General features: G+C 40.2%; 1 protein-coding gene and 1 pseudogene across 3 annotated transcripts; both read left to right on the forward strand.

Moving 5' to 3' along the window:
• Nucleotides 1–48,882: 48,882 nt before the first annotated feature.
• Nucleotides 48,883–80,623, forward strand: LOC132379221 (cholinesterase-like). 3 transcript variants are annotated; one of them, XM_059946936.1, is made up of 6 exons: nt 48,883–48,999; nt 57,942–58,079; nt 64,237–64,358; nt 65,923–67,476; nt 73,076–73,242; nt 77,731–80,623. In XM_059946936.1, exons 4-6 carry the CDS (start codon nt 65,951–65,953, stop codon nt 77,853–77,855), a joined length of 1,818 nt encoding a protein of 605 aa, XP_059802919.1. In that variant the 5' UTR covers nt 48,883–48,999; nt 57,942–58,079; nt 64,237–64,358; nt 65,923–65,950; the 3' UTR covers nt 77,856–80,623. The 3 variants fall into 3 exon arrangements, with proteins under 3 accessions (XP_059802919.1, XP_059802914.1, XP_059802927.1); XM_059946931.1 differs by lacking the exon at nt 57,942–58,079; XM_059946944.1 differs by lacking the exons at nt 48,883–48,999; nt 57,942–58,079 and adding an exon at nt 49,091–49,200.
• Nucleotides 80,624–93,472: 12,849 nt separating this feature from the next.
• LOC132403564 (uncharacterized protein K02A2.6-like) lies at nt 93,473–97,000 on the forward strand (annotated as a pseudogene).
• Nucleotides 97,001–144,179: the final 47,179 nt, after the last annotated feature.

Below are 144,179 nucleotides of genomic sequence, written 5' to 3' on the forward strand. Positions count from 1 at the left end.
TGCTGACCTCTGGGATTCACCGATCACAGTTTTGACTTTTGGGCCTTGAGTTCTGGACTCTCACTGACCTGGGGGTCACCGGCACCAACCTAATATTTGTTCAAAGATAAACAAGCATAAATTCATGAAAATTCCAGTAGATAATAGATTATGTTGACATTTACTTAGATAGAAGAGAATTATCAAGTGATTTTGAACTGATATGGATGAAAATTTGAATGATTAGAGAGAATTAGCTACTAAAAAGTTCAAAATTAAAACCATGCCCTTTCTGGGATATTTGAACAGATCTTAACAACAGGCAGATAGAGATTCAGTTAAATGAGACATGGCCAACTGTTTGTACTTCTGACTTTAATGTTGTTACATTCATCACTGCAGTGTAATGCAAGTGGATGGACTTTTCATTCTGGTATTTGGGCAGTCAGTGTAGTAGATATTGATATTGTGTTAGGCAACACTTAGGTCAACCAAGGAGAGATTTATTGATCAATCTTTAACCTGCAGGAAGAAGAGGGACTCAATTAACTTTTAAGTACAACATACACTCTCACTGATTATACAGATTAAACATAATGGAGATAAGATATAACAATTCCACCAGTACATTTTAAGTTATATGATGGTTCTTGACCAATCCAAAGAATGAAATGCATGATCAGCTGCTTGAGACCCTCAAGAATCTTGGAGATCCTTACCTATGGTCATTACCTACTCATAATGATATATTCCTTTGATTTATCTATCAATCTGTGCTTAATTATTAACCATGTCTGTCCGAAGTTACTTGTACCCAATAAGCTTGTTATTGTTAGCCACATTTAGGGGTTATTAGTGCTCAGTGTGCTGCCATGATTTCCTGTGCTGATTAATCATCTTGGGAATAAGTTAATGTCTCCTTTATTTTCCCATCTGGGTTATTTATCTCTTATCCAGCTGCTCTTTTAATTTAGCTATCCGATATCCAAAGACAGAAGGTGAATTAAGCCTTTCCTACACATCCATTGTACTATCCTTGAGCTCATCCAGAACCCTAATTGTTATGGAATTTCTACAATGTCTGCTATAATCCTGTGACCTTTATGAGAAAAGATTATCTTTAAGAAAATATTCTAATAAATGTTTAGTTCCTTGCTTAACATAATAGATCAGTTACAAAACAGCAAGTGTGTTGTTGGTTGGACATAAACACACTTCAGTTAACCCTATGTGACGCTCTTCTATGTCCACATATGTTAATTCAATGGGAAAGGATTTTACAAATTCACAATTAAATAAGGCATCTATTGTATTCCCTTGGGCTTTCTGTCGATTGTCTCAAAAATTCAATTAGACTAGTTATGGTAATTACCTTTTTATGTATAGCCTGGTACTTATTAACACATACATTAATTTCATTTCTTGAACTATAAATGGGTAGTTATAGAAAATCTTGATATCATACAAAACATTTGTTAGACCATAAGTGAAGGGTGGTGTCCAATTCTGGTTACCTTACTTTGAAAAGTATGTGTCACAGATTGTCACAGGGAGAAAAAATTAATTGAATGGTTCTGCGAACCATTCACCTATAGGTTCAAATGAAAAAGCCTAGGGTTATTTACCTTAGCATGGAGCAAGGAAGATTGAGAGTGACTTACAAGAGATGTACAGAATCACAATAGGTTTAGTTAGGGTAAGTAGGAGGAATCTATTCTAATTAGCAAATAGTTCAAGGATCAGAGGTCATGGATTTAAATTTTGAATAAAAGATGTAGGAGGAAAAAATCTGCTCTACTTAACAAGAGTTCTGATAATTTGTAATTCTTTGCTTAGAAGGATAACAGAATCAATCACTGAATTCATAAGATTGGAATGACACTTGAGAGAATAATTGGCTGTTCTAAAGGAAGTAGGGAATGAGGTTGTTTTTTCTTCTTCGAGAAGCTGGTATAGATTAATTGCCTCATTCCGTGCTTTAATAATTCCATTATTTTATATAGAGTCGGAGAGCTAGAAAGCACAGAAACAGACTCTTCAGCCCAAATCGTCCACACTGAGCAACTTGCCTACCAGAGCTAGTTTTGTTTGTCTTTTGTTAGCCCATATCCCTCTGAACCTTTCCTGTTCATATACTTGTCCAAATATCTTTTTAAATGTTGGAATTGGACCCGTCTCTACCAGTTTCTTCGGCAGCTCATTCTATATTCCAGCCACCCAATGTGTGAATAAAACGCACCTTAGGTCCCCTTTAAATTTTCCACCTCACACCTTAGAAATGTGTCCTCTACTTTCAGACTCCCACTCCCATACTGGGGAAAAAGTCTGTGACCACTCACCTTATCTCTATCCCTCATGATATTAGAAGTAAACCACACAGAAATGGCTTTGCTCATAATACCACACCTTACAAATTAATTGAGAGAGAATGGTGCAGAACATTAATAAGCTCAAACAAGAGAGACCAAGAGCTTCATTCTGTGCTGTATGATTCTATGACCCAAGAATAAAATCTCTTTTTACTTGACTTAAAATCAGAAATAAAAGATTCTGGGGATATAAGTAGCCGAAGAAGGCCAGATTTTTAAGGTAGTTTGGACAGCAGGAATGGAAGAAAAGTACTAGGGTTAAAGAACCAAAAAAAATAGATAATTGGATTTAAAATAACTAAGGGTATGCACAAACAGTTCATTAGATGAACATACTTCGTCAGCAGAGGCCATTGAGAGAACCTCATTTTTGTTCACTGACACGAAATAGCCACAAGAAGACCTTTTAACCCACTGTAATCCGTTTCCATATTCAACAGAAACAAATATCAAAAGCGGTCTACAATCAGCAACTGTTACACCTCAGCCCATTTAGAATTTCTACCCCTTTCTACCCATTTCACCTTCAACACTAAATTTAGGGATTAGTAGATATGCATGTTGTAATGCAGTGTTCCCATAATGCATTTGGCCTAAAGTAAAGGTCTGTCGCTGCTAATGTATTTATACTATCATGCTTTAGAGTAATGAACAAGTTGAACATTCTGGAAACTATAGATCAAAGATAATCAATACAGATTTTAGAGAAGGCAGATCATATAGGAGTGGTCAAAGGATAACTGGATAAAGGGAATACAATCAGAAATGACCAACTAAAACTAAATCTGCAGGTTTAAATGTAGAAAGCCCAGATTTCTTTCAACTGCTATACTTGAGAGCTGATCCTATTCTTAATTCCAAGAAGGAGAGAGATACCCACAAAGACACTTAGCAGAGACATTACATCCATTTACTCCAAGGTAATAGATAACACCTTCAACAGAATGATAACTGGAAAGTTTTAAAAATAATCATTATTTCCACAGAGACTGGAGGAGCAGCATTCCCTTGAAAATTGATTCAGCCTCTGAAATCTTCCAGGTTATTATAACACTGAACATAAAATCAGTCAGCTACAGTATAAAGAGATTCCCAGAGCAATTCAAGAATAATCCTTGGCACATTCCCCAAGTGCAGCTAATCCATGCCAAGGCAAGGTTACAAAATAGAAATTCCATTCATCTGAAGTAGGAATTCATATGCAATGAAATCCAATACGTCAGGGTTCAGCCCTGAATTAATGTAACAATCCACACCTCATCAGCCAACCGTAAATTTCTGAAGTATTGTTGTTGATTTCACACTTTGAACTGATCTTTGCAGCTGGACTGGGGTTACTTTTGTTGAACTTGCAGTCTCACTAAAGTATAATTCAACTTAGGTAGAAAAAAGGAGGAGATGCTGAAAAAAGAATACAAGGAGTTAGGAAGGAAACTGAGAAGCAGGGCTTCAAAGGTAGTAATCTTGGGATTGCTGCCCATGCCACATGACAGTGAGAATAGGAACAGAATGAGCCGGTAGATAAATGTGTGGCTGAATAATTGGATCAGAGGGCAGGGATTCCAATTTTTGGATAATTGGGACCTCTTCTGGGACAGGTGAAAATATTTAAGGTCAAATTGTAAGAGAGGAAATTTGTTGAATGTCTATGAAATGGCTTTTTAGAGCAGTTTGTGCTTGAGCTTACTCAGAGAAAGGCTATCATAGTCTGGGTGTTGTGTAATAACCCAAATCTTATTAGGGAGCTTAATGTAAAGGAACACTTAGAAGGAGATGTTCATAATATGAATGAATTCATACTGCAATTTGAAAGAGCGAAGCATAAGTCAAATGAATCATTATTGTAAATGGAATAAAGGAAATTACAGAAACATGCAAGAGGAGTTTGCCCAGGTGGATTGGAAGACGATACTGGTGGGGAGTCTATTATTAAGGATGAGCTTTTGAGTTACTTGGAGGTAAATGATAAAATAAATCAAAATCAACACGGTTTCCTTGAAGGGAAACCATGGTTTCCTGTTTGAGTTCTTCGAGGAAGTAACAAGCAGGGTGGACAAAGGAGAAGTAATGGATGCCATTTACTTAGATTTTCAGAAGGTATTTGATAAGATGCTACCCATGAGGCATTACAGAAAAGATACTGGCATGGATAGAGGAATGGGTGACAGACAGGAGGCAGCGAGTGGGAATAAAAGGGGCCATTTCTGGTTGGCTGCCAGTGACAAGTGGTGTTCCGCAGGGGTCAATATTGTGACTGCTACTTTTCATACTGTTTGTCAAAGTTTGTGGATGATACAAAGATAGGCGGAAGGGTAGGTAATGCTGAGGAAGCAATGTGATTGCAGCAGGACTTAGACAAATTGAAAGAGTTAGCAAAAGTGTGGCAGATGGAATATAGTTTTGGGAAATGTATGATAATGCATTTTTGTAAAAAGAACAATAGTGCAGACCATTATCTAAATGTGGAGGAAGTTCAAACATCAGAGGGAGCAAAAGGACTCAGGAGTACCTGTGCAAGACTCCCAGAAGACTAATTTACAGGTTGAGTCTGTGGTAAAGAAGGTAAGTGCGATGTTGGCATTTATTTCAAGTGGTATAGAATATAAAAGCAAGGAGATAATGCTTCCCTCCACCCACTCCTCTACCCTCCCCAAGGACCTTCCCCCTCTCACCCCCTTCCAATCCCTTTTCCCTGCCTACTTCTGCTCCCTCCACACTCATTTCCTACTCACACCTCTCTCCGTCTTCCCCTTCCCCAATAGGGAACTTGCCACCCCCCTGAGCCCTACCCTCCATCACCTCCCCCCCCAGGGAATTTCTCTCCCTCCTGTTCTCCCTCTCCCCCTTTACTCTCCTATAGTCTCCTCCCCCTCTCCCTCCTCCACAGCCATCCCCTACCCCTGCATTTTGCTCCCCCAATGCCATACCCTCTCCTCACTCTCCCTTCCCCTTTCCCTATTCCCTACACTGAAATGTATTGGGAATTTGCTGTGGTATCTTAGCTCAACATGCAACCAAAAACAACAGGATTCAAGAATCTTAAAGAATAAAGAACTATATAGAAAAAAACTTGAAGGATAAAATATGTATGTAGAACAAAATGGGCTAAGTGCATAAATACATAAATACCATTTGTATTTGCAAGAAAACAGCATTAAATAATGGTTTAAGTGTTTACAATGTAATGCAGTGACTGACGTAATAGATGGGGGAGAGGTAACTTGAATGATTGAGCAGATTAACTGCCTGGGTGATGAAACTTTTAAGACGGTGGGAACGTTTTTGTTTTGATGGAACTCTAGCACTTTCCAAGTGGAAGCTTTATGAAAAGGCATTTTGCAGTGTGTATCTACAAAATGTTTCCTGCCTACTTCTTTGTCCTGGAAGTTCTATAGTGATGGTAGACTGCAGCCAATGACCTGGCAGATCACTGTAGTTTTTGTGTATCTTGAGAGGATACTGCGCCAAACCAAAAAGTAGTGGCTGATTTGAGGATGCTCTCTATGATGGCAGTGCAGCATTGTACCAGCGTGCTCTGGGGAAGATGGAATTTTACCATCTGTTGCAAGAAGTACATCCACTGCTGAACTGTTTCGTTAATGGAGGAGATGATGTTCTCCTACATGTGTTCCTGCAAAATAATGATGCCGAGAAACCTGCATGTTGGAACAGGCCTAACTGTAGAGTTGTTGATGACAAGTGGGTGGAAGGGAAACATATTTTCCCTGAAATTGATAGACATCCTATAGTTTTGAGAGTCTTTAGCTCTGAGTAGTTGTGATTGCTCCAGGACACTAATTTTATGTAACTTTGGTGGGCACACAATTCAAAGTCTCTGTGATTGAACATATTTTAACATTTTCCCCCATAACTGTATCTCAGACAGTCCATCCCACTTAATCATATCCTACGCTTGCCTGAGAGTAAGTCTTTTTGCATAACTGGACATATTTCCATTGCTTTGCTGGTGAAGTTGTGTTTAATATTTTACATTTATTTTTCTTGCTCATTGTAGAATTTTATTTTGAAGTCTTGATAAAGATTTTGCTGTAATATTTTGTTTGGATGTTCTAATTAATATCACTAGAAAAAAAAATGGCCCGTTTCATTCTCAAAGTCATTATTGTGTGGAAATAGCAGAGTTCAGTACTAGAAAGGGCAGTGTAGGCTTTTGGTAGGTATCCTGCGTGAATGATCCGTCTAGCAAGAATTGTTCATTAAATTATAACTACTAATGCTTCCTCCATCTGAGCAGAATTTTTGGTCACTTTTGGTCACTGTGCATGATATGTGAGCAAAAGGATTGTCATTGTCAATGACATAGGTATTCATTATGCAGCTCCTTTACCAGAAATACATTCAGCGGCTATTTCATTCTGTTCCTCCTGTACCTAACACTGGGTGTACACTTATGGTCTCTTGCTGCTGTAGGCCGTCCACTTCACGGTCCGAAGTGTCGTGCAGTCAGAGATGCTCTCCTGCACACAATTGGTGTTATGTGTGGTTATTTGAGTTACTGTCATCTTCCTGTCAGCTTGAAACAATCTGGCCATTCTCCTCTGGCCTTTCTCATTAACAAGAAGTTTTCACCAGCTAAACTGCCACTCACTGGATTTTTTCTTTGGTTTCTGCACTATTTCTGTAAACTCTAGAGACTGTTACTGTGAAAATCTCAGGAGATAACCACTTTCTGAGATACCCAAGCCATCCCTGTCAAAAATCATTCCACAGTCAAAGTCGCTTAGATCACATTTCTTCCCCCATTCTGATGCTTGTCTTAACAAGAACCAAATCTCTTGGCCATGCATGTTTTTATGCATTGCTTTGCTACCACATGATTGGCTGATTAGGTATTTGCATTAACAAGTAAGTGTACAGGTGTAATTAATAAGGTATAGTAAGCAGGCTTTAGCATTCTTATGATATCACCATGCACCAAGATTGCTAATAGCCAAGGCAGTTTTTGCACAGATCACTCATCTTTTGATCTTTACCTATCACCCTGGTTTTCATTTGTTTAACATTGATGAGATAGAGTCAAAACACTGCCAAAATTGGATTAAATTCTGCATTATATTACCTCATACTTAGAGATGACTAGATGTCAGAAAATTGGTGATTAGCTCTGTCGGGCTCCTTGAGGATAATAAATCACTTTCATCTGTACGAAAGCACATTTGTTTTCCCTTTATTTAACTTAGATGTGTGCTATACCTTCTGAACACTTCCTCAGTGCATATATAAAGATGGTCCTTCTGTAAGGCTATTGCTAATAGGATGTCATGGTGACTGTATTATTCAAATAATATAGTGCATTGGCTACAGCAGGGGTCCTCAAACTTGTGTCCATATACCCCTTAGTTAATCATAGCGGTCCAAGACATAGCAGGACGGGAGCCTGTGTTGTACAGCATCTTAACCACTGTCACTTGGAATATTTTGTATAATGATTTTAGTGTATGTGTTAGCCTGGTGTATGAGTACACCTCCTGGTGGGTGTTAACTATCAACTTCTTTGGGATTTCTTCATCCATATTAAGTTGAGCATCCAATTCAGTGAACTAAAGAGTGAATTAAGCATCCACTACTCTATAAGGGTAATCTTATTTCTCTGCAAAGCTTGACTTTGTTATTAACCTTTGGCAGGGCTTTGGTGTCTGTTGACCTTCTCTCTGACACTTTCACCAAGAGCTCATGTCATATTTTTTTTTTTTGTTTAAGCATCCTTTTACCATGCATGCAGTATGGGTTTAAGTTTACAGTGTTTTAATTTGATATTTGGTTTAATACATGTAAAATTTCGTCTACTTTAATGCTATATGTGAAGCCTTCCTAACAACCTTGACCCACTGCGATTCAGCTACCACTGAAACAAGTCTACAGCTCACAGCATCTCTTTGACCCTCATCTCTGGGATATCTGGTCAGTGAAGTCACCAATGCTAGACTATCAATTCTTGATTACAGCTTTAACTTGAATACTGTAATTCCAAGCATATTCATCCACAAACTTCTAAACATGGGTCTCAGCCCTCCCTTTGCAACTGGAACGATAACTTTCTGACCAACAAATTGGAAACAGTAAGGACTTGCACACCAAAACACTGTGTCCTCAGCCCCCTACTCTATACACCATTACACAGTGGCATAATGACGTATGCCATTTACTTGTATGGACTTTTACGTATGTAGGTAGGCCTCTGTTAGTCTCGATAGACTACGGATTTGCACCTTGAAAAGTTTCCAGGGCATAATCCTGGGCAAGGTTTTTTTTTTAACGGAAGACCAGCAGTTGTCCAAGCTGCAAGTCTCCCCTCTCCACGCCACCGATGTTGTCCAAGGGAAGAGTATTAGAACCCATACAGCTTGGCACCGGTGTTGTCACAGAGCAATGTGTGGTTGTGCCTTGCTCAAGGACACACACGCAAGCCTCAGCCAAGGCTCGAACCAGCGGCCTTCAGATAACTAGACGAACACCTTAAGCACTTAGCCATGTGCCAGCACACTTTTACTTATAAACTGTAATGCAATATGTAAACAACAAAAATGTTTAAACAAACAATATATTTACAGTAGTACTCAAAGATTACTTAAAAATGAAGTGCACAACAGTGACAATGAAAAAACAAGTCACCAACTTACATTCACATGTTCAGGCACTAGTTATTAGGCTTGTCTTTTGCACACTACAGAGGATTCCACATTATGTTTGACCTAATATTCTGGTATATCACCAGAATATATTCTTAATTTGAAAATGCTTATAGATAATGAACCCTTTCAAAATATCACTTCCGTACAGTTCCTTTGAATTTTTTGAACACTGATTTTACTGTAAAAGTGAGCCTGATATATCAGCACACTTGTGACTGTTAACAGCAGTTTGCTGAATTGTCTGAACAGTTGGAGGCTAATCAATATTAATAACTTGACTATTAATCTTTAATTCTGAAATCACGGTTTTTAATTACCACTGGTTGCATACAGTATATGCTATTTAAAATTCACAAGGCAGTAGTCATTACTCAGTGTTGTGCAATCTTCCCTCAAAGTTTTTATTTACTTCTGTAATTATTTCCCTTCTGTCACCATGCTGCTCAGATTGCCACCAACCTGATTTGTTATGCCCTGCTCAGCCCTGTATATGGAGGTCATGTGCTTCTGCTTCCCGCAGTTACAACTTACTGATACAATTATATTAAGTGATTCCTGTTTCACTGTCAAAGATCTCATGTAAATTTCTATTACCAGACAGAGCATTTTGACTGATCAGAAACAGACGTGTAGAGGCTTCAGTGCACAGGGTCACAAGGGCCACAGTCAGCTCTGTCACAGGCACAATCTTCCCCACCATCAAGACTACCTTCAAGAGGCGGTGCCTCCAGATGTTGGCATCTATCACTGAGGAACCACGGTCTGGATCATGTCCTCCTCTTGACACTAGCAGCAGAGAGCTGAAAGCTCATACTCACGACTCAGAAGCAGCTTCTTCCCCTCTGGCATCAAATTTCTGAATGGTCCATGAACCCATGAACACCACCTCATTAATCTATTTATTTTGCAAAATTTTATTAAGTTGGGATTTATAGTAAGTTTATGACTTAGTACTGTAATGCTGCAAAAAACCCAACACATTCAAATCATAAAAGCCAGTAATCATAAAACTGATTTTGATTCTGTATTATTTTTCCTTTATGTAAAGTTCATTACCCATACTTATTACAGTTAATTGCAAATTTATTGGTTTCAGCAACCAACACATTCGTGTAATCACTCAGCATCCACACAAAGTTCATTAGGTGTGATCATTGCCCACCCCATTCTCATTATAAATATTAAATACAGTATGTGGTCAGCCGTTTCTCAACTGCTAGCAAAGCCCATTTTACACTGGAGCAAAAAAAAAAATAATTCTGTTAGATTCAATGTGTGTGGCAGCATCTATGAAGAGAAAGGGGAAGTCAATGACTTAAGTTGAAACTTTTCATCAGGACTGAAATACAGAGAGGAGATCACTGGTATTAAAGGGCAGAGAGAAGGGATAGAGCAAGGGCTAACAAACAACAGGTGGATCCAGGTGAGTAAGTGTGATAGGCAGATGAAAACAGAAACAGTAGAAGTAGTGACGAAGGCCATGAGGTGATAGAGGCAAGAAAAAGTTGCTGATGTTGTACAGAGAAGGAATTACAATTCGAATGCAAAATTTATTATCAAAGTACGTTTATGCCACCAGATACCACCTTGAACTTAATTTTCTTGCAGACATTCACTGAGGAACAGTGGAATACAATGGAATCAATGAAAAACTATATCCAAAGATTGACAAACAACCAATGTGCAAAAACCACAAGTTCTGAAAATACAAAAATTAAATAATAATAAATAACTAAGAAAATAAATTGTACTGAGAACTTGAGTTGTAGAGTCCTTGAAACTGAGTACTTAGTTTGTGGAATCAGCTGAGAGTTGAGTTGAAGTTATCCACGTTGATTCATGAGCCTGATGGTTTAAGAGTAATAATGTGGTGCGTGGCCAAGTGGATAAGGCCGTTGGTCTAGTGATCTGAAGGTTGCTGGTTCGAGCCTTAGCTGAGGCAGAGTGTTGTGACCTTGAGCAAGGCACTTAACCACACATTGCTCTGCGACGACACTAGTGCTAAGCTGTATGGGTCGTAATGCCCTTCCCTTGGACAACATCGGTGGTGCGGAGAGGGGAGACTTGCAGCATGGGCAACTGCAGGTCTTCCATACAACCTTGCCCAGGACTCAGTCATTATTGAAAATTGATGAACAGCTGAAGAAGAAGGGTAATAATAGTTCCTGAACCTGGTGGTGTGGGATTTAGTGCTCCTGTACCTCCTTCCCAATGGCAGCAGCGAGAAAAGTGCATGATCTGAATACAGGGGGCCTTTGATGATGGATGCTGCTTTCTTGTGACAGTGCTCCTTGTAAATGTGCTCAATAGTAGGGAGAACTTTGCCTGCAATGGAATATAGAACATTTATCCAAATTCAGGTGGTGGGGTTGGCAGATAGGAACAGTAGGGGAAAGAGACAGAATGGGAGGTGTATGTATGTAATGGGAAGAAGTGTTGAGTAAAGAAGGGGTAAAAAATATGATGAACTGATAAGTGAAGCTTTGAACCTACTCTGAGCTACTCCAGAGTTCAGATCTTAGGACTCACTTTTGGTTCAGAATGCTGTTGTTCACTTCAATCATGATTATATATTTTTTTCTTTCTTTGGCACATTGGGTGTTGATCTTTTATGCCTTTAATTTTTGTTTTCAGGTTTCTTGCTTTGTGGCTACCTGTGAGCAAGCAAGTATCAAGCGTGTATACTTTATCCCTTCTTTGATAAAAAATACATCTTGAATCTTGATTTTGGGGACTGGGAGTTGGTGTGGGTGTAGGAGGAATGGGATAGATTAGGGGGAGAGTCTCTTGTGTTTCCATAACATATTGTGCAGGTTGAGATAAGGAATTCGAAGGCATTATAGATAGTTTAGTCAAGGGCTTTCAACAAACTGATTCAAAACTTTCTATATACTGTATACTGTTATCACAAATTGGCACAGCTTGACAGAAGTAAATGTTTTAACATAACCTTTATAGTACCAACCAATATTATATGCTCTATAATGATGGTAGGCAGTACATCTCATCTTGGAGAAGACACAGTCAACTGGAAGTAGAGAAAGAAAAGTCGTTGGGAAACAGTTTCAGGTGTACAAATATCAAGGAATAAAAGACTTACAATTGAAATTACTTTTAATTATGCAAATAATGTAAGACACTGCTGCATAATGTATTTTAATTGATATGAATTTTCATTCAAAATTAATATTAACACATGAATGGAAATAGAAAATGAATACACAGATTGAACTTCATGCAGCTGATGATTTTCTTACAATAAAAAAAGTTGTGTTAAATGTTAGATACCATAAGAGGCAATGACTTGTAAGCATTTAATACAGGAGGTCAGAATATTTTTGATGGTAATAAACAATGAAACATAAAACATAGAGCAGTACAATAGAGGAATGGGTGTTTTGGCCAAGAATATTGTCCCAGACTAATTAAAATAGTAATCAAATGCCCAAATAAACGCATCCTTTCTGCCTACACAAAGCCTACGTCCTTCCACATGTGCCTATCTGAGAGGTTCTTGAATGACTCGATTGTATCTGCCTCCATAACCTACCCAGGCAACATACTCCATGCATCCATGTGTAACACATGTGCACTCTATGTGTAAAAAAACTTGACCTGAACATCTCCTTTGAACTTGTCCCCTCCTTAAGTGCCTGAAATATTAGATATTTCAACTGTAGAAACTGATACTGTTTACTTTATCTATACTCCTCATAATCTTATAAACTTCAATTAGATGTCCCCTCAGCCTCTGCCACTCGAGAGAATACAATCCTAGTTTGCCCTTTGATCCTGGCAGCATTCTTTTAAAACTCTTCTGCGCTCTCTCCAAAACCTTGATATCCTTCCTACAATGGAGCAAAGAGAACTGAAAGCAATACTCCAGACGTAACTTAATGTTATAAAGAAGCAACACAATTTCCTGACTCTTGAATTCAATTCCATCACTTATCAAGGCAAGCATGTCTCTGTTACCACCTAATAATTTTTGTAGCCACTTTCAAAGAGCTATGGACTTGCTCTTCAAGATCCCTCTGCACATTAACACTATTTAAGGTCCTGTCAAAATGATGCTGAGCTGTGAACTCCATTGCGTTCATAGCTTAGTTTTAGTTGTTCTTAGCGGTTTTAGGGGTTCATGGGGATAGTTTTAGGGACAGAAGGGAGTTAAGAGTCAGGCTAGCATTTTAAGAATGGGTATGTGGGGGAATTAGAGGATAGGCCAGAGTCTTAGTTAAATATCTACACTGCGTTTGAAGGACAATGACTTGGGCATGGGACATCCACTGACCAGACAGGATAGGTGACAGACAGACAATCACCAAAGTAGTGTTGGAACAAGAATATAGCCAATGAAAAGACAGGCTTTAGCTGGGGCCCATGTGATTGGCCATGGCTTCATATTTGACTTTTAGAATGTGAAACAAATCAAAAGAGCAGTTCAGGGTGAAAACAAGTTGGGCCAGACAGAGAAGTTTGTCAGCAGAAGGCAAATGTTTGGATCTATGTCTAGAAGGTATCAGAGGTTCTCAGGCCTTCCTGACAGACAATGGAAGTATATAGGGGCTAGACATCTTGATAAAGATGAACCAGTGGGGGTCACGGATTTGGAATTCATTAAAATGGTGGAGAGCAGGCAAGGAATCTTGGATATAGGTGGGAAGGGACTAGACATGGAAGGAGAAGTGGGAATGGGGTGCAAACAGACAGGGTAAAGGCATGTGGAGATAAGCAGTCAAAGGCAATACGCCACCCAGGACAGCTCTGTTTGTGAATCTTGGGGAGGGGATAGAAGTGGAAAATATGGGGTTGAGGCACTATCAGGATGGAGGTTGTAGAACTAACTATATGATCATGATTTGTCTGTCAAGATATACAGTCTAATGGCATTTATTTAATTGTCTTCTGAGTGATTGTGGAAGTTTAATTGAATACAATGATATATATTATATTAAAAGTGATGGCTGGCTTCTCTGGCTCCAGCAAATGTTATTTGTAGGAACATAAGATCAATTAAGTCTCATATTGGAAGAAGGTCAAATTTTTCATTTTGAACATTTTGTGTCAAAAAGTTTTTCTTCATGTTATCAAACCAAGAAATGCATTTGACACTCAAACCATATTTGGAAGCTTAACTTCAAATCTTTTAGAACAAAATAATTAAAGTTTATAACTTAAAATTAGTTGTTCTCCCATCAACAGAAATGCAGTGATATCTTACACATTTAATTTTTGTATAAAGACAGTCCGCACTAATTTTGTTTTTCATAGTTCATCAAAAGAACATGGCAGCATACCCTGGATTAATTTCTCTGTCGATAACTATCTGGAACTAACGCACAGTTTTATAGTACTGTCGTAGTATTGGTGGTGTTGTAATTTCTTTATTTCATTTAAAAGCATAATTTCTAACTCAGTTAAAAGGTAATTTTTTTTTAATATACTATTTTTTCTGTTTCCTTGAAACATCGACTAATTGGGCCAGCCAATTAATTGGGCCAAAATGTACTTACGCTGATGTGACCTAATTAACCAGAATCTACAGTTTCTCCTTTGAGACTATGGAAATCATCTGAGAATGTTAAGAACCTTAAAGTGCAGGTGATAATAGCTAATTGTTAGAAGTGAAAGGCATTAAAAATGTTAAATATAGTTATATTTAAATTAATTAATATTTTATAATATTTGTTGCATTTTAAACACTTGTGTGCAGTCATCATCCAAAATGATTAATGAATGTATGCTGAAAAATATATACTAATTGCCCAATATTTTTGCTCTTCATCGAGTATGTAAAATAAATTACTTCCAATTTACCAGCCAACTTACTTCAACTTCCACATATATTCAGTGGATTTCAGTTAATTGGATCACATCAGGACCAGCACATTCTGACCCATTTAAGTGGCTGCCCCAATTAGCTGAATGTTCATGGAAATAGTTAAAAAGGTGTAAACAAGATAAACTACCATTTAACTGAGTAACAAATTATGTACTTAAATGAAATACAGAACAAATTGGAACACTATAATTACCACTACAGTACTACAAAATCCTGTATGAAAGTTCAAAGTACATCTATTATCAATGTATGTGTGCAGTATACAACCCTGAGATTTGCCTTCTCTGGGCAGCCACCAAACAAAGAAATCATTGAACCCGTTCAAAGAAAAACACCAACATCCCCACATGCATAAAAACATTGTACATAAGGCAACAAGAACATCAACTCCCCCCCCCGCCCACCATGTACAAAAACATAAAGAGCAAAAAGAACAAATGAGGTGAAAATACAAGATATAGAAATATAAAATTGAAAAGAGTCCATTTAAGCTACAATCAATCCACAAACCACAGACCCAGAATTTCGGAAACATCCTTTGGCAGCATCAAGGGAGGGAGAGAAACCACTCGAATGCGAGGACCTTCACTCAGGAGCAGTGAGTGAGATAGAGAGAGGCCATCTCACACACAGACACCTTCCTCCAATGATAGTGAGATGCTAGACACTCACTCACCTCGATGTTTCAAATAAAACTATTAGTAGTTAATAGTTATCGACAGTACGCTACTGTATGCTTTTGATTGACTGTAAATGAACAAAATAAGTGCAGATACCTAATGCAGATGACATGCTGCCTTCATGCAATGGTTTCGATGACTGCACTTGAAAATCTTCATTTTCATTGTAACATTCAAGATGATTATCAATGCCTTCAAATTTCTTGTAGTTTCTAATGTTGAAGTAGTGAAATTGTTCCATTTCCACACCCATCCGTTTCTGGCATCTCCAAGCTTCAGTCCAAATAAACAAAGGGAATCTCAGCTACTTTTACAATTAGCTCTTGCACTTTAAGAATTGTCCCAAATAAAAGATTGTCCCTTTAAATTAGGTAATTATGTACCTCCTATACCTATTAAAGTAGCCACTGAGGGTATGTTCATGATCTTCTGCTACTTAACCCATGCACTTCAGATATACTCTTCTGTACACCACTGTTGTAACGTCTGGTTACTTCAGTTACTGTTGCCTTCCTGTCAGCTTCAACCAGTTTGCCCATTCTCCTCTAACAAAGCATTTTCAGCCACAGAACAGCAAATCACTGGATTTTTTTTTGTTTTTCGTATCATCCTCTGTAAACTCTAGGAATTATTTCATGTGAAAATCCCAGGTGATCAGTAGTTTCTGAGATACTTAAACCACCCCATGTGGCACCAACAATCAAAGTAACTTAAGTCACATTTCTTCCCCATTTTGATGATTGGTCTGAACAACAACAACTGAACCTTTTGACCATGTCTGCATGCTTTTATGCATTGAGTTGCTGCTACATGTTTGGCTGATTAAATATATACAAGCAGGTGCACGTGTACCTAATAAAGTAGTCACTGAATATGTATATGAAAGAAAAATGAAACAAAAGCTTTATTCTTATTTACAGAAAAATTGACAACAGTAGAACCTGAACAGCAAATCATGGAATAAATTTAGAATACTACATAATAAAAACTAAAAATGACATTCAAGTTGGCCATAAGGTATGGAGTATCCTGCTACATATCTTGCAGTACAAGGTATTACAATATTTAACACATGTGTTCCCAAAAGAGGCCAGTTAGTTGTATCTCATGAAGAGTCCTAAACCATACAGTTCCTGTGTTATGAGTCATGCTTTCAGTTCTCTCATTCCTTTCCACCGATTTTTTTCAAATTCAAAAAATCACAAGGAAGCATTACCAAATAACTACAAATACAGGAATTAAAAACACATGGTTGTTGTCAGCTAATCAAGCAATGGTTATGGCTTATGAGAGAATGGTAAATTGGAGTGAGCCTTGCAACACGAAAATGAACCAACCAAGGAGACACAAAAGACAGCAGGGATTGAAACCCAGAGAAACAATCTGCTAGAGGAACTCAACCAGTAGAGCAGCATCTGTGCGATGAGAGGAATTTTCAATCCTTTGATCAAAACTCTTAACAGGATGGAGGTAGAGTTTCAACCTAAAACATTGACAATTCACTTCCCCCTACAGTTGCTGCTCAAAGACAGTTTTCAATTCTCTAAGAATCACACAACTTTCTTTAATCAAAAGTACATTTAATATGTTTTACTTGCTGTTTTAACTGCATTTAGGATCAAGGGTAGATACATGGATCATTGGATCACACCATGATAAGTCCCAAACCCAGCTTTTAATCTTTGCTGGTCAGTCCCTCTGTTACATAGTGAATCTGAAGTGCTCCTCTCCCCCACTTTACTCATGCCATCACCCTATTCAATAAGTACATTTAATGTCAGAGAAATATATACAATATCCATCCTGAAATTCTATTTCTTCGCAATCATCCATGAAAACAGAGGAGTGCCCCAAAGAATGAATGACAGTTAAATGTTAGAATCCCAAAGCCCCCCCCCCCAACTTCCCTTCCTACGTGTAAGCAGCAGCAAAGCAACAACCTCCCAACCCACCAGCAAATACCACAGGCTCTCCCTCGCCCTAAAAAGGGAAAAAGAGGTGCCCCATTTCACAGCGAGAGGGGAGGCATTACAAAAATCTTGGCAATTTATGGTGTTAAAAGTCTGTTGTGTCACTGTTTCCGAGCTCTTGTGCCCAAAGAAGTCAGGTCTCTGGGTACACAGCCAGCTCGCTGCTTTCGATTTTCTGTCTCCCAAGACACACCAGGCGGTGGCACCGACCCCAAGTCTGCCTGCCCCCAGAGCCATGAAAATCCGGCACCCTGAAGGTGCACTAGTTTTCTAGGCTGCATCCTTGGCATATCAAAAAGCAGCCAGTCATGAAACTCTGGGAACGGGTCCCATTTCTGCAAAGAACTGAAGTCAGCATGTAACTCCAGGTCTTGAAAAGAGCTTTGAAAAGGGAAAAAAAGATGTTAAGATTAAAACAGAGATGCTTCCAAAGATGCTAGCAAGGGAGCTGGTGGGTCAGCAGTGGTGGCCAAGTTACTACCCATCTGCTCCTGACTTCCAGCTCAGCTCCTCTCACCTGCTCCAAATCCAGCAAGAGGTTCTTTCTGCTTCCTGCCCCATCCTGTGAGCTGCTTGGTTCTTGCTCTTCTCATCAAGGCCCAGCGCAGATGGCAACCTCCCTATCAACCTTGCCGGGAACCCTCTACAGCCGATCTCCATGGGGAATAGCCACGTCTGCCATCCTTTGTCCCTGCACTCCTGAACTAAGGACTGGTACTTCAGGGACTTCCTTTTGTGAACCTCCTCACACCCTTCCTCCCATGGTACTGTGAGCTCCACCAGGATGATTTTCTTACCTTCAGTGGACCACTGAATGATATCTGGTCAAAGTGTGATTTGCACAACCTCTGGGGACTGCAGTTTCCTCCCCAAGTTGACCCTCATCTCCCATGATTTCACAGTTTGCAGCAGATTGCATTTGATATGACTGGCGTGGCCCTCTCCAAACAAGAATTTGGAACTTTTTTGCACAGAATGTTGAACCTGGCTAATGCCAGAACACAAAACTGTCAGAAATTGCCCCAGGAACACCCTACATACACACATGCCTAATCTCTAGGTATACCAAATCACTCTGCAAATGGTAATGTTATTGTCATAAAAAGTTGAATAAAGCTCAAAGCATAAAATAAAACTATTAACCATCTCCACAAGCTTAACAATGTGTTTAACAAACTGCAGCTGATATTTCATCATCAACATTCTTCCACTTCGCCAGATTTTATTTTGCCTTATCTTTAGCTAATTTAAGTCACTCTGAATCTACCATATCTTTAGCATATGCTATCAATTCTCATTTCAATAATTTTCTTTTCAATAGAAACATTAAATCCAAAGAAGTTAGGATCTCTGTCTTTCTCATTCTCAGATGTTAAAGTGGGCTACAATTTTTTTTCCCAGCCAACCTGTATTGTACCCTCATCAACTTTATCCCAGGCTGAAAATATTGACGTACTGCCAGTTAAGTTATTTCACGAGCAATGTAATGCGGTACTAATGTGATTCTATTATTCACTGCAAAGAACAAAAGGTGCATGAATTTTGACTTGTATTTAAATTTCAGTGAACCCAATGTTCCCTGGTCATACAGCTGAATCAAAGATACAATTGTAAAGTAAATACAGACAAACAACATTATATTTGATGAAAAGTTCTGCCCAGAGGGTAGGCCAAATAATGATCTAAAAGAACAAAAGTATTTCATACTTTGAACTGAGGCCAGAGTTGGTATGCTCTTGGTTCAGGTAAAACTTAATTTTCAAACCATTCAAGGCTCCATTGAGATTTTCTACTGCCTTAGGAAGACAAGAAATTTAACCCAGGACCCCGCTCACCTCTCTTCTCTCCTTTCCCATTCGTTAGAAGATATAAAATCTTAAAGGCATATATCACTAGACTCATGAACTCTAGATTCAGCTCTTGATGAAGTATTTCTGGTGCTCGACCAAACTGCTCAAAACGCTATTGCATCTAAGGTTAAACCACTTTATATCGGTAAAGTCTAACTCCATGCTTTTCCCAGTTTCAAAGTGTTACAGCATGTTGAACTTTTCCGAATTTGCTCATTTTCTTTCTTTAAGTTATAAACTGTTGATTGCCCAATACCATAGAACTTCCACAAATCCCTAACAGAAACTCCTTTATCTAGTTTCTTCAACTTCCTTTTTATGACTTATGCTTACGTTTTAGCACCATCATTACCTCTTACACTCCCGTCTCTTGGAAGTCATATCATCAAGCGAAAATATCAAAATTTATATTTGTTAAAATATTGTATAAGCTAAGAGAAGTATAACCAAAATACTCAATGACAAATATGAATAAATTTGGTGGTTTTGCATTCTTGATGCAGCCACCCTAGTGACCCGTCTGAAAAGTAATGGCACCCAAACATGCAGGACCATGGGAGATGCCAGATATCAGAATGGTGGAAGAGGAAGTTTAAACCTATAGAGGTCAGGAGTCACATGAATGGGTTGGCAAAGGATAAGTGTGGGAGGTGAGCAGCCAGTCTCTCTTATCCTGTATTCCGCACCCTTGTAGGGAAATATATGGTCATGCATTTTGGTGGGAGGAATAAAGGTGTGCATTATTTTCTAAAACAGGGAGAAAATTCAGAAATCAGAGGTGCAAAGGACCTTGGGAGTCCTTGTGCAAAATTCCCTAAGAGTTAACTTACAGGTTGAGTCAAAGGTAAGGAAGGTAAATGCAATGTTAGCAGTCATTTCAAGAGGACTAGAATATAAGGGTAAGAATGTAATGCTGAGACTTCATAAGGCATTAGTCAGACCCCACTTAGAGTATTGTGAGCAGTTTTGGGCCCCTTATTTAAGATGTACTGGCATTGGAGAGAGTCCAGAGTAGGTTCATTGGAGGTTCCAGAAATGAAAGGGTTAAGATATGAGCAGTGTCCAATGGCTCTGGGCCTGTACTCACTGGAATTTGGAAGAATGGGGGGATATCTCAATGAAACTTATTTAACATTTAAAGGGATAGGTAGAGTGGATGTGGAGAGGATGTTTCCTGTCATGGGTGGGTCTAGGGCTGAGGGCACAGCCTCAGAATCTTTAGCCACTGCGTGGTGAATCTGTGGAATTCATTGCCACAGATGACTGTGCAGGCCAAGTCATTGAGTAAAGTTAAAGCAAATGTTGATAGGTTCTAGATTAGTAAGTGCATTGAAGTTTACAGGGAGAAAGCAGCAGTATTGGGTTGTGAGGAATAATAAATCAGCCACTATGATAGAGCTGACCAACTTGATGGGGAAATGGCCTAATTCTGTTCCTATATTTTATGATCTTATGGTCTTAGATCCTGATTCTCTCCTGGAGTCTGACATTTCACTATCCAATTTAAGCAGTTTCTTTTTGGAAATAAATTAATAGATTGTATACCATACATCTTTTATTAAATTCATTACATTCAGTGGCAGCAAAGATCAATAAGTTTATAAAAAATGTCATACTTCCACAAAAAAATAAATCAGCTGAATGATTGTAAAAAAGGAAGTATGCAAAGATGAAAAAAGGGTCCAGTTATTTCATCAAAGCTGATTGCGGGTTTGTAATGAAAATTGCAGATTGACTGAGAGATAGAGATTTCCAATTGTGAATCTACAAATTTTGATTAATGTCTGACTCATCCTCTTTACTTGAACTGTAGCTCCACAGGGATCATTTGAAAATCAGCCTTAAGTGACATCATGTTCCAAACTTAGGCTATGGATGGAAAAAAACATCCAATCTTACATATAGTCAGAAAGTATGAACAGTTAAGTGTTAAACAATTGTACATTTGTTATGTTTAGTGTACTAATAAATGATTACTGCATTATTCGAAGAGTTTGCAGTGATGGCAAATCCATTGCTGTATATTATTATAATCCCTTGCTATTATATGCAACTTTGAAATTTGAAATATGTGCAGATGAAATATGGAAATCCCAAAGTTTGTGTTGGTGTTTAGCCCTCCCCTGTGGACCCCTCTGTATGACATACTTATGCACTGGAAATTGGTTGAATTTGCAAATTATCTACCCATAAAAATAAATATCTTGTTTTCTTTTATTGTCACTTGTACCAAGATACAGTGAAAAACTTGTCTTGCATAACGTTTACACAGATCAAATCATTCTACAGGGCACTGAGCTAGAATAAGGGAAAAAATAACAATGCAGAATAAAGTGTAAGAGCTACTGAAAGAGTGTGGTGGAAGTAAACAATAAAGTACAAGATCATGACCAGGTAGATTATGAGGGTAAGTGCCACCTTATCATAAAAGAGGTCCATTCAATAGTCTGATAACAGTGGCATAGAAGCTGGTAATACATGCTTTCAGGCTTCTGCATCTTCTGGCTGATGGGGAGGGGAGATGAGTGATCGTTTGGAGTAGGTGGGGATTTCGATCACGCTGGCTGCTTTACTGAAGCCTTCATGGACAGAGGCCATAAAGGGGAAACTGTTTCCTGTGATACGCTGAACTTTGTCCACCTGTATCTGCAATTTCTTGTGGTCACGTGCAGAGCAATGTCCGTACAAAGCCATTATGCATCCTGAGAAACTGCTTTCTAAGATGCATCTTTAGACGTTGTTAAGAGTCAATGGGTACATGCCAAATTTTTTTAGCTTCCTGAGGAAGCAGAAGTGTTGGTGAACTTTCCTCGTGATGACATCAACATGGTTTGATCAGGACAGTTTATTTTATTTAGAGATACAGCACTGAGCAGGCCTAACTGGCCCATCGAACCACACTGTCCAGCAACCCACCTATTTAACTCGAGCCTAATCACCTGACAATTTAATGACAATTAACCTACTAACTAGTATATCTTTGGACTTTGAGAGAAAACCAGATCACCCAGAGGAAACCCATGCGCTCACAGCAAGAATGTATTTAACTTTCTTTCAGAGGACACTGGGGTTGAACTCCGAACTCTGACACCCCAAGCTGTAATAACACCACACAAACGGCCATGTTGCAGTAGCATGCCACTTACTATTTGGTGATGCTCACACCCAGCATTGAAGATCTAAAACAACACAACCTCAATACCATTAATATAGACAGGAGCATGTGCACTGTCCCCATTTCAGAAGTTGAAGACCCACTCTTTTATTGTGATGACACTGAGGGAAATATTTTTGTCGTAACTCCTTGTCAGCAGGCTTTCTATCTCCTTCCTGTACTCTGATTCATCATTTGAGATGTGGCCAAATACATTGGATATACATAGGTATGTTTATTAGGACAAATATGTCAAATAAATTAATTTTTTGTCTCCATGTGAACTTCCATATCCCAGCTGTGTAGCTATGTAAATATATATATATATATATATATATATATATATATATATATATATGTGTATGTGTGTGTATTTAATTATATATATATATATATATATATATACATAATTAGATAGATAGCTGGGATATGGAAGTTCACATGAAGACAAAAAAATTAATGTATTTGAGAGAGAACGTATATAGCCTCAAAAAAGTATCCAACCCCAACAACTACTTTCATATTTTATTGTCTCATTTTCTAAATTTTTATTGTATTGAAGTGGGATTTGTTGAGCTTATTGCAAAACATTGTGCAAGTCAAATAAAAAAAAATTCCAAGACCTGTCAACAATTTACTAAAAATTAAAAACCAAAATCATGAGGCTGAGAAAGTATTCATTCCCTTTGTAATTTCTATGCTAAATTTCCTCAGATGCAATACTATATATTGCCTTACCACTCACCCAATCTGCTGATGCAGACCATTGGAGGATCGCCTGTTCTCAATGAATTGTAAATTCATAAGAATAAATACCCCTTCTCACTGTTTGGTCCAACAGTATGCTAAATTTTCAACAGACCAAACCACAATGAAGACAAATGAGCATTCAAAGCAGGTCAGAGAAATGAAAATAGTGAAACACAAATCTGGGGAAGGGTATGAGACCATTTCAAAGGCACTAAATGTGCCTTAGAGCAAAGTTCAGTTCATCATGAAAAATCTGGAAAATCTATGAGACCACAGCCATATTGCTTGGGTCTGGCAACCCTTTTAAACCTGGTTGTGGGAGGAGAATGGCACTTGTAAGAGAGGTTACTGTGACACCAACAGTCACTCTGCATGAGCTGCAGAAGTCAGTGGCTGCGCCTGGAGGTGAACTTCACGACTCTGCAATCTCTTTGCATAGAAAGGGTATTTATGGAAGAGTGGCAAGGAATAAGCCCTAGCTAAAACAAAAAGCATTTCCTTGACAGTGAAGACTTTGCAAAGTGCCACTTAGAAAACACTGTACAGATGTAAATGAAGGTCTTTTGGTTGGATGAGACTAAAGTGGAACTTTCTGGCCTCAACAATATGAGGTAGAGGTATGGGGTAGATGTAACAATGCACATCACCAAGGTAACATTATCGTTACGGTATAGTGGAGGTGGGCTATGGGGATGCTTTTCAGCAGTAGGGTCTGAAAATCTGGTCAAGGTTGATTAATGTTGCTAAATACAGAGAGATCCTGAATAAAAACCTGCTGGCCACTGACAGAAAGCTTAAACTGGGAAGGAAGCTCACCTTTCAAAAGGACAATGACACAAAGCACACTGCCAGAGCAATAGTGAGGTGGTTTCAATGAAGAAAATTTATGTCCTTGAACACTTTTGAACTACTGACATGTCGGTTTTTGAATTTTAGGTTTTCATGCTTTACAATTTTCCCTGGTTTTTTTTAAGACACTACTGTTTAAAAAAAGCATGTGATTCACAAATACAAATTCTCAGTTACATTGATCAAAATCCCTGGTTGTAAAACTCGTTCATGTGAATGAAGGGCTGGGGGCTGAATAGTTTTAGAAGGTTGATATATTAAAGTTCACATGAAAATAAACAAAACTATAATTTGTTTGCATATAAAGCATGCATACAAATTTCAATTCTTGTTTCATGCTTTGCAAAATGTTTGAAATATTAAGGAAAACTGTTTTTTTTCCTTACAGGTTTGCTGCCAATAAAAATTCTTTAATGAGACTGATTTTTCAGACAGCTTTATGAATCATGTTTGCTGAGCAGAATGAATACTGTAAGTTTGAACTACAGTTTGACACAACTAACACTGGAAAATGAAAAGTCTGTGCAACAGACATCACTAGATCTTCGTAGGCAGCTTTCTTCAAGGTCGTTGATGATGTAGTCCCAGCCTTACTCTCAAATGCAGACTAACTTTTCCTATTTCATTTTCTTTCTGAAGAAGAATGCATCTTCCTTCATTCTAAGGACAAGGTATCACAAATATTGCTTGAACTGACAGCAAAGCTGGCAGTGAAGTCAGTTTTCGACATAGTAGTTAATGTAAGTGGATTAGCAAGGATAAATCTCGTGTGATAACAATAATTATTATTTGAGGAGACTCTGGAATCAGATATTATAAGTAAACAACTATCAGAAAGCAAATTGATTTTACATTGTATGCACTTTGCTGGAAACCCTAAGAAGCAAATGTTTGATCCTGTATTGCAAATTTTGCACTGAGAAATGAAATTTAGCACACATGGGTGCAAAATATAAGATAAACTAATACAGATAACTGGCTGTAATGAATCCAGTGATAAAAACCTTCAACGAAAATTCTCATTGTTCATCAGACACTAAATTTAGGTCCCGGGTGCAAAGTAAATTCATAAAGTAACATATTCTTCAATGCCCTGGAGATTGGTTTTATTTATGAATTATGAGCACACAGTTGTTTTTCATACTTTTAGACCAAAGCATCACTGCTGATATGATGGCATCTCACCTACTATGGGTCACAACCCTAATGCATGGACAGCCCTGCCAGTGACAATTAAGATCACAATGTTCTTAATTCCTTCATAGTAAGAGCATTCCTGGTAACAGCAACACGTATCACATAGCACGCTGCCACAGCTGATGAGATAGTTTCTCCATGGAAGAGAAAGGAATGAAATTCCCTCTTCTTTGTGTAAAAGGCAATAGTTGGTGTAAACATGTGACTTCCTGACAAAGAGACAACCATGGAGCAAAGTGTGAATAATGGCTCACATATGCTACATAGAGACATACTCCTAATCAGTATGTCTCCAGAACTACAAGCAAAAGAAGGAAAGTAGGAAGAGGGAAAGAGAAAAGAAAAGGATCTCAACTGGGTTAAAAAAAAGGTGTCCAGTTGTGTATGTGATTTAAGAAATTGATTAATCATTTCCACATTAATGAGGTAGCCTGTAGCTGTTGAAGCTAATGACTATAAGTAAGGTTTATGCTACACAAGGATCAAACAGTCCAACAAGAGGTAACTAAACCACTTTTCTTTTGCAGTCAAAGACACAATGATTGTCAAATTACTCTTCATGAATATCCTGGGATCAACCTTTCTCAAAAAAATTACCTGGGCCAAACAAATAATTACTGCACTTTCAAAGGTGAAATTAGAGGCGGGTTCTTCTGAAATGCAAGATGCCCCATTTCACAGTCTACAATGTGTGCCTGGTGAAGTATTTTCCACTTGTGTAGATAGGTTCAGTTCTAATTCTCAAGAAACTATATTTCATGCAGCCCACTTGACTGGCACTTTATTTGCAACCCATCCATCACGATTAACATTCATTTCTTTGTTATTAGTAGAAGGAGTTTATAGTGATCATCTAAATATGCATGGCAGCACCTTAACAAGGTTTCTTTGACAGCATTTGGAAAGCCATGACCCTTATTCCAAGAAGATAATGACTGTACTACCATGTCAATAATGATCTGCAATGTTGCCTCAAAGTCACAACATCTTAACGTAGAACTATCTTTTGTCCATGGATCAGACTGTGCATTTTCAGCTTGGACTATCTGCCCTACAGGCATTGCGGCAAATTAAGAACATAACTCCCTGGCACTTTCTCAAGGGCAGTTTGAAATAGCTATTAAATGCTGCATTCCCAATGACACCAACTTTTTATGAATACAAAAAGAAGGAGAATCTATGTTCAGATCACAATTTATAATTTAAAACTTTTCAATGTCTATTTAACCATCGTTCATGAATGAAAAGAGGCTAGACTGCGCAAGCGCATGACGTAGCACGCCAAAGATTTAAAAAGAAAGACCGCCATATACAGCAGCCATCGTCGGAGTGGACTGAGGCAGAGAGGGTCGGCTTTGGCTCAATCAGGCTTCGGCGATAACAGGCGGAGGCGAGGTTTGAACGGGACACAACCGTGCAAGCGCATGAAAGTCAGCCCGTGAGGCAGCGGGAGAATTTAAATAGCGAGCAGAGGCTGAGTACGAGCTTCACTCCAGGTGAGGTAAGGCTGGGTAAGCTCCGTTAATTAATCTAATTAGCTTAGGAGTAGGTAATGGAGAGCAGTTGAGTGCTCCGTTTGCAGTATGTGGGAAGTCAGGGTGAGTACTGTTGTCCCTGATGACTACACCTGCAAAAGGTGCATCCAGCTGCAGATCCTGACAAACCATGTTAGGGAACTGGAGCGGGAGCTGGATGAACTTCGGATCATTCGGGAGGCAGAGGCAGAAATAGACAGGAGTTTCAGGGAGATAGTCACCCCTAGGAGTCAGGAGGTAGGTAGCTGGGTGACTGTCAGGAGAGGGAAGGGGAATAGACAGGAAGAGCAGAGCACCCCTGTGGCCATTCTCATCAACAATAATTATACCATTTTGGATACTGTTGGTGGGGACGACCTACCAGGGACAAGTTGCAGTGGATGTGTCTCTGACACTGAGACTGGACCCTCAGCTCAGAAGGGAAGGTGGGAAAAGAGGAGAGCAGTAGTGACAGGGGATTCGATAGTTAGGGGGACAGATAGGAGGTTCTGTGGAAGAGATCGAGAATCCTGGATGGTTTGTTGCCTCCCTGGTGCCAGGGTCCATGATATCTCAGATCGAGTTCTCAGTATTCTCAAGAGGGAGGGTGAGCAGCCAGATGTCATGGTCCATGTAGGGACCAATGACGTGGGTAGGAAGAGTGAGGAGGTCCTGAAAGGTGAGTTTAGGGAGCTAGGTGCCAAGTTAAAGGACGGGACCTCCAGGATAGCAATGTCAGGATTGCTACCAGTGCCACGTGCAGGTGGGTTTAGAAATAGTAAGATAGTGCAGATCAAATTGTGGCAGAAGACATGGTGCAGGAGGGAGGGCTTCAGATTTATAGATATTGGAGGGACAAGAGGGGGAAGTGTTGCGTTGCTTGTCAGAGAAAATATTACAGCAGTGCTCTGGCAGGATAGATTAGAGGGCTTGTCTAGGGAGGCTATTTGGGAGGAATTGAGGAATCGGAAAGGTGTAGTAACACTTATTGGGGTGTATTATAGAGCACATAATAGGGAGCGAGATTTGGAGGAGCAAATTTGCAAAGAGATAGCAAATATTTGTAGTAAGCATAGGGTTGTGATTGTGGAAGATTTTAATTTTCCACACATAGACTGGGAAGCCCATACTGTAAAAGAGCTAGATGGTTTGGAGTTTGTAAAATGTGTGCAGGATAGTATTTTGCAGCAATACATAGAGGTATCGACTAGAGAAGGGGTCGTGTTAGATCTTCTGGTAGGGAATGAGCTAGGTCAGGTGACGGAGGTATGCGTTGGGGAGCACTTGGGGTCCAGTGATCACAATGCCATTAGTTTCAATATAATTATAGAGAAGGATAGGACCGGACCCAGGGTTGAGATTTTTGATCGGAGAAAGGCTAACTTTGAGGAGATGCGAAAGGATTTAGAAGGAGTGGTTTGGGACAATTTGTTTTATGGGAAGGATGTAATAGAGAAATGGAGGTCATTTAAAGGTGAAATTTTGAGGGTACAGAATCTTTATGTTCCTGTTAGGTTGAAAGGAAAGGTTAAAAGTATGAGAGAGCCATGGTTTTCAACAAATATTGGAAACTTGGTTAGGGCAAAGAGAGATATCTACAATAAATATAGGTGTTGAGTAAATGAGGTGCTCAAGGAATATAAAGAATATAAGAAGAATCTTAAGAAAGAAATTAGAAAAGCTAAAAGAAGGTACAAGGTTGCTTTGGCAAGTAAGGTGAAAATAAATCTGAAGGGTTTCTACAGTTATATTAATAGCAAAAGGATAGTGAGGGATAAAATTGGTCCCTTAGAGAATCAAAATGGACAGCTATGTGTGGAGCTGAAAGAGATGGGGGAGATTTTGAACAATTTATTTTCTTCAGTATTCACTAAGGAGAAGGATATTGAATAGTGTAAGGTAAGGGAAACAAGTAGGGAGGTTATGGAAACTATGATGATTGAAGAGGAGGAAGTACTGGCGCTTTTAAGGAATATAAAAATGGATAAATCTCCAGATCCTGAGAGGATATTCCCTAGTACCTTGAGGGAAGTTAGTGTAGAAATAGCAGGGGCTCTGACAGAAATATTTCAAAAGTCATTAGAAAAGGGGATGGTGCTGAAGGATTGGCATATTGGTCATGTGGTTCCATTGTTTACAAAGGGCTCTACGAGTAAACCTAGCAATTATAGGCCTGTCAGTTTGATGTCAGTGGTGGTTAAATTAATGGAAAGTATTCTTAGAGATGGTATATATAATTATCTGGATAGACAGGGTCTGATTAGGAACAGTCAGCATGGATTTGTGTGTGGAAGGTCATGTTTGACGGATCTTAGTGAATTTTTTGAAGAGGTTACGAGGAAAGTTTGCGAGGGTAAAGCAGTGGAAGTTGTCTATATGGACTTCAGAAAGGCCTTTGACAAGGTTCCACATGGAAGGTTAGTTAGGAAGGTTCAATTGTAAGGTATTAATATTGAAGTAGTAAAATGTATTCAACAGTGGTTGGATGGGAGATGCCAGAGAGTAGTGGTGGTTAATTGTTTGTCAGATTGGAGGCCAGTGACTAATGATGTGCCTCAGGGAACTGTACTGGGTCCAATGTTGTTTGTCATATACATTAATGATCTGGATGATGGGGTGGTAAATTGGATTAGTGAGTATGCAGTTGATACTAAAGTAGGTAGCGTTGTGGATAATGAAATAGGTTTTCAAAGCTTGCAGAGAGATTTAGGCCAGTTAGAAAAGTGGGCTGAAAGATGGCAGATGGAGTTTAATGCTGATAAGTGAGAGGTGCTACATTTTGGTAGGAATAATCCAAATAGGACATACATGGTAAATGGTAGGGCATTGAAGAATGCAGTAGAACAGAGTGATCTAGGAATAATGGTCAGAGTACCCTGAAGGTGGAATCTCATATGGATAGTGTGGTGAAGAAAGCTTTTGGTATGTTGGCCTTTATAAATCAGAGCATTGAATATAGGAGTTGGGATGTAATGTTAAAATTGTACAAGGCATTGGTAAGTCCGAATTTGGAGTATTGTGTACAGTTCTGTTCACTGAATTATAGGAAAGATGTCAATAAAATAGAGAGCAAGTACAAAGAATATTTACTAGAATGTTACCTGGGTTTCAGCACCTAATTTACAGGGAAAGATTGAACAAGTTAGGTCTTTATTCTCTGGAGCATAGAAGGTTGAGGGGGGACTTGATAGAGGTATTTAAAATTATGAGGGGGATAGATAGAATTGACATGGATAGGCTTTTTCCATTGAGAGTAGGGGAGATTCAAACAAGAGGACATGAGTTGAGGCTTAGGGGGCAAAAGATTAAGGGTAACATGAGGGGGAATTTCTTTACTCAGAGAGTGGTGGTTGTGTGGAATGAGCTTCCAGTAGAAGTGGTAGAGGCAGGTTCGGTATTGTCATTTAAAACAAAATTGGATAAGTATATAGACAGGAAAGGAATGGACGGTTATGGGCTGAGTGTGGGCCAGTGGGACTAAGTGAGAGTAAGCGGCAGGGACTAGAAGGGCCGAGATGGCCTGTTTCTGTGCTGTAATTGTTATATGGTTATATGAATTCAAGAACCAACAAAATGAATAGTTCAAACAATATTCATCTAACAAACAAAAAAAGTCAAGATTAGAGGCCACAATTTTTAAAATAATATGGGAACATAAGTTTTGTGCACCACCAACACCAGGTTAACTGTTATCATTACCCAGTAGATACTTTCTGTACTTATCAATTTCTACCCACTTCCTACAACTGTATCACTACAAAATCACCTCTCAGGTCTGATTAAAGGTTTAACATACCAACACCTTCCAAACACTGGGTTTAGGTTCATATCACATCCCTATCATTTCATTGCGTCCCGTCTTAACAACGGATTCAGATTCATACACTCAGGAACAGGAAGTTTCCACAGCTTATACTTCTTGCACTGAGCAGTCCTCTGTCAATTTCTGATGCTCAAGTTTTAATGAAATTGCATTCCTGATTAATGTAAAGTGAAGGACACTGTCACTTTTTGATTTATATCCAGCCATCTTGGACAGATAACTTCTAAAAAATGGATTTATTGCAACATTTAAGTGAACAAGAAAAACATTTTTTCACCAGAGTGGATGTTACTAGCATGTGAGGTCTTCTGCCATTTGTTAACATGTACTTTGTTTGGTTTGGACTTAATCCATGAGTATTGCACATTTATTATGCAGGACACTGAGCGCCCTAAAAAAATACCACAATACTGTAAACATTACAAACCGACATAGCTATGGTATCCTTTGTTTACGTTTACTGCTTATCAAAGATCATGTGTTAGAAAATGCTGCAATGAAGATGTGCTAATATCTTCCAATGTAATTACTACAGTTTTTATAGATCCAAAAGAATTCCACAGTTACAAAGGAATTATCTAGTGATAGTTTTTTCCCAAAGCAGAGCACCTAAAGATTAAATGTGGTGACACTGCATCTATTTGAACACTCTATTAAAAATGGAAACCTATCTAATTTGAAACAAAAATGTACTTACATAAAAATTGGCACAGATTATGATCATGTTTACTTTAAGATGACACAAAAATTTAATGAGAATATGAAGAAAACCTTCCCAATGCCTCTCAGAATTTTACAATTAGGGACACAAACACAGAAACACTGAAAGGGATACAACATGAACTTCAGTAAGAGGGTAAACTGAGGTAACGTCTCACTGAAAGCTAAAGTGAGACATGGTTTTAAAATCAACAAATTAGAAATGGACAGTGGTATATTAATCAAGGCCATCTGAGCATATGAAATGACTTTCTTTTTCTGATTGAAGTAGCTATACTGAAGTGCATATTTTGCAACTCATAGAGATTTCCCTGTTCGTAATGACATCAATTTGAGCAAAAAGGAACTTGATTAATACAACGTAATGGTACACAAATATGCCCATTATAAATTTAATTCTGTAAAGCCAAAATTTTCAAAGCAGTTTCATAAATCAAGCTGCACAATATTTTCTTGATAAAGAGAAGCTGAGAAACAGGGGAAGGCTCGAGCCTTCTCTATCAATATCTGACTGAACAAGCTTTGGGAGCAAGAAGTGCCAGTAGTCTCCTGGAATACCACAAAGTACAGGATGAAAATGTCAAAATAAGTCACCTCTGCCATTATTCATGGTAAGCATCTGATACTAGGACATATAAATATTCTACTAATTGCTTCATTTCTACCTGATTAAGCATACAAAACCATTACAGGTAGCAAGCAGATTGAGTTCTACCATTAAAGATAAAACCCAATGCTCAAGTAGTTTTAATGAAATCACATTCCCGATTAATATAAAATGGAGTGCACTGCCTCTTTTTGATTGAGATTCAGCCACCTTGGTCAGGCAGTGTCAATTTTGGATGTATTGCAACATTTAAATAGGCAAGAAAAGAAATATTTTACTAGAATGGATGATACTAGCCTTTACATTATTAATGAGAACACTCACTTATTAATGACAGCACAAAATATATGCATGTACAATTATTAAATAATTATGACTAACAAAAGGCACAGCTACTGCTTTATAGAAGGAAGATGCATTTTTTCTTACATTCAATGCTTGCTTTTCATTTGCAGCTTTGTGATTCTACACTTTTTTTCCAGCTTCTTTTATAGTGATCTGTACATAACTGACAAATACAACATATACTGCCCTTCTCTGAACGTCCTTGAAAAAGATGATACTAAGCTACCTTCCTGTTTTATGTTCCATCACAATGCCACTGGGTATAGAGATCAAGGAGTTAGACCGAGCAATGATAAAGAAAGGCAATATATTTACTTGTCAGGATGATGCCTGACTTGGAGGCAAAGCTGCAAGTAGTGGTTTTCCCCTGCACCTGCTGTCCTTGTCCTTCTGGATAGTACAGATCAGAGGTTTTGGAAGAGGAGCTGAGATGAGTGATTAAAATTGGTAATCATTATTGCCATGGTGTATAGGCATTTGAAAGAATGAACACTTGGATTGACAATAATCTTTGATCCATCATTTTGTCACAATAATAATATAAGAGGTGCACATTTGAACAAAATAATCTTGCCACTACTTAGCTAACAAATGATAGTTTATTGATCACAATAACTCATATTAAACCACTTCTATTTCTCATCTCTCACTCTATCCATTCTACTTTCACCATACCTATCACTCTCGAACTCTTCTAAGTGATGGTGCCAGAAAGAAAAAAAGATAATGGATTTTTTTGTTTTGTCTACAGGATATGGAAATCATGAACAGAGTCTGAATTTTCTGCCCTTCTCTTATTCCTCTCCTGCCCTCACTGAGTTGAGGAGACTGTGAGAAGTTCATCACATAGTTGGGTGTAGAGTCACACTTGGGCCAACTTGCAAAGAAGAACATCGGTGGGTCAAACAGGAGGTATGAGAGACTGCAAATGTTGGAATCTGGTGCAAAGCACAAACTGTTTAAAAGACTCAGTGAGCCAAGTAGCATCCGTGGAGGAATGATGGTTTGCCCAACATCAGGAGTAATGGTGTAGAGGGGAGATAGCCAGTACATAGAAATAAGAGGAAGTGATGTGACAGAGGTTGCAAGGCAGAGCTGAGGGGAATGATGGGCAGAGGGAGCCAGATGGAGGAGGGGCAAGGTGGGGTGGTTGGGGGTGAGTGTTGAGACTAATGGGTGACAGGTAGGAACATGAGAAAAAAAATACCAGATGGAGCTAGGTGGGTAGGGAAGGAAAAGTGTAGGGGCAGAGGCTGGTAGATGATAAAGAAAGGATGATAGGCAGATAGAACCAAGTGAGAGAAGGTGAAGGACAGTTAAACCAAAGGAGAAGAAACCAGGTAGAGAGATGAGTGGGGGATGGGCAGATGTAACCACATGGTGAGAATGATCTATCCAGGTAATGGGGGGAAGGGGGGGGGGTGATAAAAAAGGTGAACAAAAGGAGAGAGATCATGGATGGACTGGTGGTTGTGGGGACAAAACCATAGAAGGGGTGAGCTACATGAAATTGCAAAATACAATGTTCACACTATTAGGCTACAGGAAGGATATGTGATCCTATTTCTCTGTTTAGCATTTGGCCTCACTGAGGCAGTGGTGAAGGCCAAGGATGGACCAGTCAGCATGGGAATAGGAATGGGAAGAAGAGTTGAAACTGGGAACTCAGGATGAAAGACATGGACAGAGTGCTCACAAAAAAGCTTACCTAAGTCTATGTTTAGTCTCACCAATTTAGAAGAGGCCACAGATGGATTTCTAAGACAACCTAGTAGTTTTAATATTATTGCTGTAGCTTTTCCACTAAATTCTCAATAGCCTGAGATGATATTTGCCATAATGACCCTGTTATCCTTGAAGAATCAGTTAGCACAATATGTATTTGCAAAGATTGATTGGTCTTGGCATTAGAATAGGTTGATAGAAAGTAGGATGTTAGTATCGCATTAGAGAACTTTAAGTATTTCTACTTTCTTCGGTAATGTATTAGTGTTATCCGGAAAGGAGAAGGTGCCAGCAAATAATGCTACCAAAGGCAACACCCTCAAGATGGGTCAAGATGCAATTTCTTTCACTTCTTTTACATCTTTTTATTTCATATATGGTTCTGTTACTGTTAGAGCCCGTTACCTACATTCTGGTGGTGTTGATCTGTTGCTTTGCTGTCTCCAAGAGTGTTCCATGAGACTGCAACCAAAGCGTGCGGTTTGGAGGCCAGGAGATGGGGCACAGGCCCATCAAGTATTCATTCCTGAGATGGTCATAGACCAGTGACAAGATACAAAGTAATAATGGGTTACAAACTAAAGCGCAGATTAGAAGGGAAAAATGACTAAGACGGAAGAAATTAAAGGCGATATGACTGGCTGGTAGGATGAGAATATATATGAGCAGAGCAAGGGGAATCAAAGGGGTTTTGAACATAGAGAATAACCAAAACACATAAATGAATATCAAGGGAGCTCATTTTAGAGCTGGAAGTGATAAAAAGAGACAGTGGTGCTATCTTCTCTAACAGAATGTAAAGTTTGTTCTAGAAAAAGTAGCTAAAATAACCAAAGGCTGTCAATTTAGAACCATCCAATTAATACTTTCACAGATCTAAATATTACAAACTGTTACACACTAAACATATCCTCTGTAACTTCATTGCCATATTTTTGTTTTAATACCCGTAATTGTGGGCACACCAAGAAGCTTTTTGAAAAGCACACTGTGACAGTGAGAATTTTTACCGACTGACTATTTTTATGACATTGAGTTGTTCCAACACTTAACTTTCTCCAAAATATGCATATATAGAATATAAAACTGTAACAATATTATCAATAATATCAGATATTTAAATCCATTCATTATGAAAGTTAATGAAGGGAAATATGATCTTCTTAAAAACAAAAGGTATAGAGCAAACTGCCTATTCATACTTTAAAAATTAATCCCCGAATGGCACCGTGGCTGAAGCATAAACACAATATTTTAAATGAATAAATCTGGGAACATGAAACAAATAATATGAAAGCAGGTATCAATTTAAAAAAAAACATTTCAGGAGAAAGTAAGCTTCTGATATAAAGAAGAGGGGAAAAAAACATAACAGTGAAGAACCACAATCAGTTCAAGGGAGAAGATGAAAAGTGAGCACAACAATTTATCAAATTAACAAAAAAAATCAGAAATAAAACAGCAAGTGACAAATATCTCACCACAGAACATCAACAAAACCAGATGCACATCTCAAACTTCCAAATGGGTTGTATTAGAAGTGCACTGACTTCCTGCTCAAATTCCAAGGAAACATTCACATCAAATTAAGTTTGGCATGAGGAGAGCAAACACATAAATCCTGGTACCTAGACCCAAGAACCATTAGAAAAACCAAAGTTCCATACAAAAACTTAGAATTAACCTGGAAAGAAAAAAGAAACATTGTAAGAAGTTTCATTGTTTGAAACCTTGAAATGTCTGTGATCTTGCCAAAGAAAGCAGTATTTTACAATTTGAGAACTATGTATGTCTTGCACTCACAGTAATTAATCAAGATCACTTGATCATTCGAATTAATAGCTGGAATTGCAAGGACAACATCTGCAACAATAATAGCCTGTTAAAGAAGTTGGGATGTATCTATACAGCTCAAGTCAAGTCAACTCACTTTTTATTGTCATTTCGACCATAACTGCTGGTACAGTACACAGTAAAAATGAGAATAAGCTTTTCAAGACCATGGTGCTACATGAAACAATACAAAAACTACACTGAACTATGAAAAAACACCAGGAAAAAAAACTATACTAGACTGCAGACCTACCCAGAACTGCAGAAAGTGCACAAAACAGTGCAGTGATTTCAATAAATAATAAACAAGACAATAGGCACAGTAGAGGGCAGTAGGTTGGTGTCAGTCCAGACTCTGAGTATTGAGGAGTCTGATGGCTTGGGGGAAGGAACTGTTACATTGTCTGGTCCTGACAGCCCAAGTGCTTTGGTGCCTTTTCCCAGAGGGCAGGAGGGAGAAGAGTTTGTGTGAGGGGTGCATGGTGTCCTTCATAATGCTGTTTGCTTTGTGGATGCAGCGTGTAGTGTAAATGTCTGTAATGGTGGGAAGAGAGACCCCGATGATCTTCTCAGCTGACCTCACTATCTGCTGCAGCTGCTTCTCAGCTGACTGGATTTCAACCTTCAATTAAATATTATCACGGATACATCACTGTCAGACAGTTTCATCATGTAATCATCTCTTTTTTTGTAGGCGTGGTAAACTATGTGTATACCTGTCTGGACACACCCCTCTGCTGACTGCTCCTGTGGCTCCTCCCACAGACCCCTGTATAAAGGCGATTGGAGGCACTGCTCCTCCCTCAGTCTCCAAGATGTTGTGGTCACTTTTGCTGCTAATAAAAGCCTATCGTTTGCCTCCCATCTCCAAGAGTTATTGATGGTGCATCAGTAGGTTAGGCTCACTCTAACCTCAATGTGATATGTGAAAGGTATAAATGCCTTGTTTGGTGTTATAGGTCCACCCTAGCCTCTTTAATTTGCAATGTTCATTATTATTAGTGCTTAGGCAATGACAATCACTGCATTGGTTGATCGATGCATATTTTGAATCATTTCCTCTGAAATGTTCATAACCTAAATGGCTTGCAGTTGCAAATGTGGCTGCAGCAGAGTTTCCAGACAGTAGAAGATGCCTGCAAGCCCAGACCTGCTGGCAAATCTATCCCATTAGTCTCCCAAATGCCCATTTGTATGTATACGCTGAACATAAACTGGGCATTCCCAAGCTGGGGAAAACTTGTATTCATTAACTACTGACAAAAATTCAGCAGAAGTGAATGGCTTTTGGATTTCAGAAGTTCTTCAGGTAATGGAATGGCATTGTCAACACTAAGTCTCCTACCATGACCATCCTCAGGCCAATAGTTACCTGAATCTCAACTATAAATACCTGCCACATTTATCTAGAATTGGTAAAACATAAATTATGTTTCTCTCCTGCTATCTTTGTTATTTTCTGTTTTTAATTTAGACTTCTAGCATCTGCAGGTTTTGTTTTGCTTTTTTTACATAAATAATTAGGATAGCATCCCATAGCAAGTAATTCAGCCAACACCACAAAACTTTTCCACTATCGATAAGATCAAAATAGGAATAAGATGCAATATTCTCTGCTTCCAAGCATGAAGACAATTTCAAAAACACATTATTCTGAACAGTATTCAGAATAAAATGCACTGCTTGTTTAGATTTCCATAGACAATCCTAAACATACATTTCACAAGCACAGTTATTCACCTGGGCCTCATGACTAGACAATCCCAACTCAAAAATTTCAACGACCAAGAAGTACAAGGCAAGGGAATACCATCAACTACAGCTTCCTCTCCAAGTTACACACTGTCCTGAGGTGGAAGTATGTCCTTATTCCTTCATTATCAGTAAATCCTGGATGTTGAGCTCTATTGAGCACATAGAGTATTGTCGCTGGAACACAGCATCCTTCATTAGGGAACCCTAGCACCCAGGACATGCTCTCCTTTCACTACTATCATCAGGAAGAAGGCACAGGAGCCTCAGGGCTCATCCAACTGGGTTCAGAAACAGTTATTACCCCCCAGCCATCAGGGCCTTGAACCAAAGGGAATAACTTCACTCGTCTCATCATTAAGTTTTTCCCATATCCTATGGACTCACTTTCAAGAACTCTTCATCTCATGTTCTCAATATTTATTGCTTATTTATTTACAATTATTTTTTACTTAGTTTTGTATTTGCACAGTTTGTTGCCTTTTGCAAACTGGTTGAAAGTCCAGGTTGATGTGATCTTTCATTGATTATGTTACGGTTATTATTCTCTTACAGATTTTTTGAGTCTGTCCTCAAGAAAATGAATTTCTGAGTCACATATGGTGACATATATGTTTACATTGATAATTAATTTACTTTGAACTTTGACAATCTTTGCGGTAAGGACTACAGTGTTCACCACTGCCTTCTGAAGGGCATTTAGATATGGGCAATATAATTTGAGAAGTACATCTAAAACATGCTTGGTGTCATCTTGTGACCCCAATGTAACAGCTGCATACCCACAAATTCAATGGACTGTTAATTTACTAATCTACAGTTCAATGCCACATTGGTTTGAAAACAGGCCAAACTCATTTCCGTATAATGATCATGGTGCAATTTTCTAAAGGAATTCACTGCTTTATGGATTATCTATCCTCTGTATTTTGTCCTAGGTAACATCTTTTACAGAAACATAGTAATGTTTTAAAAACTCCAAAGAAAAAAGCAATTTATATTGTTTAATATTGTACAATATTTTGTTCTAATCTGTCAGCTACCTGGTCTCCTGCCCCCTGAGTCAGATTGTTTGAGATTTTCAAGCAAGCACAATAGTCAACAACCAAGTCTCTGGAAACACTGAGGATGTTTACTTCTTGAAATGATAGCATCAAGGTCATTGTTCTAATTTAAATTTAGAATGCCAATAATCCTGTAATTCTTAGGCATTCGTCATAATGTTTTTGCAAAGTAATACAGCATGCAATCAGCTCTTTCAATGCTTCCCATCCATCCCAAATATGATAGTTATCCATGCTAATTCCATTTACCCCACCTCGCTTTGCTTTTCTATTCAGGTACCTGTCCAAATGTCTTTTAAACATTTACTGGTATTAGTCTCCACTGCCACCTTTGGCAGGTCATTCCAAATATTCAACACCCTCTGTGCGAAAACCTACCCTTTACATCCTCCTTCTATTTCCCCTCTCACCTTAAAATTTTCCCCACTAGTTCTAGATTCCTCTGTCCTAGGAAAAAGATTATTAATACCTATTCTGTCAATGCCCCTCATAAATATGTAAATCTCTAGATAGCATATGTGTAGCCTGCCTTAACTGTAGAGCCCCCACATCCTCCTTCCTGTTGAATGTTGTTAGAGCATGTTCTAGACTTGGCATCTATAGCAAAATATTAACATCAGCAACCAATCTTTAGACCTGAATGTGGACTGTAGATTCAATATAAAAATACTGCTCTGTCCATAGGTTCCTAGGACTGTGAACAGCAGTTCAATGAAATACCAGACAATGCTGATTTAAAATTCATTTTGGGTGCTTGGAGTGTTGGTGCGAAGAAGGAGGTGTGCAAGTTACATGTAATTCAAAGGAAGCATTGTAGATACATTGTAAGTATAGAATTATCCTTTGATCTTTAACATATAAAATGTCATGTATTAGTGGGCTGAACAGATCTCTTCCTACAGAGTCTACCTTATTTTTGTCGAATAAAAGACTACTTCATATCTACCAGCTGCATCTCTTCAGTGACTTTGTTCACATTACAAGTTGCCATTGGTAGTATCCATCTAGGATCACACTCATATCAGCTGGGTGCACTCATAGATTACATATTTGGGACCTATTCCATCATTAGCTATGTACTTGCTTCAAATATAATCTAATGAAAGACTTCAAGATTCCCAAGGTCATGTAAACAAAGTTAACATTTAGGGTCAATGACCCTTAATGTTAAACCTTTTTAAAGCTTTAGTTGGGCTACTTGTAGAGTATTTGGTCAGTTTGTATTAGGTTTGTAAGGCAGCCTGTTTGCAACTATACCTCCTGACATTGAGGTCTAAAACCTCTGATCAAAAAGAAATAAACATGGATAGGAAATAGTTAGAGGAATATGAATTAAATGTAGACAAATAGTTTTAGCTTAATTGTGCATCTTGGTTAATGTGGAAGAATTGGAGCAGGCAAAGGGCCTGTTTCCTTGCTGTATGACTCAATAATCGTATGAATTTAGAGGTATTTGAAAGGTTGTAATATCCTATTTTATTTCCCTGAGCAACTAACTGGATTAGTGTTTATCAATTTCAAGCACAACTGGCCTTTTGAGCATTCACCATCATTTTTTAGCATATCCAAAATCCCACATATTTTTTTCTTTAATGCAACTCCCAACGTCATTTTTCTTGGTGAAGACTGGTGCAAAGTACTGTATATATTTGCACCTCAACCATACCATCTGCCTCCATAAGTAAATTCTTTTGTTGATGTTTGATCATCCTTTCTTCTCTGGAGGCAGTGCCCCAGAATCAAAGATAGGTTTGTGGATCCTGAGCTGGCTGATGGGAATCACAGTCTCTTCCATTGACAAGTCAGGCAATGGCTGCCAGAGTGAATGGTTGAGTTGTTTCTGAGGCAGCCCATTCCTTCCACTACCTACACTGAGTGCTAAGATTCTCACCGCCAATCCAAATGTTGTTTTACTTAATTTTATTTCTCTGCCTACCTGATAAATCTTTCTAATGGAACAAGGAATAGAAAATCTATTTCAAGAGTCCAGTGTTAGGCAGTTGAACTATATGGCCAGCTCGGTGTTGTTGACTGAGGTAACTTCTCTTGTTACAACCTCTTTCCTATACCCACGCCAATAGAATATGTTTATGCATTTTATGTAGATTCTCTTTTGTTTGCTGCTAGTTTCATTCTGATGCTCTTTCTTTGCCTTTCATTTCATTTTACATCCCAGTCAGCATTCCACAAACAGCTTGGTTCTCATTTTTGTTAACAACCTGACATCTGCCATATAACCTTTCTCCCTGCTCCAGTTAACTCTCTTATTTTTGTTACTGTCCAGGGAGGTATTATTCCTAATGGGAGTTGTTATATCTGTAGCCCCCTCCTTTGTGAGAATTGTAAGGTCATAGTTGGGTTGGGTCAAGGGGCCCAGGAAATGAGAATGGGACGTGCAAAATGCCTCGTTTCCCCGGCGATGTAAAGCTACGGGACATGGCCATCGTCTCCGGAAGACCAAGTTGTGTATTGAGTACTGTACTATTCATTGAAGCCCCTCAGGGGATGACCAGAGTGGGCTGGTTGAGGGATTGCATCATCCCAACCTGATTGACATCTGAGACCCCGTGAGGAAGTACAAAAAAGGGTCTGGGGAACAACCCCTTCAGACGCACCAGGAGAAACGTTAAGCGACCACGTAACAGCACGAAGTCATCTGAACGAAGCCACGTGTGTTCGATTCCATGGCTGGAACTGGTGGCTGGAAACACGGGAAAACAGCTTTTAGCTAACAACGGGGAAGCCCGTTCCCCTGACTCAATGGATCGGCATCTTAAAAGACCTGTGGCAAGTTTAAACCGCATCACTTTTAAACCCAACAACGCTGCAGCTTGCACGAACTGATAGTGACTGTTATCTTTCCATCGGACAATACATTATCCCCTAGACAACGATAGAGCTATTTCTTATTGGTTATTATTATACCCACGCTTAGATTTAGTATTGACGATGTATATTATCTGTATGTTTGCATTAATCTTTTTTTTGTGCCCTTTATCAATAAATACTTTTAAAAATAGTACCATCAGACTTCAACGGACCTCTCTATCTTTGCTGGTAAATGATCCAGTTACGGGAATGCGTAACAGAGTGTACATTCTCTTTAGCTGATACACATCCATCTTGAAGGCCTCACATTTTTCAATTACAATTTGATTCCAGTTTGCCTGATCCAGATCTGTTCTCATGTAATTGAAATTGTCCCAACTCTATTTGACTACATTTACCTCAGAGTAATCAATATCCCCTTCCATTACTTGTCCTAATTGTTAAAACATTCTATCCTAAATGACCCACAACTAACATGTGCTGCACCTGATTTTGGGTTATTTCCAGAAGCTTCTCAAGCACTTTTGAATTCCTCATTTCAAAATTATACCAATGAAGCATGTTCTGAATGCACTTCAGAAAATCTGCCTGCAGGACTGTTTCCCTATTTCTATCCAAAATAGTGGCATTGAACAGAATTCTCACTCAGTATTCACTGATATCCTTACACAAGCAACAGAGAGACAGTATATCATTATGGGATCACTTTTGCAAATATAGAGTAGCCTGACTGCTCCCCTCATGAAGGAATCCCACTTTACAGTTGCTCTCTTTGTCTCTCCACTCCTTATACTGTTCAGCCACCTGTGAATCTGCTTGCATGTTCTCATCCGTAAACTGGTTGAATACATGGCATTCTTAAAGGTCCCCAAAACTACCTGGCTTCTCATTTCTGTTACTTCTCTGGTGCCTAATCATTCCCTCTCTCCCTTACCATTATCAAACATTTAATTCCCTAGTTCTTTGCTTAAACAAAATGCATCTTTAAACTCACTGATACTCTGATCCCACACTCCTTTTAGGCAACTAAACTATCTTGTCAACTAAGAGTCATATACTGTTTATTTACAGTATGTATGCTCCATTGTAAGTTTGAATATATGTAAAGGTGTATTGAACTTATCCTGTGTTTCCTTTCCATTCACATGGGTGATCAGAGTCCACAATGTAATTGCAATGTTACACAGTGCCTCCAGCAATTAGTTGAACAGGAAGACCTAAAAGATTGCCCTGTACAAAAACAAAGTTACTCTGTTGATATGCAGATGATTATATCTCTTCTATAGTCACAAGTACCTTCAGAGCACATAAAAAGTGGAACTAGTCCTCACTATCATTTTTATATGCTATTGTGACATTGAATTATTGTAAACAATACCTCAGTCACTTTGATAAATTCAGGGCATTCGATAAATCATTCTAACCAAAGACTCCAAAAATTCTGCAACCTTGTGCGATACCATGTAAGAAACTAAGGGAAGTACACAAACAAGAAGATCAAAAAAGCAACAGAAGACAGAAAATCTCTTTAAAGAGAATTTAGAGTAACTCTGAGTCACAGCTATCATACACTGAACCATTAGGAATGTATCACAGATCTCATAGAGTTATAGAGCTCTACAGCACACAAATAGGTTCCTTGGCCCATGTAGTCCATGCCCAGTTGTTATTCTGCCAAGTTCCATGGACCCACCAATGGACCATAGTCCCCCATATCCATCCCATCCATGTACTTACGAAAACTTCTTCTAAGTGTTGCAATAAAACCTGCATCCACCACCTTCTGAGTGAAGAAGTTCCCCTCAGATTCCCCTTAAATGTTTCACCTTTCACTTTTAATCAATAAACTCTAGATATAGTCTCACGTAACCTCAATGGAAAAATCCCCCCTACATTTACTCTATCTATTCCATCAGCATTGTATATACCTCTTTAAAATCTCCCTCATTCTTCTACACTCCACAGAATAAAGTCCTAATGTATTCAACCTGTCCCTATAAGTCAGGTATTCAAATCTGGACAACATCCTTTAAAATGTTCTCTGTTCTCTTTCAATCTTACTTATATCTTTCCTGCAGATAGTGGGGTGACCAAACTGCACACAATACTCCAAATTAGAGCTCACCAACATTTTATACAACTTCAACTTAACAACTCAACTCCTGTAATCAATACCTTGATTTATGAAAGTCAATGTGTCAAAAGCTCTCTTTACAACCCTATTTATGATGCCACTTTCAAGGAATTCTGGATCTCTATTCCCAGATCCCTCTGTCTTCTCAGTGCCCTACCATTCACTATGTAGAGCCTACTCTGATTTGTCCTTCCAAAATGCAACACTCCGCACTTGTCTGCATAAGTTCCATCTGCCATTTTTTCAGATGATTCTTCCAGCTGGTCTGGATCGAGAGGAATTGGGAGGTCTTTCCAGAGGAAGTGGATGAGGCAGATGCATTAGATATATTTAAGAAATGCTTAGACAGATACAGCTATGGGGATGAAAAGTATTTGGAGCGATATGAGGCAAGTGCTAGGAAATGGGAGCAGATTGAGTATAATATCCGAATGTCTTTATCAGCATGGGCATTTGTGGGCTGAAGGAAAGCTCTCCATGCTAGGCAATTTATGACTCTATCCAAACAACATATAAGACGGGAGGATGTTGTACATTTAAAACAGAAGGCTACTGACAAAGGGCACAATAAAAATCCAGGATCTTTAAGTACTTTCAACATGAGGAAAGTTTATAAAAAAGTTGAACTGCAAATGAAATATAATTTAAAAATGTGAGGCCTTCAAAGGCTGTGAAATGAATCTTGATGTTGACATTTCAAACAGATGAAAAAGTAGTAACTGACAGTCAGAAGGCAGAGTATATTTGTCAAGGTGTTTTTTTCTGAGAAAATATTTCAGTAAAATAGAGCTAGGCCAGAAAGAAATGTGAAAGAATCAAGTTTATCCATGCTTCAGTTCCATTTATCTGGTCATTTCCAGCTCAATACCCTTAACAAAAAGAATCTATCTTAAAAGCACCATTAAGGGCAAGGTGGACTGCAGGAGATGGCAGTCATAAATGGCCCCCTGCATATAGATGAGCCAATATATGCATGCAGATTGATAAATGTAGATTAAGGAAAATGCTCACTTTGAAGGAATAAAGAAATGTGCTGGAGTCCACTTTTGACATTTACTATAAAAATCACCCCATATAACATAAAAGTATTAGCTAAGCTAACAAGTTGTAGCATGCAAATTAATAGTTTTTCTGAAATTAATGTCACCATTCTAATTTCTAGAAAGTAATCTGCAGTACAATATATCTGTTATTGACTATCAACAGACGTTTCCTAACCATTGCAACATGTGCTGCTGCTCTTGGTGTGAAAACTAGTAGTTAGCTAACTTACAGCAAAAAAAAAGAGGAACTCAGTGGGTTGAGCAAAATCTGTGGGGAGAAAATAAGAGTTGATGTTTTAAGTCTTAATCCAAAACAGAAACACTTCCTTTTCTCCCACAAATGCTGCTTGACCTGTTGAGTTCCTCCAGCATTTTGTTTTGTTCTTTTCTCCCCTTCAGTATCTGCAGTTCCTTGAGTCTCCATTTTAGATAATTTACACGTCATTTGGCAATCTTCCTTTGGGAGGGAATTACCAGAAGCTGGAGAATTCGATGTTCATATCAAGGGGCTGGAGACTATGCAGACGGTAAAGAGAGAACCCTCCCTCTCCCTTCCCCCATCCCACTTTCACTCTGCCTCCTCTTCTAGCTGCCTATCACCTCTAACATGATTCTGCCTTCTTCTACTACCCATAGTGCTTTCCCCATACATTCCTTCTTCACCTCTCCTGCCTATCCACTCACTGCTTCCCCTCCCCCACCCCTTGATCTTTCCTCTGATTGATTTTTCACCTGGCACCTTCCACCCTCCCCCCACCTTCTTTATAGGGTCCCTGCCCCCTCCTTCTTCAGTCCTGTCAAAGGGTCTCGGCCCGAAATGTTGACTGCTCATTTCAATGGATGCTGCTCAACCTGCTGAGTTCGTCCAGCTTGTTTGTACATGTTGATTTGACCACAGCATCTGCAGTGTACTTTGTGTTGTACAGTATAGATATTTCTGGAATGAGTATAGTACAAGGATTATGAATCAGACAAATCATTGCCAATTGCATGCTTATCCTGGAGATCAGGAGAATGAGGGGGGATTTCATAGAAACATTTCAAATGTTAAAAGGTCTGAACTGATTAGATATGGCAAAATTATTTCCCATGTTAGGGAAGCCCAGGACAAGAGAGCACGACTTCAGGATTGAAGGACGTTCATTTAGAACAGAGATGTGGAGAAATTACTTTAGTCAGAGGGTGGTAAATCTGTGGAATTTGTTGCTACCAGTGGCTGTGAAGGCCAAGTCATTGGGTGCATTCAAGGTAGAGATAAATAGGTTCTTGATTAGCCAGGGCATCAAAGGGTATGGGGAGAAGGCAGGGGAGTGGGAATGACTGGAAGAATTAGATCAGCTCATGATTGAATGGTGGAGCAGACTCAATGGGCTGAATGGCCTTCTTCTGCTCCTATATCTTATGGCCTTATTATCCAATCCATGAATCTGCCGTTCAACATCCAAGTAATGGGGTGAGTAATGGTGTTGGTGTTGGTAGTTACATGATGACTGGCCCAGTAAGTGGGTGCTTTCTGGATGAAACAAACATTCACATGTAGTGATAATAATTAAGAAAATTTTATAAGTGTCGAGCTAAATAGTTTCAGGTTACAAATATCAACATCCCTGATTCTTTACTACAGTTCAAAGTCAAAACGTATTTTTATAAAATATTATCAACAGGCACAAGATGCTGAAGGAACTCTGCAAGTCAGGCAGCATCTACGGAAAAGAGTCAACTGTTGATGTTTCGGCCTGACATCCTTCTCGAGGTCATTTCGCCCGAAACGTCCATTGTTTACTCTTTCCCATAGAAGTTGCCTGACCTGCTGAGTTCCTCCAGCATTTTGTGTGCGTTGCTCTGGTTTTCCAGCATCTGCAGATTCCAGCATCTGGCACTGTGGTGAACTACATATACCTGTCTGGACATGCCCCCTGCTGACTGCTCCTGTGGTTCCTCCCACAGACCCCTGTATAAAGGCGATCAAGGCCTGAGCTCGGCCTCTCAGTCTCCAGGATGTAGTATGGTGGTCACTCACTGTTTGTTCCTTCTTCCAGTCAATAAAAGCCGATATCTCGCCTTACGTCTCCAGGTGAGTTATTGATGGTGCATCAGGCACCCGTATGGGTCCCAGTTCTGCCTGCCTTTTTGTTGGCTTTGTGGAACAGTCCATGTTCCAAGGCTATACCGGTATCCATCCCCCTCTTTTCCTTCGCTACATCGACGACTGCATTGGCGCTGCCTCTTGCACAAGTACTGAGCTTGTCAACGTCATTAACTTTGCCTCCAACTTTCACCCTGCCCTCAAATTTACCTGGTCCATTTCTGACACCTCCCTCCCCTTTCTTGATCTTTCTGTCTCCATCTCTGGAGACGACCTATGTACTGATATCTACTATAAGCCTACAGACTCTCACAGCTACCTGGACTATTCCTCTTCCCACCCTGTCTCTTGCAAAAAGGCTATCCCCTTCTCACAATTCCTCCGTCTCCGCCGCATCTGCTCTCAGGATGAGGCTTTTCTTTCCAGGACGAAGGAGATGTCTTCCTTTTTTAATCAAAGGGGCTTCCCTTCATCACCATCAACTCTGCTCTCAAACGCATCTCTCCCATTTCCCGCACATCTGCCCTCACCCCATCCATCCGCCACCCCACTCGGGATAGGGTTTCCCTTGTCCTCACCTACCACCCCACCAGCCTCCAGGTCCAACATATAATTCTCCGTAACTTCCGCCACCTCCAACGGGATCCCACTACCAAACACATTTTTCCCACCCCCCCCTTTCTGCTTTTCGCAGGGATTGCTCCCTACGCGACTCCCTTGTCCACTCGTCCCCCCCATCCCTTCCCACCAATCTCCCTCCTGGCACTATCCTTGTGAACGGAACAAGTGCTACACCTGCCCTTACACTTCCTCCCTCACCACCATTCAGGGCCCCAAACAGTCCTTCCAGGTGAGGCGACACTTCACCTGTGAGTCGGCTGGTGTGATATACTGCGTCTGGTGCTCCCAGTGTGGCCTTTTATATATTGGTGAGACCTGACGCAGACTGGGAGACCATTTCGTGGAACACTTACGCTCGGTCCCCCAGAAAAAGCAGGATCTCCCAGTGGCCACACATTTTAATTCCACGTCCCATTCCCATTCTGCTATGTCTATCCATGGCCTCCTCTACTGTCAAAATGAATACAAACTCAGGTTGGAGAAACAACACCTTATATACCGGCTGGGTAGCCTCCAACCTGATGGCATGAACATTGACTTCTCTAACTTCCATTAATGCCCCTCCTCCCCTTCTTACCCCATCCCTGACATATTTAGTTGTTTGCCTGTTCTCCACCTCCCACTGGTACTCCCCCCCTTTCTTTCTCCTGAGGCCTCCCGTCCCATGATCCTTTCCCTTCTCCAGCTCTGCACTACTTTTGCCAATCACCTTTCCAGCTCTCAGCTTCATCCCACCCCCTCCGGTCTTCTCCTATCAATTCGTATTTCTCCCTCCCCCCACTACTTTCAAATCTTTTACTATCTCTCCTTTCGGATAGACCTGATGAAGGGTCTTGGCCTGAAACGTCGACAGTGCTTCTCTCTATAGATGCTGCCCAGCCTGCTGTGTTCCACCAGTATTTTGTGTGTGTTGTTATCTGCAGATTTTCTCGTATTTATAAAATATTCTCTCTTTTAGTGTTGGAGAACAAATGGCAGCAGTGGAGTCACGATAAAGTGATTAGATTTGGATTAATTTACATTCCCATGTCCTTCAGTTGATAATTTTTTTTCCAATTAGGACACTGTCAAAACAATAGCTGGAAAAATAACATTCTGGGAGAGCTTCCCAGTTCTAAATCCATCCAACTGATTGCCTTCCGAACATCTGGTTCACCTCTGATACTGTGAAACAATATAATATATCCCAAGGCTTTGTGTAGCTGACAATGCAATATTTAGGAATTAATTACTCGGCTTGTACGTCACTGCGAAAAGCAATTTTGGGCAAATGTTAAACACAAACCAATTCCCCGACAATATTTTCTTTGCCGATGAGAGTGCTCAACAAGTAATTTTATTTCGCGCTGCGGATTTCACCCTTTTCACGTCGCAGGCGTGCTATCCTTCTGCACTCCAGCTTCAGCTGGATCCGTCTCTACCCTGAGCCCCGCCCCGCGATGGCGCGGCTTTCAGCAGTGGGCGGCGCGGGCACGATGAGGTGGGAACGCGCACTGCCTGGTTCATGCCGGGGGCGAGCGGGTGGTGCAGCCCGGCTGGTGGGTGAATTATAGTACAGGTCTCTGGCTGAGCAGAATCACGCGAGGGGGAGGTGTTGGTGAGCAACGCAGGTGGGTATCACCCTCGGCAATTTGGTCGCGGTTCGCTCGGGCGCCAGGAGCTGAAAACTTTGCGCTGGGGGAGGTCTGCACTTGGTTGTTCCTACTAAGGACACACTGGTCATCTGCTGGGATGGTGCATGAACGTTTTAATAATTGAAAACGTCACATCGCATTTGTAAGGGCTGCTGACAAAACAAAGGGTAAAAGCCGGTATGCTTCACTTTGGAGTTAAGTGCATAAGTAATGAAACTGATTTTTCTCCTTCTACTCGGTATATTAAGTGAATCGGGCACTTATCCTCCTGGTCTTTCTGAAGTTCGTTTGTTGCCAACAAGAGTGAAATGAAACTTGGAAGAAATGGTGTAAACTTGGTCCATTTACTTATTTTAAACATGTTGTGGTATCTTGACTGAAGTCAGTTCTTGTAGGCGTGTATATGTGGGATATAATGAAGCGTCCACCGTGTACAGGCAAAAAGATCTCTTGAGTTTTTAAGTATAAACTCCAATGGCAACCCACAATTACGACACTTCTAACGGGAAAGGGTGGCAGGCTTTATGATGAGTTTCCTGCAACAAAGGGTTCTGGTTTTGGCAGCAGTTTAAACGATTTGTCTGATTTGTATTACTATTACTCATTAAGATTCAAACTTGTTCGATGTAATTTTCTCCACACAAGTGTAAGGAGAATGAAGTAATTAATGGTTGCCCTGGATCCGATTTAGCACGATAAAGAACACAAAAATAATTAAAAAAAATAAATGTAAATACATAAGATAACTCATATTCAGTACACTATATGTCCATAAAGTGATGCTAGGCTGTACATAAAATTAAAATATTAATTTGTACATGACTGAAAGTTTAATAACAAAAATATTAAATTATTTTGTATTAAAATTAATACAAGAATTTTTGTAGTTACACAGCACTTGTGGTTTTGGGCAAAGTGTTAGATTTTTGCCATATGTACCGTGAATTATTTGTGTTATTAAATTTTCAGTAATGCAAGTTAATTTCAGGAATTGTAAATTCCAATTTGAATGTATTACTGTGACAACCCACTTCCCAGCGCACTCGAACTGGCTCACAAAGCGGCGTGCGCCGGCATTGAAACAGGTCCCAAAGAGGGCGCCAAGCCTGCTTCACCAGCAAGGGGAAAAGCCCGCACGCGGGATGGGACTGTGAATGCACGTCCCCTACAGCATCTCTGCCCCGGAGAGGGTGGGATAAGGAAGGCTTTAAAGCGAGGCCGCCAAGTTTGAATAAACCTCTTTTGCAACTGCAGCTCACCGACTCCGTGTCATTATTGCAGTGCTGCGTGTAGCACACCGCCACAATTGGTGACCCAGATGGCCCAAATGATATTTGGGCCGGAGATGAATGACGTTGCATCTGTTCATGCAGTTTTGTTAAAACTGCCAGGCTTCTGGACGCTGCGACCTCACCTATGGTTCCAGCAAGCAGAAGCCCAATTCCATATTCAGCAGATAACCTCGGATGCCACACGTTACTACTACGTGGCGAGCTCCCTCGACCAGGAGACAGCCACCCAGGTTGAGGAGTTCATGCAATCACCCCCAGCGGACGGCAAATACACAGAATTCAAAGCCTTGCTCATGAGGACTTTCGGACTCTCACGGCGCGAGCGAGCTTCCTGCTTACTGCACCTGGATGATTTGGGGGACAGGCCACCGTCGGCTTTGATGAACGAGATTCAGTCCCTGGTGGGAGGCCACAAGCCCTGCCTCATGTTTGAGCAGGTATTCCTGGAGCAGCTGCCTGAGGACGTACGCCTGCTGTTTGTCCAACGTGGATTTCAGCAACCCCCGGAAGGTGGCGGCCCGGGTGGATGTGCTGTGGAAAGCCAAGAAGGAGAGTGGGGCGTCCATCGCACAGATCACCAGGCCACGCTCCCAGCAGCAAACCAGACCAGGCCCGGCCGCAGAGTCCACTAACCCCAGAGGCAGGGGTGAGGAGACCAACAAGCAATGGTGCTTCTACCACCAGCAGTGGGGCGCAGAAGCCCGCCGCTGTAGCTCGCCCTGCAAGTTCCTGGGAAACACCAGGGCCAGCTGCCGCTGATGGCTACGGTGGCTGGCCATCGGGATAGCCTCCTGTATGTCTGGAACAAGCAGTTGGGATGCCGCTTTTTGGTCGACACCAGAGCCGAGATCAGCGTCTTACCTCTGACGAGTTACGACACCCGCAACAGAAAACCAGGTCCCACCCTGAGGGCCGTGAACGGCAGCACAGTAAGGACCTACGGCACCCATACGGTGCGGTTACAGTTCGGCTCCAGCCAGTTCACATGGGCCACCGTAGCCCAACCGCTGCTGGGCGTGGATTTTTTGTGGGCTCACAGCCTACTGGTTGAACTGCCAAGGAAGAGACTGGTCCTCGCCGAGACCTTTCAAATGTTCTCCCTGGGTGAAGCCCAGTTGCCGGCCCCACTCCTAGACTCCATCACGCTGTCCGACAATGACTTCACCAGAGTCCTGGCGGATTTCCCATTGGTTTTGGCACCGCAGTTCACGGCAGCCATGTCCTGACATGGCGTACAGCACCACGTCCTGACGCAAGGACCACCCCTCCACGCCTGTGCTCGAAGGCTTCCCCCGGACAAGCTCCAGCTGGCGAAGGAGGAATTCAAGAGGATGGAGGAATTGGGGATCATATGGCAGTCCAACAGCCCATCAGCCTCCCCCCTGCACATGGTGCCCAAAGCAACAGGGGGCTGGAGACCATGCAGCGGCTACAACACCGGACCGCTACCCTGTACCGCACATTCAGGACTTTGCAGCAAACCTGCATGGTAGGTCTTGGTCTTGGGAAGTAGCCAATTCAAGTGTGCTGGGAAGTGGGTTGCCAAATGCCCCCCCCCCCAGAACCGGCGATGCACCCCCCCAATGTCCACAGTCTAAGTTGGTCTCTGTTTGAGACCAACATGTCCACATGGGCCGGTTTGAGTCAGTCCACCGTGATAACCTCCTCTTTCCCCCCAATGTCCAGCAAGAATGCGGAGCCGTTGTTTCTGATCACCATAAACAGCCCCTTGTAGGGCTGTTGCAGCGGTGCCCGATGTCTGCCCCGTCGTACAAAAACAAACTTACAGTTTTACAGGTCTTTGGGTACGCAGGTCGGGTTCTGCCCATGCTGTGAAGTGGGTATGGGGGTCAGGTTACCGAGCCTCTCGCGTAGTCTGCCCAGGACTGCTGCGGGTTCTTCCTCTTGCCCCCTTGGGGCTGGTATGAATCTCCTGGGACGACCAGGGGTGTGCTGTACACCAACTCAGCCGACGAAGTGTGCAGATCCTCTTTGGGCGCCATGCGGATTCCGAGCAGGACCCGGGGGAGCTCGTCCACCCAGTTAGGCCCTTTGAGGTGGGCCATGAGAGCCGACTTCAGGTCACGGTGGAAACGCTCCACTAGTCCGTTCGACTGTGGGTGGTAGGCAGTTGTGTGGTGCAGCTGTGTCCCCAAAAGGCTGGCCATAGTTGACCACAGGCTGGAGGTGAACTGGGCGCCTCTGTCGGAGGTAATGTGGGCTGGTACACCAAGGCGAGATACCCAGGTGGCAATCAGTGCCCGGGCACAAGAATCGAAGGTGGTGTCGGTGAGCAGGACCGCCAGGATAGTCAGGAGGTGCCGCACTCCTCACGACACTGGCAGGGGGCCCACGATATCCACATGGGTGTGGTCAGAATGCCGGCAGGTGGGGTGGAACTGCTGCGGCAGAGCTTGGCTGTTTGGCAGTGCATGCACGTTCTGGCCCATTCACTGACCTGCTTGTGGAGTCCGTGCCAAACGAACCTGTTGGAGACCATCTGGATGGTTGTCCTGATGGAGGGGTGTGCTAAGTTTGAATGGAGTTGAAAACGTGCTGCCGCCAGGCTGCCGCAACGATGGGGTGGGGTTGGCTGGTGGTGACGTCACAGAGTAGGGTCCTCTCACCTGGGCCTACGGGGAGGTCCTGGATCTGCAAACCGGAGACTGCAGTCCTGTAACTAGGGATCTCCTCTTCTGCCTGCTGCGCCAATGCCAGTGCTTCAAAGTCTGCCCCCGGGACAGGGCTTGGATGTTAGGGCGGGAGAGGGTGTCCACCACGACATTGTCCTTTCCCGAGACATGCTGGACATCCGTCATGTATTCGGAGATGTAGGACAGATGTCGCTGCTGGCAGGACGACCAGGGGTCAGATGGTTTCGTGAACACAAAGGTAAGCGTTTTGTGGTCCGTGAACACGGTTAGTTGGCCTACCTTCTAAGAAGTACCTGAAATGCCAGATCACCAGTTACAGCACCAACAGTTCCTGGTCAAAAGCACTGTATTTGAGTTCGGGTGGTCGTAGGTGTTTGCTGAAAAATGGCAGGGGTTGCCAGCGACCCTCGATGTGTTGTTCCAGTACTCCACCGACTGCTGTGTTGGATGCGTCCACTGTGAGGGAGGTAGGGGCGTCCATTCTGGGGTGCACTAGCATCGTGGTGTTTGCCAAGGCTTCTTTGGTTTTAATGAAAGCGGCGGTGGACTCCTCATCCCAGGTAATGTCCTTGCCCTTACCTGACATCAGGGTAAACAGGGGGCGCATGATTCGGGCAGCTGAAGGGAGGAAGCAGTGGTAGAAATTCACCATACCCACGAATTCCTGAAGGCCTTTGATTGTGTTGGGTCGGGGGAAATGGCGGACCGCGTCTACCTTGGAGGGCAGAGGGGTTGCCCTGTCTTTAGTAATCCTGTGGCCCAGGAAGTCGATGGTGTCGAGCCCAAACTGGCATTTGGCCGGGTTGATTGTCAGGCCGTATTCACTCAGTCAGGCGAAGAGTTGACGGAAGTGGGACAGATGCTCCTGACGACTGCTGCTGGCTATGAGGATGTCGTCCAAATAGATGAAAGCGAAGTCCAGGTCGCGTCCCACCATGCCCATTAACCGCTGAAACGTCTGTGTGGCATTCTTTAGGCCAAACGGCATGCGGAGGAACTCGAAAAGGCTGAAAGGGGTGATGAGTGCCATTTTGGGGTCTGGATGCATTGGGATTTGATGGTATCCCCGGATGAGGTCTACCTTGGAGAACCACCTCCCAGCACACTTGGTCTACCATTGAGGCCGGTCCCAAAGAGGACACCAAGCCTGCTTCACCAGCAAGGGGAAAAGCCTGCACATGGGACGGGACTGTGAATATGCGCCTCCTATAGCATCTCCGCCCGGGGAGGGTGGGATAAGGAAGGCTTTAAAGCGAGGCCGCGAAATTTGAATAAACCTCTTTTGCAACTGCAGTTCACCGACTCCTTGTCGTAATTGCAGCGCTGCGTGTAGCATACCGCTACATTACAATATTTTATAATGAATGTCTAAAATATTGATGACCTGTTACTTTTGGACATTAATAAATTGCAGCATCCTTGCCAACCTATAAAGTGATAATTGTTATTTAAGAATGTAATACATTGAAGTAATTATATTACGTTATCTTTGTGTAAATTCTGAGATGTTGATAGTTCTCCACCCTTGATTTTTCAGAGGTTATATTTTAAAATGAAATTGTGCTGGAAATACTTTGCAAGCCATGAACCACATTTGGAGACATCTGCTATAATGCTCCATGGCATGCCATGCATTTCCAGCAATTTCTGGTTTATTAGATTTCCAACACCTGCTTTATTTTACTTTTGATGATCTTTTGCAGTAATCTAATGTTCGAAATTGCTGTCTTGAAATTTCTCACATATGACTAGTCTGTAATTGTCCTTTTTTCATAATATTAAGATGTCAAAAATTCTCAACAGGTCAGGCAGCATCTGTGGATCAGAATTTCCACATATGCACTTTTTCAATTCTATTTTTCTTTGACCAGTTCAGAGACCTTGATTACAGTTACTTGTTGACTGTAGTGCACTGAACATATTTTAGATGGAACTCTTAGAAGGCTTTGTTCAACAAAGAAGGCTTTGGTGAATTGCCTGTCAATTCATAATACTCATTACATAAGGAATGGTAACTCAAGGAAGTACTAGAGGCTGATAAAATAGAGATGAGAGTTAAAAATAACAGAGATGAGAGTGGATTTAGCACTGTTAGAAATTGAGGTTGGAGAAATAATAACGGGACAAGGAGTTGGCAGATGAGCTAAACAGGTATTTTGCATCAGTGTTCACTGTGGAAGGCACCAGCAGTGTGCCAGATGTTGAAGGGTGTGAAGGAAGAAAAGTGAGTGCAGTTACTATTACAAGGAAGAAGGTGCTCAAAAAACTGAAAGACCTAAGGGTACATAAGTCACCCGGACCAGATAAACCGCACCCTAGAGTTTTGAAACTGGTAGCAGCAGAGACTATTAAGGCATTAGTAATGATCTTTCAGATATCATTGAACTGTAGCAGGTTGCCAGAGGACTGAAAAATTTCAAATGTCACTCCAGTCTTTAACAAAGGAGGAAGCAGCAGAAAGGAAATTATAGATGAGTTAGCCTGACCTCAGTGGTTGGGAAGATGTTGGAGTAAATTGTTAAGGATGAGGTTATGGAGTTGTTGGTGACAGAGGGCAAGATGGGACAAAGTCAGCATCTTCAGGGAAAATCTTGCCTGATGAACCTGTTGGATTCTTTCAGGAGATTACAAGTAGGATCGATAAAGAGAATGCAGTGGATGTTGTATATTTGGACTTTCAGAAGGCCTTTGACAAGGCGCCATACATGAGACTGCTTACCAGGAAAGTTTTTTGCCAAGTTTGCACATAATACGAAGACTGGTAGAGGGGTAGGTAGTACTGAGGAAATGGGTAGCCTAAGACAGATTAGGAGAATGGGCAAGAAAATGGCAAATGAAATACAATGTTGGAAAATGCATGATCATGCACTTTGGTAGTAGAAATAAATATGCAGACTATTTTCTAAATGGGGAAAAAATCCAAAAATTTGAGAGGCAACAGGTCTTGCAAGTCCTTGTGCAGAACACCCTAAAGGTTAACTTGCAACTAGAGTCAATGGTAGCAAAATTAAATGTTAGCCTTCATTTCAAGAGGTCTAGATTACAAGAGCAGGGATATGACGATGAGGCTTTATAAGGCACTGGTAAGCCCTCACCTAGAGTATTGTGAACAGTTTTGGGATCCTCATCTAAGAAAAGATGTGTTGATATTGGAGAGGGTTTGGAGGAGGTTCACGAAGATGATTCTGCGAATGGAAGAGTTATCATACGAGGAACGCTTGATGGTTCTGGGTCTGTATTCACTGGAATTTAAAAGGATGGGGGGGGGATCTCATTGAAACCTTTCAAATGTCGAAAGGCTTAGACAGAGTAGATGTGGAAAGGATGTTTCCCATGTTGGGGGAGGGCACAGGATAAAGGGACATAATTTAAAAACAGATGCAAAGAAATTTCTTTGGCCAGAATTTGCTGCCACAGGCAGCTGTGGAGTCCAGATCATTGGGAGTATTTGAGATAGAGCTTGATAGGCTCTTGATTGGACATGGTATCAATGGTTACAGGGAGAAGGCTGTGGAGTGGGGCTGAGGAGGGGAAGAAAGTATAAGCAATGATTGAATGGTGGAACAAACTCAATGGGCCAAATGGCCTAATTCTGCTGCAATGTTTTATGGTATGGATAATACTTGCATGATAATTTGAGAATTAAATTCTTAGAATGCATAACATTCTGTAGATTGGACAATTCTGTTATAGTCTTAAATATTTCAAAATGGAAACTATATATTGATTTATAAACACATTAGTGATTTTATTTTATGATATCTGGTAAATGTATGAATATTAACATGGTGGATCTTGGTTAATTGGGACAAAACTGGGAACAGAACATTTTGGGCCAATTAAGTGGCTGCCTCAATTACCCAAAGTTTCATGGAAATAGTCAAAAAGATATTTAAAAATAAAGAACAACTACTATTCAGCTGAGTAACAAGTTAAATAGTTAATTGAAATATAGAACAAGTTCAAGCACTATTAATACTGCTATAGTGCTATAGAACTAATTCCTGATGGTTATCAATGGTGGAATATATGTTGCCTGCGTTCCTTGATTGACTGTAAATGAACAAAATCAGTGCAGATACCTGATTCTGAAAATGGACTGCACTCTCTAAATCTTCATTTTCATTGTAACATACAAGATAATTATAAATACCTTCAAATTCTTTATACCTCCTAAATTGTAGAAGTAGTGAAATTGTTTAATTACTTCTGTCCATCTGTGGCATCTCCAAGCCTAAATGCTTCAAACCATGGTGAACAAATTGGTTCTGAATTGTCTCGTCAACTACCAGTGACAAACGTCACTGTTTTGAACACAACCATGCAACTGACACTACTTAAAAATGGTTCTCTCCAAGCAGTAAAGGCTACACACAAGTTCAAGTGTCTGACACTAGTTAGATACTGTTCGAGAATAGTTTCCTGTCCCAATTTAGTAGCACAATGTCCCAATTAAACAAAGGGAAAAAAACATTTGTGTCTGTTCTTTAAAATTTGTCACAAATGAGTGGGTGCCCTGAATAATCGATGGCCCAATAAACCGGAATCTACTGTATTGTAGAACTGTTGGCTCACTTGTTGAAAACAGTTCAACAGACCATTTTGTTTACCACATTCCAAAATGTTTGTCTTATTGCCCTAGAATGCAGTTGGTTGTGTTAGATGTTGTTCCTTTCCATGCCTTAAGGTGCATCAGGCATGTGACAACCTTGCTGTTTCTTTGGCATTTTTGTCTGTTTTTTAACAAGGTCAAGTTGCTAGCTTGACCCTCAACCTAGATCGAATAGAAAGCATGTAAGGAACCAGCTGGATTTGAACCCGGGACCACTTGCAGTCTGGTGTGGATGCCACTACACCAGCCAGCATTAGTTGTGTTAGTAATCCTCATTAATGTTTAAAAAAGGCCTTAATTCAGATTTCTCACGTGATTAACTTCAAAGTCAAAGTAACTATTGAAATTTATTTCTTGTAGGCATTTTACAGAAAAATAAAGAAATAAAAAATGATTTACAATATGCCGTAAATAAGAAAAAAAACTGACTAACAACCAATGTGCGAAAGAAGAAAAATAATGCATATAAAAGTATGCTGAGCTGCAAAATCCTTGAAGGTGAGGCCTTGGGTTGTAGAATCAATTCAGAATTGAAGTGAATGAAGTTATCCATGCTGGTTCAAGAGGCTGATTGTCGTAGGGTAATAACAGTTACAGAACCTAGTGGTATGGGCCCTAAGGCTTCTAAACCACCTCCTTGATGGTAGTAGCAAGCAGACTGTGTGACCTAGATTGTTGGGGGAAGGGGTCTTTGGTTGTGTATTCTTGTAGTGTTCCAATTAAGTGTGTCAGTGGTCGGGAGGACTTTCCCTGTGATGGACTGATTTGTATCTACCAAGTTTTGTAGGGTTTTCCATTCCTGGGCATTGGTGTTTCCATACCAGGCCATGTTGCATCTGGTTAGGATACTCTCCACTGTGCTTCTATAGAAGTTTGTCTGCAGAAATTGCAATCAAATGAGGTGCCCTACTTCAAATCCAAAATGGATTTGTCATTGACACGGTAAAAAGCAGACTGAAAGTGATGTTCTTTAGCAGCCTTGTTTTGTTTTAAGATGTGCAGTTAGTTCTGTCATGATCTTAAACACAAGATGTCGAAATACTCAGCAAGCTGAGAGAGAAGCAAACTTCCCCTCTCAAATTGTTGAGGCTTAATCAGAATGGTGTCTAGTGTTTTAAGTCACAGAGTAGGAGGAAAAAGATCGGAACAAAGATTGTGAAATAATGAAAACCAAGATAACCCAGATGCTACAAATGTAGATATTGCCCAAGAGAGGATGGTAACAAAATACTGCAGCTTTTTTAAACAGAGTTGAGTTTAAATTGTGATCTGCAGTGCAAGTAATCGTTATCTGATAACAGGACAGTGAAACAAGAAGTAACTAACACTAACAATCTATTTAACAGCTGTCACGTAGCAGTTCATGGAGCATACAACTTCAGTTTGATTGCCACATTGGCGTGAAGCATCAACTTTTGATTGTTTCCCATGGTTCTTAGACCTTTCAGTGTCAAGTAGCAATTTTAGAATGGTATTCACAATTTTACGAGCATCATCTAGCGCTGGAGATACATTTAAAAAAAAATTCTAGTGTTGTTAAAAAGGTAAAATTGTCATTTTAAGTATAGCATAAATTGTGTCTGGATGCTTGTTTGAATTAAAACACGTCATTCTTTGAATCCATATTAAGTGTGTCTATTTCAAAATAATCAAACTTGCTAAATTCTATTACTCAAGTCACGTATTTCAAATTTTCAGAGTACATTTATTACCAAAGAATGTATAAATTTTATACCTTGAATTTTGTCTCAAAAGCAGAGGTGGAGGAGTATGCCTCTTGATCAATTCTCCTTGGTGCAAAATATATCAGTGCTGTCCCAATTCTACTCACCAGACCTGAAATAACTAGCAGCAATGTGCCGTCCTTTTTACCCACCACGGGAGTTCTCTGGAGTCATTCTGGTAGCAGTTTACATTCCACCTCAGGCCAATGTCAAGAAGGCTTTAGATGATCTGAGTAATGGAATGAGCATGCATGAAACAGCACACCCTAACACCTTCACAATCGTTTTGGGAGATTTTAATAAGACCAGTCTGGAAAAAATCACTAAGCAACTACCATCAACAGATCACTTGTATTACCATAGGAAACAACACACTGGACCTTTGCTTCAAAACCATCAAGAATGTCTGCCCTCACTTTGCGAAGTCTGATCACCTGGCTGTACTTCTACTCCCTGAGCATAGGCAGCACCAGCAGTGAGGACCAAGAAGGTATGCACAAAGGAAGCACAGGAGCTCTTGCAGAACTGCTTTGAATCAGTGGACTGGACGTGTGCAGGGTTTCATCTTCGAGCCGCAATAGTGTCTGGTATGGAGGGGCTACTGCACAGGACCGGAAGAAGCTGCAGAAGGTTGTAAGTCTAGTCCCTCCATCTTGGGTACAAGCCTACAAAGTACCTAGGACGTCTTTAAGGAGCGGTGTCTCAGAAAGGCAGTGTCCATTATTAAGGAGCTCCAGCACATAGGGCATGCCCTTTTCTCACTGTTACCATCAGGTAGAAGGCACAGAAGCCTGAAGGCATATACTCAGCAGTTCAGGAACAGCTTCTTCCCCTCTGCCAGCCAATTCCTAATGGACATTAAGCCGTTGGACACTACCTCACTTTTTGTACTATGGGAGATGAAATGAAAGCAGTTCTGGGTGAATGCTACAGAAATGGTTAACTTTATTAAACAAAGACCGGTACAGATGAGAAGGTTTAAAACATCTGCACAAAAACCTGGACAAAGAGCATACCAGTCTTCTGTTACATACAGACATCCAGTGGCTTAGCAGAGGATGAGTTCTCAGCAGGGTGTTTGAGCTGAAAGTGAATTGTAGGAGTACTTCTGAGTAGACCAGGTTTTGCTGGGTGGATTGGAGATGACGAATGGCTACAGAAACTAGCCTACTTAGTTATTTTTCATCGTATGAACCAGTTGAACAAGTCCTTGCAAGGCCCTGGCAAAAATGTTCTAACTTCAAACGACAAAATTTTTGGATTTAAAGGGAAACTGTATCTTTGGAAAAAATCATGTTGCAAAAGGAAATCTTGAAATGTTTCCTCTGTTTCTTGGGCTTGAGAGTGAGGAGGGATCAGAAAGTCTCGAGTCTTACTGAAAACCACTGAAAGAACTGCAGAACAAAATTCTACAGTTTTTCCTCCCTTTCAACACAAGTGTTTGACTGGGTGATGTTCCCTTTCTCTGAATCTTATGCTTAGCCTGAGAACTTCTCATTGAAAGAAGAGGAAGAGCTTTGTGAACTGTAAACTTTGTGGACATCCAGGTGAGATTCTCTGACCTGCCCCTGGATGTTCTGTATTTCTGTGAAAGAAGAGAATGCTGATGCTCATAGGAAAGCAATGGAAAAACTTGCTGCAGTTTTCAACTTCTTACATGTGTGAGCAAGCTTTTTTTTTAACAAGCATCAAGAGAAAGGATAAAGATAGTCTCATTTCAGCTGAAGATGAAATGTGTGTGTGGTTATCTCAAGTTTTGCTCAGAATTGAGCACTTGTTCAGCAAAAAGACAAGCATAGGTTTCAAATGTTAGGCTTATATTTGAGCCTGATTATGTCATTTAGTAAGAAAATGTTTTTTTCAAGGCATCGTATAAAACTGTGTCTTATGGCTATATTTTTTATTCATATTGGCTTATGGTTTTTAGTAACTTTACTATTTAACATAGTTAATAAATTTTCATGTAGTAAATAGCATTAATTAAAATCAATTTGCAACCTTTATTTAAATTAAATATACTGAGCCTACCTTTAGAAAAATGAAATCTCATTTTGGCTTAAGCCTGTAATTGAACAGAAATTTATTATGTTTGCCTTCTGAATTTTTTAAATTTATGAAAGGAAAAGGAAGAGATTAATTTCAAGAAAGGTATGCTTGGCTGAACTACCTTTTTTCAAGAAAGGTTGGCAAAAATTCATTCTCTATTCCAAAGAGCGTTGACAACTATTTAAAGATTATTATATCTACAACTTACTGATCACACTCACGAACCAGGAGCTATAGATTTAATAATTTTTATGCAACGGGTTCTCTCAAACCTGAGAATTATTTAAAGGTTTCCCCCAGGGCAAAAAGGTTAAGAAAAGCTGATCTAGAGGGTCTCTTGTTGATCGCATCTTTTCCTGACTCCACCACCATGGCCTTAATTGCATCCATCCCATACATTGTCACTTTTGATGGCTCTACATTTGGAATCATTTCCAGAATACCTCCAAGCATCCAATGCAGCCAGAATCAATTTGCTTTTTATCGAAGTTGTCCTTTATTTTTCAGGCATCTGGCTACTAAATAACATAGTTATGCTGGATATAAGCAAGTTTCTTCACCTACAGCAATGGGCACAAAATAATCCATGTATTGTGATTCTTTTTTATTTTGGTGCCGTTTACTTTGCCTTATTCATTAATTTCCTCCGAGTCAATGGAGAGTGAAGAAAGGCAATATTTGTAGTAGTTCCAATTTTTAAAAAATTGTTCTTTATAAGAGGTTTGTGAAATATAAGAGGTTTGTATTGGTTAAAATGAAAGCATTTAAATCTGTTCTACTTGATGCTTTTCGCGACAGAGTAGTTAAGACTGTGGGATCTATTGTTCCTGAGTTAACAATTTGTTTAGTCACTAACTCATTGAAATTGTGGATGACTCATGTGAACAATGGGGAGGTTTTGATGTCTCCACTAATTAAAGGATTAAAAATGAAAGAACTGTATAATGAGAATTAAAATTCTGTCAGTTGTTGAAAATCTATTTTATAAATGATTAACTTCAAGTGAGTGAGTTTTTTTGAAATGCAAACCAGAAAAGTGGGTGCTAGTGCTGTCAAGGTTTGTATTTATTCATTTATTTCATTAACTGCTATGTGGAAGGTTTGATAAGATTATATCAAGTGATATTATAAATAAAATACATCATTTGGATTTGTTAATTGGATTAATGAGTTCAAGAAGCCATTTGTGAATTCCATGGCATGGGAAAATTAGTCCTGATGCCTTGTTTTTAATTCAATTGAATTGCCTTCTGTATGGCAGATAGACCGTAATTTAGACGTTCGCTTTAAAATATTTGTGATTGGAGTATTTTAGATATATCCTCCAGATTCTCCACCACAGATGGAAGACTTTTAAAAAAAAAATAGGAACAGCAGTTAATAATCCATGTAGGATTAAGAAACTGCAGGGAGGAGGATTAGCACAGTGGGCTGTACAAAAGGCCTGAAACCAAGCTCTGAAAACTTGAGTTCAAATCTCACCAGAGCAACTAGGGAATTAAATTGGATTATTTGAAAGTTAATATACATATTTATGTCCATAAAACTAATAAAGCACTGTATGATCTAGGGCCACAGCAATACTGAATAGATTTATTAAGTTACTTGGTTGAAGGGCAATTAAGTAGGGAAAAGAAAGGTTCACTTTGCTATTGATCTTGATGTATCCTGGATGGGGAAAAATTGTTAATATTATCAATTACAAAGCTCTGTATCTAAATGTTCTCCCAAATGTTGTGGAGAAATCATGAAGAATGTTCAAAACAATATCCTCAGGATAGAATCTAAGACTACAGTGTTAATGGGAAAAACAATGGGAAACCTGATAAAGACTGAGATGTCAATGCCAGTACTTGGTGATCCAAATGCTCATGTATGTTTCTAAGACTCCCTATGTACTGCATGCATTTCAAAGAACTACAGAGGTACTTATCAGCATTGCCTCTGCAAAATCTTCCAAATCTGCTGACAGGGTGAGTGAGCTAATGCCAGAGTCCTATCCCAGGCCATTGAGCCCAGAATCCAGACTGCGATTACTACAAATAAATCTGACAAGCAAGTTGCTTCTTACATAATCTTGATGCCAGATTTACAAAGCAGGTTCTTCATTCCATCCTGACTCAAGTCACCAGATTTCAAGGATGAAAGAGATAATATGTGAAGGTATTTTCAAAACTTGCTAGGAAAAACATTATCAGTCACTCATGGAAACCTCTGGTCCGTAAGCTTTTTAGTTTCATATAGACCATATGGTGGCTTAATAAAGTTAATGGGACTAGCACAGTGTCCCAAACAACCCACACACCCACTCCACCAAATAGTGAGGATTAGAGTGAGAGTGATTATGTAGGCCCTTCTGCTTTTCTTTATTGAGATATCTTGGACTGTACATAAGACTTCATTACAAAGGGGACAAGGTCATAGAAACATTGTGAAATGGAAATAAAATTATATAAAATCAAGATATTTATGAGTAAGATAAAGTACTTGAGGATGATGATGGGTCATTTTGGATGCCAGTGTGTGCACTTTCGATTCATGGAGGCAATCAGGTAATCATTGAGGTTAGCATCATTAGGCTTGATGGTTTCAAAAATGGCTGAGTGGAAGCAGATGGGCTTGGGGATCATTGTGAAATAGGAATTCGTTCACAGCTTGCTTCAGTGAAGTATGATGCCAAGATTGTGAACAGATTGGCAGGCGCTCAGATAACAGAGTGATGTAATTGGTGGCCAATCGACAGACTTGTGATGAGAGTTCAATTTGTTTACTCATCCAACATTTAGTTAAAGACAATTTTGTTCAATCATTGCTGGAACATGAAATAAAACGGTTCAGTGGTGTTGCTGAACAAACTGTTGCAGCATTGTGTTTCTAATCTACAGAATGAAGGGAGATCCACGGAGCATCGTTATTGAACTGAAGTGGCCTAGTCACTGAGGCTAGATTTCTTTGCACCTGCTTGAGATAATCCTGCAACTTGTACCTTAATGAGAAAAGCATCCTGGTAAGTAGAATATCCTGGTAGGAAAAACAGCATTTCTGTGCTGTACATTTTCAGCTTGTTAATTTCTGCACAATAATGGTCATACTTGACAATGCATATTTCTTAGTTATTGTCATTTTTGTGCCTGGATAATTGGAATTTATGGTAGATGAAAACAGCATTCCATTTTAAGCTTTCTGATTTAATAGAGAATTTAAAATATTGTACTATATTTAACTTGGATAATCCGAAAAAAATGTTTTGTTACAAAAATCTATTATATTTGTTACATTTCAATGAGATCTGATACTAAATCACTTCCATGTGTCACTATGCAAGATTTTTTTACACTGGGTGTCTGAATAAGCTTTCAAATAATTGAATCCTTACCTGAAGTGTGTTAAAGATTAATGGAACACTCATAGGCATTCCTCAGACCGACAATACAGCATTTGAGCCACAAACCAGTGCTGACTTTTAAAAGGGAGCACACAACCCGTTGTGTTCCCAGGTTAATGACTGGTGGGCCAGATAAGTTTTCTTTCCAGCATCAGTGCAATTGCAGTGGAAAACTTAAAGTGCTGTATTCTTTCTGTGAGCGCTTTGGGTAGAATCTGCCATTGGCCGTCCAGCCTCAGAGCTCAGAGTTCACCTGCCCTAAACTCAGTCTTAAACAGAGGCTTTAGTCCTCCACTGGGGAAAGCTTGCTCTTGCCTAATTAATAAGCAAAAGAGTTTGAGCTGCAAGTGTCTTCACCTTCTGCCCTTACCTCAGTCACCTGGGAAATCCAGAAATGAATGAGTTCCAATTGTGACCAGAATCCAGATTTACAATCTGGTAGAGTTGTCAAAGGGATAGTGTATGATGGTCTCTAATATTAATAATGTACAAAATTTATTTATTTATAACAACATCAAATCCAAATTGTAGTATAATACTGGGAAACAATCAACACAAGATGTATTTAAATCAATTTGGTTAAATTGTAAAAGGAAAGTAGCCTACTTGCCCTTCTCTCCATAGCCATTTCTTCTCATTACGATAGAGGCTCACAAGACTGGGCCAGGTTCAGCAGGTGGGTTTTTTGGTTTAACAGTCAAGAAATCTGCAGAACTTTGCACAGTCCTTCGATGAGGATTCGAGTGTACTTACTCCAGTGAATGGTGGCCAGCTGTGTGGAAGATGGGGGTTGGACTTTCACTTGGAAGTCCTAAACTTCGAGACAAGTACATGGTGAAAGTACACAATTCCACATAGACTTTCAGCCTCCTAAGCAAAAGATACAGCCCAACAGTTTGGCATTAACTCTGCAACATAATCAGCCTCTTATTTTGTCCTTCCCGTTAAAGCTATAAAATATTAATGTACAGTATATACTGCATTAATTGTCCTATTAATCATCAGATTTGATGCAAGATCATTTATAAGCTTTTTAAAAACTATCGATGGGATCCTCAACAATGTACCCTTAGCCATCATGACATGTTAAATTTTACTACTGTGGGAGGGATGTGCATAAATTTTATACTTCAAAATAAAGCTTGTATTTTTAATATTTAAACAACCATGTATTTCTGTGAATTAGTTCTTTTCAGTGCTGCACCTAATCAATTATGAGGCTCAAATCGCAACCAAACTTTTTTATGAGCCATATACCAGTACTATGGTTCCTTCTGACATTTGAAAGCCTCAACTGTACATCAAGCGAAGAAGAGTTGGTAGTCACAACTAAACAGGGAAAAGTCAAAGGAATATCAGTAAATGTTCTTTCCGGATCAGTCACCGCTTTCCTGGGGATACCATATGCAGAGCCGCCTATTGATGAACTGAGATTTAAAAAACCAGAACCTCGAAGACCCTGGTCTGGGCTGTGGAATGCAGACAGATATCCGAACTCATGTTACCAGTATGTAAATAGCTCTTCTCCTGGTTTGCCGTGGGAAGAAATGTGGAATCCTAACACTCAACTTAGTGAAGACTGTCTGTATGTTAATGTATGGGTTCCAACGCCAAAGCCAAACAAAGCAGCTGTTATGATATGGATCTTTGGTGGGGGTTTTGCGTCAGGCACCTCTTCCCTAATGGTTTATGATGGCAAATATCTAGCTTATGTTGAGAATGTAATTGTTGTCTCCATGAACTATAGATTGGGTGCTTTAGGATTTTTAGCTGTGCCTGGTAGTCGAGATATTCCTGGAAACATGGGATTATTTGATCAACGGTTAGCACTTCAGTGGGTTCAAGATAACATAATGACATTCGGAGGAAATCCCAACAGTGTGACCTTGTTTGGAGAGAGTGCGGGAGCAGCTTCAATTCACCTCCATATTCTTTCACCTAAAAGCCATTCTCTCTTTACCAGAGCCATCATGCAAAGTGGTTCATGTAATGCTCCCTGGGCTGTTTTACCAAGTGCTGAGGCAAAACACAGGGCTTCAATCTTGGCTCACCAGCTTAATTGTGCTTTCAATAATGATACAGAGCTAGTAAGCTGTCTACGTCGTAAGCATCCTAAAGAGATAGTGGACAAGAGCCTTGGAGTCATAACAGATGGTCTTTTATCTGAGTTTGCATTTAAACCTGTTATTGATGGAGACTTTCTCACTGATGTGCCTGATGAATTAAGTCAAATGAAAAAATTGAAAAAACTCCAAATCTTAGTAGGTGTGAACAAAGACGAGGGAAGTTACTTTTTGGTATATGGGGCTCCTGGTTTCAAAAAGAATACGGAAAGTCTCATTACTCGTGAACAATTCCTAAGAGGTGTAAAGATGACTTTACCTGGTGCTGGTGATATTGGAGTGGAGGCAGTTGCTTTCCAATATACAGATTGGAGAGATGAGAACAATGCAACGAAAAATCGTGATGCTTTGGTTGCTGTGGCTGGAGATCAAAATTTTGTATGTCCCTTGATGCAGTTTGTTAATGAGATGGCGGAATGTGGAAATACTGCCTATGTCTATTTGTTTGAACACCATGCATCGAATGCAGATTGGCCTCAGTGGATGGGAGTTATGCATGGTTATGAGATTGAATTCATGTTTGGGATGCCCGTTGATAGAAAACTCAATTATACTGCGGCTGAAGAAACACTCAGCAGAAACATGATGCACTACTGGGCAAACTTTGCAAAAACTGGGTAAGTCCTTAAAGAGCTTTGGATAAATTGCTTCCTGCAAATACAATATTGCATTCCTTTTTGTAGGTTTAAGATACTGTTTTGTTAGTTCAATGTCAATTTGAAATGCAGAACTTTAGACCTTAACATATAGGAGCAGAAGTAGGCTATTCGGTCCATCGCCATTCAATCATGGGCTGATCTAATTCTTCCAGTCATTCCCACTCACCTGTCTTCTCCCCATACCCTTTGATGCCCTGGCTAATCAAGAACCTATCTATCTTTGCCTTAAATGCACCCAAAGACTTGGTCTCCACAGCCGCTTGTAGCAACAAATGCCACAGATTTACCACCCTCTGATGAAAGTAATTTCTTGGCAGTCAGTTCTAAATGGGCATCCTTCAATCCTGAAGTCTTGCCCTCTTGCCCTAGATGCCCCTACCATGGGAAATAACTTTACCAAATCTGTTCAGGCCTTTTAACATTTGGAATGTTTCTATGAGATCCCCCCCCCCCTCATTTTCCTGTACTCCAGGAAATTCTGCCAGACTTTCTTCATATGGTAACCCTTTCATTTTTGGAATCATTCTTGTGAATCTTCTCTGAACCCTTTCTAATGTCAGTATATCCTTACTGAAATAAGGAGCCCAAAACTGCACACGATACTCCGTGTGGTCTCACAAGTGCCTTATGGAGCCTCAACATCACATCTTTGCTGTTATATTCTATACTTCTAGAAAGGAATGGCAACATTGCATTCACCTTCTTCACCACTGACTCAACCTAGAGGTTGACCTTTAAAGTATCCTGCACAAGGACTCCCAAGTCCCTTTGCATCTGTGCATTTTGAATTCTCTTCCCATCTAAATAAAAGTCTGCCCATTTATTTCTTCCACCAAAGTGCATGACCATACACTTTGCAACATCATACTTCATTTGCCACTTCTTTGCCCATTCCCCTAAATGATCCAAGTCCCTTTGCAGGCTCTCTGTTTCCTCAACACTACCCACTCCTCCACCTATCTTTATATCATTGCCAAATTTAACCACAAATCCATTAATCCCATGGTCCAAATCATTAAAATACATCGTAAAAAGCAGCAGTCCCAACACAAACGCATGTGGAACTCCACTGGTAATGGCAGCCAGCCAGATAGGATCCCTTTATTCCCACTCTCTGTTTTCTGCTGACTAGCCAATGCTCCAGCCACGTTAGTAACTTCCCTGTAATTCCATGGGCTCTTATCTTGCTAAGCAGCCTCATGTGTAGCACCTTGTTAAAGGCCTTTTGAAAATCCATCTCAAGATCCACCACATTTCTTTTGTCTACCCTGCTTGAAATTTCCTCAAAAAAAATGCAGTTTGTTAATCAGGCAGGATTTTCTTTTCAGGGAATCATGCTTGCTTGCTTTGGTCTATCTTTGTCATGTGCCTCCAGGTACTCCGTAATCTCATACCTAACAATCGATTCCAACAACTTCCCAACCACTAATGTCAGGCTAACAATTTCCTTTCTGCTGCCTCCTACCCTTTTTAAATGGCGGAGTAACATTTGCAATTTTCCAGTCATCTGGTACAATGCCAGAATCTATCAATTCTTGAAAGATCATTGTTAATGCCTCCACAAACTCTGCAGCTACTTGCTTCCATCAGGTCCAGGAGATTTATCCAGCCTCAGTTCATTCAGCTTCCTGAACAATTTCTCAGTCGTAATTTTCAGTACGCATAATTCACTTCCCTGACACTCTTGAATGTCCAGTATACTGCAGCTATCTTCCACTGTGATGACTGATGCAAATATGCAATCAGTTCCTCTGCTATCTCTGCATCTCTCCTTACAATATCTCCAGCCTAATTTTCTATTGGTCCTATATCAACCCTCAACTCTTTTACCTTTTATATACTAAATAGCTTTTAGTATCTTCTTTCATATTAGTCATCAGCTTCCTTTCATAATTCATCTTTTGCTTCTTAATGACCTTCTTAGTTTCTTTCTGCAAGTGTTTAAAAGCTTCCCAATCCTCTATCTTCCCATCAGCTTTGGCTCATATGCCCTCTGTTTCGCTTTTACTTTGGCTCTGACTTCACTTGTCAGCTACGGTAGAGTCCTACTTCCATTTGAAAATGTCTTCTTATTTGGAATATATTTGTCCAACATGTCCCTCATTTTGACCAGAAACTCCATCCATTGCTGCTCTGCTGTCCTACCTAGTGTCTCCTTCCAGTCAACTTTGGCCAGTTCCCCTCTTATGCCATTGTAATTTCCTCTAATCCACTGAAATATCGACACATTGGAATTTAGTTTCTCCTTCTCAAATTTCAAAGTGAGCTCGATCACATTGTGATCACTGTTCCCTAAGGGTTCCTTAACCTTAAGCTCTCATATCACCTGCGGATCATTGCACAACACCCAATCCAGCACAGCCAATCCCCTAGTGGGCTCAACAACAAGCTGTTCTAAAAAGCCTTCCTTTAGACATTCTACAAATTCTCTCTCTTAAGGTCCAGTACTGGTCTGGTTTTCCTAATCTACTTTCATGTTAAAATCCCCAATGATTATCATGACATTGCCCTTCTGACACACCTTTTTTTTTAATCTCCTGCTGTAATTGTAATCCACATCCCAGCTGCTTTTTGGAGGCCTGTATACAACTGCCATTAGGGTCCTTTTATCTTTGCCATTTCTTAACTCAACCCATAGAGACTCTACACCTTCCAATCCATTGTCATCCCTTTCTAATGATTTAATATTACTTCTTATACGGGGCCACACTACCCTGTCTGCCTACTAAGCTATCTTTCTGATATGCTGTATATCCTTGGATGTTCAGCCCTCAATGGCAGCCATCCTTTAGCCAAGTTTCAGAGATGTCCACAACTTGCTAATCTGTAGCTGAATTTCAAAATCGTTCATTTTATTTCTTATGCTGCGTGCATTCAAATATAACACTTTCAGTCCAGTATTTGTCACTTTCTGTTTTAACTGCACTGCACCTCTATTGCCCTGTAGCTCATCCCACTGGCTGTGTTTATACCTCATTTCCTGCCAGTTCTTTCTATCTCTGTCGCATGCTATCTTTGATTTATTTCTGTTTACCCCTTCCTCCACCTTATTACTCCAGTTCCCATCCCCCCCCCCACCGCCAAATTAATTTAAACCCTCCCTTATAGCTCTATTAAACCTGCCTGCTAGGATATTGGACCCCTTTGGGTTCAGATGTAACCCATCCATTTTGTACAGGTTGTACCTCCCCCAGAAGTGACCCCAATGATCCAGGAACCCGAAGCCCTGCCCCCTACAACAATCTGTCAACCATGCATTAATATACCTGATCTTGCTATTCTTGCACTCATTAGCACGTGGCACAGACAGCAATCCTGAGATTACTACCCTGGAGGTCCTGCTTTTTAACTTCCTATCCAATTCCCTGAATTCTCTCATCAGGACCTCCTCCCTTTTTCTACCAATGTCAATGTGTACCAAGACTTCTGGCTCTTCACCCTCTCCCTTCTGAAAACTCTGTACACGATCCAAGACATCCCGTATCCTGGCACCTGTGAGACAACACACCATGCAGGTATCTCTATCAGGCTGACAGAACCTCTTGCCTGTTCCCCTCACTATGGAATCTCCTATGTCTACCGCATTCCTCCTCATCTTCTCTCCCTTCTGCACCATGGAACCAGGCTCAGTGCCAGAGACCCAATTGTCGTGGTCGTCCTCTGTCAGGTCACCCCCCTCAACAGCATCCAAAACAAGATAACCATTACTGAGGGGGATGACCACAGGGGTGCTCTTTACTATCTGAACTCTTTCTGTCCTTTCCCTGACAGTAACCCACATCTAACTCCTGCAGCCTCAGAGTGACTAACTCTTTGTAGTTCCTTTCTGTCTCCTGCTCACCTTCCCTAATAAACTGTAGGTCATCAAACCACAGCTCCAGATTCCTAACACGGTCTCTCAGGAGCTGTATCTTGGTGCACCTGACGCAGACGTGGCCATCTGGGAGACTGGAAAATTCCCAGGATTTCCACATCTGACATGCAGAGCAAAGTACCAACCCTACAGACATGCTCTCTATTTCTCAAAAAAAAACAAGGACAAAATGAAATCCACTTAACCACTTGCGGCAGCTCGAATGAGCCAAAGCCCTACCACTCTGCCTCAGACCACTCCATCCATGACTGCTCTGCTAGGCAGTGTCTCTCTTTTATGCCTGAACCTTTCCTGCTCTCCAACTCATGATTGGTGCTCCCATTATAGCAGAGTTCCCGTGAAGCTTTCCCCTTTTAATCTTCGCTTCCAGACCCATGCGATACCTCCTCTCTCGGAGCTCCTCAACTTACGAATGGTGTGCCAGTTATAGTCGACTTCCCATGAAGCTTTTCCCTTTTTAAACTTCAGTCTAGGACCTGTGCACCACCTCCTCTCTCGGAGCTCGCCAAGTCATGATTGTGAAGCCCAGCTTATCGAACTTGGCACTAATTTTATGGAGAACAAATCAGTTAAACTTAAAGTAAATATCTCACTCATTCTGGGTGTAAGATGATATGTAGGATACTATATTAAATAATTTAATTTTTCCTCTGGATAGTTTTGGTCCCTTTATTTAATAAAGACTATACTGGCAATGAAAACAGTCCAAAAGAGATTAGTTGTATTAATTCACAAGGTGAGGGCAGCTGAAGAAAGTAGCTCTATATTCTTTGGAGTTTATCAAAATGAGAAGTGTTATTGAAACATAAACATCATAAGGCAGTAAAATAAGGGAGATGCTGAAATATTTCCAGTAGAGGGAGAATTTCAAACAAGGGGACATGATTATATGGTTGGGGTTGGGCATTTGAAATTAATGTATGTAGCAGTCTTCTCTCCAAGGTCAATAACTCTCTGGAATTCCCTGAGCTTTTTGAAGGCCAGCTTATTGAATGTATTAAAAGTAGATACTTTTTTTTTGAAAGATTGTGGGATTGACAGTGATTTGGAATTGGACTGGAAGAAATGAGGCTGAGACAAGTCAGCGATGATACTGAATGGTGCGTTGGAGGCACTCAGTGCCTTCTCCTGTTCCCCTTTTCTTATTTGTTGTAATTTTATGAAAATATTACGCTGTTTTTTTTTTAAAATCCCCTATTTTCTGGATATGGTTTCCTTTCCCCCAGCACATGGATGTCATTGTTATTGGAAACAGGAGGAAGGGTTTATTTGCTGTCCTTTTTGTTTTGTGTTATCTTTTTTCATAGTCACTTTGGAGACCATTTAAAAAATCTATTAAAGTTCAACACTTTTTCAGAATCAGAATTATTTTTTGTGGCAATATTGATTCAATGATGATAGCAGATATAAGGACTGATCTTGTTGCATTGTGTGTAACAAAAAATTTGAAGCACAAAAGTGGGTGTGACAACATGCAATCTCCATGGCAACCCTGCAAATGTTAAGCATGTGATTTCACTTCCTTTCAGAACATTAGCCATGAAAATGGCCTTTATAACTGTTTTGCTTAGACTTTCAATCATAACCATTTAAACTTGTAGTTCAGATTTGCTGGTGTTTGGTTATGGTGTTCCTCAAAGTAGATGAATTAATTTTCAATGCTTTTCTTCCTGTTTGTTGAAGTAACCCAAATGAACCCAACGTGCAAGGAATGAGGTGGCCTGAGTATACACACACAGACCAAAAATATATATCTTTCAACACAGAAGCAATAAGGATTTATATGAAATACCGGGCTCAACAGTGCGCCTTCTGGAATCTATTTCTTCCAAAATTACTACAGAGGACAGGTAAGGAGATGTTACTGCAGATCATGATCTGATGTTTTCACTATTACTGATGGAAAAGGACTTGTTTATGATTTGTAAACTCGTGGAACAGCTTATCTGAAACTCCACCATTTATACTGCATGATAAACAGTGGTTCAAAACAGGTATGCCTGGGCAGCAACAGTGCACTTACAAATGAGGTGCCAACATGCTGAAGCTGTAACACAGGAATAATGTCCTAAGCTATCTAACAGTCAATAGATTGGGATTACAGTTTTGCACTCCTGACATATTTTGTTGGAGACAATCGTAGAAAATTAAATAGCTTGCAGGAGGAGGGAGGTCCAAACACATTCTCATTCTCAATGCTGGTAAATGTTTATAAACCAGGCTGATGCATTCACAGCCATTTCCAGTGAAGAATGTTCAGTGAGCGGTATATCTTAACTTTACCCTGAGATTTCCTCAGCCATAAAGCCTGTTTTCAGCAGATTGTGTAATTTATGAGATTTCTGACAGCACTTCATAAGGGACAGGCCAGGAAACCAGGCAAATGCTGGCTTTAATACCCAGCCCAATTGTTCCAAGATGGTCACACCAACAGTATCTACCAAAATGGCACAATATGTCCTGTTGTTAACAAGTAACTAGTTAATTACCATCTCTTTATTGATATTTACACAGGAGTAACTCAAGGATGCCCGCCTAGCCCACTCCACCATCTCTGTACTCTCATGACTGTGTGGATCAGCACAGTTCAAAGGTTCAATTTAATGTCCGAGAAATGTATACAATATATATCCTTTTTTGCTTTTTTCTTTGCAAAACATCCACTAAAACAGAAGTGCCCCAAAGAATGAGTGACAGTTAAACGTGAGAACCCAAAAATCCCCCCCCCCACATAAGTGGTGGCAAGCATCCCCCTCCCCCCCCCCCCACCAAAACAAAAAGCGCACCCGCTACAGAGCACAAGTGTGAGCTGGGCAATAGCAGAGACACAGACCTTGCAATTACCCCAAAGACTATGACAATTCATCTGGCATTCGGCAACCCACTTTCTCTCTCTCCCTAATAAGGGACAGGGAGCTGTCCTCCATTTTCCCAGCGAGCAGGAGACATAACAACCTGCTGGTTTACGAAGTTAAAAGTCTGTTTGGTCACTTTTTACAAGCTCTCTGTCTGAAGATTGCAAAGATCCTGGGTCCTTGGGCCTACAGCAAAAGATTTTCCAGCCTCCCTGACGACATACATGTCTCCTGCCATGACACCAACTCTCGATTCGTTCATCTCCAGAGGCCCCAAGATCTTAGGTGTTTGAACACGAGCCAGATTCTCAGACTGAACCCTTGGCATGCCGAACAACAACGGCTGGTTCTGAAACCCCAAGAACGGGTCCCATTCCTGTAAGGAACCTAAGTCTCTGTGTAACTCCAGGTCAGGGTCTTCAAAAGAACCCTGAAAGGGAAAAATAAAGATATTAAAGATGGAAATAGAGCTGTTTCCGAAGATGCAAGCAAAGGAGTCGCCATTTAGCGCCATCTTAACTCAGCCTCAGTTTCCACTTAGTCATCTATGCCACTGTTGTTGGCAGAACCTTGGATGGTGATGAGGGAGATAGACAAGACTAAGATAGATTGGCTGGTTGTGTAATGTCTTTACAGCAAGCTTGAACTTTACATCAGTAATTGATTCTGGACTCCAGGAAGGAGAAATCGAGAACCCCCACCCATCAAATGGTCAGCAGTGGAATGGGCAAGCAGCTTTAAGTTCCTGGATATCAATATCTTGGAAGGTCTTTCTGAATATATTGATGCAATTTTGAAAAAGGCATGCCGGTGGCTATGTTTCATTAGGAGTTTGTGGATGTTTTGTATGCCACCAAAGACTAGCAAATTTCTACAGATATACTGTGGAGAGTGTTCTGACAGGTTGTATCACTGGCTAGTATGAAAGCACTATTACACAGAATTGGAAAAAGCTGCAGAGAGTTGTAAACCCGTGGGCATTAGCATCCTCAGCATCAGACATCTTCAAATGGCGATGTCTTGAGAAGGTGGCATCCATCATTAAGGACCCACCATCCACAATTTGATCTGTTTTTGATACCACCATCAGGGAAGAGGTGCAGAAGCCAGAAAACACATATTCAACATTTTTGAAACTGCTTCTTCCCCTCCACCATCGAATGGTCTGTGAGAACCACGTCACTATTTTGCTTTCCTTCTGCACTGCTAATTTTCTTGTTATAACTTATAATAAATTTTAGGTATTACACTGTACTGCTGTTGCAAAACTGCAAATTCCATGATGCAAGTAATGATTATACAGCTGATTTTGATTCAGGTTTGTGTTTTGTTGAGAACTCTTTGCTCCAGATCTCGTCACAATCTAATTGTTAATACGGGTCAAAGAGCTAAACTCCAAGAGCATTTGACCAAGAGCAGCATAAAGTCAGAATACGCTATTAGTAAGTTATGAACATGAGAAAGTCTGCATTTGCTGGAAATCTGCAGCAACACACAAAACACTGGAGGAATTCAGCAGGTCAGGCAGCATCTGTGAAAAAGAGAAAACAGTTGACATTTCATGCCAAGATCCTTTTTCAGGACTGAAAAGGGAGATTGAAAAAGGTGAGGGAACGGGAAGGAGGCCAGCTGGAAGGTGATAGGTGAAGCCAGGTAAAGGGCTAGAGAAGAAAGAATCTGATAGGAGAAGAGGATGGGCCATCAACCTAGACTTAACCATGCTCCAGGCATTTCAAAGATAATGCCCTGAGCCTATGGTTGTCTTCACCATCCTCTATGAATTTCCCTTCATCATAGAAATAGATGTTCAATTCTGCTTGCAACTCTGCAAATGAATTAATCCTTAGATTGAGTTTGTACTACTTTGCCAATTGTTGATCACATACAATAAAAGAGTCTGACTGCCTACCCTTGACCTATCATTACTAAGGGCAGTTACTGTCAACATGATTGATCATAAGTCCAACCCGATGGGCCACAGTAAAGCTAACACTACAGTTGAGGTCAGCAGAACTGGGTCATCCTGTGGTGAGTCACTTGCCACCTGACATCCCAGAATCATTCCTGCTTCCATGAAGGATGCACAAAGAGCATATAATTGATGGAAAATACCTAGCTATTGGATATTTTTTCCATTTAGAGAGGAAAAGATTGAACCATCGAGAAACTCGACACCATCTATGAAAGTCTACTCTGCTTTGTTGCATTTCATCACTACCTTGATCATTCATTCCCACCAGCTGCACCCACTGACTGTGAGCCATATAAGTTCTCTCTAATTATAAAATTCAGACAGCACCTCAAACCAGTGGGCTATCATACGCAGGAGAAGCAAGTTTACAGGAGTGTAGGCATGCTACTGCCTGCAACTCCCCTTCACAAGATACTCGACATCCTATCCTGGAAATGTATTGCTGATCCTTCTAGAGTCTGAATCCTGGAATTCACTGACCAATAGTTTGTGGGAGTACCTTCACCCAATTGGCAGCACCAATTCAAGGAAAGTGGCTTTACCACTTCAGTTGCCATGTAGGATTGAGCAATACCTGCTAGCCTTGGCAAACAAAAAAACAGAAAAAAATGGAAGAACTAGGTGTGTAGTTTTACTGGCATTTTAATCTGCTGAGACTATTTTATTTAAAATTTCCTTTCTGCTGCCTATTGGGTCACAATTATTGTGACAATGCAGAACTCAGTAGAGATTCTGGGTGGCAACTGTTTGATTTATAATATTGCATAATTAATTTGGTGTGCTCAGTAGAATATATTGTATTAAAATAAAAGTAGTTTCAATTTATTTGCCCAGTTCTCCTTCAAATAGAATTGCTTGTTACATGAATAATATTTTCCATAGAAAAGCTCATATCAAGCCAAGCATTATTTTGCCAAAGACAATATATAACGGTTGTTCAAAGTCTTCCTTTGACTTTCTGCTATACTGAGGTTCTGTAAGCCATAGAATATTCTGAAAAATATTTTCGTTAGTGATTAACACAGCTATTGACATTTATAAATCAGCTTTACCTTTAGCTATTGGTCAGTAGACGATATGAGGCAAATGGAGCTGATGTTTGTTCTGTTTTGTTTTTATCTGTGACTTATTTTCCATTTTTGGAATACTGATGGGAAGAGTACCAGGAATTGTGTGCTCTTCTTGCTGTGCATCAATGTCAGCCCCAAGCTGCTGGTATTTACATAGTTGTTTTAGAGAGCCAAAGAAGGAGAAAAATACTGCATGGAACACAGTTTGCAGTGAAATAACTCCTTGGTGTTGTTCATACCAAAATTAGCACAGAGCTTTAAGTCAATTGGTATGCATTATAGTTAAGCAATTTGAAAGTTTAACCCAGAGTGCAAAACGAACTCTTAAAAATGTAGTTGACTTTAATCATTAGCACAGTATAATTTATCATCTCTGCACTGGAAACTTTGACTTAGACGTTCCAATTAAGAATTGCAATGTGTGTTGTGTTTTTCCCCCAGCACTTTCTGATGAGATAGAACAACAATGGAAGCAGGAATTCCATCGATGGAACTCTTACATGTCTGACTGGAAATCTAAATTTAGTGCTTACAACAACAAAAAAGACAGTTGTACTGGTACATAATCAGTAATATTCACTTCAAAATGGTATATGCAGTTTAAGTGGCATGTGTGCAATGTAATATATTGGAGGTATACCATTTTATTGCAATGTGACATATTGCATTAAAGCCATGCATACAGTGTCATACAGAGAAAAGCTCTTAAAAGCTTACCATCACTTTTTGTTTTGTTTCAATAAGGTTAGATTAACTCCTTTAGTGTAAAACATGTTCTACTACATCCATATGCATTTAAAACACCATATATGCTACTGGCATACCAATTGATCATTTTAATGCCTCTCCCACCTCCCCGAGCAGCATGATAGTTAAGCAATTTGAAAGTTTAACCCGGAGTGAAACATACGTCCAACTATTTTTGAGTAGTCTATGTCACTCTGAAAGCTTAACTGGTCCCTCCAAAAGTTATACATGTTTGTCAGTACAATGAATGATGTAATTCTCTTAGGAGTGCTTCTCCTAAATCTTTGATAGGAAACTTACATAAGATTAGTTGCTCCTGGTTAACACCAAACAAGATTTGGACCTCATCCTGCCCTATCCACGATTTTGAGTAGGACACTGTTCACTACAAAGAAGTACAAATACTTTCAGTAGTCCTTCAAGCTCTGCTTCTCTGAAATTTATAGCAGGACTGATGGCCCATATGTGTTTCTTTTCTATTCTCATTTCCTTTGGTTGCTGTTGATTTTAATCTTTAAGTTTCAACTTCACTCAATATGCTTTCTCCTCATGTTTCCTCCAGCTATCTCTGACTGTTGCCAGTATGGGAGAAAGGATTGAAGTAATCTGCCAATAGACCATTATTAAAAACAGTAAGCTAGTGTCAAGTTACTTGAGTAATTAGTGACCTAAGGGGTTATTATTGGAATCTGTTAAATTTCATGAGTGTTTAATTAACATTGCATTAGCTTTCAGTGATTTTTTAATCTAGGACACACTTAACAATTATCACAATGAAACTCATACCACAGGCTTTAACTGTTGCTGATTATTAAGTGTGAAATTTAAAATTAAAAGTTTTCCGTAATCCTGTTTTCAATTTTTATTTCCAATCCTGCACTTAATCTGGCATTGAATTCCTCCATTTATACACATCCTGTTCTACCTTCCTGCCTGTAACTTTGCAATCCGTCCATCTGATTGGTGTAGGGGATACACACTTATTTTTCCTGTCCCTTTAGATCTCAGCTGCCCTATTTTGTTTGTGCCATGACCAGCTTACCTTTGTAGAAATTTATGATATAAGATATTTTTGACATTAAGCAGACAAGGGCATGTCTAAATAAAGACAGATGCTATTAGATTTTGTCCTTCAGAAAATAGATCATTACCTCTGGAAAGAGACGTCTGCTATTTAATAAATAATAGAATCTGATGGTTATGGAGACAGAAACAGTTCTCTGTGTGCCAGTGATTAGCCTGTTTTATGGCCTAACATGCAGTTTATGATACCATTGTATTTTTTTTATGATGGTTTCTTTTCCACCTATGCATTTTAACTTTATTTCTGTGCTTATCTGTTGTGCTGTACTTGTTATTAAGTAAATGAAACTTGAGAGGTGCTGTATTATGAGAGAATGGATGAGAAAGCTTCATAAATTTTAAGTTTTTAAAAGATTTTCAGATCAAGGTTCAAAGTAAATTTATTATCAAAGTACATATATGTCACCATATACAACAGATTCATTTTCTCACGGGCATTTATAGTAACCCCAAGAAGCGAAATAGAATCAATGAAATACCACACGCATCAGTACAGATAAGCAATCAATGAGCAAAACACAACAAATTACACAAATACAAAAAGAAAGAAAAAAAAGTAGTAATGAATAAGCAATAAACAGAGTGTGAAATGAAGAATCCTTGAAAGTGAGTCCATAGGTTGTGTGACCAGTTCAGTGAGGGGGTGGCTGAAGTTGAGTGGTTATCCCCTCTAGTTCAAGAGCCTGTTGATTGAGGTGACATTTTGAGTTTGTTGATGAGGTATCTGTGTGCTGATGTGAACAGGAAACATTTCAGCATAATATACTAAGTAACTATTAAGTATGACCAGAAAATTGAAGTAACTATAAAAATCAATAAACTTGCATGCATGAAATTCCATTAAATCACAGCATTTATTTTAATTATAGAGGAATGCATTTTAGATAAATGGTCTTAATTTTGTATGCCAGTAACACAGTTTCAAGACTTGCAGATAATCATTTATACTTTAACATGCTACTTAAACTGGATGTACTTGATGAAATAATTCAGCAATGTAACCAACTCATGTTTTTTGATCTAAAACTAGTCAATCTCTTTGATTTTTCAATTAATTGATGTTTATACATTGTGTTCAATATGGAAACTTTGGTTACAGTGCAATAAATGACTATCAACACCTTTGAATTATTTTCTGTACTCATTGTGACAGTAATATTTGTGGAAGCTTGATATGTACAATTAGATACCAGCAAAGTGCATTTTAAATATGTTGTAAAGTATTTTGGAATGTCCTGTGCTCGCTGTGGTGAACTACATGTCCCTGTCTGGACACTTTGTTCCAGCAAAGTGCATTTTAAATATGTTGTAAAGTATTTTGGAATGTCCTGTGCTCGCTGTGGTAAACTACATGTCCCTGTCTGGACACGCCCCTCTGCTGACTGCTCCTGTGGCTCCTCCCACAGACCCCTGTATAAAGACGGTTGGAGGGGGGTTGCTCCCCCCTCAGTCTCCAGGATGTTGTGTGGTGGTTTCTTGCGGCTAATAAAAGCCTATCGTTTGCCTCCCGTCTCCGAGAGTTATTGATGGTGCATCACTCACAGAGGATATTCACAACTATGTTAAATGCACTCTTTTCTAAGTTAACCTAATTGAACATCCCTAGCAAGACACAGCAATCAGGAGAGCTAATCTGAAAGTAATAGACAAAAGATGAATTTAAATCCATTATAAAGCAGTAAAGACCTTTTATGGAGCAGATATCTGAATGTGCAGACCTGTATTTTTTTTTTTAGCTTGTGGCCCCTTAAGCATAATGAGCCTTACCCAGGAATATAGGGATACATAATCCTCACATTTTCATATTGCAAGTGTTACAGTGTTAGAAAGCCCGTTTTAGCTAATCTTCTAATAGCTTTAAACAATTGAATATATCAAATATAATAATACTAAAAAAGTAGAACAATTAAAATGTCAAGTGTCTGTGCAATTAGCTTACAAAGAGATTGAAATTAGGTTGCCCCATAAATTCAATGAGATGAAATACAAAGTTTTCCACATTTGGACACAAGAATATCAAAATACAATTGAAAGCAGGATTGGGCCATATTTCCCCTCCAGCATGCTATGGTATTCATTAGGATTATGACTGGTTGTTTTAACAATCTTTTCATGGAGTAACCTGTCTCTAACAACATTGTTGAATCTCCAGATGTGTCATCAGTGAAACCAAGTTTGCCTCCATTTCTTAAAGGGAAAGCATAATGTAACAGTTGTCTTGTAGTTGAATCAATTCTAGAATTAGAATTCACTGAATGAGAGAGCAGGCTTCAAGATTTTTTCATGGTGTGTTGGAGATCTTGAGAAAGCAGGAAATAGGAATGACCCTGTACTTGAAGGAGCCCAACAGATTTGTAAAGAAATGCTGCTAATTTAGTAGAATCAAGTCCATCCTAATGAGTGTGGCATAAGAATGCAGTAACATTAAGACTTTCCACGACTTCACCCAGGTGTTCAAATCTGTAAGAATATCTTCAAATGCTATGATCCTACTGTATGTACTGCTGGCAATACCTGCTGAGTATTGCAAAGGACAGGATCTCCCAGTGGCTACCTATTTTAGTTCAATTTCCCATTTCCATTCTGCTCATGGCTTTGTCTACTGCCATGATGAAGGCAAACTCAGGATGGAGGGGCAATACCTTGTATTCCATTTGGATAGCCTCTGGTCTAATTACATGAACATTGTTTCTCTAACTACTAATTTTCCCCCCTACCTCATCTCTTTTTCCATTCCCCATTCTGGCTTATCCTCACACATTCTTCTCAATCTAGCTATCACCTCCCTCAGGTCTACTGCAGTGGTATCATCTGCTAATTAGGTAGATAGAGTAGAATCTGGTCATGCAGTCATGAGTGTACAGGGAGCAGAGTGGTGAGGATCCAAACTTATGGAGCACCAGTGTTTACCATAATCATGGTGGATGTGTTTGCTGCCTGTCCTTACTGACAACAATCCTTAAAGTCAAAGATCCAGTTGCAGAAGGTCGTTGACTCTCAGAGACTGGAATTTGATGAGTTTGCTTGAAATTATAGTATCAAAGGCAAGTGCTCTTACCCATGAGCAACAGACTTACTTAGATATTTTTACTGTTCTGGTGCTACAGAGATGAGTGTGGGGCTGGGGAAATGATATCTGCCTTAGCTCTGTTTCAGCAGTGGGAAAATTGCATTGGATAATCACTATCTGCAAGGCTGGAGTTGATGTGTGCAATGACCAGCCTTTCAAAACACTTCATGATGGTAGATGCTAGAGCCACTGGGTTGTAGTCGCTAATGAACATTACCTTGTTTTCTTGGGTACAAGGGTAATGGTGCTTTTATTAAAGTAGGGGGGAACTTTGGATTGAAGCAGTGAGAGGTTAGAAATGTCTGCAAATATCCCCACAAGCTGATCTGCATAAGTTCAAAAGTGATGACCAGGAACACCTTCCAGGCCAGATGCTTTCCATAGGTTCATTCACTGGAAGATTGTTCTATGGCTATGGGTTCCGAAATCTGTGTTTGTAGCATTACATACCGGCAAATTATTAGTGGTTCAGAATAAATACATTAATTCTACTGAATAAAATCAGACCAGGCTGGTTACATGGAGATTATTTCTTCAATGCCATTAAGATCCTGCATATGATTCCTATTAAGTGGTAGGTTAACTGCCCCAAGTTTGGACGTTGCACCTATGGTTAAGGATGGGAAGAAAATTCTTGGATTGTGACTCTGAAGTGTGTGTAAGGAAGCAAATAAGGGTAGGTCAGATGAAGCTGACAGATGATATTTCTGGATGAATATCTTGTTGATGTGGACTTGGTCAAATGGAGCCAGGCTACACATTATAAGTGTCAGGCTGCTAGGGAATGTTGAGCAGAAAGAACTTGGCTAGGACACCTGGAAATGGGAGATAGTCAAAATCATTTTCTCAGGATAAGGGGGTAAGAAGAGGACACAAGTTTAAGGTGAGAGGAAGGGAGTTGAGGAAATGATTGATATCTGGAATTTGTTGCTCCCTCTCCCACTCACACATATTGACAATGTAAAGCCAGAGCTCTTCACCACTTGCTGCCATGATCTCAGATTGATCCTGTACCAAACGCTACTGTAATAATAAACCAGGCAATGTGTGACATGATTCCTAGCAATGTCACATCAGCAGTCAGACATCTTACCAAGTGCAGCAGTACACATACAAAACAACGGAAGTACTCAGCAGATCAGGCAGCATTTGTGGACAGAAAAAAACAGCATTTGACATTTTGGGTCAAAACCCTTTACCAAGTTCAGAAAGAAAGAGGGCTGAAGCTAAAACAGAAAGGTAGGGGAGGAGGAGAAACAAGCTGGTAGGTCATGGGAGATGATAGATGGAAGTGCAAAGGGCTGAAGAAGAATGATTCCAATAGGACAGGACAGTAGACCATGGAATAAAGGGAAGAAAGTGCATGATAAAACACTCCACAAATCTGTGTTGAGCCTCTCTGATGTAGAAAAGGTCACACTAGAGCACCGAATGCAATAACTGATAAACCTGTGCCTGCCTCAGCCCACTCTTCTCTTCACCCTCACAAATGGCCACCAATTCCCGGTTTCCCTCCTTCACTCCTTTATTTCATCTTCCACTGTCCAATCAGATTCATCCTTCAGCCTCTTCCAGCTATCACTTCCCTTTCATTCTTCCACCTCTCCTGTACTCATCTATTACCTGCCAACTTGTGGTTCCTACATCCCCCATTTTATTCTAGCTTCATCTCTTTTCCTTTCCAGTCCGGATGAATGCTCTTGGCCTGAAATGTTGACTTTTAATTTCTCTCCATAGATGCTGCTTGACCTGCTGAGTTCTTCCAGCATTTTTTGTGTTGCTCAAGATTTCTTGCATTTACAGAATTTCTTATGCTTCTGGCAGCAACAAGTAATCAGCTGGAGGAACTTAGTGGGTTTAGCATTGATGCAGTTGGATGATTTGAATTCCTCCAGCAGACTGTTCATTGCTCCAAATTCAGCATCTGCAGGCATTTCTCTTACCCAAATGCAAATTTGTAGAAGTACTGTCATGGAGACAGTTCATGATAACAATCTTCCATGAGAAAAGATCATGGAAGGAAAAACATGAATGAATGTTTAATTATTTTAAAAAAGAGAATGGGATGGGAACTATTTTATGTTGCAACTATATAATGCGCTGGAGATCTGCAATGGAATATGTTCCATTCCATTGATTTTAAATGCTTTAATGAATGCTGAACACTTCTCGATACAGAATGATTGCTGTAATTTAGATGAACGGTGCACTTTTCTATTTATTTGAGAAGTTGTATATTTCACCCAGGCAGTGTCAAAGTTTTAACGCTACCAATGCCACCTCTCATTTCAGTGCCTGTATTAATTTATAAATTAGGTGAATGAGGCAAAATGTTGTATTGAGGTTTGATTTAAGGGGAAAACAGAATGGGGAAATAGGATAATATTGAAGCAATTGTGCTATTGAACTAAAATGAGAGGACAGGTTGGAATGAGATACAGATCTCATACTGATGATAAAACTAAGACAAGCCACGCAAAGATAGGTTTAGAAAGAATAGCAACGGAAGGTGGTTAGCAGTATTCTGCATAGCCTTTAACATGGCAAACTTCAGTTTTGTTTAATGACAGTTTGCAAAGATTGATATTTGCAATAAGTTTCAATATTTTGCAAATGATGTCAAAATATTATATACCTGTGTTATTTACATGACTTACTCTACATATTTTTAAAATCTTGTTTGAGCTTTCTGGCTAATTCAAGGCATTGATTATGGATAATAGTAAAATTTATTAGCTGGGTTTCTGTTTTACTGTTCATTTTCTTCATGTCCCTCCTAATTATTTTTGTTTTTTTAATCCAAATCCAGAATAATGGTTTTGTGTCTATTTTAACTTTTGGGCAGTCAACCAGCAGGCTGAGGAAACTTGCCACCCATAGCAATAGTTAAGAGGTGATTTGGTACCCTCAGTCACTTTTAAATTTGACTTGAAATCCACAGACACTAAAAATCATCCTGCACAACATTCCTTAGCTTTAGGATTGAATAGCAGCAAGGGGCTGGAAAGAGGCCTTCATTATAGGAAATTGGTAACCCCTCCGAGCAAGTTTATTTCCAGTTCAGGGAAAATCACCCATGCTGTCTCTGACTCCACTTAAAAAAAAGTTTTATATTTCTGTATTTGCTCTGAGTTGTATGAAAGAACAATGCTTGCAAATTACAAGCTTTTATGAAGTTTGTCTTAAAGGTTGACCCATTCGGTTTACTGCTGTTCAAAAATAATTCTGAGATATTTAAGGTAATATATCAGAAAACATCTTGGAGGATAAAATTAAAGACTCGTTGGTTGTTACTGAATTGTAAGAATATGAGTAAGGTGCATTGAAATTGCTTGGTGAGCTGGGATAGCTTCAATAACAGGCTTCATAGTGAGGTAGAAGAACCAGCATGCATAAAATGAATGCACAGAGACACACTTAAAATCACATTAGTGAATTGTGGAGAGGCCTACGAGCAAAATTTAATTTGAATCTTTACCTCTTGGTATTTCTTCTGTAACAAGATTAGTCCAAAGTTTGTTGACTCAGTAAAAGTCTACAATAAAGGATTTAATTGTAGAGTAACAGCTATCCTGAGATCCAAACCAAGGTTATGCTACCTAAAGTATTAGCTGTAGCTTAATTGGTCATATTGTTGTAGTTGCCCCAAAAGGTTATAAGCTCAAGAACCTCTTGAGAGATTAGTCTGACAATCCAACGTAGGACTGACGGAATAGCCTATTTTTGTAAGTGTTGTCTTTTAAATGAGATACTAAATCAAAGAGAGGAGTATGCAAACTCAAAATGTTCTGAACTTGGAAGAAGAAATTCTGATAATAATTTGGGGTACTTGTGGAACTTAAGACAGTGAGCAGGGTGTCATATTAAAGGGGGTGAATAGTAGACAGGATCTGTTTTGACAACCTTTGTGCAGTCAAGCTGTTTCAATTCAATGAGTAAAAATACACCTATATCTGGAAGGTCCAACTACTGGTCAGTATTCTGGTTAAAAATTAATCTATGAAGATAAAAGAACACTCCAAGCAACTCTGCAAAAAAAGTTACTGAAAAGCACAGGGCAGGAGATGGAAACAAGAAAATTTCCAAGTCACTGAATATCCCTTGGAGTACAGTTAAGTCAATCATCAAGAAATGGAAAGAATATGGCTCATCTGCCTAAAGCAGGCCGTCCTCAAAAACCGAGTGACTGTACAAGTGGACTAGTGAGGAAGGCCACCAAGAGACCTATGACAACTCTGGAGGAGTTATATGCTTCAGTGGCTGTGATGGGAGAGACTGCACAAACAACAACTGTTGCTAGGTGCTTTCTCAGTCACAGCTTTATGAGAGAATGGCAAAGAGAAAACTGTTGAAATAAACACATGAAATCTCAACTAGAGTTTACCAGAGGGCATGTGGGAGACTTTGAAGTCAGCTGGAAGAAGGTTCTATGGTTTGATGAAACCAAAATTGAGCTTTATTGGCCATCAGATGAAATGCTATGTTTGATGTAAGCCAAATTCCACACATCTTCAAAAAGACACCATCCCTACCGTGAAGCATGGTGTTGGCTGCCTTATGCTGTGGGAATGCTTCACTGCAGCAGACCCTGGAAAGCTTGTGAAGGTAGAAGGTAAAATGAATGCAGCAAGATACCGGGAAAAACCTGATGCAGTCTGCAAGAGAACTGCGACTTGGGAGACTATTCGTTTTCCAGCAAGACAATGATCCCAAGCATAAAGCCAAAGGGACATAGGAATGGCTTAAGACCAACAAAGTTAATGTCCTGAAATGGCCAAGTTAGAGTCCAGACCTCAATCCAATTGAGAATTTGTGGCTGTACTTGAAAAGATCTGTTCACTCATGATGCCCATACAATCTGACAGAACTTGAGCAGTTTTGTAAGGAAGAATGAAAAAAAAACAGCAGTGTCCAGGTGTGCAAAGACCTATCCACACGGGCTCAGGGCTGCAACTGCTGCCAAAGTTGTATCTACTAAATACTGACTTGAAGGAGGTGAATACTTTTACAATCAATTATTTAGTGTTTTATATCTGTAATTAATTTAGATCATTTTGTAGAGATCTGTTTTCACTTAGACACGGTGCAGCCTTTTTCTGTTGATCAGTGTTTTAAAAAAAGCCAAATTAAGTCCACTCTGATTCAATGTTGTATAACGAAAAAACAGGAAAACTTCCATGGGGGAGAGTGAATACTTTTTATAAACACTGTATGTCACCATTTACAGTTCTGAGATTCATTTTATCGCAGGCATACTCAGAAAATCCAAGAAACAATAGAATCAATGAAAGAACACACTCAACAGGATAGACAAACAACTAGTGTGCAAAAGACAACAATCTTCAAATATAAAAGAATAAACATGAAATAATAATAATTCAATAAGCAATGAATATTGAGAACATAAGGGTCCTTGGAAGTGAATCCATAAGTTGTGGGGCAGGTGAAATTGAGTGAAGTTATCCCCACTGGTTCAAGTGCCTGATGGTTGAGGGGTGATAATTGTACCTGAACGTAGTGGTGTGGGTCTTGAAGCTCCTGTATCACCTTCTTGATGGCAGCAGCGAGAAGAGTGCATGGCCAGAATTGTGGAGAGTCCTTGGTAACATAGGTGCTTTCCTGCAACAGTGCCCCCTGTCGATATGCTCAATGGTGGGGAGGCATTTACCCATGATGGACTGCAACATATTCACTACTTTTTGTAGGATCTTCTGTTCAAGGGTATTGTTGTTTCCATACCAGGCCGTGATGCAACAAGTCAGAATACTCTCCACCAGACATCTGTAGAAGTTTGTCAAAGTTTTAAATGACTTAGAAATCTTCTCAAATTTCTAAGAATGTAGAGGCACAAGTGTTTTTTTTCATAATTGCACCTACGTTCATGCTGGACCCCAGACAGATCCTCTGAAATGCACTGCGGAATTGAAAGTTGCTGACCCTCTCCACTTTTGATCCTCTGATGAAGACTGGCTCATCCACCTCCATCTTTCTCCTCCTGAAGTCAGTGATCAGCTCGTTGGTCTTGCTGACATTGCGTGAGAGGATGACTTAATCAGATTTTCTGTCTCCCACATATATGCTGATTCATCACCAGCTTTCATTCGCCAACAACAGTGGCGTTATCTACAAACTTGTATATGGCATTGGAGCTGTGTTTAGTTTCATATTCATAAGTATAAAGTGAGTGGAGCAGGGAGTAAGCACACAGCTTTGTTTATTATTTAGAGAGACAGCACGGAACAGGCCCTTCTGGCCCTTTGAGTCGTACCCACTGATATATTCATCATCTGCGTTGCAAGAGGAAACCTTCTACATAGGCAACAGCTTGCTCCCTGTATCAAACTGCCCTGGCTTGCGTATCATGTAGATAACTGCCATGCAACATTCTTGGCTGATCCCAGCAAATGGAGGGCGTCATGAACCACATGACAATTTTACAATGACCGATCTATGTACTAACTAGTACATACTTGGCCTGTGGGAGGAAAACTGAGTACACGGAAGAAACACATATGCACAGAGGAAGGAACATACGTGCCTGCTTACAGAGGACACCAAAATTGAACTCTGACACCCCAAGCTGTATTAGTATTACGCTAACCGTTACGTTCTCACGACACCTAATCAATACTGGGACTTGGAAGATGCAATCTGCTCTTCTGGGCTCACAGGCAGATTTATTGATAAACTAAAGGCTGAAATCCACATTTCAAAATTTGCTTCACCGCCTTGCTTCCTGCAAGAAGACTGCATCCTCCTTTTTCCTCTTCCATTAAAGCAAGAACTGGATGGAATCAAGTCCTGTCCCAGGGTTTTAGCTGTTTAATATCTGATCCAGCCATCTTTATCTTTTAGGGTGTTTAGAATCTGACTTTATTCTTTGGAATGTCAAAGATTGAGGGGAGATTTGAAAGAAGTATACAAAATTATGAAGGGTATAGATTGTGTAAATGCAAGTAGGCCTTTCCACTGAGCTTGGGTGGGACTACAACTAGAGGACATACGTTAAGTGTGAAAAGTGAAAAATTTAAGGGGAAAATAAGGGGAAGCTTCTTTACTCAGAGGGTTGTGAGAGTGTGGAATGAGCTGCCAATACAAATGGTGCATGCGAGCTTGATTTCAGTGTTTATGGAAAGTTTGGATAAGTACATGGATGGTAGGGGCATTGAGGACTTTGGTCTGGGTGCAGGTCAATGGGAGTGGGCAGTTTCAATATTTCCACACAGACTAAATGGACCAAATGGCCTGTTTCTGTGCTGTACTTTTCTATGACTTTATGACTATGACACTCCTGAATTCAGTTTCTGTGCAGCTCATTTCATATGTAAAACAAGAACCAACATTTTGTTATTATTAGTAGCGTCTGCAAATGATAGCATGTGAAATCCATAAACCCCAGATGGCATTGAGATGAGAAAACCTATTGTCTTATTCCATAAGTTATTGCATAAATATTTCAAGGTATAAGAGAAAGAAGATATGAGGATATAATAATATCAAAGGTTCAAAGTAAGACTTATTATCAGAGTACATTATTGTCACCATACAACCCTAACATTCTTTCTCTACAGGCATACTTAGCAAATCTATAGAGTACTATCTCTAAACTGTAAACCAACGGCAACATCAGATATAAATGCATATATCGATAAATAACAAGAATGAAATAACAGTATAACAGAGTCCTTAAATGAGTGCAGCTATTCCCTTTTGTTCAAGAACCTGATGGTTGAGGAGTAGTAGCTATTGTTGAAACCAGTGATGTGCAACTGAGGCACCTGTACCTTCTAACTGATGGCAGCAGCAAGGAAAGAGTATGGCCTGAGCGGTGAGGATTGCTGATAATGGATACTGCTTTCCTATGACAGCATTTCATGTAGATGTGCTCAATGGTTGGGAAGGTTTTACCCATAATGTACTAGGCCAAATCCACTATCTTTTGTAGGAGTTTCTGCTCAAAGGCATTGATGTTCCCATACCTGGCTGTAATGCAGCCAATCAGCACACTTTCCACCACAAATCTATAGAAGTTTGCAAGGGCTTTTGATGACATTCTGAAGTTCCACACTCTATTGAGGCAGTAGAGGCACTGTGGTGCTTTCTTCGCAATAAAATGTATATGATGAGTCCAGGACAGGTTCCTCTGAGATGGTGACTCCCAGGAACTTAGAGTTACTGACCCCCTCCACCTCTGATCCTCCAATGATTACTGCCTAATGGATCTCTGGTTTTGCACTCCTGAAGTTTTGTTGACATTGAGTGATAGGTTATCACTATTACACCACTAAACCAAGTTTTCAACTCCCTTGTGTATGCTGATTCATCACCCCCTTTGATGCAGCCCACAATAGTGGTGCTGTCAGCAAACATATATGCATACTTAGCCACACAGTCATAGGTGTAAAGTGAGTAGAGCAGGGGGCAAAGTACACATCCCTGTAGTTCTCCTGTGCTGATGATGATTGTAGAGGAGATGTTTTGGCCAATCTGAACTGACTGGTGCATAAAAGTGAAGAAATCGAGGATCCAGTTGCACAAGGGGCTATTGAAGCTCAGGTCTTGGAGTTTACCAGTCAGTTTTGAGGGGATGATGGTGTTAAATGCTGAGCTGTAGTCAATAAAGAGCATCCTGATGTACACATATTTGCTGTCCAAATACATAGGAGTGGGCTAATAGCCCGTTGACCCAGCTACACCATTAAATAATGCCATAGTTGATTATAGGCCCCAACCAACTCCTTTAACTTTTCCCCTAAAACTCAACATCAGCCTTGAATATGCTTAATGCCTCAATATCCTTAGCCTTCTAAGAAAGAATTTTAAAGATTAGAGGCATCTGAAGAAAAAAAATTCAATCTTGTACTTTAGGCCCGTTCCTAATTCAGGACGCCACCATCACTAGAATTAATTTTTAATCTGTCACTTGTCGTTGGTTCAAATACCAAAAGGCACCAAGTTGGTTAAAACAAAATATTTAAATTAATTGCACTGTATAGTTTCTTTTCTCCATCTTGACAATTTAATTAGCAGTCTTAGTCAGTGCCAGGCTCGTTAATCGCTATGAGACACTAGGTTAAAAATGTGATTGAAACAGTTACTGATGCTGAGGATTAGGAAATCACACTAAAACAACTCTCCTCATGAAAAATTGTCATGCTCTTCGTATCAAATAACTAAATTAAATTAATAGAAAGGAATGTTTATATTGTATTGTTTTACAACTAGGAAAATAAATAATATTGGCTTATCTGATGTTATCTCATTTTCTTATGACATATGGTAATATAAGAGATTTTTCACAACACATATAAAGTAAACAGTTAACAACAGTTTTCTTTAGCAGATTACCTGCCTTATCCTCAAGGCAACACCCTACTTCTAAACATGAGAAAGTCTGCCGATGTTGGAAATCCGAAGCAACACACATAAAATGCTGGCGGATCTCTGCGGGTCAGGCAACACTGATGGAACTGAAAGATAATTGACATTTCAGGCTGACACCTTTCTTCAGGACTGAGAAGGAAGAGGGAAGATGCCAGACTAAAAAGGGGGGAGGAGGGGGGAGGCCAGCTGGAAGGTGATAGGTGAAACCAGGGGATAAGAAAGATAAAGGAGAAGAAGGATTGTGATAGGAGAGGAGAGTGGACTATGGGAGAATGGGAATGAGGGGGAGATCTGGGAGAAATAATAGGAAGGTAGGAAGAGGTAAAAGGTCAGAGTGGGGAATAGAGAAAGGAGGGGGAATAGAGGAAGAAATTTGTTTACCAGAAGGAGAAATCAGTATTCGTGCCATTAGGTTGGAGGCTACTCAGATGGAATATAGGGTGAGTTCTAGTGGCCGCTTTTTCTATGGATGAATTCTTAATAACATATATTTGCAATAACCTGCTACTCATGCTTGAATCAGACTCTTGCAATCTCAATTCAAAAATACACACCATGGTTGGAAAGACTGGTCCAAAGGTATCCTGTTCACTAATACAATATCGACATGGAGATCTTGGAGCAACCTGCATCTTGTTTATCCACCGCTGTCTCTCACAACTGTTCTCACTTGTGATAAATATAATCTTGTGATGATATGCCCTCAGACAGAATGAGTTTCTTTGAGAAGCTGCCCTTATAGCTGTGTCTGTCTCTTGTAGGATCTGTGTAAAATTAAAGGCCATGTTTAGAAATATCTGGTTAATTATGAATCAAGTGATTGAAATGTCTGCAATCATGTCCTATTAGCTGTTGACACTACAGGAAAATGAGTAACTATGCACTCCATGATATTTAAATCTGCCAACAGGTTGCTGAGAGCCAAACACTTTGAGGCCGATCTAATGGATTTATATCTCCTTCTCTGTAGCTGCTGTTTGTGATACTGCCAGATGGCTACCTTCAATGAGTCCTCTCATATTTTTGAATCCTCTTCTGAAAATCCGGAAGTAAAAGTTCTAGCATGTGCTGAACAGTTGGGTGAAGAATATTTATTGGGGGTCACGGTGATGGAGAGGCATTACACCACATACAGATGAGGTTGAATGTTGGTAGTAGATGGAAGGATTGGATTGTGAAGGAACAAGAAGAGATGGGAGGCCCTGCAAGGGAAGTTGATTAGGAATGATGTGTACTGAACAAATCAGTGGATACAACATCCACTGGAAGGGAATCTTAAGGCCTCACCTTAGGAACACACAGGAGCCCTGCATTATCAGCTTCAGCACATCAGTCTTGCTCAGGGTTTGAATAACATTCAAGATGGAATCCGCCAATCTTCTATTGCTGGCATCAGGATTAATTTCTATCCAAGGATCTCTCAGTGCCAGCATTCTCCCTCATGTGAGAAGTTTTCCCGCAGCCCTTTTGAATGTTTGAATGCCTATTCCTTTTATTTGGCCCAAGCATTTAAAAAAAATTAAATTGCAAGTTTGGAGTATCACTTTTGTTGTAATGTGAATATTATTAAAAGTAAGTTAATACTAATCAGGAAGCTATTGGTAGCAAGGGGCGGGATCTGGGGTTGGTGGGGTCTTTACTTCGGCTCTCTTTACTCCCAGTATGCATTGTATATGGTTCCTCCACCCAGGCCGCACGAGGTTCCTGGAAGCTTCTGTATTGTAAATATCATTTGCTGTCCTAGATAAAGATGCTCTTTTGGCTATCAAGTTGTCGAGTGGTCTTTTTGTAAAGTAGAAGTTACCACATATTTTTGGCGACGATGTAAACTGGTTTTGTGGATGGGTCGGCCCCGTTTTCAATCAGGAACTGTGAGCGGGCGAGGAGCCTCGTGTTCGGATGGCTGCGTTTGGAACAGTCAGTGTGTTCAACGAGCAAATTGAGGAGTGGCCGGAGTACGAGGAAAGGTTGGGTCACTTTTTCTGTTCTAATGGAATTACTAAGGAGGCTAAGAAGCACTCTATTCTCCTGAGTGTGTGTGGGGCAAGGACGTACAACCTGATACGGAACTTAGCTACGCCGTGGAAACGGGAAGAAATTCTATACAACAAACTGGTCAAGCTCGTGGGGAACCACCACAATCCAAAGCCTTTGGTGATAGTTCAACAGTTCAAGTTTCACAGCCATGTCCGGATGTCAGGTCAGTCTGTGGGCGGTTTTGTGGCTGAGTTTTGGCAGATGTTGGAGCATTGTGATTTCGGAGCCATGTTGGATGACATGCTCCGTGATAGATTAGTATGTGGCATTAATAATGCCACCATACAATGCCGCTATTTGCTGAAAGCCCCACCGTTGACTTTCAAGAAAGCCCTAGGGATTGCTCAAGGCATGGAGCTGGCTGCTGATAATGCCAAGGATATAAAGAAAGGATATAGGGGGTCGCAGTCGACCGCAGTGCTCCAAGTCAGGAGGATGACTGGTAAACAGGCAAAGTGGGTCAATTGTTTTTGGTGTGGAGGAACGCACTACACAGATGCTTGTAAATTCAAAGATACTGTCTGCCATGCTTGTAGCAAGAAGGGACATTTAGTTAAAAAGTGCAGGAGCATAAAGGGTGAGGTTAAGCCCGGGCAGGGGAAAGCTCAACAGACTCAGGCAGCCACACACCACCTAGGAGAAGCAGACGGAGAGGCAGCGTGTGCCTACAACATGTTTGGAGTGGAAACAGATGAGGGACCACCTGAACCATATTATGCCACAGTCACTGTCAAGGGAAAGGACATTAAGTTCGAGATTGATTCAGGGGCTACTGCATTGGTCATTAGTGAAGAGACCTACAGGAGGACATGGGGGCCCAACCTGCCTCCCATCAGACCATCTAATTCCAACTCAGGACCTAGCCGGGGCAGCCCATACCTCATTTAGGGGTGTTATGTGTGGATATTTCGGCTGGGGGCCAGAAGGCTGAAGCCAGGCTAGTGATAGCTAAGGGCAGTGGGCCCAGTCTGTCGGGCTGCGATTGGCTTCGCAAAATCTGGCTCAACTGGCATGAAATTAACTATGCATGCATGACGGAGGACATTCTGCAGCAGTACAGTGACATTTTCAGGGACGAGCTGGGTACACTGAAGGGCGTGACCCTGAAACTCTATGTTGACCCTGAGGCCACACCACATTTTTTTAAGCCCAGGTCAGTGCCCTATGCCATGAAAGGCAAAGTCGAGGTGGAGCTGGTACGTTTACAGGGGCTGGGCATCATTGAGCCCGTCCAGTTTTCAAGGTGGGCGGCTCCCATTGTTCAGTTTTGAAGGCAGATAAAATGATGAGGATATGTGGGGACTACAAGCTTATGGTGAACCAGGTCTCAAAGCTGGAGGAGTACCCATTGCCACAGGTGGATGACCTGTATGCGACCCTGTCAGGGGGTAAGCTGTTCACAAAGCTGGACATGAGCCATGCCTACCAACAGTTGCTGCTCGACGAGGATTCAGAGGAGTATGTCACAATCAATACACACAAGGGATTATTCAAATACAATCGCCTGGTGTTTGGAGTGGTGTCTAGCCCCACCATTTTCCAAAGGACAATGGACTCTTTGCTGCAGGGGATTCCACATGTAGCAGTGTATCTTGATGATATTTTGATCACGGGAACCACGGAGGGGGAGCATCCAGCTAATTTAGAACAGGTGCTGAAGAGACTCTCAGGTGCAGGTTGAAACGCGGAAAATGTGTGTTCCTGGCTCCGAGTGTGACCTACCTGGGACACACGATTACAGCTGAGGGGCTTTGCCCAGTGGAGGACAAAGTGAGAGCTATCAAGGAGGCCCCAAGCCCCAAGAGCGTCACTGAACTCAGATCATTTTTGGGCATGGTGAATTATTATGGCAAGTTTCTTCCAGACCTGTCAAAGGTTTTGGCCCGACTATATAAGCTGCTTCACAATGACACTAAGTGGCGGTGGGGTGAGGAGCAGGAGGAAGCTTTCAAGAAAGTGAAAGAACTCTTGCACTCAATGAAGCTGCTCGTTCACTATGATCCAGACAAGGAGATCACCCTTCCATGCGACGCTTCGCCCTATGGAGTCGGGGCAATTCTCTCACACGTGATGGAGGACCGTTCAGAGAAGCCTATTGGTTTTGCTTCATGTACGCTGACGGCTGCTGAGAAGGGATATTCACAGCTAGACAAAGAAGGTCTGGCCATTGTTTTTGCAGTCAAACGTTTTCATCAGTACCTCTATGGACGTCTATTTACAAATTATACAGACCATAAACCACTGATGAGCCTTTTTAGGGAGACCAGATGAATACCACCGCTAGCCTCAGCCAGGATACAGCGTTGGGCTCTCACATTGACAGCCTACCAGCATACTATCGTGTACAGAGCGGGTGGGGATAATGCAAACGCCGATGCGCTGTGTCGACTCCCTTTACCTGAGACGACTGTTACTACATATGTGCTTCCAGAGACTGTGTTTTCATTGGAAAGGCTGTCAGAGACACCTGCAAAGGTGACCCAAACCCAGACAGAGGGGGACCCAGTCCTGTCTCAAGTCAAGACTTTTCTTTTACAAGGTTGGTCCAGAGTTGTGGAAGGAGAGGAACTGAGGCCCTATGCCAAATGCAAGACCGAACTGAGTCTGCAGGATGGTTGCATTTTCTGGGGGGGCGAGGGTCATCGTGCCTCCCCCTGGCTGTTCACAGATTGTGGAGGAAATTGATGTGACTCACCCAGGGGTGTCTCGAATGAAGAACCTTGCAAGGTCCTACGTCTGGTGGCCGAGAATGGATCAGGATCTAGAGAACAAGGTAAAATCATGCACGCAATGTCAGACCAATCAGAACGTGCCACCACCAGCTCCTTTGCACCCTTGGGAGTGGCCAGTCTACCCCTGGTCTAGGCTACATTTGGACTTTCCTGGCCCCTTTATGGGGCAGATGTTTCTTGTAATGGTAGATGCGCTTTCCAAATGGATGGTAGCTCACATCATGAGCAACATCACGGCCCCCTCAACCATAGACAAACTCAGGCAAGTGTTTGAGTCCACGGGTTACCTGACACTCTGGTCACTGATAATGGCCCGACATTCACCAGTGAGCTGTTCAGTGAGTTCATGCAGCAGAATGACATTCGTCACATTCAGACAACCCCTTTCCAACTGGCCTCCAATGGTTTGGCTGAGCGAGCTGTTCAGACAGTGAGGGAAGGCCTGAAGCAGATGACAGGGGGCTCTCTTAGTACCCGGCTTTCACATTTCCTGTTTAAATACCGCCTCACTCCACAGAGTATGACTGCACACACTCCAGCAGAGAAGCTGATAGGGCGTAGGCCTAAGTCAAGATTGGACCTGTTGCGCCCGGACGTGAAGGCAAAAGTGGAGAGAAAGCAGGAAAAGCAGAAGGAAGAGCATGATCAATATGCATGAGAGAGACAGTCAGAACTGGATGACAATGTCTATGTGAGAAACAATCAGCAATGGCTACATGGGGTTATTCTTAAACAGAGTGGTCCAGCCTCCTATGTTGTTAAGCTGACTGATGGGCGTGTTTTCCGCAGACATCAGGACCATGTGCACCTGCGTCAGGATTCCGGCTCAGAGGTTCCATGGAGTTTCCAATGGGGAGACAGATTACTGGGGAAGCATGTCCACCAGTGACTTTGCTAGAGGGAGACACAGTGGCAGAGGGGGCAGAGTCCCCTGAAGAGGATGGGCATTCTCAAGCGGACACACAGACCCCTCTCGTGCCCCCAACACTAGATCCACCCAAAACATCCTCACCAGTGATGCCTGCTGGATCACCAGGGGTAGTGTGTAGATCGCAGAGCCCTCACAAACCTCCTGACAGACTGAATCTTTGGTTGGATAGTTTCTTTTGTTGTTAGATTGAATGTTGAATTCGCCATGTTTTCTTAGGTGTTTTTGTATTGGTAACCTGTTGCTAAAGATACCACTGTTTTTATTTCCCAGTTCTTCTATATCTGGGGAATGTTGGATTTTAAAGGGGGAGAAGCGTTGTAATGTGAGTATTATTAAAAGTAAGTTAATACCAATCAGGCAGCTGTGGTAGCAAGAGGCAGGATCCGGGGTTGGCAGGGTTTTTACTCCCAGTATGCATTGTATATGGTTCCTCCACCCATGCCGCACGAGGTACCTGGAAGCCTCTGTATTGTAAATATTATTTGCTGTCCCAGATAAAGATGCTCTTTTGGCCATCAAGTTGTTGAGTGGTCTTTTTGTAAAATAGAAGTTACCACAGCTTTCACTAATATAATATAAAATTATCACACCTACTCATGCCACCTGATCTTAACATTTGTAAATTAGATGCAGCATAGTTAAAAGGACGCAAACAGGCACCTTGTTTTGCAACCACTATCAGAACATCACTATCCCCCTCCACAAAAGATTATGTGCAGATTTGGTGACAGAAACAGAGCTTTTGTTAGTTGAGAGGGAAGTCAGGCATAAAGTACTCCGTGCTCTTAAACAATGCCACAATGCCTATTTTTAGAGCATCTATTCCCATTAGTGCATGTCAACACTGACGTCTTTCATGGCTTGAAGAAACTAATTGTATTTAATCATTTATATCAAATAATAAGTTTTAAATGCTGAACTTGTCTAGTCTTTCCTGTAACAAAGTGATATCTCAAAAAATGAAACTTTATTATAAGTGCTTCAATATTATTCACATCTATTACTTTTCTGGCCAGGTAGCTGTCTCTGTGAAAAAAATCAACATCCTCTGCAAGGCTGCTTTGATGCTGTTCTCAGGTTTGCCATGATATTCATTACTCTTTCTTAATGTGTAACTGCCTGCCTCCAGAAATGATCCTATTTGTTTGAACCATTTTAAATGCTATCCAATTGTGACCACTCCATCAAACCCTGGACCTTTTTCAAAATGTGATGTCTTATTGCCAAACCAAATGCTTGCAAATCATTTCACAAGTTTATCTTGATTGTTCCACTTCCACAATGTTTCTTCATGCAAATGCCAACCATTGCATTATGTAAATATTATTAATATATTTGCATTAGCACCCTGTCTGAAACGCTAAGCACACATTTGCATGTCCTTCATCTCAAGTTGAAAGGAAATCCACAAAGAACGTTAAACCAAAGTATAAATACATGGTATTTTCCTAGAAAACTATAGCCATATAAGCAAAATGCATGCTTCAAAATAATCTGAAACTAAATGTTCTCAGATTACTATTAGGACTTAATATGGAAAGGCCTGAAATTTTTACAATGTCCTTTTATATCGAGTAAAAGTAGGCAGTTTCTCACAGTGCACAATGATGCATTATTCTGTTGTTAAGATGAACATATATTTAGAATAGCTTGAGAGTCAATGCCTCCCTCTGCACCTGGATCCTTGACTTCCTGAAGAACAAACTGTGCTCAGTAAGGCAGCAACAACTCCACCACAACTACTCTGAACTCTGGTGCTCCACAAGGTTGCATCCTCAGCCCCCTGCTCTGCTCCCTATATACTCATGATTGCATGGTCAGAATCTGCTCTAACACCATTTACAAATACACAGATGATGCCACCATAGTGGACCAAATCTCAAATAACAATGATTCAAAGTACAGGAAGGAGATAGAGACTTAGTGATTTAGTAGCATGACAATAACTTCGGGAAGTGGGTGGTGCACATGCTCCTGTGTACAACAATGGTGTGAGGTTGAGAGCTTCAAATCCCTAGGACTGAACATCAGCAATAACCTGTCCTCTTGAAGGCATGACCGAGAAAACTCACCTATTCCTCTACTTCCCCACAAAGTTAAAAAAACAATTGATTTGTCTCTGTTGACATTTACCAATATTTATCAATGTCTTCTGTCTGAATGCACAACAGTTTGATATGGCAACTACTCTGCAAACATACTGCAAAGTTGTGGACAGAGCTCAGAACCAACCTCCCCTCTATCGACGATTGTCTACACTTCTTGTTGCCTCAGGAAAGCAACCAGCATAATCCAAGACCCTACCATTCTAGACATTCCCTCTTCTCCGTTTTTCCATTGGGCCGAAGTCACATACCACCTGGTGCAAGTACAGCTTTTTATAAGAGTATTAAGTGGTTCCCTAGTACAGTAAGATGAACACTTGGTCTCACAATTGACCTCATTATTATTTACCTGCACTGCACTTTCTCTGCACCTTTTACCTCATTCTCCCTCAATGCACCATGTAGTGATTTGATCTATAGAAACAATATGTAAGACAAGCTTTTTACTATATCTCAGTACATGCAACAATAATAAACCGACTCCAATGTCAAAATGATCTTTCGCAAATAAAGGCAAAAGAGATGACTTTCAGAATTTACAGCTCTGAGTTAGAACAAAAAAAGAAATGACTGACTTTGTCCTTTCAAATTATTTATGCATTTTGAAGTGTGATGAACTAAAAACTTTTATAGATAATTAAACAGATTAAAAATGGTAAATTAATGTTCCTGTACAGATGGTGTTTTTATCAGCTATGAATAATAAATGCATGTGATTTTCTAACATTTTAATGCTTGAAATAAAAGTAGACTTCATTGAATACCCTTGACTCATAAAATCTCAATAAAATAGGTGATGTAAAACCAAAAATTGTACTTTGTTGTTGCTATTAAAATAGAAGCAAGTAGGGGACTTCAGCACATCATAACCAAGTATGGAAGCCTGGAACTTAGAGACAAATTCAGAGTACCAAATCTGTCAGTATGTGCTATTTCTCTGAAGTCAATTGGTGAACCCTATTTTGCTGGATCTTGCCCATCATTTATACTTTGAAACCACCTCTCACATCCTGCATAAGATTGCTCTTGGCACAAAATCTGAAACCCCATTCATGGCTATTGTAGAGCAACTGATTGGGGACAAAAGTTCAATGTTCAAAGTAAATTATATTATCAAAGTACATATATATCACCATATGCAACCCTGAGATTCAATTTCTTGAGGGTGTACTCAACAAATTTATAGAATAATATAACAGGATCCATGAAAGATGAACCAGAAAGATAACAAATGGTGCAAATGCAAATATAAATAAATAGCAATAAATAATAAGAATATGAGATGAAGGGTCCTTGAAAGAGAGTTCATTGGTTGTGGGAACATTTTAATAATACGGGAAGTGAAGTTGAATGAAATTACCCCCTTTAGTTCAAGAGCCTGATGGTCAAGGGGCAATAACTGTTCTTGAAGCTGGTGCTGTAAGTCCTGAGGTCCTTTTACCTTCTAACAGAGGACAGCATGAGAAGTGAGCATGTCCTGGGTGGTGGTGATCCCTGATGATGGATGTTGCTTTCCTACAACAGTGTTTCATGTAGATGTGCTCAACGGCTGTGAAGGCTTTATCCATGATGTACTGGGCTGAATCCATTACTTTTTGGTGGATTTTCTGTTCAAAAGCAGTGGTGTTTCCATACCAGGTGGGGATGCAGACGTTCAATATTCTCTCCACTACACACCTATAGAAGTTTGTCAAAGTTTTAGATGTCATGCCAAATCTGTAAGGTGATTCTGCACTACATCGATTCTTGGAATGGAACTCCAAACTGTGATAGCCTGTGCTATTATATCCTCATGCTACTAGCTACTCTAACATACAGATCGCTTGTTAAACAAGATCTGTATCTACATAAGAAGCATTCAATGAAATGTTTTCAAAATTTCTGGCAACATTCATTGAATGAATCAATATTTTTTATACTACTTAGCGTATCATTCAGCAGTATCTCGGAGAATTGCACCACGTGGATTTTATTGGAGTTAAGTAAAGAGTTCCATATATACATACAGTATAATGTATGTATCCACAGATCACCAATGAGCAATCTTCAATTTTCATTTGTAACTGACCACAAAGAGTTAACACCAATATTTAAATTTTAATTGCATTCACCCTATAATTGTTTTTCTCAGTGTTGCAAAATGTTTATGTTTTGTCATGTGTCATAAATCCAGTATAACTTATACAATGTAAATAGAACAATGGAATACAGAATAACATTTATTTAATAATATTATCTTCAAAATTGAAACCTCTACAGTTAAAGTAATCAGAATAAAATTGAACCAGGTTAGATAAACTAAGATAGTTTTTTGTTTGTCAGCAGGAACTGTTGTGCCATTTAGTTAATCACCTATTATTAAAAATGCGTTTCCTTTCTAAACCTGACATGCCAAATGAGTTAAACTAGAGTTTTATTGATCACTACAGAGGCTTTAAAATGGTTTATTTATTTCTCTACTTATGCAACCTTCCACCAGTATCATCTGATTTAGTTTTATAAGGGAAAAAGAAAAGTAAAACCAATTTTGTTTTCTTGTAGTCATCAAAAAAACCTTATATTTTTTTCACAATCTAAATGTTGCTTCTGCAAAAAGTGCAGGTTCGTGAGTTGAAATGTAAGAGGTTCACAATCAAAAGCTTCACTTCTCTTCGAGGGTGATCACCATGAATGTCATTAACACCAGGGACATGAAAATCCTTAACATATTACCATTTCATAAATTCATTTGCAGCATCATGTGGCACTTTGTCGCTTGCTCATGTCAACCCCTCCTCCAAAGTAGACAGATCTGGGTTTGAGGAGGTGAAAATATGTAAAGATCCAGAAGCAACCTCAACCCTTTTCAAATTCAGCAGTTCCTGATTTTACCAGAAAGTAAATTTCTTGGTACAGTTTGGGATGGGAATGAGGGGAGCAGAAAACAAAACTACTTGCAGGGACTGGATTGGCCATTTGAACAAACCTCAGAATTTACCACCTTGATTAGTTTAACCCCAAGACAACTGGATTTTCTGGGCCTCTAGAAACCTGTCAGAAGTGAGAAATTAATTGGATTCAATTTTCAAGGTGCTTGAGATGCTTGAAAAGTCAGCATTGTTTTTGCTCATCTCCATATACCTTTGACAAGAAGGTGATGACGTTCTTGAACTACTTCTAACTTCCTGGTCAAAGTAATCCCAAAATACTACAGGATAGGAAGTTTGAATATTCAGAGCCAGTAACAATGAAGAGATGGGAATACATTTCCAGTGAGAGAAGGCAATAGATTCCATTCATCTAATGCTAGATTACGTTCTCCATTTTAATATTTCTTGCTGAAATAACCTACCGATGTTTCTGGTAATATTAGTTTCTTGCTATGATTGTGCAGTTTTGTCAAGTTTAAAATCAGTACCTTTGATTATTAGTCATTAATATTGAAATCAAAGATCCTAACGTTTTTACTCATAGCATGTAGTATATGCTATTTAAAATGCATGGCTCACATTACTAATCCTTCTCAATGTTATGTAATTTTCCTCTGTGGATTCCACTGTAATTCTTTCCCATCTGTTGGAACACCACTTGATTGCCATTATTTTGGCTTTGAGTCTGTTTTGTTTTATATGAAGATGTTCACTTGCTTTCTACAATTACAGTATCCTGCCACTCTGAATTGACTAGACTAGATTCAAAATTGGCTTGGCCATAAAATACAGAGGATAGTGGTGGAGGACTGCTTACTCTGATTGGAGATCTATGACCAGTCGTGTTACACAAGAATCAGTGTAGGAGCTGTGTGTGCCTGTGTGTATGATTTGGATGAAAATGTAGGTGGATTAAATAATAAGTTTGCAAAAGACACAAAAATTGGCCGAGCTGTGGACGTTGAAGAGATAGTCAACAGGATACAGCGCAGCTGCAAACGTAGACAGATAAATAGCAGCTGGAGTTTAATCTGTGTAAGAGTGAGGAGTTGCACTTTGGAATTTTAAAATTGAGGAAATTATACTGTCGGTGGTGGTACACTTTGAAGAATTGATGTAAACAGGGATCTTGGGGTGCAAATCCATAGCTCCATGGAAGATGCAATGGAAGTAGACAGGATGTATAAAGAGGAATAAAAAGAAGTAGGAATTAGCAAAACTATTAGTTAGATTCAGGGGTTAAGGGTTGAAACAGAAGTAATTTCTTGTTGTCCTTGGGTATAGCTGCACCTGTGGAAAGTATTGTACTGGAAAAGAAAGGGAAGCTTTCGGGAACCTCAAATATCAACGAACACCGTCAATGGATTATTGTAAACTTCTTTCAATTAGCACAAACCTTGTAATACCAAATTAGGATGAGATGAGGATAGGACTAACTGAAATGATTAAGGAAGAGAAGAAACTTTGGTTAAATTCACTGCTCTTACTCCTATGGGCTGAAGTTCTGACTTATTTCAAAAAGGCAACAATTATACCAGTGTCTAAGAAGAATAATGTGAGCTGTCTTAATGACTATTGCCCAGTAGCACTCACATCTACAGTGATGAAATGCATTGACAGGTTGGTCATGATTAAACTGAACTCCTGTCTCAGCAGGGATCTGAACTCATTGCAATTTGCCACAACAGGTCAATGGCAGACACAATCTCAATGGCTCTCTGCACATCCTTAGACCACCTGGAAAATACAAACACCTATGTCAGGATACTGTTCATCAACTATAGCTCAGCATTTAGCATTCCCACAATCCTGATTGATAAGTTACAGAACCTGAGCCTCTGTACCTCCCTCTGCAATAGCATCTTCAACTTCCTAACCAGAAGACCACAGTCTGTGTGGATTGGTGATAATACCTCCTGCTCGCTGGCGATCAATACTGCTGCACTTCATGGATATGTGTTAGTCCACTGCTTTACGCTCTCTATACCCATGACTGTGTGGCTAGGCAAAGCTCAAATACCATCTATAAATTTGCTGATGATACAACCATTGTTGGTAGAATCTCAGGTGGTGAGAAGAGGGTATACAAGAGCGAGAGATACCAACTAGTGGAGTGATGGCACAGCAACAATCTTGCACTCATATCAGTAAGACAAAAGCGTTGATTGTGGACTTCAGGAAGGGTAAGATGAAGGAACACATACCAATCCTCATAGAGGGATCAGAAGTGGAGAGAGTGAGCAGTTTCAAGTTCCTGGGTGTTGAGTTCTCTGAGGACATAACCTGGTCCCAACATATCGATGTAGCTATAAAAAAGGCAAGACAGAGGCTATACTTCATTAGGAGTTTGAAGAGATATGGTATGTCAACAAATACACTCAGGAACTTCTATAGATGTACCATGGAGAGCATTCTGACAGGCTGCATCACTGTCTGGTATGGAGGGGCTACTGTTACTGCACAGGACCGAAAGAAGCTGCGGAAGGTTATAAATCTAGTCAGCTCCATCTTGAGCACTAGCCTACAAAGTACCCAGGACACCTTCAGGGAACGGTGTCTCAGGAAAGCAGCATCCATGATTAAGGACCCCCAGCACCCAGGGCATGCCCTTTTCTCATTGTTACCATCAGGAAGGAGGTACAGAAGCCTAAAGGCACACACTCAGTGATTCAGGAACAGCTTCTTCCTCTCTGCCATCCGATTCCTAAATGGACGTTGAACCCATGAACACTATCTCACTTTTATAATATGTATTATTTCTGTTTTTGCATGAATTTTAATATATTCAATATACGTATATTGTAAAGATTTACTTATTTATTTACTTTATTTATTTATTTGTTTGTTTGTTTATCTTCTATACTATTGCATTGAACTGCTGCTGCTAAGTTAACAAATTTCTCGACACATGCCGGTGATTATAAATCTGATTATGATTCAAAATTAACACCAATGATGCAAACACAAGGGGAAATGACAGAATTAACAAAAGTTATCTGATTTGTTTGATCCTGTATGCACATTAAGAGTATATAAACAAGGGAAAACTGTGCTTGGATATGTTACAAGGATGACTCCCCAACAATAATGATCAGTTAATCAAAGAGAAAATCCGCATTTACTGAGAAGCGTCTGTAATATCCTGGTTAATATTTCTACAGCTATGCTGTAGGTATTTAATTTCAGCAGTTTTCTGCAAAAGCAGTTTGTCTTGCTGGTAGAATGCTTTGGTTTTGTCCAGAGCTAAAATGCCATGTTGTTCAACTTATGAATGTTGTGTCAGCCAATCAGGATGGTGTGATCAGGAGAAAGTTCTACAGAGAGTGGGACTGAGTGAGTTTTGTGACCAACAGTAGTCTGGCGTGGGGTCTTTTGGCAGGAGCTGTAAAGAGGAACAAGAGAGAAGATACTGAAGAATGCCTTGGAAGGAGAGTTCCCACTGCACAAAGTGCTTTGTGCAGATGAATGTCTCCACGAAGGAAGGGCCAATACTCCTGAAGAAGATTTAGTTTGTTCAATATTAACTTTGAGGGAAGGGTAGTTTGGAATGTGGCGTGTGCTTTCATGCAGACTGTGGTTCCAGCGCACGTGAGTAAAAGATGACTGCAGTATGAGCTCCAACAGTTATTGTGCACATTGGACTGTTTTAACTGTGATGGCCCTTTTTATTTTTTTCACATTCCTATCAACTGCCTGATAAAGCTGACATTAGTAAATATACTTACTTTATAATTTTATGTGGTGTATGATCCGTTATTTCTTGTCAGCAGACAATTGTGTATAGGCGGTATTTACATAGCATTCTACAAATCAGGGTTTCTTTAATTAGAACATCTCGATGTTCCTCTTGGTTGAATCCCAAATCATACCGACCTCAGACATATATTGTTTATGAAAGGGTGCCTTGTCACTCTTGAGTCATAAGGCTGTTAGCAGAGCTAGCTAACGAGCCAAGTTTGTATACGATCCTGGTGAGAGTGTTACATGCCTTTACTAACTCAGTTAACAAGCACATGAACTTACAAAACTGATTATCTGTGAGCACCTTCACTGGGTTTCCCTGACCCTCCGTGAACAGTCAAAAAAGAGAAAAGTTAGGCCCTGAGAAAAGCAGTCTATGCTCACCAGGCATTCTTCTTAATCACAAGTAAATTCCCTGTGTCAGGCATGGGTTCACCCACTTCTGCAATGGTTAGTCTCTACAGAGTTATTGCTGTCTATGCTCCCATAATCCTCCATTCGTATTCTTTTCCTTATTACGTTAATCAATAATGTTTCATTTTTGTTGGCTCAAGTTCATCTGAATAATCTGTGTCAGATTCTCATTGGTTCTGACCCAAAGCTACAAGCAGTATTGCTTTACGGCTACACACACAAAATGCTGGGGAACTCAGCAGGCCAGAGAGCATCTATGGACAGGAGTAAAGAGTTGTTGGTTTGGGCCAAGACCTTGGATTTCCAGAATCTGCAGATTCTCTCGTGTTTGCTTTAAGGCTTTTGCTCCCAGGCTTGTGCCACAGGTAATTTCTTTTGTTACTTCAAACCATTCTAGCCAGGTTAGCCAAAAACTGTGCCCAGACCATCAGATCATAGGCTGTTCCTTCTGCAAGCCTGCAAATTTACATATACAAAGCTTTTTATCTGAAAAGGGTCTCAGATTTAGCAAATCATCAGCAGAAAATACATTGAGAACACATTCTATTGCTCTGATTAAGCCATCTCTGAGCAAGAACCATTTTACCAAACAATACACAAAGTAGTGGCTACAAGAACAGTGTCACAAAATGGTCACATCGACTCAAGCAAAGATATGGCGAGAACAAAGGCTTTTGCTTTGTCTGCTTCCACTGCCCCTGCCTCATTCCTATTTGTTGATTTGTAGATTATAGTTCTTTCTAGCCAACATCTCCCTCTTCTTGATCCAAAGATATTTATCTTAGGTTCATTATCTTCTGAATTTGTTGATTGCCCATAGGACCGCTATGGACCACATTTTCATTACATTTAATTACTGAATTACTGGATTGACACAATTTGTTTTTATACTGAAAATCATAACTTCTATTTTGTAAGAGCGTCACATAATTTCAGCTTTCCACCTTCTAAGTTGATGTACTTTAAGCATTACAATGATCAATGTACATAATATTAGTATCACAGCAGAAAGCAATATTATCCTCACCCATGGATATATTTTGGATTCCCAATTCTAAGACATGCCAATAATATGAGTTATGCAATATTTCATTTGCTTTATTGATGTGTGTTTTAATTACCACATCATTGCTGGCTGAGGCAAAGTTCATCATCGAACAGCCAAATCTAAAGTCACTTTTCCAATGGCGACATTGCAATTTTCCAAAGGGCACTGTTTGCATCTCTTGGTTTTAACTCGTGGCTGTTTTTGCTATATGATATGTCTGTCTCACCAGCACATATTGCAAAAAAGCCACAATTTGTAAGTTTATGTCTGGATATTTCTTCTGGGCAAGCTCAGTGGTGTCCCCTGAATGACATCTTGATAAACCTGTCCCTTTCCCAATACCATTTATAACAGTAGCGTATGTTGGTGGGTTACTTAAGGACTTCCATCCAACTACATTTCAGTGGTTTTCTCAATCTATCTCTTTTTTGAGCTTAGAAAAAATTAGAAGTGTCGTTTTTGACCCTTCAGTTAAATTTGAAGAAACTTGGAGACCATTTATTCAACATTTTCATATGAGCTAAACTGACTTTCCCTAAACCTTATTCTTATCATCATTAATTATTTGGATAGAGGTGCGGAGTTATCGACACTACTGTGTATATTTGATATAATGCAATGGCCCATGTCAGTTAGGTTAGCATTTTTGGGTTTTTTGCCATTTTCTGTAACCACTATGAGCTTGGGAGGTTATTATATGTGGAATATCAACTGTTTGTATTTGTATTTTAACCTATTAATTATGTATTCTCAAGCTGTTTGTATTTGATGTTTTACTTATTATGCTTGTTTAAAATTAATAAAAAGATTTAAAAAGAAAAAAAGAAAGGATTTCCAAGTCTTCTCATGATATTTGTCTACATTCTAAACCCGTTTCAATGGGGTAGGGCAAATTATATAAGGTAGATAACAATTATACCAGTGCCTAAGAAGCATAACGTGGGCTGCCTTAATGACTATCACCTGGTAGCACTCACATTAACAGTGATGAAATGCTTTGAGAGGTTGGTTATGACTAGACTGAACTCCTGCCTCAGCAAGGACCTGGACCCACTGCAATTTGCCTATTGCCACAACAGGTCAACAGCAGACGCAATCTCAATGGCTCTCCTCACAGCTTTAGACCACCTAGACAACATGAACACCTATGTCAGGATGCTGTTCATCGACTATAGCTCAGCATTTAATACCATCATTCCCACAATCCTGATTGAGAAGTTGTAGAACCTGGGCCTCTGTACCTCCTTCTGCATATGGATCCTCGGCTTCCTAACCAGAAGACGTGAGTGTGTCTGATATGAAAAACATATCCTCCTCACTGATGATCAACACTGGCACACCTCAGGAGTGTGTGCTTAGCCCGCTGCTTTACGCTCTATATACACATGACTGTGTGGCTAAGCATAGCTCAAATACCATTTATAAATCTGCTGATGATGCAACCATTGTTGGTAGAATCTCAGGTGGTGATGAGGGTGTACAAAAGTGAGATATGACAATTCTTTCAACCAATTATGGATCTGTATTCCCAGATCCCTTTGTTCTACCACACTCCTCAGTATCCTTACTGTGGTATGAATAGGTTACTGCATGGTACCAGAGATAAAGACTCACATAGCCACAGATGGAATAGCAGAACTGAGCATTGTACTAGGGTGTTTGCCCTCTACGACAGTTTTCCTGATTGGATGAAGGTGCACTCCAGCGCTTTGTTACTTCACTTGTGTAGTCTCTCTGCTGGTTTCCCTGATTGTTGAAGGTGAGTCCAGTGCATTGTTATTTCACTTCTACAATTTCTCCGCTGGCTTCTACCGTGACCTGCATTTCTCCACTTGATGCTCCATGTATTTTCTTGTAGAAGCATTTTAGCTGCCTTGGAAGTATTCCTAAAGTTAAAATCTAACCCCTGTACTCCTTTCTCCCGTGCTCTAACCATTTTTCAAAGTACCCATGCCTCAGTATATGCAGCTTTGTTTCCACTATGAGACAATAATGTTCTTAACCATTTAGTTGCAGGTTCTGGTTCTAAATGATCTTGCTCTAATGTTAATCGATATACCCCTTTGAATGCCATCCATAGACAGGCTGCAAATGCAGTTTTCTTCTTCTCTGGTAACATTTGCTTGACACATTTATTGGGTCCCCTTTGTTACTACCCATCACTGTCAATATAACATTCTTTAACTCCTCATTTGCTCCCCCAGTATGTTGCTGTGCTTCTGGAAAAGCAAGGTGTATATTTAATTAATTTCCTTTCCTCGGAAATCTAGAGTGATTTCCAGAGAATCATTACTCTCTGGTGACTCAGTGCTTGGAATCACTCCCTGGTTCATCCCCAGGAAGATATGTCCTGATTTGCTTAGCAATATCCTTCAGCTGCTGTACTCCTTCTCGGGTAGAGTATGTTATTTCCTGGCTTGGAACTCGTTCCCTAACTCTCCCCTCTCTGATAATGAGTAGAAGCGGTGCAATCACGCAGATGGTAGCACTGGCTTCTTTTGGTTGTATGTCATCAGTGAATCCTCCAATGGAGATTCCTCATCATAACCAGATCTAGTTGCCTTATCTGTTAAATCACTCCAATCAATACCTCCATATTCACCTTCCTCCTCGCTTTCAGATCTGAAAGCACATAGATTATTCCTTTCCTGTGCAGTAAGTTGGCCCTACAGCTTTTGTAACTGCTTTCATCACTTTGTATGATGTCCAGCATTGCTTTTCTTTTCTTGTACAGGTTTCTGTATCACATTCATAGCCATCTTTAAATCACTGCATTGTTTCCTCAATCCCTCCATTTTGTTCTTAGCTGCTTGGGCTTCTTCTTCTTGTGTGCTCTTTTCTTAAACCAGTTTCTCACACCGTAACTGAAGCTGACGCATACTTGTCACATCCTCACTCCTCAGCCCCTATAAATTAGTAAGTTTCTCTTTAAGGTTTACTACCTCTTTGTGGAGCCTTTTGATTTCCTGTTCTAATCTGTCCATACAATATCAGCTTTCTGCCAATATTCTACTATTTCCTCTTTTGATCTGTCATGTTCTATTTTTGCCTTCTTCTGACATTCTATCCAATACTTAATTGAGCAGCCAACTGCTACAGGCTTCTCAAATTGTTTAAGTTCTTTGTCTGTCAATTTCCCTTGAGCAGTCTTCCAAAGAGTCTCCCCAGCAGTTCTCACTTCACCACCAATGACCAGCATACTCTCTGAATTGTGGCCATTTCACCTATATATGTTTGTGGAGGAGCCCCCTCCAATCAAAGCAAACCAAGTCCTCTGGATATGCAGACTTCCCCAAATTCTTCATCCTGGGTTAGTAACAGCTAACCACCCAGCCCCAGATATTTCTATACCTCATCAATATGGTCAGACTTGAGTTTCCCGCTGACTCAATAGCGAGATATATCTTTGAGCCCATTCAGGAACGCCTATTCTGTTAAATGTATTGACCCTCAAAAATAATGATCAGTTAGCCACAGAGTGAATCTGCATTTACTGACAAGTACCTTTAGTGGTTCAGTTAACAAGCATGTTAATTTACACAACTAAGTACCTATGAGCACATCGATTGGTTTCCCTGGCCTTTCATGAACAGTCAGAGGTAATAACCAGGAAATGGAGTCTACACTGGCCAGTCATTCTTCTTGATCACAAGAAATCATCAAGGGTCTGACATGGGGTGATCCACTTCAGCGATGTTCAGTCGTAATTTTGTTGCCTCAAGCTCATCTGACTGACCTGTATCAGCTTCCCATTGATCTGGCCCAAGGCTACAAGCAATATTGCTTTATGGCTCTTTCTCCCAGACTTGTGCCACAGGTAATTTCTTCTTTTATTTCCAATTCAGGTTCAGAGTCCAGCCAGGTCAGCCAAACACTGAGCCCAGCCTATCAGATCACAGGCTGTTCCTTCTACAAACCTGAAATTTTACATAATAAAGAGCTTCTTATCTGAAACTGGTCTCCGATTTAGCAGATAATCAGCAGACAACTCCACTGTGTCCATGTTCAGCTGCCCTGATTGAGCCATCCCTGAGCAAGAACAAGTTTACCAAACAGTTCACAAAAATGGCTGCAAGAACAGTCTCACAAAATGGCCTCCTCCACTCCTGCAAACACATGGCAACAACAAAGATTTTGTGTCATCTATTTCCACTGCCCTTGCCTCATTATTGTTTGCTGATTTGTAGATCGTAATTTCTCTGGCCAACAGGCGGAACATTGAGACATTGAGCTGTTCTAATGTTTCATAAATTGTGAATAATAAAAATTCTTTGTGCTATTCTGGACTTCATTTTAATTTGCCTCTATGGGGCGGTAAATAGGTCATATGGCATACTTGCTTTCATCTGTCTGGGTATTGAATATAGAAGTCAGAAAGTCATGTTGTACCTCATGATGCTCCATTTTTCGTTCTGTTTTCCACACTATAGAAAAGATGTGGTTAAGCTAGAAAGGGTAGGAAAAGATTCTAAAGGGCATTGCTTCTTCCTTTCCAGCCCTGATGAAAGGTCTCATCCCGAAATGTCAGCCTCCATAAATGCTCCACCATTTTAATTTCTGTAAACAGACAAGTCAAACAGAAAAAAGTAATTGCCTTGATTGTGTCCAATGACAAAGCAGTAGAACTTTCCAATGGTTTAGAAGAAACTTGCCTTCAAAGATTTAACAATCCCTCTGGCATGAAATTCTGGCTGAATTTGCTGAAGAGCATAAAATGCGAGGTTCCCTAACATTCAACAAAAGTGATGGCATCACATTGGTAAGTGGCTAATCATCATTATGACCACATGTAAACAACCAGCCATTCTCAAATAAAGTTTCCTGCAACATCCCAAGTTGATGTCTGTATTGTTGGTGGATGTTAGGGATTCTGTAACTGATGTACAGCAGAAACAAAGGTTAAGATTTCACACCTCAGAGACCATTAAGTTTTTGAGGATGACTTTCTCCAGCACTAGTGGCAGCCACATTTGAAGTAAAAAACATAATATTCAACAAATATATTGAACATTTTAGAGAAAAAAAAGTTTGAACTGTACATAGAAAATATTGAGAATATTGAAATGGTCTATGTTTATTTTTTGTTTGAAAATACATTAAATATTAGAATATTTATGCAAGCAATTATAATCAATGTGTAAAGTCCTGTAAGGTTTCACTGCTGATGTAATGGCCTCTCTTCAATGCTTCACTGCTAATATAATGGTTTCTCTGTAGCAGCAATATTTTGGTTATGACTGGAGATAACAGAGCTTTGCGATGTGTGCTGTCCAATGAGAGGCATGTTGTTCTTTCTTGTGGTGCTGGGAGCAGGAATTTTGCGGTCTTTTGTTGGCGAGAGATGAAGAAAGAAGACGCAAATAGAAAGAGTAAGTAGATCGGCGGATGGAGTGGACTCTGAGTAAGGGTCCGTCAATCAGCGACACTTGGAGGAGGTCGATGGGGAATGAATGGACGAATCCATGATTTCATTAAAATGGGCACATTTTCTTTACTAACCCTATAGTCAGATTAAGATTTATGAAGTTCAATCATAAAATTGCATACGGTGCACTGTCGGTTATTTTGCAGTTCAGATTTGTAACCGGGCAACGTATCACACAGCATCCACACAAACAAGATTTCTCAGTTTGGCTGGGCCAGAGGCTGTCTTCCCCTAGACAAACGCATGCTGGACGAACTTGTGAGTTACAAATGTACTGAAGATTAATTGTTTTGTTCATGTAATATGTTGAGCAGTAACACTTACTTACACTTCCATTAAAAAAAAACTTATTTTTAACTCCATAACGAAGAATAATATATTATTCAGTGAGAGTAGTTTACAGCTTGACCCATGTTTTTCTAAGAGAGATTCTTCTCCCATTTCACCATTGATATCCTTGGCTTCCCAGAACAGTCTCCAGTTGTGTAAAGATAGTCTTGTTGGCCAAAGCAGTCAAGTGAAACGTTCCAGTGGTGATACAGCCTCAAATGACATGCAAGTATCAATGGTTCATTAGAAAATTCACCTTCAAAACTTGTCTGGGATCTTTAACAGATGACAGAATCTGACTCTCCCAGCTTTGCCATCAAAGCTGTGAAGGTTTTCTGATTCTTCTGAAGAGCATCAGCATTTATAAAGATTTAAAAGTGATTAAAAGAGAAACAGACAATTAAAATACATTAATTATCACAAGAAAGATAAAATGGCGTAACTTGCAATCCTGGAAACCACATTAAATAAAAAGAGAGACCAGTTGCAGAAAGCAGCTAGAAAATTGATGGGTGACCTTGGTCATTAAGCTTAGAAAAGTGTCTGCACTTATATGGGCATGCTGGAACTTGTACTGAAAAGTGCACGATCTAAACACTTGTGTCAATTAACTTTTTTCTGGTGATTGCATTGGAGAAGGTGGTGAAACTCACAACATTGTGGCAATTGTCTTCAGCAATTTCTGGATCTTGCAAATTTAACTGCACGTATGTACTCATAAGTTGCTGTTAGCTACATAATAGAATGACAATGATGCAAATGATTATGACATAACAACCTAATGGACATATATAAAATACTGATTTGGCTGCAGCTGGATATAAACATATTTTGTTGCCTTGATGGGAGCCAGTCAAATTATCAGTCTTCAGGAATACATGAACAAAGATTTTCTGTTGAACCTTTCCACACTAACTTGCACCAAGTAGCAGTGATTCAGCCCAGAACACAGAAAAGTGCAAAGAGCAAATTATAATTTTGCAGCTTCTATCTACCGTCTGTAACAAATATACAGTATATTGCCCTGAAATAGACTGTCAATTTTTCATAGGTATAGATTGGTGTACTATGATTATACAATCAAAAATTTTCATCACAGTTACATCAACAAGTGGACCCTTTCTAAGCAGAATTAATGACCCTATTTGAAATTTGGCAAAAGTTTCTCAGTAAAGGCTTTTCATTAATTTAACATTTAACTTGATTATTGCCCCACAAAAGTAGTCAACTTGAACAGTATTTTTCTTCCTAAATGTAAGATCATAAGAAATTATTAAAGTTACAAGAAAAGAGGAAGAAAATTTGAGACTGAGAAGATAAGATCTTCCTGAAATTACTGTCTCCCTGGCCATTTGTCTCCCAACATGATGCCAGGTGCAGTATTCTGTTGGGAATTTACATCCTATCGTATAGAGACATTCGTGTCACGTGCAGCCAACTGCACTCAGAGAAAGGTATCAACAGCAAGTGAAGCCCCAAGTCCCCAGGCACACCATCTATTAAATCCATTACTAGGAACTTTTAAAAACAACTGTGTGTATTTAATATTTCAGTAGTACCTGAGTAAGATTGTAAATATATTATTTGATTAAGCACTCTTGATTGTTTAATTTCAGGCTTTACGTAAAATAAGTGAATTGCATACATCATGACACTACTTCACGATACATGCAAACCTCACTTACAGGTAAAGATGAAGTTAGACTCGCATTCCTGGATCCTTGTTTTCTTTGAATTAGTCTTATGTTTTATAGTTACAAAGCATAACAGTGGCAAGGAAGTTTTTTGAACAAACCCATGATTACTATCCACCTCTTGAAGTGCAGCAAGATATTCAAGTTAAAAGAAAACACTGAGAAATGGTCAAGTTGCAAAAAAGCACAGCATGTTTATTTTCTTCTTTGGAACAGTAGATTTTCTTCAAAGAAGTAAAGATGGTCCAGTTAAAAAAAAGAGGCAGGAAATGAAAGAATTCACAGGTTCATGAACAGTGAGGACTGGGGAAATAACCATGAATTTTAAAAAAAGCAGAAATTTTTGGCCACATTGGACAGATAGAGGTGTTTCATTGCATAAGAGATAACTGGAATATGTATATTGAATGGATTAAGCAGTACCTTAAAGCAAATGTAATAGCCAATGAGAAACAGGTATCAATTTTGCTGCATATAACCGCAAGAATGGTTCTGTGAGGAGCTGTGGTGATTATAAGGACACCATCAAACCAATACTGAAATTAGATCAGTATTATCTGTTCAGGATAGAGGATATATTTGCAAATATTTCTGGAGGAAAACACTTCAGCAAAGTGGACTTAGCTGAGGCCTACCTTCAGATGGAGATAGAAGGCGAGTCCAATGTAGTTCCTACCATAGACTCACATGAGAAATTTTATTGCTATAATAGGCTTATTTGTGGAGTGGCATCTGCACCTGAACTCTGGCAGAAAGCTATGGACCAGCGGCTGCAAGGCTGTCCAGTCACTCAGAGTTACTTGCATGACATCATTGTTACCAGTAAGGATGACAAGGAACATCTCAAAATTCTCAGGACAATGTTAAAAAAATGATGGTTTCAGATCACAATGCAACAGGTGTGAATTCATTAAATCAAACATCACTTACAATGGTCGCACCATTGATGAACAAGAAATACACAAGTGTGCTAAGAAAATTCCTGCAGTGGTGGATGCCCCGAGGCCAAAGTTGCATTCCGTTTTAGGGTATGTCAATTGCTGCCAAATGTGGCTACTGTGCTCCACCCCTTGACCTCATCAATACTGATTGGGAAGAAATGACATGGACAAAGCAATGAGAGGTGGCTTTCCAAAAGACAAAGGAAAGTGATGTCGGACTCTGTATTCATACACTACGATACACATGTCCACACTTCACCTTATGGTATAGGTGCAGTCATGACACATGATATGAGTGATGGAAGTGAATGCCCCAGAGCCTTTGTATCACATTCCCTTACTGTTGCAGAGAAAAATAACACACAGATTGACGGTGTCCTTGAGTCTTGTTTGGGGTGTAAAACATTTCAAACAGTACTTGTATATGAGAATTTACCCTCATTACTGATTATCAAACACTGGTGTCCATTTTCAATCCACAGAAGGGTGTTCCACTAACAGCAGCAGCACTATTGCAGAGATTGGCTTTGTTTCTTAGAGGACACAATTACAAGATCGAATTCAAGAGGACAACTAATCATGGAAATGCTGATGGAGTATCTTGGAGAATAAAGCTGCCCAGAGCTGTTAGAACAACTTTCTGCAGTCCCAGAATCAATTCCTATAAAGTTCAAAGCTCAAAGTAAGTTATTATCGAAGTACATATATGTCACCTTATACAACCATGAGATTCATTTTCTTGCGCGCATTCTCCATAATAGAATAATAACCATCATAGAATCAATGAAAGACTGTAGCAATTTGGGTGTTGAGACAGTGTGCAAAAGACAATGATCTGTGCAAATATAAAAAACAATAATAATAAATAAATAAGCTATAAGTATTAAAAATGAGATGAAGAGTCCTTGACAGTGAGTCCATAGGTTGTAGGAAAATTTCAATGGTTGAGTAAATTAAGCTGAGTGAAGCTATTCATTTTGGTTCAAGAGACTGATAGTTGAGTGGTAAAAATGATTCCTTAACCTGATGGTGTGACTCCTGAGGCTCCTGTGTTTTCTTTCTGATGGCAGCAGCAAGAAGAGATCATGTCCTGGGTGGTGGTGGTGGTGGTGTTGGGGGGGTGTAGTCCCTGATGATGAATGCTGCTTTTCTTCAATAACGCCTAGTGTAGATCTGCTCAGTGGAGAGGAGAGATTTATCCGTCACAGACTGAGCTGTATCCACTACTTTTTTTTAGGACTTTCTATTCAAAGGCATTGGTGTTTCCATGTCAATACCTGTGTGAAACAGCCAGCCAATATATTCTCTATGATGCAGCTATAGAAGTTTGTCAAAGTTTTAGATGCCATACTGAAACTCTTAAGGAAGTAGAGGCATTGCCGTGCTTTCTTCGTAATTGCCCTTAAGTGCTGAGCCCAGGACAGGTATTCTGAAATAATAACACCAATGAATTTTACCCTCTCTGACCCTCTCTACCTCTGATCCTCTGATGAAGGGCTCTGGTTTCCTCCTGCTGAAGTCAATAATCAGCTCCTTGGTCTTACTGACATTGAGTAACTGGTTGTTGTTATGGCGCCCCTCAGCCACTTTTTCAAGTCCGTCAAATATGCTGATTAAATCACCGCCTTTGACTTGGCCTATGACAGTTAAAGACCTCAGTGACCACTCCAGCTACTTAATCAGCACAAGTGTTTAGTCGTTGGCCCGGTACCCCGTCTGGGCCATAAGCTTTTTGTACATTCATCCTCCTGAAGTCTGCTTGCATGTCGGCCTCAGAGGCTGAAATCACAGGATCACTGAGGCTGTGACAGTTCATGATGGCTCCTTCATGTGTTGATGGTCAAAGCAAACATAGAAGGCATTCAGCTCATCGGGAAGTGAAGCCCTGTTGTCGCCTATGTCACTTGATTTGACTTTACAAGAGGTAATAGTATGCAAGACCTGCCACACCATCGAGCATACTTCATTGATTCAGGTTTGGTCTGGAATTGGCACTGGACCCATGAGATGGCTCTCTGAAGATCCTATCTGGACTTCATGCAACTTTCTAGGTCACCAGACTTGAATGTCTTTGATCTAGCACTTAGCAGGTTATGGATCTCATGGTTCACCCAGGGCTTCTGGTTGGGGAAGACTCTGAAAGACTTTGTGGGACACACTCCACAACTGTGTTAATAAATGTCAATCATCGTACTATATTGTAAGAAAGGTGGATGAGCTTAGAACGTGGATTGATACCTGGAAATATGATGTTGTGGCTATTAGTGAAACATGGTTAAGGGAGGGGTGTGATTGGCAACTAAATATTCCTGAATTTTTTTGCTTCAGGTGTGATAGAATCAGAGGGACAAGAGAGAGAGGTGTTGCATTGCTTGTCAGAGAAAATATTACAGTGGTGCTCTGGCAGGATAGATTAGAAGACTCATCTAGGGAGGCTACTTGGGTGGAATTGAGGAATGGAAAAGGTGTAGTAACACTTATAGGCGTGTATTATAAACCACCTAATGGGGAGCGAGAACTGGAGGAGCCAACTTGTAAGGAGATAGCAGATATTTGTAGTAAGCATTGGGTTCTGATTGTGGGAGATTTTAATTTTCCACACATAGACTGGGAAGCCCATACTGTGAAAGGGCTGGATGGTTTGGAGTTTGTAAAATGTGTGCAGGATAGTATTTTGCAGCAATACATAGAGATACTAACTAGAGAAGGGGTCGTGTTGGATCTCCTGTTAGGGAATGAGATAGGTCAGGTGACGGAGGTATGTGTTGGGGAGCACTTTGGGTCCAGTGATCACAATGCCATTAGTTTCAATATAATTATGAAGAAGGATAGGACTGGACCCAGGGTTGAGATTTTTGATCGGAGAAAGGTTAACTTTGAGGAGGTGCAAAAGGATTTAGAAAGAGTGGATTGGGACAGTTTGTTTTATGGGAAGGACGAAATAGAGAAATGGAGGTCATTTAAAGGTGAAATTTTGAAGGTACAGAATCTTTATGTTCCTGTTAGGTTGAAAGGAAAGGTTAAAAGTTTGAGAGAGCTATGGTTTTCAATGGACATTGGAAACTTGGTTCAGAAGAAGAGAGAGATCTACAATAAATATAGGCAGCATGGAGTAAATGAGTTGCTCAAGGAATATAAAGAATGTAAAAAGAATCTTAAGAAAGAAATTAGAAAAGCTGAATGAAGATACAAGGTTGCTTTGGCAAGTAAGGTGAAAATAAATCCAAAGGGTTTCTACTGTTATATTAATAGCAAAGGGATAGTGAGAGATAAAATTGGTCCCTTAGAGAATCAGAGAGGACAGCTATGTGTGGAACCAAAAGAGATGGGGGTGGGGGAGATTTTGAACAATTTCTTTTCTTCGGTATTCACTAAGGAGAAGGATATTAAATTATGGAAGGTAAGGGAAAGAAGTAGAGAAGTTATGGAAACTATGATGATTAAAGAGGAGGAAGTATTGATGCTTTTAAGGAATAGAAAAGTGGATAAATCTCCAGGGCCTGACAGGATATTCCCTAGAACCTTGAGGGAAGTTACTGTAGAAATAGCAGGGGGTCTGACAGAAATATTTCAAATGTCATTAGAAAAGCGGATGGTGCTGGAGGATTGGCGTATTGATCATGTGGTTCCATTGAGTTAAAAGGTTTCTAAGAGTAAACCTAGCATTTATAGGCCTGTAAGTTTGATGTCAGTGGTGGGTAAATTAATGGAAAATATTCTTAAAGATGGTATAGATAATTATCTGGATAGACAGGGTGTGATTAGGAACAGTCAACATGGAGTTGTGCGTGGAAGGTTGTGTTTGACAAATCTTATTGAATTTTTTGAAGCGGGTACTAGGAAAGTTGACGAGGGTAAAGCAGTGGATGTTGTCTATATGGACTTCAGAAAGGCCTTTGACAAGGTTCCACACGGAAGGCTAGTTAGGAAGGTTCAATTGTTAGGTATTAATATTGAATATTTAATATTGAATCCTCTCCTTTGGAAGAGGACAGCGAGGCTTTGAGAGGAAGTGCGGCGGCGGCCATATTCAAATTGTCCAATTGCATCTCAGATCGGAGTTCTGAGAGGCAGGACTGCGCAGGCGTGTGAGGAGGCCTGGGAAGGCGGGAAGATATAAAAAGAAGGCAGCCTTAAGAAGCGGGCAGCTTCGTTTGCAGGCAGCGGAGTGCGCCAGGAGCAGACTGTAGGGCTTGGGCTCAGGGGGCTTAGGCGGAAGAGGGCACAGTAGGCTTATCTTTTAGTTCTTGTTATTTTTCAGTTTTTCGGGAAGTATGAGTGTGAAGGCAGCCTGTTGTTCTCGGTGTCAGATGTGGGAGGTCCTGGAGTCTCCAAGCCTCCCGGACGTCCACATCTGTGCCAGGTGCACCGAACTGCAGCTCCTGAGGGACCAGGTTAGGGAACTGGAGCTGCAGCTCGATGACCTTAGGTAAGGGAGAGTGAGGAGGTGATAGAGAGGAGTTACAGGCAGGTGGTCACTCCAGGGCCACGGGAGGCAGATAGGTGGGTCATGGTCAGGAAGGGGAAGAGGCAGGTACTAGAGAGTACCCCGGTGGCTGTACCCCTTGACAATAAGTACTCGTGTTTGAGTACTGTTGAGGGGGACAGCCTTCCTGGTGGAAGTGACAGTGGCCGGGCCTCTGGCACAGAGGACGGCCCTGTAGCTCAGAAGGGTAGGGATAGAAGAAAGAGGACCATAGTAATAGGGGACTCGATAGTCAGGGGTTCAGACAGGTGGTTCTGTGGAGGTGATCGGGAGTCCCGGATGGTAATTTGCCTCCCTGGTGCCAGGGTTCGGGAAGTTTCTGATCGCATCCAAGATATCCTGAAGTGGGAGGGTGAGGAGCCAGAGTTGGTGGTACATGTAGGTACCAATGACATAGGTAGGAAAGGGGAAGAGGTCCTGAAACAAGAGTATAGGGAGTTAGGAAGGCAGTTAAGAAGAAGGACCGCAAAGGTAGTAATGTCGAGATTACTGCCTGTGCCACACGACAGTGAGAGTAGGAATAGAATTAGGTGGAGGATGAATGCATGGCTGTGGGATTGGAGCAGGGGGTAGTGATTCAAGTTTCTGGATCATTGGGACCTCTTCTGGGGCAGGCGTGACCTGTTCAAGAAGGACAGGTTACACTTGAATCCTGGGGGGACCAATATCCTAGCGGGGAGGTTTGCTAGGGCTTCAGGACAGACTTTAAACTAGTAAGATGGGGGGGGGGGGCGGGAATCAATTTGAGGAAACCATGGGAGAGGAGGTTAGTTCACCAGTAGAGCAAGTAAATAGTGTGTGAGGGAGGAAAGGCAGGTGATGGTGAAGGGATGCGCTCAGCCCGAAGATGTAGGGGAGAAGAAAGAAAAGGATAATAAATTTGAATGCATTGTTAGGGATGAAAAGAGAGGAGGGGGTGGAGAGTATCTTAAATGTATCTATTTTAATGCTAGGAGCATTGTAAGAAAGGTGGATGAGCTTAAAGCGTGGATTGATACCTGGAATTATGATGTTGTAGCTATTAGTGAAACATGGTTGCAGGAAGGGTGTGATTGGCAACTAAATATTCCTGGATTTAGTTGCTTCAGGTGTGATAGAGTAGGGGGGGGGGTGCAGAGGAGGAGGTGTTGCATTGCTTGTCCGAGAAAATCTTATGGCGGTGCTTTGGAAGGATAGATTAGAGAGCTCCTCTAGGGAGGCTATTTGGGTGGAATTGAGGAATGGGAAGGGTGTAGTAACACTGATAGGAGTGTATTATAGGCCACCTAATGGGGAGCGTGAGTTGGAAGAGCAAATGTGTAAGGAGATAGCAGATATTTGTAGTAATCACAAGGTGGTGATTGTAGGAGATTTTAATTTTCCACATGTAGACTGGGAAGCTCATTCTGTAAAAGGGCTGGATGGTTTAGAGTTTGTGAAATGTGTGCAGGATAGTTTTTTGCAACAATACATAGAAGTACCGACTAGAGATGGGGCAGTGTTTGATCTCCTGTTAGGGAATGCGATAGGTCAGCTGACAGATGTATGTGTTGGGGAGCACTTCGGGTCCAGTGATCACAATAGCATTAGCTTCAATATAATTATGGAGAAGGACAGGACAGGACCTAGAGTTGAGATTTTTGATTGGAGAAAGGCTAACTTTGAGGAGGTGCGAAGGGATTTAGAGAGAGTGGATTGGGTCAAGTTGTTTTATGGGAAGGATGTAATAGAGAAATGGAGGTCATTTAAGGGTGAAATTATGAGGGTACAGAATCTTTATGTTCCTGTTAGGTTGAAAGGAAAGGTTAAAGGTTTGAAAGCACCATGGTTTTCAAGGGATATTAGAAATTTGGTTTGGAAAAAGAGGGATGTCTACAATAGATATAGGCAGCTTGGAGTAAAGGAATTGCTCGAGGAATATAAAGAATGTAAAAGGAATCTTAAGAAAGAGATTAGAAAAGCTAAAAGAAGATACGAGGTTGGTTTGGCAAATAAGGTGAAAGTAAATCCGAAAGGTTTCTACAGTTATATTAAAAGCAAGAGGATAGTGAGGGATAAAATTGGTCCCTTAGAGAATTAGAGTGGTCAGCTATTGTGGAGCCGAGGGAGATGGGAGAGATTTTGTACGATTTCTTCTCTTTGGTATTCACTAAGGAGAAGGATATTGAATTGTGTAAGGTGTGGGAAACAAGTAAGGAAGTTATGGAACATATGACAATTAAAGAGGTGGAAGTACTGGTGCTTTTAAGAAATTTAAAAGTGGATAAATCTCCAGGTCCTGACAGGATATTGCCCAGGACCTTGAAGGAAGTTTGTGTAGAAATAGCAGGAGCTCTGAGGGAGATCTTTAAGATGTCATTAGAAACGGGGATTGTGCCGGAGGATTGGCGTATTGCTCATGTGGTTCCATTGTTTAAAAAGGGTTCTAGAAGTAAACCTAGCAATTATAGACCTGTCAGTTTGACATCAGCGGTGGGTAAATTAATGGAAAGTATTCTTAGAGATAGTATTAATAATTATCTGGATAGACAGGATCTGATTAGGAGTAGCCAGCATGGATTTGTGCGTGGAAGGTCATGTTTGACAAACCTTATTGAATTTTTTGAAGAAGTTACGAGGAATGTTGACGAGGGTAAGGCAGTGGATGTAGTCTATATGGACTTTAGCAAAGCCTTTGACAAAGTTCCACATGGAAGGTTATTAAGAAGGTTCAGTCGTTAGGTATTAATGCTGGAGTAATAAAATGGATTCAACAGTGGCTAGATGAGAGATGCCAGAGAGTAGTGGTGGATAATTGTTTATCGGGATGGAGGCCGGTGACTAGCGGGGTGCCTCAGGGATCTGTTTTGGGCCCAATGTTGTTTGTAATATACATAAATGATCTGGATGATGGGGTGGTAAATTGGATTAGTAAGTATGCCGATGATACTAAGGTAGGAGGTGTTGTGGATAATGAGGTAGGTTTTCAAAGCTTGCAGGGAGATTTATGCCGGTTAGAAGAATGGGCTGAACATTGGCAGAAGGAGTTTAATGCTGAGAAGTGTGAGGTTCTATATTTTGGCAGGAATAATCCAAATAGAACATACAGGGTAAATGGTAGGGCATTGAGGAATGCAGAGGAACAGAGAGATCTAGGAATAACAGTGCATAGTTCCCTGAAGGTGGAGTCTCATGTAGATATGGTGGTGAAGAAGGCTTTTGGAACGCTGGCCTTTATAAATCAGAACATTGAGTATAGAAGCTAGGATGTAATGTTAAAATTGTACAAGGCATTGGTAAGGCTGAATTTGGAGTATTGTGTACAGTTCTGGTCACTGAATTATAGGAAATATGTCAACAAAATAGAGAGAATACAGAGGAGATTTACTAGAATGTTACCTGGGTTTCAGCACTGAAGTTACAGATGAACAAGTTAGGTCTTTATTCTTTGGAGTGTAAAAGGTTGAGGGGGGACTTGATAGAGGTATTTAAAATAATGAGGGGGATAGATTGAGTTGACATGGATAGGTTTTATTCATTGAGAGTAGGGGAGATTCAAACAAGAGGACATGATTTGAAAGTTAGGGGGCAAAAGTTTAAGGGTAACACGAGGGGGAATTTCTTTACTCAGAGAGTGGTAGCTGTGTGGAACGAGCTTCCAGCAGAAGTGGTAGAGGCAGGTTCAGTATTGTCACTTAAAGTAAAATTGGATAGATATATGGACAGGAAAGGAATGGCGGGTTATGGGCTGAGTGCAGGTCAGTGGGACTAGGTGAGAGTAAGCGTTCGGCATGGACTAGAAGGGCCAAGATGGCCTGTTTCTGTGCTGTAATTGTTATATGGTTATATAATATGACACATTCAGATCCACAGATCTGTCCTTGAACATAGCACAGTCCGCAGACTTGAAGCAAACCCATTGCCTCTCCTCTGCCTCCCACGATCGCCTCTTTAGATCTTTGGAGCTGTAACCTTTTGCCTCTGCCTTTATGCCGGCAAGAAAAAGACTGCCAAGTGATCAGATTTAACAAAACGTGGTCCAGGCATGGAACAAAAGGTATTCCTTATCTTCACATAATAGTGCACTTGCTACAGGTTATATGCTGATGGTAATTGGGCAGGGTTTTCTTCAAACATGCCTGATCAAAGTCCCCGTCTATTACTTGAAATGTGTCGGAATGGATCGTTTTCTGTGTGCAGATGGAATCATGCAGTATCTCAACTGCTTAATTATAGTCGGCCACTGCTAGTCTGTAAACTGCCATCAGGATTATGGAGAACTCCCTAGGTAATTAGAATGAATGGCACCACAGAGGAGACCTCAGGACCTGGGATTGCTTCTCAGCCACGTCTTACCTGACAAGCAGAGTGATTTCCCTTTCCAGAGATGTTATTCCCCAAGAGAAAGGAAGCCTCCACAGAGATTAACCCTTTAGGCCTGAATGGAACAATTTAAAATTTACTATGCTGTGGATGCCTGTGGAGCATTATATGGTATACTGCATATGTGTATCTACTGTATATATTTAAGTTGAGATGCATTCTACATTGAGTTAGAGTTTATAGCTAGACAGGGAGCGTATTTAATATTTCTGTAATATTTGAGTGATATTGTAAATATGTTGTTTGATTAAGCATTCCTGTTTGCTTAGATGATTCATTACAGGTTATATGTAAATTTATGGGAATAGCATGCACCATCACTCCACCACATCATACATGTGCACCTCACTAAAAAGTAAGACGAAACTAACATACATGCATCCTGGACTCCCTTGTTTTTCTTTAAATTATTTTTTTTCTTTTGGAGTTACAAGTCATAACAGGTAGCCAAAAACCCATCGAAACTTCTGGTTAAGATGGTGCTACCGAATGTGGGCGACAGATCACTGGTAGTTAAAAAGCAGGAAATTCAACTAAATACTGAAAATAACTTTTCTGAAGTAAATTGTGTTAAATTATTGCAGCAAACAGTGAGGGGATAAGTGATGGCAAGGCGAATTCTTGTTCGCTTCAGATGAGCTGAGATGGCATGTTACAGAATCGATGCTGATGGTGAGCCATTCAGGGAGGAGAAGATGGGGCAAAGGGGATTTGATGCCCATACAACTGGCTCAGCTGCGAGGTTGGATCACCCTGGGTGCTGAGCTGATTTGAGGAGCTTGAGATTGGCTTCAGGGTGGGTGGCAAAATCTGGGCCCATTGCCAGTTGCTGGGCAGTGTAGTCTAGGCCTTGAGCCCTTCACAGTGGCTGGGTGCTAGTGTGAGGTACAATCTACTGTTTAGCAATTTAAACAATGGCCCAGATCAGAAGCAAAAGCCTATTTCACTCACTCTCTGCGATGTTCTCTCATCTTTCCAAGGCACTGGAGCCTTTCACCGTGGCCCAGGTAGACTAAGAAGACAGGGTGTTGGGATCTGAGGTGAGAGCCAATTTTGCTTGCTCTCTGCAATGGTCACTTCTTTCTCCATGGTGCTTAAGCTATGAAGACTGCCCCGGCTTCTGTGCTCCATGCCCACTGATATGATAAACTGATAAGCAAGACTTTGGGCCTACTCTGGTCTGTTCCAGGGTTTGGAACAAAGGACTCAATTTGGCTTGGAATGTGGTTGTTCGCATGATTTATGTTTCTTTTCCTTTCACTTTTTTCTTCAATTGAGTTATTTCAGGTTTCTTGCTTTGTGGTTACTTGTGAGCAAACAAATCTCAAGGTCGTATAATTTATACAGTACATTCTTTGATAATACATGTACTTTAAATATTTGAATCATTTAAGCAGCAATTCCATGTTGTTTAGTTTTGGTTTTGCCTGGGTAGTCAAACTAGGATGAGCCAAATAATCTAATATATTTCCATGTAGTCACTGCTGAGATACAAGTTAAGTGCTTTAGGCAAATTGTTAACATTTATTTTTTTTACTAACACTATTCCACTGTGTATTTGAATAGGTTTCACATCTTCCAAAGTCTAAACCAAGTTCTTAAACTAAATCTGTCAGTTTAAATGTTACATGATATGCAGCTTTTATTTTGTGGATTTCTTAAAAAAAATCCTTCTAATGATTAAAACATGTTTTAAGGAATTTGAAATGACTAACTTTATTCGGTATGCTTGTGGACCACAAGAAACTATAAGGAGTTTATACATTCTCCTGTGAGCACATAGGTCTCCTCTGGGTGCTCCGGTTTCCACCCACTATCCAAAGACATACCAGCTGGTAGTTTAATTGGTCATTGTTAAATGTCCCATGCTCAGGCTAGGATTAAATTGGGGGGATTGCTCGGCAGCATGGCTCAAAGGGCTGAAAGGGCCTATTCCACACTGTATCTCAATAAATATATATTTAATTTTAAACTGCTGAATTTTGTGGACATGGCTCAGTAAATCACAGAAACCAGCCTCCCCACCACCCTCCATGGACTCTACTTACATCACTTGCTGCTTCACTAAAGTAGCCATCATAATCAAAAGCCTACCCACCTTGGATGTTTTCTCTTCTCCCCTATGCCTATTGGGCAGAAGATACAAAAGTCTGAAAGCATGTACCACCAGGCTTAAGAACAACTCTATCTCACTGTTATAAGTCTATTGAACAATTCCCTAGTAAAATAAGATGGAATTTTGACCTCACAAGCTACCTCATTGTGACCTTGCGCCTTATTGCCTACATGCACTGTACTTTTTCTGTCTCTGTAACACTTTATTCTACAGTCTTTTACTGCTTTACCTTATACTACCTCAATACACGGTTGTAATGAATTGATCTGTATGCAAGACAGCATTTTTACTGCACCTCAGTACGTGATAATAATAAACCAATTTACCAGTTTTATTATATCTTCTATGTATTAGATGCAGAATATAAATTTAGAAAGTTTGCCTGACCTAATATAACACCCTCAGGCTTCACATAGAGTCATGCAGCATTATGCCAAGAACCAATCACACTAATACGCATGTTATCCCTTCTGTGAGTAAGCTAAAATATTATACACCTGTCTGGAGGAGAAATGAAGAATAAATACTTACATATCCAGTCCCTTAGAATAACTTCCAATAACTTTCCCACAACAGATGTCAGACTCACCAGCCTATAATTTCCTGGTTTCTATTTAGAGCCTATTTTGCTACACTCCAATCCTCTGGTACCTCTCCTGTCACTAAGGATGTTTTAACTATCTCTGCTAGGGCCCCAGCAATTTCTGCATTTGCTCCTGTCGGGTCTGAGGGAAAGCTTTGTCAGGCCCTGGGGATTTATCAACCCTGATTTGCCTCAGGTTAAAAACACCTCCTCCTCTGTAATCTGTACAGGATTCATAAAGCTGATGTCACTTTGCCTCACTTCTATAAACTCTGTATCCATCTCTAGAGTGAATACAGATGCAAAGAATGCTTTGAAAATCTCCCACATCTGTGTCGGTTCCACACATGGATCATCTCTCTGGTCTTCCAGAGGATGTCCCTTGCAATCTGTTTGCTCTTAACACTTCTGTAGAATCACTTATGATTCTCCTTCACCTAGCCTGCTAGATCAACTTCATGCCTTTTTTTAAGTCTTCCTGATTTCTTTCTTAAGTATTCTCTTGCATTTCTTGTATTCCAAAAGCACCTCATTTGTTCCTACCTGCCTATACCTGCTGTGCAACTCCTTTTTTCTCTTATCAGAGCCTCTTGAAAACCAAGGTTCCCTACACTTGTTATCTTTCCCTTTTATTCTGATAGGCACATTCAAGCTTTGAACTCTCAAAAATTCTGTGTTTGAAGGTCTCCCACTTTCCAAGTACACCTTTGGCAGAAAAGGACCTATCCCAATCCACACTTGCCAGATCGTTTCTGATACCTGCTAAATTGGCCTTACTCTAATTTAGAATCTCAACCCGCTGACTGGACCTATCTTTTTACATATTTACTTTGAAACTAATGACATTGGATTCAGTGTTCCCGACCCAAACATCTGTCACCTGCCCTTTCTCATTCTCCAATAGCAGATTCCTTATCACATGCTCTCTCATTAGAACTTCTATATGCTGATGAAGGAAAGATTCCTGAACATATTTGACAAACTCTATCCCATCTAGTCCTTTTACAGTATGGGATTCCCAGTCAATGTGCGGAAAGTTAAAATCACTTACTATAACAACTTACTATGTTTCTTGCAACAGTCTTTACAAATTTGTTCCTCTAAATCTCTAGGACTGTTGGGCAGTCTGTAATATAGCCCCATTAACATGGTCATACCTTTCTTATTCCTCAGTTCCACCCATAACATCTCACTAGTCGCATTCTCCAGTCTGCTCTGATGGAGCAGTGGTGTGACATTTTTCCTGACTAGTAATGCAACACCTCCTCATTTAATCCCTCTTGTTCTGTCACATCTAAAACAAGGGAACTCCGTAATATTGGATTGCCAGTCCTACCTCTCCAGCAACCAAGTCTCACTAATAGCTACAACATCATAATTCCAGCTGTTGATCCATGACCTGAACTCATCTGCATTCCTTACGATTGTTCTTGCATTGGAATATAGGCAGCTCAGGATATTAGTCACACCATGCTCAACCTTTTGATTCCTGACTTTGTCTGAGATCTTATCAACATCGGTCTCCACAACCTCTCCACTATCTGTTCTGGCACTCTGGTTTCCATACCCCAGCAATTCTAGATTAAACACCACCATCAGCATTAACAAACTTTCCCAGTAGGGTATTAGTTCCTCTCCAGTTCAAGTGCAATCTGTGTCTTCTGTACAGTTTCCACCTTCCCTGGAAGAGAGCCCAATGATCCAACAATATTATGCCCTCCCTCCTGCACAAACCCCAGAGCCACATATTAAACTGTATAGTCTGCCTTGTTCTGCCTCACTAGCTCATGGCATAGGTGGCAATCCTGAGATAGTAAACTTGGAGATCCTGCCCTTGAACATAGCATCTAACTCGCTGAAATCCCTGTACAGAATCTCATCACTCATCCTACCCATTGTCATTAGTACCTATGAAGACCATGTCCTCTGGATGTTCACCCTCTCACTTAAGAACACTGATGACTCGATCTGAGATATCCCAGACCCTGAGACCCGGGAAGCAGCATACCATCTGGGAATCTCGTTCTCATCCATAGAACCTCCTGTGGATTCTCCTACCTATCAAATTCCCTATCACCACAGCTCGCCTCTTCTCCCCCTTTCCCTTCTGAGTCACAGAGGCAGACTCAGTGCCAGAGACCCAACCACTGTGTCTTTCCTCTGCTAGATCAACCCCCCCCCCCCAACAGTATCCAAAGTGAGATACCAATTGTTGAGGTGGATGGCCACAATGGTACTTTCCATTGGCTCCTTAACCCCTTTCTCCCTTCTTGACTAGCTGTCACCCAGTTTCCTATATCACTCCCGCAGTCTCCCAAATGACATGGATTTCATCCTGTTCCAGCAACAACTCCTTAAAGTGGCTTGTTAGAGGCTGCAGCTGGAGGCATGTCTTGCAGTTGTAGTCATCAGGGACACTAGAGGTCTCCATGCCTTCCCACATCCTGCAAGAGGAGCATTCAACTGTCCTGCCTGGCATCTCTAATGACCTAACTGATTAGACTAATCAGATATAAAGAAAGGAGGAAAAAAAACTTAACTTAGAGCTTTCCTTTTCTTTGCTTTTTCTGACTGAACTCGAAGTTAAAGCTGTTCTGTTCACCGCTCTGTTCGCTGCAGTGCATTATTGCTATATTTCTACACTATTCTTGGTTGGTGCGACTGTAACAAAACCCAATTTCCCTCAGAATCAATAAAGTATGTCTGTCTCTCTGTCTGTCAATGGTTGCTGCACTTGCCCTGCCTTCCTTTAATTTACTTTTCCTAATCCATTCCAAACGCAGGTTGGTTGCTAGTCAAAGCTCAATTATGTTGTCACGATCTGCTGCTGCTTTACTACTCGGGCATTGAAATCGTCTTCTCTCAAACTTCCAATATCCAGACTGGTCACTGATCAAAGGTCCTTCCTGAGTATGCTGAGGTGTCTTCTGCGGTTCTTTTTCCTGAAGCAGGGTGGAGGGTGCGCAAGGATCACCAATGCTTTCTAGATTAATGTTTGTGTTACGTTTGAGATCATGATCTGCACTCTTCCCCAAGTAACAAGTTGGCACCTTGGAGGCTGTAATGAATTTCTTTCAGAATATCTCCCTTGCTGAGCGATGAATCCACACATATGTGTATTGGTCTATGTTTTATAGTGTCTTGTCATGGGCATTTTTTCATTAACATGTGAGTGTAGGCTGGCAGTAGACCACTGTTTTGCAGCTGTTAAGAATAAGTTCCATTCTCTAATAGCTTTAGTAAGTGATTTGACAAAAACTTGGAGCTCAGTCAGGAAATACATAAATACGCAAGTATTAACTGTGCATTGTACCCTCATAACTGAGATTGAAATAGGTCTGGTTCAGAAATGGAACTGACTTTGTTTGAACAACTCCCCATTCATGTTGTGATCTAGTCTCTCTCCAAGGAGAGATAATTTCAGCAAGCAAGACTGATTGAGAGAAAAGATTAGAGCAACAACATATCTTAGCTTGTCACCTGTATGTATTCAAAGTTGTTTCCAAACTATCTTCTCTACTCCAAGCACAACCCTAGCAAGAAAATATCAGGAAGACAGAGGAGATGCTCAAGGATGTTTGCTAACATGCAATATCAAATGAATCCCTGGCTCGTTGGCATTTACAAATAAAAAGCATCTTGAATGGCACTGAGGTATTTAACTTAGGGGTGTGCAGAAGCTCAGAGAAAAGAGCAGGAGTTCTCCATATTACTCACTCCCTTACCCTACCTGTGGCAATGTCTGTAGGTCCTACACTTCCATTATAAGGCATCAAAAAACCGGCAGAAATGCACTAGAGGCAAGTATGCTTCAACCCCAGGGACTGCTTAAGAAGAAAAGAACAATGAAATCTTCTGTAACAAGGTGGGGATCTGGAAAGTGGGCTTGTCTCCATGAAGATGAACAGTCCATTCACTTAACATCACACACAAAATGCTGCAGGAAATCAGCATGCCAGGCAACATCTCCGGAAAGGAATAAGCACTCAACCTTTCAGGCCAAGACCCTTCATCCATTCACTTACTCATTTCAGAATGGTGCAGGCAGTCTCTTTGAATCCAAAGTTCAAATTAAATTTATTATCAAAGTAGATTTATCTTACCAAACACTACCTTGAGAATTTGCAGGCATTTCCAGGAAAGAAAAGAAATGCAACAACATTTATGAACAACTGTATATAAGCAGACAAAAACTGACAAACAACCAATGTTCAAAGCAAATTTATTATCAAACTACATATATGTCACCAGATACAACCCTAGATTTGTTTTCTTTTAGGCACACTCAGTAAATCTAAGAAACATAATAGAATCAATGAAAGGCTGCACCTAACAGCATGGTCAAATAACCAATGTGCAAAAGACAACAAACTGTGCAAATAAAAAAATACCAATAAGTAAATTAGCAATTAACATTGAGAACATGTGATAGGGTGAGTGGAGTGAAGTTAAGTGAAGTTGACCTTATTGTTTCAGGAGCCTGATGGTTGAGGGGTAATAACCATTTCTGACATGTGGTGAGAGTTCTAAGACTTCTTTACCTTCTTCCCAATGCAGCAGCTTGGCCTGGAAGGTGGGGGACCTTGATGATGAATGCTGCTTTCCTGTGACAGGATTCTGTGTAGATGTGGTCAGTGGTGGGGAGTGCCTTGCTGGGCCATATCCACTACTTTTTGTATGATCTTCTCGGGCATTGGTATTTCCAAACCAGGCCATGATGCAACCAGTTAAGATACTTTTCACTGTGCATCTATAGACATTTGTTTAAGTTTTCGGTGACACGCCAAATCTAGGCAAACTTCCAAGGAATTAAAGGTGCTGAGGTGCCATCTATGTGATGACACTTATGTGCAGGTCGCAAGAGAGATCCTTTGCTATATTAATGTCAAGGAATTTTAAACTACTGACCTTCTCCACCTCTGTTCCCAAATGAGAACTGGTTTATGATCTCTGGCTTCTTCCTCTTCCAGTTGATAATCATCTCTTTGGTTTTGTTGAGGTTGAGTGAGATGTTGTTGTGACACTACTCAACTAGAGTATCAATCTCTTCCTATATGCCAGTTTATCACCACCTTTGATTTGTCAACAGAGGTGCTATCAGCAAATTTAAATAAGGCATTAGAGCTGTACTTAGCCTCACATTCATAGGCATTAAGTGAGTAGCGCAGACAGCTAAGCACAGCCGAGGCACACCTGTTCTGTTGGTGAGTATGTTGCCAATCCATAATAATTGAGGTCCACCAGTGAGAGATTGAGGATCCATTTGCAAAGGGAGGTAATGAGGCTCAATTCTTGAAGCATAGTCATGAATTTCGAGGGGATGACATTGAATGTTGAGCTGTAGTCAATGAAGAGCATCCTGTCATATGCATCTTCATTACCCAAGTGTTCCAGAGGGAAGTGAAAAGCCAATGAAATAGCATCTGCTTTCGACCTGTGGTGGCAGCAGTCAAGTTGGATCTGATCATTTATTTCAGTGAAATGGTGGTGGATGTGGGAGAAAGACATTTTTATATAGCAATGTTGGGAAATACAATGTGATTTTGATGTCCTCATGTTTATTTTAAAAGCCAAACTTTATAAAATACCCCTAAGTCAAACACATTAAATAATTTCACTTACCAATAGTTAAGGCCTGGAAATTAGATTTTCTCTACTTGATTTTTGAGAGGAAATGGCAGAAATTGAGACAAAAGGACAAACATCTGTTTGATGTAGAGAAAGACACAAAGGTTTTGGAAGAAAGCAGGGCAGTGAGATTGATTTCATTTGATTTAACAAAGAATGAATGCACATTGGCCATATTCATCCTTTTGTCTTTCATCTATGACTGAAGATTCAGTTTTCAAGTCCTTTGTGTGTGAATCAAGTTAATGTATTTTAATGAGTACACTGAAGCACAGAAAGCTTGGTATAAATTTTGAGTAACATTATCATAAAAACAACATGACAATTTTCTAAATTTCAATTGCATAACATGTTATTGCATTATTTATTTGAATATACTTGTTGATCGTAAGCTTCTCATTTTATAGAAAATCAATATAGATGAACACATTTAATCATCAGAATCAGATTCAGGCTTATTATCACCAGCATGTGTCATAAAATTTGTTAACTTAGTAGCAGCAGTTCAATGCAATACATAGTATAGAAGAAGAAGAATAAAAGCAATAAAAATAAAATAATAATAACAAATAAGTAAATCAATTACAGTATATGTACAAAGTATACTGAATAGGTTAAAAATCGTGCAAATAAACAGAAATAATATATACTAAGAAAGTGAGGTAGTTTTCATGGGTTCAGTTAGGAATCAGATGGCAGAGGGGAAGAAGCTGTTCCTAAATCGCTGAGTGTGTGCCTTCAGACTTCTGTACCTCCTCCCTGATGGTAACAGTGAGGAACGGGCATGCCCTGGGTCCTGGAGGTCCTTAATAATGGACGCTGCCTTTCTGAGACACCGGTCCTTGAAGCCATCCATATTATTTTGTAGGCTAGTACCCAAGATGGAACTAATTAAACCCTCTGCAGCTTCTTTCAGTCCGGTGCAGGAGCAACCCGCCCCTCCCATACCAGACAGTAATGCAGCCTGTCCAAATGCTCTCCATGGTACATCTATAGAAGTTTTTGAGTGTATTTGTTGACGTAGCAAATCTCTTCAAATTCCTAATGAAGTATAGCCGCTGTCATGCCTTCTTTATAACTGCATCGATATGTTGGGACCAGGTTAGTTCCTCAGATATCTTGACACCCAGGAACTTGAAACTGCTCACTCTCTCCACTTCTGATCCCTCTGTGAGGATTGGTATGTGTTTCTTAGTCTTACCCTTAAGTCCATAATCAGCTCTTTCATCTTACTGACATTGAGAGCAAAGTTGTTGCTGCGACACCACTCTCGCTCCTTTATGCTCTCTTGTCTCCATCAGAGATTCCACCAACAGTGGTTGGATAGCAAGCAAACATATAAATAGTGTTTGAGCAATGCCTAGCCACACGGTCATGGGTATATAGAGAGTAGAGCAGAGGTCTAAGCACACACCCCTGAGGTATACCAGTTTAGATCGTTAGTGAGAAGGAGATATTATTACCAATCCACACAGATTGTGGTCTTCCAGTTGGGAAGTCGAAGATCCAATCATAGTAATATGAAAACATCTTGATTAGTTTGTAAGCTCACTGCTGGTTTATTTAGTAATATGAAATAATGCATGAAGTAAACATTTCTATTCATAGCTCATTAAACACTTATACAACTAATATTGCACTGAGGAAGAGGAGAGGAAGAAGAGGGGAAGAAAGGATTAAAGACAAAAAGATGGAAGAAGGACATAAGCATTGATTGCTAAAAAGCTTTCGAAGATGTCAGAATATTGCAAAGCACTTCACTGACATTAAACTATATTGACAGTCACCAATTTGCACATAGAGTGGTGCAACAGCCATCAATGTGCTAATGAGAGGATAATCTGATTGTAGTGATGTCTATTGAGGCATGTGTATAGACCAGGATATTGAGATAACTCACTCACTCTTTTTAAAATCATAACTTGGAATCTAATATTCAAATTGTAAGAAAAAAAAGCTAGAATATTGTTAATCAATGGAAAGAATTTGAGCTAAAAGTGTTCTGTCCATTCTACTTTTGCATTTCAATATTGTTCTCAACAATTCAGCAAATATAAAGCTAGAGACTTGGAAATTTCCAAGTACCATATAATATGTGCTGTGTAATCACTTGACCTAGACAAATGTATTGTCATTAACTTGGTGTTTAGGTTAAAAGTGATAATTTTGCTGTTTTAATTACCTACTTTACATGCACCAGCATATCTATTAAGTGCATGATGTGTGAAGCATTCAATTAAATGAAGAGGTTATAAATGAACTGAGTGATGATTGGACATTATGAGGTACTGTAGATGTGTTACATTATATGTAAAAAAATGTTTTCCAGAAGTATCATTCATGAATATGAACCTGGACTGGTGTTGAGATCAAATTGATAATGAAAGAATAAAGTCATAATTTAAGTGTCAACTAGCCCATGAAAGTAGTTTCCCTGTATCATTAATGAGATCTTTTTGACATCTATGTTGTATCAATTTGCTTTAATTCATGCAATATTGCTAACCATCATTAATACATGCAGACACTTTGGCACTGAAACAAGATCATATTTTTCTGTTTATTTCAATGTGACATAATTGAAAATAAACCTTAAGCAGAGTAAAAACATAAAAACCACAGCTGCAGTTCATTTCACATTTCTCCAGAAACTGGGATTAGATTGACAACTTCCTGGTGCTCTGGATATACTGTGTCCAAAGCAATTTCAGCATCAGAATACATTCAATGGCATCATTCCCAAGAAATTAGTCCTTGATGTCTTGAATTAACAATTGCTAATCATTTCTGAGTAGCAGTAATTATACATGTCTAGACTGGTATCTTTCCCTATCCTTCTCAATAGAGTGTCAGCACACTCCTCCCACCAAATTCCCAATCAATCCAATCATGTTTTCAGTCTCACTGACTGCCCAGTCCCTCAGGGCTTTCAATTTTCCAGTATTCTAAGGCACTTGACCTACTAATCCCTTAAGGTAATATTCCCTCCATCTTCCAGCTTCTCCCAGGCCTTAGCTCATACTACTGATCCCTGACTCCATACCACATAGGGAATTCAAGGGGACCTTTATCATCCAGAGACTACTGAGAGATTGGTGGAAGTAGAGTCATTGAGAACATTTAACGTGTCTAGATGTGCATCTCTTCATGGAAGGCATGGGCCTGCTGGAATACGTGATTAAAATCTCCACCGAACTATCTGATCCATGGGACTCTTTCTGCAAGCTTCAATTCAGAATGTTATTTGCTCGTGGTTATTGTTTGCATGATGTGTTTTGTTTTCTCTGCACATTGAGTGTTCAACAGTCTTCATTTTTATGGGTTCTTTGATTCTATTTTTTATGAGTTCTTTTCTCATTGGCATGATGTGCTTTTTCTCTCTGTACATTGGGTGTTTGATGATCTTTTTTATATATGGGTTCTTTTGGGTTTCTTTGTTTCGTGGTTGCCTGTCAGTAGATGGATCTCAAGGTTGTATAATGTTTACATACTTTGATAATAAATGTACTTCAAACTTTAAAATACAGGTGTGGTCAGCATATGCAGATGTGGTGGACTGAATTGAATGCTTCTATGTTGTATAACCCTACGATTATTGACCAATCCAATGATCTTGGAAGCTTCATTTAAGCTTTTAACACAGCCATTTTCTCTCCTTCAAACCCCACTCCCAGCTTCAGTCCCACATTGCACGCTTTCTTTCATGGCATGGTACATTCGGTAACACTCATGATTATTAATGTCCAAGTCATTCTTTGATATACCCTCCACTCCAGCACATTACACTACTGATCATAAATATTATGTTCAGGGCTGAAATGAAAGTTGTATGCTGTGCATTCTAGGAATATCAAATAGTTCCAGTTAACTTCTAAACTGTCCAGTAAATTACACAGTAGCTCCAAGATAACTTACCTTTACGTCTATTGAAATGGAATTCTGCAAGATTGCCATGAACACTACTCCTCAGACATGCTTTATATATGCCACTGCTTGACGTTTGCAGTTTATGGCCTGGAAGATTGACTAAATACTAGAATTCCCAGGTGTCATTATTTAATTTTGACTTTGAGAAGTGAGAATGAGTCAGTACGAATTTCAACAAAAGTTCTCTGCTTGTTGTCTGTACCATTGAAACATTGCAGAAACCACAGATAAATCACATTTCAAACACACTTTATGTCATTTCCACCACTAGGGGAATCAGACCTTTCTTCCCCATTAAATTCATCCCAATGAATAAACATTGCATGCTTTCACATTGAATATTTAACATATCCGTTGTTTCTCTCAGATTTTTGAACTTTGTTTAAAAGTACACATTCAGAAAATTTCTACTTGAACCTTCTAAGCATCTACAGTACCTTTTAAAAGATACATAGCTTTTAAAAAATCTGAGTCCATCTGCAACCTGGATAATAATTTAGGTCTTCTCAAGGAACAGAGTAAATATGTTTCTGCCTGGACAGAAATAGGGTTACACGGCTGTGCCCATTACCTACCATTTCACAGTAATATAATAAATCCTGTCATCCAGAATTTCTATAGTTTATTAATTGAAAAGCAAGGGCAAGAATGTCATCAAAATGAAATATTAACTTGTTTTCTTTCTCCATCTTTGCTGCCTTACTTGCAAATATTGCCAATCTTCTTATGAATTCATACCAACTTCTCACACAGAAATGGCTTTTCCAGCTCTTGTGAAGCCTGCTTCAGTAACATATGAGTAGATCATAAGGCAACTTGTTCTCTTCAGAGACTCTTATATTTGAATCAAAAATTCCATCATTTAATTTCGACTTTGAGAGGTGAGGGTGAATCAGTGTGAATTTCAGCAAAAGTATTCTGCTTGTCTTCTGTTCCACTGAAACATTGCAAAAACCACAGATAAGTACCTTTTCACCCACACCTTATGTTTGCCTTCCTGTGGTTTCCACCACCAGGGGAATCAGTCCTAATTTAGTTGTCTCTCAGCACTGAACTCCATACATGACTGCAGTTGTGGCATTTGAGCACCCAAAAAACTGATGCAAAACTAGCTCCTAACTCCATGATCATCAAATCCAATTGCAAGGTCTCAGCCACCCACTTAAACGCAATTGACATGAAGCCTACCATGGCTGGGTGAGTGAAGAATGGAGCACATTCATAGACTAAACTCTATTCCATCGTGCAGGCTGCAAAAGTTTATAGTGATGGGCCTTCCCAAAGAGCACTCACTTGCAGACCACAATTTTTCACTTGCCAAATAATTTCCAGGATTACTTTGTAAAATAGAAAAGTTGTGCCAGCCAACAGAGTTGCAGTCTGCTGAGGGCTAGATCTGTGGTGATCAAGACCAATGATCCTTAACCCTACAACAAGTCCAGGTATGACCCAAGGAAGACCATCATAAGAGTGAAAAGGCAATGCCATGTGAAATTAGAGATGGTGTCAGACATAACAATTGTGGTAGTTTGTATTCCAGATGAAAGAAAAATGGAAGACCATGGGAGAGGGAAAAGTTAGATTGATAGGATAAAAGATGGTCATAACATTGTGGGTCGAAGGAGCTGTACTGTCCTATGTTCTAAATTCTATGGTCCCATAAGGTGAAACCAAATAGCATAAAAATGATGCTTCACTTGCTGATGAGCTCAACATTTTGTATGCACAGTTTGAAAAGGAGAATTGTGTTATACGTGTGTGAATCCCCACAGTATATAGCAACCCTTGCGATCTCTGTATTTGAGGCCAACCTCAGAGCATCCTTCAAGAGGATCCTTCAAGAAGACTTTCATAAGCTGTTAGGCACTGATGATGTACCTAGCAATGTACTGAAAACCTGTGTCAACCAACTGGCTAGAGTGTTCAAGATATCTTCAACCCCTCACTTCCACAGTTGTAGGTTCCCACCTGCTTCAAAAGACTATCAATCATCCAGTGCCCGAGAAGAGCAAGGTGAATGAATAAGGAACAGTTTGGTGTTCAACACCATCATCCCTTCACTACTAATCAGGGCCTCTGTACCTCTCTCTGCAACTGGATCCTTGATTTCCTTCTGAGGAGACCATAGTCAGTGTGTGTCATAGTAACATTTCTTCCTCACTGACTATCATCAAAGATGTGTGCTTAACCCACTCGCCTGCTCTCTCTGCTCTCTGCATGGTTAGGCACAGCTCAGATGTCACCTATAAATTCATTGCTGACACAACTGCTATTGGCAAAATCTCAGTTGGTGACAAAAAGGCATACAGGATTGAGATAAATCAATTGGTTGAGTAGAGTCAGAACAATAACCTTGATCACAGCACAGCAAGAACAAGGAATTGATTGAGGACTTCAGGGAGAGGAAGTCAGGAGAACACACATTAGTCCTCATCAAGGGGTCAGTGGTGGAAAAGGTAAGCAACTTCAAATTCCATCTCAAGGGATCTATGACATTAATGCAGTCACAAAGAACGCTTGTCATTGAGAAGATTTGATATGTCATCAAAGACACTAACAAATTTCTTTACTTGACTATTGAACAAGAATTAGCTGTCATCTGCAAAGAAGTAACTGAAATAACTGCAGAGCATAAAACTCATTTTAAGTAATTACTTTGGTCCATTAACATTTTTATATTACTGACACACAGCAGTTGTGATTTCATATTGACTGCATGGAAAGCTCAGTCAGTGACTTCTTGTTTATTAAGTTTTAAAGGGTTCTGTGTTAAAAAAACTCAATATGATTTACAGTTCTTGAGATAAAATTTGCTAATGAAAATTGTTGCAAAGGAAACTCAATCTGTTTGTAACTGTAGCTTCACAATGTTGAACATGGTTAATTTTGTTTACATTGTGATTGATTATGTTTTTTAGTGATTTTTATTATTGCTGAGTTCTCCGTGTGTAGCCTTGCATTCTGAACATTAAGCAGCCATGGTTTATTTTTGCAGTATCAATATGGCAGGTGTATTAGAAAGCAAACTTTCTCAATTGAATAAATTCTGTGAACAGAAAAAGGAGCAAAAAAGCAAACCCATTGTTAATTGTTTTGCTGAGTCATCACCCCTGTGATTTCAGGATTTGACATCCCAGATATCAGTGCAAAGAATACTGATTAAAAATAATCATCCTGACGACAGTAAGGATTAAATTCATGGAATCCCAGAAAAGGCCATGGGATCAGTCACAGAATCAGCAACCTACTATATACATGGATTGTTTAATTCTTCCAGCTATTTGTACCCATGTTTTTAGAGTTTTCAAAGACCTGACTGAATAAAACTCTTCTCCTCCCTGCCTTAATGAATAACTCCTGATTTTCAGAAAAAAAACATCTCTCCCTCTAATTTATCAAGCTCCAGAAGGATTTTATATATTTCAAAGAAGTCATTTCACATTCTTCAAGCTCTGTACAACACAAGCTAAAATATGGAGGAGGAATAGGTACATTTGTCAGATAGTCAGCATGTGACTTTTTGAAAGGTAGCTTCCAGCACCTTCTGCATTTACAAAATGCTCTTCCAGGCTGCCTTTGAAAAGCTGCAGCCACAGACATTGTCGGTTGATACATGCAGCTCGTAAACAGCAATGAGAGACTTTGCTTTATTCAGGAATCATTTAAAAGAGCATGCAGCATAACATTTACGTGTAGCCTGCAAAGCAAATAAATGATGCAAATTAAACACCTACAACACTCCCAGTGCCTATTTGTGGGTGGTTGTCCTATTTCCAATCCTACACCTCACTTAATGGCATTTTTTTCTTCCCTCTGTTGCAGGAGGATGAACATTTTTATAAGTGTTTTACCTTGAGCAATGTCAGATGGAAACCTATTATTAAATCAGAAAGATGTTTGTAAATAAATTCAAACTAGAACAATCTACAATAATTGGATGACGTGCATAAATCACTAGGTTGCTCTTGTCATGTGTTGTTCTATAGCTATTACATAAAAGGAGCTTTTCCAATTAACCTTGAACTTATTGTTATATGAGAGTTTTCAATCCCAGTATAAGTTGCTCAAATTACAAAGAAATATAGGTTACATCAGTCTGAATTGATGGCCATTATGTAACCTCTGTAATATGACGGCTGAATTGTTTCATTCCAAGATGTAGTCACAAACGTTCTGCTCCCTGTGGATTCATTATCTGGCTCCTTTTTGATTTTCAGTTTTTCATTCCACAAAATATTGAAGCTCACAAAAATCTACACATTATATTTGTCATGGACCAACAGGTACTTAACACATGAGAGATTCCATCTTTCAATGGAAAGCGAGTTGATTTGGTATTTAGGTTTGTTTTGAAGGCCTCTTGGCAGAGTGGGTGCTAATTCAATATGTGCATGAATGAATAAGAAAGCAATTGTTTAATTTACATTTTTTCATGCTTAGGAGGTTTTTGATTAAATAGTGAAAAAAGAAACTACTGTGTCACACTCACAAACTAAATATGATCTGAATGAAGCTATTTGCTTCACCTGTACAGGGCAAACAGTAAAATGTAATGTGTGTCTTGGTACCAGTTTGGAGTCTGCGATTTTGACGAGCTCTATTCTTAGAAGAACCAAGGACAGAAAGAGCACTTTTTCCCCCGCTAAGCCCCAGGCAATTTAGTTTGTATTTGAACAAAATTTAGAAGTGATTGCATTTCATTTTCAGTTTAAGAAGCAGAGGATGCACTAAGATAGATTTTAAGAGCAACATTTCAGTACTTAATGATGTTGCAATCATTTCCATACATGAATGCATACTGAATTCACTGGAGTAAATCTTCAAAGGTAAGGCAAGAGGCTTTGATATTATCTCTGGAGCAATGATGTTTAATTACATGAATATGACTTTTTGCCATGCATTTCTAATATCTCTAAGGCTCATTATTAGGCTTTAAAGAAACAAACCTCAAACTGGAGGCCATGAAGGAGGCTTATTTGTTTAAGCTGTAAAAACCCTAATTCTTTTCCCAAACTAATGTAATCCAGGAAAATTCAGAAGCAGTATATAATTGGATACTTTTTTAATTAAACCAAAAATAAACTAAGGTTCAAGCAGGTAAAATAACTTTTAGCATGCATTTTGATGACATATTTAAAGTGCTAATCACTGATGAGTGCTGTTAAAGAGATTTTATAAGAGTTTAAACATGACTGGATAGGTTAAGCCCTTTGCGAATTTCTTTAAAAAATATACCATTATGATCATATGATGTACTTATAATAGGTATACTAAACTAAAACTAATCTGTTATTATTAATACTTGCAAAATATTGATAGCAAACAATAAAAGAAGGCATGGAAGATTAAGGATGACCCAGGTAAATTATCAGTAGTGATCTTTCTTGACAGATCCTAATAATTAGTGATATAAAAAAAACTCTTATATTTAAAATATTTTAAGTATTTCACATGTTATTTCAGAATTTATGTGTTGTACATCCTGGATCACATGACCCAGCCTTCAGTCTTCATACCGGATGATTTGAAATTGGAACCTCAACTTTTTATCCAGAAGACCACAATCTATACAGACTGGTATTAATAACACCTCCTTGCTGATGATCAACACTAGTGCACCAGAGGGATGTGTGCTTCACCCACTGATTTACTCCTTCTTTACGCACGACTGTGTGGCTAGGCATAGCACAAATGCCATCTATAAATTTGCTGACGATACAACCTTTGTTGGCAGAATCTCAGCTGGAGACAAGAGGGAGCTATAGCAGTTTGTTGAGTGGTGTCACAGCAGTAAGACAGGGTTGATTGTGACCTTCAGAAAGGGTAGGATGAGGGATTAAAACCAATCCTCAGAGGAATCAGGAATGCAGAGAGTGACCAATTTCAAGTTTTTGGGTGTCAAGTTCTCTGAGGATCTAAGCTGGTCCCAACATATCAATAGACAATAGACAATAGGTGCAGAAGTAGACCATTCAGCCCTTTGAGCCTGCATCGCCATTTTGAGATCATGGCTGATCATCTACTATCAATACCCAGTTCCTGCCTTGTCCCCATATCCCTTGATTCCCCTATCCATAAGATACCTATCTAGCTCCTTCTTGAAAGCATCCAGAGAATTGGCCTCCACTACCTTCTGAGGCAGTGCATTCCAGACCCCCACAACTCTCTGGGAGAAGAAGTTTTTCCTTAACTCTGTCCTAAATGACCTACCCCTTATTCTCAAACCATGCCCTCTGGTACTGGACTCTCCCAGCATCTGGAACATATTTCCTGCCTCTATCTTGTCCAATCCCTTAATAATCTTATATGTTTCTATCAGACCCCCTCTTAATCTCCTTAATTCCAGCGTTTGCAAGCCCAGTCTCTCTAACCTCTCTGTGTAAGACAGTCCAGACATCCCAGGAATTAACCTCATGAATCTACGTTGCACCTCCTCTACAGCCAGGATGTCCTTCCTTAACCCTGGAGACCAAAACTGTACACAATACTCCAGGTGTGGTCTCACCAGGGCTCTGTACAAATGCAAGAGGATTTCCTTGCTCTTGTACTCAATTCCCTTTGTAATAAAGGCCAACATTCCATTAGCCTTCTTCACTACTGCCTGCTGCACTTGCTCATTCACCTTCAGTGACTGATGAACAAGGACTCCTAGATCTCTTTGTATTTCTCCCTTACCTAACTCTACACCATTCAGATAATAATCCGCCTTCCTGTTCTTACTCCCAAAGTGGATAACCTCACACTTATTTACATTAAACGTCATCTGTCAAGTATCTGCCCACTCACCCAGCCTATCCAAATCACCCTGAATTCTCCTAATATCCTCATCACATGTCACCCAGTTTAGTATCATCAGCAAACTTGCTGATGTTATTCTCAATGCCTTCATCTAAATCGTTGATGTAAATCGTGAACAGCTGTGGTCCCAATACCAAGCCCTGTGGCACTCCACTAGTCACCATCTGCCATTCTGAGAAACACCCATTCACCGCTACCCTTTGCTTTCCATCTGCCAACCAGTTTTCTATCCATGTCAATGTCTTCCCCCCGAAGCCCTGAGCTTTGATTTTACCCACCAATCTCCTATGTGGGACCTTATCAAATGCCTTCTGATGTGACTATAACGAAGACAAGACAACAGCTATTAGGAAATTGAGGAGATTTGGTTTGTCACCTAGAACACTTGAAAACATCTGCAAATGTACCATGGAGAGCATT

This window comes from Hypanus sabinus, chromosome 2 (assembly GCF_030144855.1).
Source record: "Hypanus sabinus isolate sHypSab1 chromosome 2, sHypSab1.hap1, whole genome shotgun sequence".
Lineage (NCBI taxonomy): Eukaryota > Metazoa > Chordata > Chondrichthyes > Myliobatiformes > Dasyatidae > Hypanus > Hypanus sabinus.

What these genes read in the sequence shown, in the direction of transcription:
- LOC132379221 (XM_059946936.1), top strand. Translation starts at nt 65,951, where the DNA reads ATGAGGCTCAAATCGCAACCAAACTTTTTTATGAGCCATATACCAGTA. An exon ending in GCAAACTTTGCAAAAACTGG is followed by an intron (nt 67,477 to 73,075) that starts GTAAGTCCTTAA and finishes TGTTTGTTGAAG; the next exon opens with TAACCCAAATGAACCCAACG. An exon ending in AAAATTACTACAGAGGACAG is followed by an intron (nt 73,243 to 77,730) that starts GTAAGGAGATGT and finishes TTTTTCCCCCAG; the next exon opens with CACTTTCTGATGAGATAGAA.